This window comes from Notamacropus eugenii, chromosome 1 (genome assembly GCF_028372415.1).
Source record: "Notamacropus eugenii isolate mMacEug1 chromosome 1, mMacEug1.pri_v2, whole genome shotgun sequence".
Classification (NCBI taxonomy): domain Eukaryota; kingdom Metazoa; phylum Chordata; class Mammalia; order Diprotodontia; family Macropodidae; genus Notamacropus; species Notamacropus eugenii.
In genome coordinates this window covers 714,222,935-714,363,942 of record NC_092872.1, presented here as the reverse complement: position 1 = coordinate 714,363,942, position 141,008 = coordinate 714,222,935, and the positions used below count along the sequence as shown (strand labels likewise).

Here is a 141,008-nt window from a genome sequence, read left to right as displayed (position 1 = left end):
TGTCTTTCACAACTTGCTTTCATGGGCCTTCCACACTAGCCAAAAAGGACACCAAATTATTCTCTGCCCATACCCAGCAGGCATCCAAGTCTTTTCCTGCCTCTGCTCCAGGAACAGAGCTAAAGGGTCTGACGGATTAGAGGTCACATAATCCTAATCTCTTATTTTATAGGTAAAAAACTGGGCTTCACAGTAGTTAAATGACATTTCCAACATCACAGAAGCAGCACAGAGAAGAACCAAATTCAAACTCAGACCTTCTGGCTCTAAATCCGGGGCTCATTCCCTGATGTGATACCCTACTTCTGTCTAGGTCAGGGGTCCTTGGGTGACAGTCTGGCGACTGTAGACCCCTCCTTAGGATAAAACTTTTACATGCATAAAATAAAATACCTAGCATTGCAAAAGAAACCAATTCTATTAGAATACAGTTTGCAGAGCATTTTTTTTCACGTAACTACTGATAGCTTTGATTTCATCTGAAAACTGCCGACTCACATCCTTTGGCCATTTATCAGTTGAGGAAGGATTTATATTTTTATAAATTTGGCTCAGTTCCCTATATATTTGAGAAGTGAGACCTTTATCAAAGACATTTGCTGCAAATCCTCCCCCCACCCACGTCAGTTTCCTGGTTTCCTTCTAATTTTGGCTGCATTCGTTTTTTTCTACAAAATCATTTTAATTTAATGTCATCACGATTATCCATTTCTCATGATCTTTATTTCTTGTTTGGTCATGAAGTTTTTCTTTATCCATAGGTCTTATAGGTAATTTTTTCCCATGCTCCCCTAATTAGCTCATGTTAAAATCATGTACCCATTTTGAGCTTATTTTGTTCTACAATGTGAAATGTCTGTCTGTGCCTTCTTTCTGCCAGATTGTTGTCAGTTTTCCTAGCAGTGCTTGTCATATGATGAGTTCTTGCCCCAGTGGCTGAGATCATTGGGTTTATCAAACACCAGCTTACTGTGCTCATTTCCTTTGGTATATTGGATACTTAATCGGTTCCATTGGTCCAACACTGTTTCTTTCCTCACTACCAGACTGTTTTGATGCTTACTGCTTTGGAGTATAGTTTGAGATCTGGTATTGTTAGGCCACCTTCTTTCATATTTTTTCCCCATTGATTCCCTTGATATTCATGACCTCGAGATGAATTTTTTATCATTTTTTTCTGACTCTAACATAATTCTTTGGTAGTTTGGTATAACACTAAACAATTTTGGCATAATTATATTTAAATATGATATAATATATTTGTATGATATATTTAAATATATAAATAAATGTGTTTATTTATTATAAAATATAAGCAAAAGTAAAGTAAGATATATTTAAATATGACAAAATATTACATTTAAATATTACATTCTAATTAATATGATAATATTAATTTTATCATACCATTATGTTATATTAATTACGTTATAAACTACAAATATAGGCATTCTTCTATTTAACATAATATGTATAATTAATATTAGGATATTAATTATATTATAAAACATCTTCTGTTATATTACTGTAATATATGATTATGTAGTAATATAATATGATAAAATACTATAATTCTATTGTAATAGTAATTTACAATTAACATAATATTTGATCATTGTTATTTTTGTTATATTGGCTCTGCCTACTCATGAGCAATTAGTATTTCTTCAGTTGCTTAGATCTATCTTTATTTGTGTAGAGTGTTTTGTAATTGTGCTCATATAGTTCCTGTGTATATCTTGGCAGGTAGTCTCCCGAGTATTTATACTACCCGCAGTTATTTTTAAATGGAGTTTCTCTTTCTATCGCTTCCTGCTGGGTTTTCTTGGTATTGAAATACAGTTATCAAAATATTAGAAACACACACACAAGTTCATGAATCCCGGTTTAATATCCCCTGTTCCAGATAGAAGGCATTCTCCTCAAAATCCCCACTATTTGAAATTCTTACCCATCCTTCCAGCCCAATAACTAATAACCAACATTTATAAAAATACTTTAAGGTTTGAAAATTATATATGTTATCTCACTTGTTCTTCACAACAGCCTTGAGAGGTTAGTGTTATCCTCATTGCACAGATGAAGAATTGAAGCTGACTAAGTGACTTTCCCAGGGCTACACCGCTCCTAAGCGTCTGAGGAAGGATTTGTGACTGAGATTCTCCTGACTCCAAGTCCAACTCTGAAGCCACCTCACCACTTGGCTGCCTCCACTGCCACCTCTTTCATGAAAACTTCCCTGATTTCTAACCCTATTCTACCTTGCCCTCCCTTCACCCTTAAGGTATTCTCCCTCCTCTGAACTCTCTGGACCTCCCTTCTGACACCTCTCATTTTCCTTACTGATGTTATTTGTGGACTTATCTTTGCCCCCTCTACTCTGTTCTAAATTCCCTGAGGGCAGGGAGACCTCTATTTCTTAGCTTTCTGTCCCATTCATCCTAGTTGCTGGGTAATGTCATTATGATATCGGTTGGGAGCTAAGATTCCACCACCAGCCCACACCCCCACATTCTGCTAAAGCCCAAAGTTGAACAATAAGCAGAAAAGACATACTGGAGCCAGAAAAAAGGGCCAGGATAAATAAATAGGCTTCTGGGGGCTCAGGGTCATTCTCTGCTCTTCCCTGTAGAGCTTTTGATCCAGCACGGCGCGGAGCTCGGATACCCCAAAGGCTCCAGGATCCAGGCAACGTGATCAAGGCTAGAGATTTTTAGAGTACCAGGACCTGGGGTTTGAATAGTCTATGTATATGTAACTTGAGTCAAGTCCGTCAACTTTCCTGGTTCTCATTCCTCTTCTCTGTAAAATGGGGATATTAGATGAGCTCTAAACTAAATCTCAGTAAAGTGGAAAGCACACAGTTCGGGAGTCAGTGGATGGGGGTTCAAATTCTGTCTTTTTCCCTTACTGCCTATGCTTGGGTAAGTCATTTCATTTCCATGGGCCTCAAGTTTCCTCATCTATAAAATGAGGGGTTTGGACTAAGTCATTTCTGAGATCCCTTCCAACTCTAATTCTATGATCTCTGGTCCTAAGTATTTTCCTGGTGCCTTGTACCTTTATTTTCTACCATTCTAAAGGTTGAAGGCAGGGTTGTCCAATGGTTTCCCATCTCTCTCCTTTACATGTAGAAATCCCCCATTAGGTTGTAGATTCCTTGAGGGCAGAGACAATATTTCTTGCTTGGTTTGTATCCTCAGAGCTTAGCACAGTGCCTCGTACCTAGTAAGTGCCTAATATATGCTTTATAACAGGTCAATAAAGAAAGGCAAAAACAGAGAGTCTAATGGGAGAGATAACACACACAAAACAAGTGATATACAGGATAAATAGGAAGTGATTAAGAAACAGGCTTGAGTGAAGAGGTAGAATTCAGAAAGATTTCCTGTAGGAGATGGAAGTTCAGCTGGGAACTGAAGGAAGCCATGGGGGGCCCGGAGGCAGAGGATGAGGAGGGAGAACATTCCAAGCATGGGGAACAGTCAGAGAAAACATTCAAAGGAGGAACAGCAAGGAGCCCAGAGTCACTGAAATGCACAATTTGCAGTTTAATAATAAAAATTTCTGTTGTCATAGCTGTAACAGCTAACATTGATATAGTGTCTCCCAGGCATTGTGCAAAGCACTTTACAAATATGATCTCATTTGATCCTCATGACAACCCTAGGAGGTGGGTGCTATTATGATTCCCGTTTTACAGTTGAGGAAACAGGCAGATAGGATATTAAGTGCATTGACCAAGGACACACAATTAATCAGTGTCTGAAGTAAAATTTGAACTAAGGACTTCCTAACTCCAACCCCAACGTTCCTGTGCTGTCTAACCAAAAAAGGTACCAGTTTATGAAGGTCTTTAAAAGACAGAGGATTTTATAGTTAATCCTGGGGGTGACAGAGAATAACTGGAGCATACTGAATGGGAGTATGTGTGTGTATGTGTGTGTGTGAGCGAGAGAGAGGCAGAGAGACAGAGAGAGGGGAGAGCCAGAGAGAGACAGGCACAGAGACAGAGACAGAGAGACAGAGAAAGAGCGACGGTCAGATTTGTACTTTAGGAAAATTAATTTGACAGCTAAGTGATGTATGACTTTATTGGGGAGAGGCCTGAGGTAGAGAGACCCAGCAGCTGGCTACTGCAGTAATCTAGGTGTGAGGTAATAGTCACCTTCTGGGGTGGGGCTGTATCAGAGGAGGGAAGGAGGAACATAAGAGAGATGTTGACAGGGTAGAATCTATAGGACATGACAAACATATTGAATATAGGCAGTAAATCAAGGAGGACACTGAACTTTCAAGACCAGTGATGGGAAGAGGGAGGTACCCTCTACAAAAATAGGAAATTAGAAAAAAGGGAGGATTTAGGGCAGGAGTGAGAACCTGGGACCTTAAGGCCGCATGTGGCCTTCTAAATCCTTAAGTGCGGCCTTTTGACTGAATCCAAATTTTAATTGTTCTGTAATGGATTTAGAAGTCCACATATGGCCTTAAGGCTATAGCTTCCCCACCCCTGCTTTAGGGGAAAAGATAATGATCAGTTTGAGATGTGTTGATTTCATGATGTCTGTGGAACATCCATTTTGAGATGTCTAATAGGCAGTGGGAGATGGGATAGGAGAAGAGAAAAGGGTCCAGGATAGAGCATTGAGGGACACGGGCATGAGTGTGACCTTGATGAAAATCCAGCAAAGAAGGAAGAGCAGACAGAGCAGCAGGAGGAGAGCCAGGAGAGGGCAGGGTTACAAAGGCTTCAGAAAGATTGAGAAGGATGAGGATTGAGGAAAGAGCATTGGATATGTCCATGAATAGATTATTGGAAAGAGAAGTTTCCATTAAATGATGAGGTTGGAAGCCAGAATACAGAGAATTAAGAAGAGAGGGAAGAAGAAGGGAAGTAGAGGCACCAATCACCTTCTCAACGAATTTAGTCCCAAAGGACAATAGTTACTGGGGATGGATGGATCAAGTGAGTGTCTTTTAAGAATGGGGGAGATATGGGTATGTTTGTAGACAGAAGGGAAGTGACCAATAGACAAGGAAAGATTAAAAGGTTAGCGAGAGAGTGGGGATGATAAAAGGGCTGATCTGTTGGAGAAGATTGGATAAGATGAGATCCTCTGTGCATGTATTAGGGAGAGCTGGGCCACCTCATCGTGTGAGACAGAGGTGAAGGAGGAGAGTGTGGGGGAAGACTTCTGAGTGAGATGAGATGAGGAAGAGAGAAGAGAGAATTTTTGGTAGCCAGTGACCTCAATACTAATGTCTACCTAGCATACTGTAAGATTTGCAAAACACTTTGCATATAGTATCTGATTTTATCCTTAAAATAATCTTAGGAGACAAGTACTCTTACTATCCCTATTTTATAGAGAAGGAACCTGAGGCAGACAGATACTAAGTGCCCAAGGTCACACAGTAAGTACCTGAGGCAAATTTTAACTTAGGTCTTCCTGAAGCCAAGCTCAGTATTCTATCCACTAGGCCACCTAGCTATCTATCTGTCTACCTATCTATCCACTCAGCTGTTTCTTTATGTATTCACCTATCTCTGCACCTATCTATCTATCTATTCACTTATTTATTTATCTATCAGTTTATTTATTCACCTACCCACCTATTATCTATCAACTTATCTCTCCTCTCTCTGCTTCTCTCTCTCTTCCCCTCCCTCTCTCTCTCTCTCTCTACTTCTCTGTCTCTCTTTCTGTCTTTTTCTCTCTCCTCTCTCTATATCTCTGTCTGTCTTTCTCTCTGTCTATCCGTGTATGTGTCTGTCTCTCTCTCTGTCTCTCTCTGTCTCTCCCTCTGTCTCTCCCCCTCTGTTCTCTCTCTGTCTGTTCTGTCTCTGTCTCTCCCTCTCTCTTTCCTTTCCCCCACTGGTTATCCCATGACTATCCTTCTGTCCCCAGATCTGGTTGCTTCTCCTTTTCATCAAGCTTAGTAACTTAGGAACCACATACCTTAATGCCAAATAGTGGATCCTTTCAGTTTCTCCATCTCCCTAGAGAGTGAGATGGAATTCCCTCCTACTGCTTCCTTCAGCTCTGGAAAAAGCCAGCTACCATTTCCTCTCTGGCCTTTCTCTAGCTAAACTTGGGTGCTGCACCATCTTGAGCCTCCTTCTGTCCAAGGACTTGGCCCTACCCTTCCATCTGAGAGAACGTCTCATGTGCCATAGACAATGGCCATTGGAAGGGAACCAGCCACTGCTCGCCCACCTTTTTTCCCAACGGTGGCATTACTCTGGCATTCCTTCCTACCAGGAGCTGGCTATTGATGAAAAGCCAAAGTGTCTTGACTGGACTCTCAATGAAGGGAAAAGGAAGAGAGTAGGATGCTGCTCCTCACTACTGAGGTTGCTTTGCTCACTTTAAAAAAAATTTATTTATTTATTGGCATTCTCTTCTTTTTAAATTTTGAGCTCCAAATTCTCTCCTTCCCTCCCATTCCTCATCCACCCACTGGGAAGGCAACATAATATTAATCATACATGTGAAAACATAATGATGTAAAACATTTCCATATTAGCCACATTTCCCCAAAAAAGCAAGAAAAATAAAGCAAGAAAATTATACTTCAACTTTCACTCAGAGTTCATCAGTTCTCTCTCAGGAGCTGGAGAACATTTTTTCACTATGAGTCCATTGGCATTTTCTTGAGTCATTGTATTAATCAGAGCAGCCAAGTATTTCATAGTTGATCATCATTACATTGTTATGATGCTTGGTGATCTCCCAGTTCTTGACACTTCATTTTGTATCAGTGCATGGAAGTCTTGCCATATTTTTCTGAAACCTACCCCTTTATCATTTTACAGCACAACAGTATTCCAGCACCATCATGTACCGTAACTTGTTCAGCTTTTCTCCATTTGATGAGCATCCCTTCAATTTCCAATTCTTTGACAATTCAAAAAGAGCTGTTAAAATATTTTTGCTACATCTAGGTCCTTTTCCTTTTTCATTCATCTCTTTAGGATACAGACCTAGTAGTGATATCTCTGGGTTGAGTTATAATGCAGTTTTATAGCCTTTTGAGCTAATTCCAAACTGTTCTCCGGAATGACGGTTACTCCAACAATACATTAGTGTCCCTATTTTTCCCTGATTCACTCCAGCATTTGTCATTTCTGATAGGTGTGAGGTGGTATCTCAGAGTTGTTTTAGTTTTATCTTTTTCTAATAAATGTTGATTTAGAGCATTTTTTCATATGACTATAGATAACTTAATTTCTCCTTCTGAAAAATGCCCACTTTGACCATTTATCAATTGGTGAAATTTTTAAAAATTTTTATAATATTCTTATAAATTTGACTCAGCACTGTACTCAGTATATATTTGAGAAATGCTGTAAAATGTTTTTAAATGACATCATTGTCTATGATAACTCTTAGTAAAGTGTAGTTTTGCTGATTGTGTCTTAATTAGATTTATTTTGGTTCTTGCTTTGTCTGAGCTCATAATTGCTCTTCCATCCTTTTCATGTTCAGCTGAAGCATATTAGAATCTGCTCCAGTCCTTTATTTTAACTCTGTTGTTTTGTTTCAAGTGTGTCTCTTGTAAACAACATGTTGTTGGATTCCGGTTTCTCATCCATTCTGATCTCTGCTTCCTGTTTTATGTGTAAGGTCACCCCATTCACATTCATAGTTTCGATGTTTTGATTGTTGCTTTTAGTTTGTTTTAGTTGTCTCCAATTCTTCATGACCCCATCTGGGGTTCTCTTGGCAAAGACACTGGTGTGATTTGCATTTCCTTCTCCAGTTCATTTGACAGATGAGGAAACTGAGGCAAACAGGGTGAAGTGACTTGCCCAAGGTCACACAGCTAATAAGTATCTGAGATCAGCTTTGAACTCAGGTCTTCCTGAGTCCATACCCAGCGCTCTATCCACTGTACCACCTAGCTGCCCACAGTGATGATTAATAACTGTATATTTCTTTCCATCCCATTTTTATATGTTTCTTCTTCTCTTTTTATCCTTTACCTCCTCAAAAGTCTATTTTGCTTCTAACTGCTGGTTCCTTGATCCACCTTCCTCCTTTCATCATTCCCTGCCTTTTCTCTTATTCCCTTTTCCTTCTGTTTCCCTATTGGGTAAGTTACATTTCTAGACACAACTGAGTGTGTGTGTGTGTGTGTGTGTGTACATATATGTGTATATACACACACACACACACACACACATATTCTTTCCTCTTTGAAACAATTCTGATTGGTTCAAATATTGCCATTTTCATCTTCACTATTAAGCGCACCTTGTGCACTTGTTTGATGTAAGAATTCCCCCATTCTATATCTTCCTTGTCCCTTCTTCACAGTGCATCCCTCTTTTTCACTCCCCCTTTTTTTTTTTTGGAGAGCATCCCAACATCGTAGACTCACACCCATACCCACTATCCATGCAAACTCCTTTTAACCACTCTTATTAGTTATATGTATCATCTTTCCATATAGGAATAAACAGCTTAACTTTCATTAATTTTTGATTATGAGATAATTTACAATTTATTGAGAAATTTCTGATTATTCATTTACATTAACTTTTATATGTTTCTCTTGAGTCTTATTTTTGAATGTCAAATTTCCCATTCATCTCTGGTTTTTTTATTGGGAATGCTTGAAAGTCCTCTACTTTATCAAATGTCCATTTCCCTGAAGGATTATACTCAGTTTTGCTGTGCAGGTGATTCTTGGCTGTGATTTTAGCTCCTTTGCCTTGCAAAAAATCATACTCTAAGTCTTCGGCTCCTTTAATGTGGATACCACTAAATCTTATTTGATCCTGACTGTGGCATCACAATATTAGAATTGTTTCTTTTCCGCTTCTTGAAGTATTTTCTCTTTGACCTAGGAGCTCTGGAATTTGACTGTGATATCACTGGGAGTTTCCATTTTCAGACCTCTTTCAGGAGGTGATTGGTATATTCTTTCAATTTCTATTTTACACTCTGGATCTAAGATATTGGGGCAGTTTTCCTTGATAATTACTTGAAATATGCTGTTTAGATTCTTTTTTTGATCATGGCTTTCAGGTAGTTCAATAATTCTTAAATTTTCTCCCATTGGCCTATTTTTCAGGTTAGTTGTTTTTGAATGAGATATTTCACACTTTCTTCTATTTTCTCATTCTTTTGACTTTGTTTTATGGTTTCCTGATATCTCATGGAGTCATTTGGTTGGTTGCCCAACTCTAATTTTTAAGGAATTGTTTTTTTCAGTGAAATTTTGTACTTCTTTTTTCATTTGGCCAATTCTGCTTTTTAAGTTCTTTTCTTCAGTGAATTTTGGTGTCTCTTTTACCTTTAGGCCAGTTCTTTTTTTTAAGGTGTTATTTTATTCAGCAAATTTTTGTGCCTCTTCTACTGAGTTATCAATTCTCTTTTATAATTTTCTTGCAACTCATATTTCTTTTCCCAATTTTTCCTCTACCACTCTCATCTCTTTTTGTAACTCTCTTCCAGGAATTCTTGTTGGGTTTGGTCCAATTAGCATTTTTTCTTTAAGGCTTTGTTTGTAGCTGTTTTCACACCGTTGTCTTCCATGTGTTGGCCTTCCTTGACATGGTAGTAGCTTTTTATGGACAAATTTTTGCTGTTGTTTGCTCATTTTCCCAGCCTATTACTTGACTTTTAATCTTATGCTAAACATAAGCTCTATTCACCTGAGGTTGAGGAGACATTATTTAAAGCTTCAGGCTTTTTCATGATACTGTTTTCAAAGCTAGTTCTGGGGTTCTGCAAGTTTTTGGTGCTTCCAAACTGCTGTGATCCTAGGGAAAGTATGGTCACTAACTTTCTTGGTCTGCACTCAGGTCTTTACCCAGGAAGGAGAGACCCCTGCAGCCACAAGCTCTGACATTCTTTTTGCCTTAGAACTGCAACCATGGTTCAGGCTTCCTAGTAACTGACTCAGTACTCCTCTCTGCCCTGGAACTGCCACATAGAATTGTATATGGGTAACAGAGTTGCCAATCAGTGCCAGATGTACCTAGTGACAATGAAGGCTCGAGACAGGCTTCCACTCAGATGTCACAAACTTTTCCTGCCAATCTCTTAAGTTTTCTTAGGCTGGAAAACTTTTGTTAGCTCTGTCATTTCAAAATTTGATTAAAGGCATTATTATAAATTTGTTTAGAAGTGAATGTTGAAAGAATTCAGCTGGGTTGCCTCTGATCTGCCACATTCAGAATTCACTCATTTAAGTAGCCCATAAATAGTCACCTACAACTTCTCATTGATCAATTACATCTAACTGAACAAACATACACAAGGTAATTGTAGAGCCAGAACTAGGGCAGGGCAACTAGACACTAGGACACTAAAATTCAAAGGGCTCTAACAACACTCATATTCCTTCAACAAGTAGAAACAATTGCAAATTGAAAGAATAATCTGTTAAAATAGAAAGCAATGAGGTCACTTGTTTTCTCTCTTTCCTCAGCTCTCTCCTGGACATGTTTGAGGTGAGCTCCTCCTCAACCTGGCCTCAACTCTCTTCTCCCCTTCCTATCCCCACCAAGCTTCCCAGAAGCTGCTGTCCATAGAGGCCAGTGTCCTAGAGTCCCTATCTCTTCACTATGGGATCTTCGGATCCTGAGTCTCTCCCCTGTCTGACAGAATTTGTCTTTAAAAGTTTATTTGATATGTTGTATCCTCTAGTACTTTGTGAAGCTTGTCCCAAGTGCCACAATGACCAGTTTCATTCATGGGTACATGCGAGCAATATAAAAAACAAAAATGAAACACTCTGCTCCCAGGGAGTTTATATTTTACTAGGGAGGGGGTTTGAAAAGTATCCACCAACAAGTCAACACTTGTACTTATAAAATTAATTTAAAAATTAAACACCTACTATGTACTTAACTCTATCCTAGGTTAGACTGTGGAGGATACAGGATTAAAAAAAAAACCCTGGTCTCTGCCCTCCAGGAGTTTATATAGTCTGGTTGGGAAGGATAGAGACTGCACCTGTAATTTCATTATGATAAGGAACTTCCTAATGAAGAATCCGGAAATCTATCAAGGCAGGTTGGCACAGTCTCTGCAACTTTGTAGTCTCTGAGAATTGTCTAGAGCTCTAAAAGATTAAATGACTTGTCTAGCATTACAAAGCAGCGTGTCGGAGGCAGGAGTTGAACTCAGATCTTCCTAACTCGAGGTCAACTCTAATACATCATTCTTCAATGAACTCAAGTGATTAGGGGCTCTGCACCAACTCTGTCTCCATCAGCATCCCTTATTCCAAAGACCTGGGGATCTAGCAACCCCAACCCAGCATCACATTTATTCATGGCTTTAGTTTGGGTTCATGTCTAAGGTATTACTAAAAGGTGAAGTAGATGGCACTCAATGTATAATGTGAATCAGATATGGGACAGTTATTTATTTCCAACACAGAAAAGAAATTTCAGAAACATAAAAGCTCTCACAAGCACTCATTAACAATAAAGCTAATGACAGTGCTCTTGTACCTATCCAGAAGAATGATCCTTAAAACTCACATTTGCAGGACTCTTAATTAGGCATTTCATCTTGGCTCTGTATTAGTCTCCAAAGTCCATATCTTCTATCAAGTCAGATCAGAAACATTCTTGTCGATGGTTTACTTCTCCAGTGAAGAAGCTTCCTTTGCTGCTGGGTATCTTCACTCATTGAACCCAGAACCCCTAGCCCTCACAATCCCTGGGATGACCCCATTTGCTCATTAAACCTCCACTACATTAGGAGTTGGGAACCCAGAGGCAAAAGTGAAATAATTTCTGCCATCAAGGAGCCTATATTCTACTGGGGGAAACAATGTGTGTGTGTGTGTGTGTGTGTGTGTGTGTGTGTGTGTGTGTGTGTATAAGAGGAGTGTCCCATACCCTAATCCCAATTAATGTAACTAATGAAACTCTATGTGTCCTAAAGCCTCTATCAAATGAAGATGCCTCTTTGAGCGAACTGAGGAATTAATCAAAAGTGTCAAACTGGTGTGACTGGTTCCTAAACACTTCTGCTGAATCAATTGATAAATCAAAGATATAAACTAAATCTAAATATATTGTGATTGGTTAAACAATCAGCTGTGGGCCTATGGATTTTAGAGGCGATTTCAGCAGCTTAAGAGAGTTAAACTTTGGATCTATTTTTTGCCTGTAAACAGAGGTCAGCAAAGAGTTGGAGAAGTAAGGGGTGGAAGAGAGGTAGAGAGTGACCCCAGAAGGAGTGTCATATAGGGAATTTAATATTGCTTAATCATTTTCAGTCATGTCCAACTCTTTGTGTGTGACCCTATTTGGGGTTTTCTTGACAAAGATACTGGAGTGGTTTCCTATTTCCTTCTCCAACTCATTTTACAGATGAGGAAGCTGAGGCAAACAGGTTAAAGTGACTTGCCCAGGGTCATATGGCTAGTAAGTGATTTGAACTCAGGTCCAGCGCTCTATCCACTGTGCCACTCATAGCCCCACCTACTGATAATATTCTTAGAATGACAGCACTGTTGATAAGCCATGGACAGCATCCAGTCTGGAGCTGAGAGGAGACAAATTAGACACAACGAGGAAAGGCAGCTTAGGAGAACCTGACCTTTAGGGCTGGAGAGAAGTTCAGCCTCAAGATCAGGGTCTATGTGATGAGGTTCATGGTGATGGGGACCCCAAAATACCGACGGTCCGGGTTGTGCTCGAATGAATTTGACTCAAGCCTTCTTAAAGCCAAAGAAAACAAAGTTTATTAAGGATTCGCCTAATTGGGTTGCCTCTTAAGGAGCCTAAGCATTTGTAACGCTTGTACTCACAAGCCAGACACAATCCCAGCTAGACAGAGTCTGAGCTGGATTGCATCTGAGCGCCTTCATGGAGGCAAGGTGGGACTTAAATACAGAAAAGAGTATAGGAGGGATCTGGGGGTGGGGGGTGGGGGGTGGTCTGGTAGTCCAGGGTGATGGGAGGAGGGGGTTAGGAAGGGTCTTGAGAAGTCCAAGGAGGGTCAAAGACTGGAAACACCTGGAGGCATCAGGAGATAGACAATGGAGGGTTTGGGTGGGAAGCAGGTAGGGCAATCAAGGGATAACAGACAATGATCACAGATCTGTGTATGAAAGGTCAGATTCTGTGAGGAGAAACAGAGAGCACAATTTGAGTATGAAAAGCCAGGTTTAGTGAGGAAATTCCAGGGGAGCTCAAGGAAGTTCCTAGAGTCTGAACCTCATCACGTGGGTCAGTGACCTACTCACACATCAGAAGAATTTCCTGAGAAATCTAGGAAGGGTGTGTGGGGGTAAGAGGGGAGTTTCCCTTTACCACATGTGTTCCCAAAGCTTGAGTCCTCTTCCACTAGATTCTGTTCTCGGGGGGGGGCATGCGTCCCAGGCTTTGGGGGGATGTATTTGTACCAACTGTTCCTGCTACACTATCTCAGAAAATACCTCTAACTAAAAGCTAATTAAATCTGCCAGTTAATAAGAAACCAGTAGATGGAAGCTTATGAGAAATCATACTAGAAAAAACTCATCACTTAAGTTTACTCCCTAGAATCCGAAGGGTAGAGGCAGCCATTTTTCTTTGGGGACCTAACCTGCTGGTCAGCTACAAATTAAGAGATTTAGCCCAAAGGGTATGCCATGTAAAGATACAGAGAATGTGTACCAACTAGATAAATGGTCATTTTTGTGGCTGAAGACACGAGGGGAATTAAAAAAGGTTTCATGTGGTGCTTGAACTGAGTCTTGAAGGAAACCAGAGAGTCTATGGGGTGAAAGTGACGAGGGAATATATTCCAGGTGTTTGTCTTGGCTAAGGGGACCCCCTCCCTCAAGGTGTTTTGACAGAACACAAGTTCATTCTAGAGGTGAACTTGACCTTAAAGAGGGGAGGTCAGCCTAACTCCTTCTGGCTTGTTGCTCCCATCCCAGGGTGAAATTCTTGGGAAATCTCTTTTAAAAGCTTAGAGAGGGTAAGAGTCTTGGGTCACTCCAAAATGTAGATAATAGGGGCCCTACTGAAAAAAGTTTGATAGGAATGTTAGGCATAGGGTATCTATTTACTTCCTCCACAAAAGAAAATATTTAAGACTCAAGAATAACAAGCGAGTTTTCTTTGGCTAGGAGAAATTGAAAGTGTAATTTCCTTCTGCCCTACCCCATCCTGAAGGAAGGCCCTAGCCTCCATCAATTTGATTCAATAAATTTTTATTAATCACCTATTCCATGCAGGTCATTGAGGGTACAAAGACTGAACAAAAGAAGTCTCAGGTTTCATTCTAGGGATTACAAAAACTGAGTTTGTCCCCACAAGGAAACAGAAATCCCAAATCAAATTACATGTAGCTGGGAAAAGTCTTTGTAATGAATCACCCTAATGCCTTTGGGCAAGAAACAAGGGACTCAGAGCAAATCTAGGGGATCCAAAAGTGAAACAAAGGAGGAGCCAGGATAGCTGGGGTGGGGGCGGTGGTGCATGGGAATGCCACAAGGCCTGTGGGAAACAAGCTGTGGAAAGTACCTGTTACCAAGCCAATCCCAGAGCCTTCACTAACCAACCAGTTGTGCTCTGCATCTTTCCTCCTTTCCCTGCTGGTATACAACAGGTCCTACCTACAATCTGAGTGTGAATATCGTCTCACCTGTGCTCCAGAAACCACTCAGGGAATCTAGCACATGGCAGCTATTGAACCTTAGGAAGTAAGAGAGAGATTTGGTAGAAAGGGGCACTGGGTCTAAAGTTGGTTAGATTTGTGTTTGAATTCTGGTTTGCTATCTAGATAGTCTTGGTGGCTAAGGCCCATCAGTGCAGCACTCCATGCTCCAAACCCTTTCTTGACTTTAGAGACCAAAGGTGGGAATTTGTCAAATAATGGTGAGTAGATACCACTCAGTCAGCATACATTTGGCATAAAAATAGGGCTCACCTTGACCCCAGGGGAAAGATGTGTTCTAGCACAGATAGCATCTGCCAGGCAGGGCTGAATCTCAGCCAATTTGAGAAATAAGTCATTTCTCTTCCCTGCCCCTGGTTTCCCCTTTCTATGCTTTTAATAGCTGTGAGTGTTCCAATGTCTCTTTCTTTGGGGTGCATGGAAACAAGTGTCAGGAAAAGATCTAAGAAACTTTTTCACATGAAAAGTCCTATAATGTGTTGTCCATTTCAATAGATCTTTGTATTTTCACAAAGCAAAGTTGTAAGCCAAAGGAAGGATTCTCTAATTGTGTATTTTCAAACGTCTCAAGTGGATGGGGAAAAGATTTGGGAGTTGGACAGCAATCATTTTGTTCTTGGTTATCAATATAAAAAATATGTTTAATAGTGAACCAGAATTGTCTAGAAAGCTATACAAATTAAGTGACATGTTCAAAATCTCTGCCTTCGGTGAGTACAAACACCTAAGACACAAGCATACCAACAAAGTGTGGCTTTTAGAACACTGGATTGACCTCAAGGGGGTCACCCAATGGAGAAGGCTCAGAGCTGCTCTTCCTAGTTTGGCCATGTGAGAACTTGACATCCAGGGATCTAGGACTGAATGGGCTTGGAATTTTGGTACAACATGACAAACCTTGAATGGTCCCTTGGTATTCTCCTGCTCCAAAACAGGCAGGAGTGGCAGGGGGCTGCATCAGTTAAAAGAAGTGGCAGCTTTTGTCTCAGCATCTCTTTCCTTTGACCTTGCAGATAATTTCACTTAACTCCAAGACTTTCAAGAGCCATGGGGAAGAGCTGGACTATCTCCACTCAACCTCATGGTGACTGTGCCCACATGGCAGCCAGGACAGGGAGATTTAACTAGGTAAGTGGGTTCCTGGGTCCCTGGCTACCTTTTCTGGTTTTTTTGTGTTCATTTTTTTTCATGATCATAGGCAAATAAGTATCTATCCTGAGATGGACATTCCCAGGCTTAGAGATGACTTTGTGAGTTTGAGAGGTCTAGCTGTCCTGGGTCCCACTGGGTTAGGGTGAAGGAGAAGAGTTCCTGGCATCTACCCCAGGGCTCTTAGATAGGATAGACACCAATAAGTGGACTGGCTATTTTTCAAGCTGACACATGGGGAATTGCTTAGACAATACAGAGCTTAGGTGCCATGTAAAATGTCTTGTTGACACTTCTGGAGCCTGCTTTATATTCTTTTAAAAAAAAAAAACTTATTTCTGTTGAGTTTTAGGGATGTTGGGACCTTGAAATAGCAACACCTGGGTCCTGCCTTGAATGAATTTGATCCAAGCCTTCTTCCAGCCAAAGACAAGGTTTATTAGAACAGAATAGAGGGTGGGTATGATTCTAAAAATCTGCCACATTGGCCAGATTCTTACAGTATCTGAGCATTGGCCAGACTCTTGAGGAATATGAGCCTTTTAATTGAGGCAAGATGAATCTTTTACACAGAAAACTGTGGGAACAGAGAAGGGGTCTAAATGGAATTAAGGGAGTGGTGGTCTAGGGTGGTGCCAGGTACAGACAATGAAAGGGCAGCTAATTACCTGGGAAGATCTGAACACCAGGTACCTGGGCCATGTGGGAAAGTGCAGGGCTTTTTTCTTTTTTGGGTCCAGATCCTAAAGACATGCCTGGTCTTTTCCTTTTGGTGGTTCAGATCCCATCCCCACCATTTCCACATTAGTTATGTTGTAAAGAAGAATTAGAACCAATGGGGAAAACCACAAGAAAGAAAAAACAGAGGGAGAAAGAGAGAAAATAATATGCTTCATTCTGTATTCAGACTCCATAGTTCTTTCTCTGGATGTGGATAGCACTTTTCATCATAAGTCTTTTGGAGTTGTCATAGATCTATGCACTGGAATTGATTGTGTGAGATGGGAGACACTGGCACAGGACCACTCAGCATGGTATGCCCACATCAGAAAAGGTGCTGTGCTCTATGAGCAAAGCAGAATTGAAACAGCTCAAAGGAAACACAGGATGAACAAATTTAGAGCATCCACTCCAAATGTTCACACTGACTATCTGTGCCCAATCTGTGGTAGAGCATTTCGAGCTTGTATTGGTCTGATTAGCCACAGTCTGACACATTGAAACTTGACTTTATCATAATGATATCATTTTGGTCCTCTTCCAGAACGAAGGACAGCCAACCAACCAACCAGATCTTTGCATTACTGAGAACTAAGTCTATCAGAGTTGATCATCACACAATGTTGCTGTTACTATGTACAATATTCTCCTAGCTCTGCTCACTTCTCTCCACATCAGCCCATACAAGTCTTTCCAGGTTTTTCTGAAGTTCATCTGCTCATCATGTCTTATGGAACAATAGTATTCCATTACTTTTATATACCACAACTTGTTCAGCCATTCCCCAGTTGATGCACATCACCTCAACTTCCAGTTCTTGACTACCACAAACAGAGCTGCTATAAATATTTTTGTACATGTGGGCCCTTTTCCCATTTTCATGATTTCTTTGGGGTACAACCCTAGTAGTGGTATTGCTGAGTCAAAGAGTATGCACAACTCCACCAATAATGCATGAGTGTTCCAATTTTCCCACATCTTCAGCATTTATCATTTTCTTATTTTGTCATGTTAGCCACACTGATAGGTGTGATGTGATACCTCAGAGTTGTTTTGATTTGTATTTCTCTCCTCAACAGTGACTTGCAACATGTTTTCATACGACTACAAATAGCTTTAATTTCTTCCTCTGAAAACTGTCTGTTCATGTCCTTTGACCATTTATCAATTGGGGAGTGATTTGTATTCTTATAAATTTGACTCAATTCTCTATATATTTAGAAACTCCTTTATATTTTAATGAAGTTTAAGTTTTAGCCTCTCAGAAGAATGTAACAGTAATCAGAAATTACTGAATCCTGTTTTAAATTGTGCTGTTAATTCACTCTGCCTTCTATGTTTAGCATTTCTTTTGTGTGTAAGAATAAATGACCTGTCCCTAATCCAATTCATATTGCATATGGATTATCATTTTGTTCCTCTCTCCTTTGGAAAAATCCCCTAGATACGAACCATAACCTAAGCTATAATTAAAATTGTCACATGACACTGAAGCGTGGGCTGAACAAGACAAGAATGTGAAAGCAGGAAGCCTAGCCTTGGTTTCACCAGACACCAGATTCCCTAGAACTAAACCTAATCCTAACGACATGCCTATATACAGAACAGGGAGTGACATGGTATTCCCTACCCTCATGGGTCCAACAACAATTTCTCAGAGTTAGATGACAAAATTAAATAAGTTTATTCAACTAGCCACCTCCATGGAAAAATGAGTTTTTAAAGAGAAAATTACTACTCTAGAGCCACAGCAATGTTCATTAGACCAAAAGACTGATTAATCCAAGGTATGCTATCCCTAATTTACAGTAGGGGAAACTGAGGAAAAAGAGGAAGAGGAATTTACCCTTCATCAAAGATTAGTTCCAGAATCTTCCAGGTTAATAGCACTGTCTGGTAAAGGCTGTGATCAATATCAGCCTTCAGGTGAAGGAAAATATGCGTATGTAGGATGGGGGATCTCCAGAGAAGCAGCCAGAAACAAGGGAATGATGAAAGGGGGTGAACCATGGACAGGGAGATGAAGCACTCCCTGAATTGGTACTGATGCTGTCTGTGTGTTAGGGGGATCACTAGTGGTCTGTTAATACTGGGGAGATATGAAATGCAAGGTAGGTAAGAGACGAATCTAGCAACTTCAGGCTGGTGTAACAGGATGGGAAGAAGGGCTGAAAACTGTAATGGGTTTCTAGGGATCTTCCCACTGGGGTTATCTAGCAAGCCTTGCCCGTCCCTAGCATCTGCTAGTAGCTAGTGCTATGCCAGAGATTTAATGACCTACACAGTCCATCTGTGGCAGGTTAGCTGAGTAGATTTGATTTCTTCTAATGGGGCCGAAGTTATGAGTTTAATTCCTGTAAAGGCTAGTAAATGTTCCAATGAGTCACCAACTGAACCCCTAAGATCAGCCAGTTGTCTTCTAAATGATGGCCCTTAATCCCATAGGACATCAAATAAAAGAGTATGGCTAAGCCAGTGCAAATCCATAACCTTTAATGGACGTGTTATTGGGAGCACAAACCCTCCTGACCGGGCACCTAAAGATCATCAGAAACTCATGTCTGGTGTGGTGGCAAGAGAGCTGGGCTTGGAGTCAGAGCATTTGGGTTTGAATCCAAACCCTGTCTGAACCTCAGTTTCCTCATCTGTAAAGTGAGATAACCTCTAAGTTCCCTTCCATTTCTTAACCCATGATCATAAATGCCACAACCCCAGGGACTTGTGTATACAATGGCAGAACTTATTTTGGATCAGGAGGAGAATTCTAGATTAAATGAGACAATAATTGTTTAATATTTTGAAAAATCTTAAAGTGCTAGGTAAATGTGAGGTATGATAATTGTTATTGTACTGAGGAACAATAATAAAAATAATCATAGCTAGAATTTAAATATCTGGTGCTTTAAAGTTAGCAAAGCACTTTACAAATGCCCTCATTTGATCCTTATGACAACTTTGGGAGGTAAGTGCTATTATGATCCCCATTTTGCAGTTGAGGAAATTGAGGCAAGCAGAGGTTAAGTGACTTCCCTAGGGTCACACAGCTAGTGAGTGTCTAAGACCAGCTAGACATGAAATTTCGTATTTCATCTCATATAGAAAGAAACTAAAACTTGGGGAAATGGACGGAATTTGCCCAGGGTCACAAAGCTAATTAATAGCAGAGCTCAGATTAGAGCCTGAGTTTCCATGATGAATACAGAGAAGCATGGAAAGACCTATCAGAACTGATGTGGAGGGAAGTGAGCATCGCCAAAGAAAACAATTTACCCAATGACCACAACAGTTTAGACAGGAAGAACAAAACCCACAAAATCAACAAAAGTAAATGTTGCCAAATGACACAAAGCAAGCGAGGCAGCAAAGAAGAGATATGACAAGACCTCCCTCCCACTCCTTCAAAAGGGAGGAAAGGAGTCCACAGGAAGGGAACCTTACATACCTATATTATATTTTCTTGATGTTTAAATGTTTTCCTGATTTTTTCTTCCCTTTTTTTCTTCTTAAAAAAATCTTTGTTTTAAAAGAGGGCTCTCTGTAAGGGAGAGGGATCCTAGAAGATATTTACATGATAAAAAAGCAAAAGATATTGATAAATTTTTTTTTAGAAAATTTTTAAAAATTTAAAAGAAACAAGCAAACAAATGAATGTAAAAATAAAAAACTTTGAGTTTCCTGATGTTTCTGACTCTAGGGGTGGAAAGAACACTGGTTGGAGTCAGATTTGGGCTCAGATTCTGGCTCTGCTATAAACTAGCTGTATGACCTTAGGTGAGGCCTCAGTTTCTTTCTTTATAAAATAGGGTAGTTGAACCATATGATCCCCAAGGTCTTTTCTATTTTCCTGGGATCTTATCCTTTCCACTCCTGAGTCTATCTTCTAATTGGAAATTTAGAAACATGAGAGTAACAGCTTAAGGGTGGGTCCATGGGCTAGGGAGTGGAGGAATCCTGAGGCCCAGAGCTGCCTTGGCTAGGATGCCCATCCTCTCTAGCTGCCTCCATCTGCCTCCTCCTAGAGTCTGGCATTATTTTCATTGTCCGTGTGCATATGACACATCTCTCCAAATAGACTGCGTCCCTGCCTGACTCAGCATAGTCTTGTAAAGCTGGCAGGCACTGAAGGGACATGGGGAATACCCAAGTGTCTTGGCTCATTGCAGCCCTCTTCCCCATCTTCTGTGCAGTCCTCCCTGATCACTCCAGGCCCGCAGGGCCATCATTGTGGCCCTTTAGGTTTCATTTATGTTCATTTAATTTTCTTTTCTATTGATATGTTCACATAACATAAATTTCCTAACAAAGGAAAAGCAAGAAGAGTTCCTACCCTAAAAAAGTTTACCTTGTAATGGAGGAGGCATTGCTTACAAATCAGTCCAAGTATGAAGAATCTAGAGTTGAAAGAGGGGGCCTTAAAGGGAAAAGAGATGGCAGTGGGGTGGTTGGGAGGAAGGGATAGGAACCAGAAAAGACCTCCTGGAGGAGGTAGACCTTGAGCACTCATGAGTCTTAGAAGGAAGCTTGAAATTTCAAGAGTCAGAGGTTAGGAGGGACCTGGCAACCCAGGTTTAGGGCACAGCCAATGAAAAGGCCTGGAGTCAGAAGATGGAAGGACGCAACATCAAGGGATAGGCCAGCATGCCCAGATCATCAAGTGTGTGCAAGTCTGTAACATGTGAGAAGACTGGAAAGGTAGGAAGGAGTCAAGAAGTGAAGGGTTTTTAATGTCAAACAGGGGAGTTTGTATTTGGTCCTGTAGGATCAAATAGGGAGCCCCTGGAGCTCCCAACAAAGTACTAATGGCTCCCACTTACCCTGTGTTTTAAGGTTTATGAATTCCATATATATTATCTCAGTCTCCCAAACCCCACTTCCTCTCTGTGTTATAGTAAGCTAGTTGCTTAATCATTTCTCTGGTCCTGAGTCTGCTCACCTGTAAAATGAAGGTATCTAGGAAAATTTATTAAAATAGAGGTCAGAGGAGGGAGTGCCTTCTATGCTCATTCCCTTAAATGAACGGGTAGCTTCCAGTAAGACAACTCGTTCAGATCAATGGAAGCATCGAAGTGTTTCGAATTTTGGACCTCCCATGACACCATCCATTTTCACATGACTTCATGTTTTCTCTGACAGGTTTTCCCTCAAACAGCTCATCAAGCCTGCACACAAGTTGTTGACTTCTACCTGACCATGCTAGGTCACAATCCTGATCACTCAAAACCATGGAAACAGAACTTCCTTGTTTCCCACACTGTGAAAACAGCTAAGCAAAACTACCTACAGGTGTGGTTGTAGGTGGTCATATGTGGAAGCTTCTACTTTTGTAATTTACTGACTGATTGCAAGAGAAAAGAAGGATGTGTTCTGGGACTTTTATAGTAGTATGGTGTCATCACTCACCATTGGAGTGGACTTGATTCTGAGACATTTAATTTCTCTTTAGTCATCTCATTCTAGTCACTCTGTATTCTTTGGGCTTGGCATTCTTTGTTCTGTGGGTGGGTTCACCCAAGTCTTCTTATGCTTCTCTAAACTCCCCACAGTCATCATTCCTTACAGATATATTGCATTACATTCACACCTTAGTTCATGCAGTCATCATTCCCCAACAGGCATGTATTTTGTTTCCAGATTATCTTTACTTTCAACACTCTGATTGCTTTTCCCATTTGAAATCCACTCAATCAAAATTTTTTGCCCAGTTCCAATTAGGGTGGTTGAAATATTCTGACCCCAGGTCAATCATTCTCCCTCCTCTCTCAAGGAGTTCAGCACCTAAGTCATCACTTTCCTTTTCTCTTCAATGCCTGCTTTTATAGAGGGAGACTTGAGCATTCAAAAAGATGTTTCCTCCATAAACTTCCAACTTTTCAGTCTCCTTAAACTCCAAAACCTACTCCTTCTTACCTCAGCCACACATAGGGATGTTCACATGCTAGATTTAACCTTTACCTCCAAGTGTTGCACATCCTTAATTAGAAACTCAGGCATTCTCCCATCTGACCATAACTTCTTATGATTCTTCTCCTTCCTGTGCCTTACCCATCCTAAATCTATTGAGAGACATGATTATTAATAACCAATGATTTGGGGAGATTTGGATTTCCCCCTTTTTCTTTTATCTTCATTTTAAGACTTCAGTCTCTGGAGGTTAAACTACCCTTCTCTTCTATCCAGACCCCATCCTGGTGGGGAAGCCATTGTGCTCTACTCAGGTTTGGGTGGAGCTAAATTCTTTGAATAGATTGCCCAAAGCTGGGGGTAATTTAGGAAGTAAATGACATAATCAAAGTTCATTCTCTCATTAGTTGTTAATCAATCAGAATTTATTACTAACCTCAGGAACACCCCTCTTCCAATGGGCATATAAGCCATGGCCCCCACCACCATGATTCTTTCAGTCTAAGAGAAAGATGGCCAAACGATCATCCTTTTATTAATAAACATGTTGGCATCGTTAATAAAATCATTAAATAAGCCAGATATTATCTCTCCAACTTTTTTTAAATGCCACACTATTCGTCAGCTTCATCATGACCTCTAATCCCTTTATCCCCATATTGTCTCAGGCCATTAACTTTACTCTGATTTCACTTTCCTCCCTTTCCAAACCAAAAATTCGACATTTCAACTCTATCCCTTCCTCTGCTCTCAAACCTCTCCCTGCCCCTCTTATCTCTTGCCAGATATCAGCTCTGAACTACTCCCACCATCAGCCTCCTCCACTCTTAATTTCAGCTGTTTAATGCAGCTGGAGGAAGTCTCACAAATATGCTGACAGGGTACATTACGATTTCATGTTATGCAATCTCAGGGCCTTCACTGTAGCAGAGTAGTGCTTTTATTATTTTACTGAAAAGAAAACTGAATTTATTCAAAATCATCCCCTTCTTCTTGAGTTGGGAGATGGAATATTGTGTGTATGAAATAGTAAGAAGGCCTGTATAGCTAAATTGTAGCATCCTTGTGGGAATAAAGTGAAGACTGGACTGGGGCGTTGTGGCTAAGATGTGATACCAAATAGAAGATTTTATATTTGATCCTGGCAACAATACAGAACCACTGGTGTTTATTGAGCAGGGAAGTGTCAGGATCAGTCTTTGCTTTGGGGAGATTATTTTAGTACTGAGTAGAGGGTGGCCTGGAGATAGGGGAGAAACTTGAGGCAGGGACACCAGCCATGGGGCTACTGAAACAGTTCAGGGCAGGAGAGTGATAAGGGCTTGCCTTAGGTGGTAGCAGTGTGAATGGAGAAAATCTAGGGGAGCCTGGACCCTCCACAAATGCCCCACCCACTAAAGTTCCAAAATTGGACCAGAAGGAAGAATCATGAAGAAAGCTGCTCTAAGCACCTCCAACCAGTTCAGGACTCCAGAAAACTGCCAGAAATCTGCAAAGGCCATAAGGAGAGATAAGCCAATAGAGTCAGAAAGCCCAGGCCCAAGCCATGGCAGACAGGGCCAGACAAGAGTCTGGCCACTGAACAACTCCACAAGCAAGAAATTAGCATACCTGGCTTGGACTCTCTAGGACTGAATTTTCCCATCTTTTGCCAGATGCACCAGAAGTATCACATTGACTGTTCTGGGTGAGTATGAGGTAATACCTCACAATTGTTTCAATTTGCTTTTCTCTGATTATTTATACCTAGGCAGTGGGGCACTTAGGCAACCATCCCTAGCCATAACAGGAGACAGGGCCAGATCAGCACCCAGGAAATCTTTCCAGAGTCAAAATAGGAGACTGGGCTAGAGCCATACTAGTGCCCAAGCAACCCATGCCCAATTAAGTGCCCAGGAGGAATATGTTCAAGCCACAGCAAAAGGCATGGCCAGACTGGTCCTCAGGTAATCCAGTGCTCAGGTAGAAGGCACCCAAAGACTAGACCAATGTCTAGACCCTGGCTGGAGCCACATCATAATCCAAGGCAGCACCTTGGAAAGAAAGTACTCAGGGTTTTGCAGGATGCCTTCTACTAGCATAGTCAACAACATTGGATTTGGGTCTATTAGGGTCAGAGGAAAGGACAAAATCAATACTGCGTCTGGTGTTACGCAAGGAAAAGGAGATGGAGAAAACCAAAAACCCAAGCTAAAACTCTGCACTGAGCCCCCAAGAGCCTGAAGCAAAAACCAGCATTTCCTGCAGATGGTAGGGCCTGATCTTTGCTACCATCTTTGGGAATAAGCAGGGCCTGCTGATAGCATCCAAGAAGACAGGGGAAAACAGAATCTAAGTCAAGTGCAAAGTCCCAGTCTAGAAACTGAGAGTGCAGATATAAGCAAACAAAAGAAAATATCCAGTGACTTGAAAGAAACCCAAGAGGTAAACCCAGAGGAAAAAGAGAGAGACAGAGACAGAGAGAGACAGAGACAGAGACAGAGACAGAGAGACAGAGAGAGAGAGAGAGAAAAAGAGAGACAGAGACAGAGAGAGAAAGAGAGAGATAGAGAGAGACAGAGAGAGAGAGAGAGAAGGGAGGAAGGAAGGAAGGAAGGAAGGAAGGAAGGAAGGAAGGAAGGAAGGAAGGAAGGAAGGAAGGAAGGAAGGAAGGAAGGAAGGAAGAAAAAGAGTTTTTAGAGAAAGGAATGGCTTATTGTGTTTCAGGTCAACTCAAAAGAGCAAGGAGGTACCAATTATAATTTCAGGTACAGAAGTAGTAAAAATAGATATGATCAAAAGAGCTAAAGAGAAATTAAATTATACTTAAAGTTACTATGGACAGTGATCAATATCAATATATGTAGGCACCAAATGAAATACTCTCTAAATATTTAAATGAAAAATTAATTGAAGTACTGAAAGAAATAGAGAATAAAACAATCATAGTAGTATGATTCAATCTATCTTACTATCTTACTCATATCTAGAAAATCTACCAAAAAAAGGACTAAGATAAAATATTTCAAAAGTTAGGCATGATAAATTTTTGGCAGTTACTGAATGGAAACCAAAAGGAATATATGTATTTCTCCACTGTGCATGGCACCTTTACAAAAATTTTATTTTATTTAACTATTTTCTGTATGTTTGTACGTATTCATTTTATATTTCTATGTGTATGTATTGTCTCTCCTGTTAGACTTTAAGCTCCATGCAAGTTGGATTTGGCTTATACTTTGTACTTGTATTTCAGGTAACTAGAACAGTGATTGGCACAAAACAAGTGCTTACTAAATACTTGTTGATTGATTAATAAAAGCTCACAAACGCAGAAAAGCAAAAAATATTAAACACATTTAAAACACTTTACTGACCACAATACAATAAAAATTATATTCAGTAAAGAACTGTGGAAGATATCAGAGACTAAACTTAATCCCAAGGAATTGGTAAATTAAAGAACAAATCACAGAAATAATAAATAATTTCACCAAAGAAAATGGCAGTGAGACAACATACCAAAACTTTTGGAATGTAACTAAAACAGTCCTTAGGGATAAATGTATATCTCTACATTCTTTCATAAGAAAGAACAAAAAAAAAGAACAGATGAAAGAATTGAGGATAAAATAAAAACAAAAACAAAAAATAGCAAGGCAAAGAAACCCAACAAAAAACAAACCACTGAATTAAAAATTCGAAAAGAGATTAAGAAAGCAAAAGATCCACAGGTCAGTAAAACCAGGAACTAGTTTAAAAAAACTTACAAAATGTACACAGATGTACAAATTAGTAAACTAGTTTTTATCTTAGAAGGAAAGAAAATCAGTTGCCACTTTAAAAAAAAATAAAGTTAATTCAAAACAATTGAAGGTGGAATAAAGAAAACTATTCAGAAACTATTTTGCCCAATTGTATGTCAACAAAATTGATAACTTAGGTAAAGTGGGAGAATATTTATTAAAATAATAAAATATTTGGACTAATTGAAAAAATAGAGAACTTAATTCAATTTTAGAAAAAGAATTAAAACAAGACATAAGTAAACTCTCAAAGAAAAAATTCCAGATGAACTTATAAGTACTACCAAATATCCAAAGGACAATTAGTTTTGATATTACATAAATCATTTGCTAAAAATGGGAAAAGAAAGGATCCGACTAAACACCTTGTATGATACAAATATGATTGGTCTATAACTTTCTCTGCTTTGCCTAAAACAGTTCAAATAGAAGTAATTCAGTTTCCTGGCATGGCATTGATAGACTGTCCAGGTTTCACAAGCATATAGCAATGAGGTCAGCACAACATTGTAGACTTTCAGTTTGGTAGTCAGTCTAATACCTCTCGTCTCCCACTTTCCTTTGGAGTCTTCTAAACACTGAGCTAGCCCTGGTAATGCATACATCAACCTCATTATCAATGTGTACATCCCAGGAAGGTCTAGGGTAGAGGTAAATAAATTCATCCACAGCCTTCAAAACTTCTCCATTTGCTGCATGGATGGTGTGGTGCTGGGTGGTGGAGCACCTTTGTTTCTAAATATTAATTTTTAGGCCAAAATTAACATAAGCAGCAAAGAACTGATTCATACTTTGTAGCATCTCAGCTTCAGAGGCTGTATTAAGTGCACAATCATCTTCAAACAAAAAAATCACGCACCAACTCTCCTTCCACTTTAGTCTTAGCCTTTTCAAGTTAAATAATTTCCCATCAGTGTGGTAGCTGACCTTGATTCCATGTTTGTCCTCAGTGAAGGTATTTGACAACATGGCTGAAAATATCATGTTAAAAAGCATTGGAACAAGCACACAACCCTGCTTCACTCCATCGGTGACTGGGAAAGAATGAGAGCATTGTCCATTATCCCATGAACCTATATGAGCATACTATCATGAAACTGAGATAAAATATTAATTAACTTCTTTGGGCAACCAAATTTTGACATAATTTTGCAAATGCCCTTGCGACTGACAGTATGAAAGGCCTTGGTCAGATTGACAAAAGATAGAAAGGAGTGGTTAGAGGGGTAGAAGGTGAACCATGAAAGTCACATCCAATGTCATGGAAGCCAAGGGAAGACAGAACATGTCTCAGCAGATTGACAGGGATAGAAGCGAAACCGCAAGGGTTTCAGGAGTTACTTGGTGATAAGACAACGAGTATAGACTATTCTTTCCGGGAGTTTAAAAGTGAAACAGAAGGAAAGATGATAGCTTAAGGGGATTCAGGGAAAAGGGACTGTGGATGTTTTTTGGTTGGAGAGGCCTACTCTAGGTACTGTGTGTGAACAGATTTTTAATAGTTTTTATTATTCCAATTATTTAGGCTTTTCCTTATTTTAAGTAATGAGTCCACATAAAAATCCCAAGTTGTTTCTAGGTGATTTAATTCCTACATCTTTGATGCTTTTTCCTGTTATTTTGTTTCAAAATTTTATTATTTATTTATTTTTAACATTCATTTTAAAAATTTTGAGTTTCAAATTCTCTCCCTCCCTCCAACACAACCTTCCCCAACCCACTGTGAAGGAAAGAAAGGTGATATAATTATATATGTGAAACCATGCAAAACATATTTCCAAGCTAGCCATGTTGAAATGTGAACAGTTTTTTAAAAAGAAATAAAACAGTCCCTGTCCTGAAGGTTCTTATGATCTAGTTAAGAAAATGAAACAGACACATGAAATAATCCCGTTCATAAAGTGAAATAAGCTTACATGTTGGGTTTCTAAGCAAACGTTTTAGAAAAAGCCACCTTTCTCTGTTGCCAAAATAAACTTGGTCCACTTTGTCTTGGCCCTATTCATCTTGCCTCAATCAGGAGACTGCTTGGGTAATAATTTAAAATTTGTCAGCACAAAGGGCAGTAAGGTCACATGGTAGATAGAGCACTGGCTTTGAAATCAGTTCAAATCCAGTCTTGGACGCTTAGGATCTATGTGACCCTGGGCAAGTTTCTTAATCCTGATTGCCTCCAAAAAAGTTGCAGTCACAGAACGATACTATATAAAAAATATGCTTGGGTCTTGGGGTCCCAGAGTGAAGGAGTTTAGGGAGGAGGGGTGTCAAAAAAGAAGGGCAGTAAGAATCTAGGTGACTCTGAAGTCAGAAGACCTGGGGTCAGTCTGTGTAACTTTGGGAAAGCCATTTAATTTCCCCTGGCCTCAGTTTCCTCATCTGAAAAATATATGATCAACATATTGTTTTCTTTTTCATTGAAAGGGAAAGGAAGGGAGAAAAGGAATCAGAAACTCTAAATTTTAAAAAAAGGATGTTAAAATTTATTTTTATATGTAGTTGAAAAATAAGTATTTGAAAATCAAAAATAAAAAAAAAATGATTGCTACTGCCTGGTTGTTGGCACCATTAGTGAAAATTCAGAAGTGGGGTTTATCCTTCTTCTTGCTGTTCATTAGCTGTGTGACCTAAGTAAATTGAAGCACTTATCTGGACCTCTGCGGTTGTTAAAATAATGGGTTTGGATTTGAAGATATCCAAGGTCCCTTATGATCGTGTCTCAACTGGGAGCTGGGGGGCCCTGGCTTTATTTACGGCCAGATAAATTGGTTCCTGTCCCAGCTCACCTTCTGTGGAAGGAGGGGGAGGTGAGGAAGAAAGCTGTCTCCTCAAACAGCTAGAAGTGACAGAAGAGGGAGAGGGGGAGTGAGAGGGAAGGAAGGAGAGAAAGGGAACCTGGTAGAGTCATGGTACTACATAATATCAGGTCTGTAGGATCATCAATCATAGGATTATGGGGTTTTAGAGGTAGAACCTTAAAAATCTATACATTATACAGAGAGGCTGAGCAGCTTACTTGTGACAGAATCCACCAGTTTCCATGACATCTGGGGAGGTTCTCGAGAATTCTCTTCAGACTCTAGGGTCTGTCAGGAGCTCGTTATCAGCAATAACGACTGATGTCCCTCCAACAGAAGGAACTTTAAGAGATCATCTGAGGCCAGGAGCTCATGAATAGGATCTTAGCACCCTCAGAGACTGAGCTCTGTTAGCAGCCCCTTCCCATGAAGCTCAGATACCCATGCCTCCCTATGGAGCACTCCCAGCTCAGCAGCCAATTCAGGCTGCTGGTCAACCTCCTGCTTTCTTCCACTTCCCAATAGCCTGGCTCCTTCCACCCAAGGGAGATCAGGATTAGTGGACTTAGTGCCTGGGAAGGAGCTATGATAAACTCAGCTCTGGTCAGGAGCCCTCAATACTAGAAGGAGGAGAGAGTATCTGAAGATGGGTTTTCTCATGTAATTCTGAAAATAACTCTAAAGACACTTATGGAACCAAGAAGCAGTGGGTCCTTGGTCTTCAACAAAGGCAACATCACAGGAATAGGTGCACAGACCTCTAGGGGGACTACTTTGGATCCATTAAACAATGGAGAATGCTGGTGTTTTGTTTTAAACAAAACAGTCCCACCTCATGTTACAATCTCTTTGTAGTCGCTTTTCCTTCGTGGTTAGACTGGTTATGTCAACCAAAAATCACAGGCCCATGGACGCCTTAGACATGAAAAAAAAACAAACTTGAAGATTTCCAACCCCACCCCCAATTAACCTAGTTCATGGCTGATTTGGAGCCAGAAAGCCTGGATTTCAGTTCTAGCTTCCCCACTTGGGGAGAGCCATTCACCAGCACTGAACCTCAGCCTCGTGATCTATAAAGGGCAGTATTAATACTTGAACAGCTTTGTTGTGAGGAGTCAATGAGAAAACAGATGTAAAAATGCATTGTAACCACATGGTACCTTGTGTAACTGACAACTAAAATGAATATTGGGAGGTTGGGGGAGGAGACTCAGAGGATGGCTTGATTCTCGGAAAACCCTCCTCCCTCACCCTCCCACCCCTCTGGGGCGGGCTTATGTTGCCTGTCCAGGTTTTGCTTGGCTTTGAGAAGATTGTTAGGGTACCAGGCAGATCTCAATGTGAAGTAGGGGTGGGTCCTGAAGGGCTTTACACAGGCTGAAACCTGTCAGAAATTCCCTCAAGCAGTCCTGGACCTGAGGGTGCTGTGTTGGGGGTGGGAGAGGCCTGACCCTCTCCTTAAGAAAGCTGTCCCCACCCATCTCCCAATGATTCACCTGGGCACTTGGGGGTGGGAGGTGGGACACCAGATGCTGCTGGTACATTCTACAATCCACCATTCAGGGTGATGCCCTAAGTCAGCGCTTCTGACCCACGGTTTAAGAAGGAGTAAAGAATGGAAAAGTTCAAGAAGCCGTGCCCTAGAAATGCCAACTGAGAGGGACTTGAAGGGTGATCTGGTCCAATTTCATCATCTTACAGAGGAGGCAAGTGAAGTATAGAGAATTAATTTACTCAAAGTCATAGAGTTTTTAAGTAGTGCAGCTAGGATTTGGATCCAGTGCTTTTGTAATTATACTAAGGTGGGCCCTCTCCAAGCTCTCACCAAGACCAATAGGCATTTTCTTCTCTTTTTTTTACATTTTTTTGTCTGAATTAAATGTAAAAAATGTTGACATTCTTTTTAAAATTTTCAGCTACAAATGTTCTCCTTTCCTCTCCACCCTGCCCCCTAGAAGGTAAGCAATTTGACAGATCATACATGTGCAGTCATGCAAAACCTATTTCCACATTAGCTGTGTTGCAAAAGAAAACACAGACCAAAAAAAACTCAAGTTAAAAAAAAGTATGCTTCAATCAGCATTCAGAATGCGTTAGTTCTTTCTCTGGAAGTGCATAGCATTTTTTTGTCATGAGTCTTGGATCAGTATATTGTTGAGCATAGCTGAGTCATTCACAGTTGATCATCACATAATTGTGTGGTTACTGTGCACAAAGTTCTGGTCCTGCTCATTTCACTTTGCATCACTTCATGTAAGTCTTCCCAGGTTTTTCTGAAACCATACTGCTTGTCATTGTTTATAACACAGTATTCCATCACAACCATCTACCATAACTTGTTCAGCCATTCCCCAGTTGATGGTGAATATTTCTCCAGTTTCTAATTCTTTGCCACCACAAAAAGAGCTGCTAGAAACATTTTTGTACATATAGGTCCTTTTCCCTTATCTCTTTGGGATACAGATGTAGCTGAAACATTGCCTGAGTACTGCTGAGTCAAGTTTGGTTGTCCTTTGGGTATGGTTCCAAATTATTCTCCAGAATGGCTGGAGGAGTTCACAGCTCCACCAACAGTGGATTAGTGTCCCAATTTTTCCCACACCCTCTCCAACATTTATCATTTTCCTTTTCTGTCATATTAGTTAATCTGTGTGAGGTGCTATCTCAAAATTAATTTGCACCTTTTTTATTTCAAATTACAATATAATTAAAATTACAAAAAATAGATGTTAAAATTATTAAATTTAATTTGCATTGTTTTGATTTTTTCTGAAAACTGGCTTTCATATCCTTTGACCATTGTCAATCAGGGAATTGCTCATTCTTATGAATTTGACCGTTCTCTATTTGAGAAATGAAGCCTTTATCAAAGAAACTTCCTTTAAAAAATCCCCCCCTCCCCCAGGTTCCTGCTTTCCTTCTAATCTTGGTTGCATTGGTTTTGTGTAAAACCTTTTGAATTTAATGGAATCAAAACGGATTCTATACCCCATAATGTGATCACTTGTTTGGTCATAAATTCTTCTCCTAACCAAGATCTGACAAGTAAAATTTTCCATGCTCCCTTAATTTGATTCTATCACCCTCTATGTCTAAATGATGTACCCATTTTGACACCGTGGTACATGGTATGAGATGTTGGTCTATGTCTAGTTGCTGCCAAACTGCTTTCCAGTTTTCCCATCAATTATTAATGGGCATTTTCTTGTACATCTGTAACCTCTACTCCTCCATTTTACTGGCTTCATTTTACTTATGATAGAAGACAAGCTAACCCTTGGCATGATGCTGCTGCTGATACCAGCCTGGCTGTGGAGGTGGATTAAAGTCACAGGCACATCATGGGGGTCAAGGTGAGGCCACTGAGATCTTGGCGTTCTACTAAGGTCCTTCCATCAGATTTCACTATACTTCATGCCAGCCTTCAACTCAATTTTAAATATTTTCTTATTATTTCCCAGCCAAGGTCAGGGTTACATCATCTTTATTTACCCTGACTGCTTCTGGGAAGGAGGTAAGAGACAACTCACCTTGAATACGATGAGTATACTTCCCAAGAGTCCTTCCAAGTGTTTCAGTCTTCTAGTTAATGTCAGTCCTTAAGGAGTAATCACTTTGTTCAAAAAATCAAGGACTCTAAAGTATTTGTGTTGTGGCCCCTATAGTGAACTACAGGTATAAAAAACACACACCAAAAAACCAGTTGCTCTATGGTTTTTGAGCTAAGAGTGGTTTTTGTGTTTTAAAATATTAAACTTTAAAGTTTAGCCATTCTTAGCTCGTTGGCCGTACAAGCAAGCTGTGGACGGTGAGCCATAGAGTACCAACGCCATTGCTTTCAGGGACCACCAGTGCTAAAGGCCTGCATAGGGATGGGCCTAAGATGAAAATATCTAGGCTTTTATTCAAAGAATAAATCATTTGCCTTGACTGGCCCAATTAGGTCTCATCACAAACTATCCCAATTCAGGAATTGTGAAATGGACCAATTAGTCTGGAACTAAATTGTTCCTATCTTTTGATACAACAAAAAGCGAAAGAAACAAAAATCCAACAAATACCAAATTATTCATAGAAGCCTGTTTCCAGTTCTTTGTTGCCACAAAAAGTGGGTAACCATCCACTGGTGAATAGTACAAAAACTAGGGTGTATGAATGGACTATTGTGCAGTGAGAAATGACAAGTGATTCAGAAAAATATGGGGAGATTTGCTTCAACTGATTGCAAAATGATGTAAGAATGAAGGGGACACAATGACAGCAATGTGAATGAAAAGATCACTAACAGGAAGTCAAAGTAACGGAAATCCCAATAAAGTCCCTGACAACAATAAATAGAGCAGACTGCTTGTGGATGAAGCAGAACATGAGGTACATCAGACGTTCTTGTTTCTTTTTCGTCACTGGGAAGGGCTCATTCAAACTGAAGGGAATTTGGCTGGTTTTGGGGTTTTTTTTTACCACCAAGACCTGACAAATGACTCAATAATTTTGACAGTGGAAACGTGTCCTGTGGCTCTTGGACTGAGATTTGAGGACCAGTGCACAGTGAAAGGTTGCTCACGAGCAGAAGTAGATGGACTGGGACCGTGACTGGAAGCTTACCTGAGTAGGCAGTAACTGAATCTAGTTTATTCAGCGCAATGCCTATGAGGACAAGGGAAAAGGCCTTTTCTGTGGTCACTTAAAGGGCATTAAGCCCTTTCCCAGCCACCATAGCCGCCAAACGACAATCTCAGCATTGATGGTATGCCTGCCTTTCCCATCCAACTATGGTCAGCCTCTGAGTGAGAGGCTTATCCACTCCCCACCACGCCCTTCTCTAGGTCTGCCTTCCTGCAACCCCCAACCTGTGAACACCTTACACCCCTGCAGGCCCACCTGTCTCTGCTTGCTCCCATGGTTTTTCTGCCAGGGTCTAGGCAGCTCCTCTCCTGATTTCTCACTATGCATTATCTGATGAGATAGTCTGAGAACACAACTCTCTAGCAGGTCCTGGGCACTTTGCCAACTTGCAGCTGGGCCAACTGGTTAATTTCCAAGGTGGAGCTGATGGTTAAAGATGGGACTCATGAAGATCAGATTTCACTCAGCACATAGCTCACAACACAAATGGAGACTTCTTTCACCAGACAAACGCAGATCCGCAGTGTCACTTGTAAGCATGTTACGGTTCCTGGTTCAATCTGCCTGGAAGGAGTGTGCAGGGGCAGGGCACAGATGGGTCTAGCTTTGACCATGCAGATGCCTCTAGAACACAACTTGAGAATGGGTGGTCTAAGACCTCTACTAGAGGTAGAGATGATCACAGTATGTCCTTTCTGACAAGTGGTCCCAATCTTCCTTCTCACTTATTTAAGGCCTCAACAAGAGGCAAGTCCCTCAAGTTGTTCAGGTTTAGATATAGCTCAGCCTGGCACAATGCAGATCCCCAAAGGCTCCATCCTTTAACAGCGTCGTCATGTGAAACCAAGAACCCAGAAATGGAAGGGCCAGAGCGTGAGTTGGAATGGACCTCTGAGGTCATCTGGTCTTACCAGCGTAGAACCAAGAATGTCCTTTGTCTTGCCCTCATCCCTGGCTCTGCCCTCTGGAGTCAAGCACCTGAGCTCCATACCCCTGGTGGCAGCTTCTCCGAGACCAACCCAAAGATTAACTATGGGGCAGCCACAGTTCCAACAGAATCTCAACTTGGGGAGGAATGTTTTCTTTGGAAGAACTTCAAAAAGAAACAGTATCTGCAGAATCCTAGCTCTGAGGAAAAACCACAAGAGACCAATTTTGATCCTTTCTGGGTGTACCGAGATAACTAACTGGAAGAATGAATGGGGCAAACAGATGAGAATATTTTCAGATACCAAGAAGAGGGGTCTCCTCATATCACTGAGACCACTAAGCTGCTTGCTTTTGCTGGGCCATTTGTCTCTACGTAGAACAGACACAAGACCCTCAGCAATCCAGAGCTTCCTTTAAGAGGACAGGATGCATGAGTAATGGAAAGATTTGGGGCTGAATCAGTTCCTGCTCTGGCTGTTGGACAACTATTCTCCTGTTCAATCAAATTCACTGAGTTGGCTGGAATATTCGTATAGAAAAATTCCTGACAGCTGTTAACACGCGTTGAAGACAGGTCTACACTCCAGTCTTATGAATGAGTGTATACAGTTGGTCTTGCATCTGTGGCAGAGATGCTACCTTCTACGAACCAGAACTGGCCTCAGGTGAAGGAATGGCACTGCTGGGGCAGGATCCCTTTAGCCCTCATCCCTTATTTTGATTTTCCCAGACTACCATCCTGTTTGTAGCGATGGTAGCCGGGCAGGCTGAAGGAGAACTGTTTATGCTTTAGGCTGAAGTCATCAACCTAAAATAATACAGACAAACCAAATTCTCAAGTGAGGAAATGGTCTCCCCAAGGAGAGGAAGGGAATGATGGGGTGGTACTTCAAGTTCCTTAGGTCAATGCAGAGGCAACGTGTTCCCTCCCTTCCTACATAACGAACAAACAAGGGGGAATGACCCCTCTGTCAGTGGGAAAAATGAAATGAGGACTGAAGTCAAACCTTTCATTAGGAAAGAAGCTGGAGAGACAGAAGACAGTGCTCAAGCATCCAAGCCAAATGCTCAAACAAAGGTGGGCAACAGAGGCTGTTTCTGCTTTCCTTCCTAAGTACAAATACTGTTGGTCGTTAGGAGAAACCACAGAAGAGGGTGGGAGGTAGGAAGGTAGGTTAAAGCACAAAGCAGTAACAACACTGGCTCTTTTTAGATGGAAAGCTGTGGCAGGCTCACTTAACTAATCCTGTAATCAGGACAATGTCAGCAAAGGTCAGCGTCAACCGTCACATAATGGTGTACTCCTTGGGGGCAACGCCAGCGTGGATACTGTCACCATGTTACTCAATCAGAAAAAGGGAACTCTCTCCTTGCAATCCCAAGTGGTGAAATGAGAAGTACTGAGGGGACATTAGATAATGAAGGGTTTAGCCTAGTACTTTGGTGCCACTCCTTACTGCCAAGAAAAAAGAGAGGTGACACCAAAAGGAAATGTCCCCAGACGCCTTCTTCTACATCTATTTCTTAAAGGCCATCTCCCATCACACCTGGAGACTGTGGAATCCAACAGAAATGGCATGGCTGCCGATGACCGCCTCTTGTTTTGAGAAGGCAGATGTTCCTTCTAACAGGACCCTTTGTTTTGTCTTTGGTTCAAAGTCAGTTATGTGATTTGGCCTGGAAGGCAGAAGTTATGTGACTTGTAGAACTTGCCACCACACTGAGAACCAATGTCACTGGCTTCCCTGAAAGCACTGGGATCTGGAGGCCCTGTGGAGCATGTGAGAAATCTCCTTAAGGGGGAGGGGGGGGCCCACTGGAGAGCATTTCCTCAAAAGGTCACCCACTGATGGAATTACTGTAAAGTATCTAACTCTGGGGCCAAGGGAACAGGTTGTCTTTGTTTTACCAAATACAAAAAAAGGAAATTAGGCTGGGAAAGAAGACGAGAAATCTACCTAACTTACTAGATAACTTGAACTCAATTAAACCAACTGGAAGAAGTGCTGCCTGCCCCATCTGCCTTACAATGATAATTTTATGTGGTGACCTCCACTCAATTCCTATTTTCAAATTAGAGGACTACAAAGTAGTTTGTGGCCTATGTTAGACATGAATGGCATAAAGTATGGAAAAATCTAGAAGGGAACAAAATTGGAAAGACTGCTAAAGTCCAATTAGGCACCAAAAAAGAAAAATTATTTCCAAATCTTGCAGTCTAGATCTTGCTGAAATACATCTCCCTTGTGGATTCCAGCCTCAAGCCACAAGGAAGACAATGAGAGAATGCTTTTAAAAAGAATGGGCTTGTATTTCATATGATCCAGAGTGGTACAATTCATGGTGTTTGTACTATATAAGCAGTCCCACCTTCAGCTCTCCCCAATAGTCCCCATTCACCCCCTTCTAAAGTCAACATTGTACAAAACTATATTTACAAGAAAACCAGTTAAAAATGAAGGGTGTGTACAAAAATGAAGCGCACAGTCAGGAGGGAAAGACAATCCAAGCACAGGGAATGTCTGGGACTGAGGGGACATCTTAAGCTGGGTCAGGGCCACACACACATCTCAGGAAAGAGCATATGGAATCATCTCTCTATTTAAATGTTTCACTAATAACTGCCCCTTCCTCCTGTCCCATGGGATCAAAGCAAAGTGATCACAAAGAAAAAAAGGAGGGAAGAAGGGGTAAACAACAACTGCAGGTCTGCAGAGCTCTCTCTAGAACAGTCTCTGACATGCCTGGGGCAAGGCCCCTGTTGGGCTCAGAAAGCGTAGCGCGTACGGATGTCTTCTAGCTTCTTCGAGACCTCAGGCGGCGTCCTGTCCAGTTCCTCTGAGACATTCTTCTGCTTGTTGGGCTCCATTGAGTTGAACTGTTCACAAAGGTCACCATCAATCACATTCTAAGGAAAAACGAAGAGAAGATCAGCACCCTAAATGTCCAACTGGAGCAACTGCTGTGAGCGAGTGAGCTCACAGTGAAAAGCAAAGGCCTCATGGAAGCCTTAACCCAAGACAGAAGGACCTGGGCTCAAATCCACCTCTGACATGTACTACTTGTGTGCCCTTTGACATTTAACCTCCCCTGTACAATGAGAGGATTGGACTAGACAAGTTTTTAAGGCTGCCCCCGGTTCTGCAGGTGTGACTGGGTCTGAAAGAACTGTTTCTGGAAATGGGGCAGAGAGGGGAGAAAATCAAGCTCATGACTCAAACGTTAGCAAGGAAAAGAAAGACAAGGAAGCTGCTGGTTAGGGTTCTCCTGAAGACAGAGCCACATAATCCACTCTCCTGAGGGAGGAAAGGTGGTGAACACAACGAGGTACAGATTCCCATGCCCACTAACTCTAACCACATCTGTGTTCATACCTGCCTCTGTCAATTCAATCATCAAACTTATTTTGATTCTTAATGGAGGGAGCATTCAGTAGGAAGAAATCAGATTGTTTTGGTGATACTTAGAGAAGTGGGTGCAAGTCAAGCAGAATCAGAAGGAAGGGAGGTGAAGAGGGAATTTCTGGTAAACCCACCTTCACAGGGAAGTAGTAGGAACGGAAGCTGAGATGGTCCCTTCCACACAGAGGAGGATGCTCAGACCGCAGGTGCATCTCCACATGCTGGAAGAAGTCATGATCCTGAGAAAGAAACAAAAACTAGAAAAATGAATCCCATGATGTGGTGTCCTGGGTTGGAGATGCTGAGAAAACATCTAAATGATGAGCTCCTGATTTCTCTACCCTCATCTCTTAAAGACTACAGAACACAGGTATTCTGCCTTCAACTGGGTATTCCAAGGCTTTCTTTCTATTATTTCAGGGCAGGGATAGTAATATCCAGGAGGGACTAGAGCTAGACTATATAAAAAGGCTATGGCCATCAAGGGGCAGGGACACTGGGACTGAGGAGGCCTCTGGCTCCAATAAGCACACTACCCAAGGAAGGTCTTGCCTCAAGCTATTATCATAGACAGAGCTGCACAAACATAGTGAATTCCCAAAACAGTTGACTAATGCTGTCTTCTCAATATGAGGGCTAAGGTTCAGGTTCAGTGAGTTTTTTCTACCTTAAGGGAAGACTTGATTTCAAACTGAACAGAAACCTGCACCCAGAGTCCACCCTTAACCTTTCAAACCCCTGGACTAGAGAGCTTCTAGGACCCTACCTGCCAGAGGGCCTCACCCACACTCCAGCACAGACTACGGCTGCTACCTTTGTCTACCTGAAATGAGGCAAGAGGTCTAAAGAACCTTCTGGGCCTGCTCTTCCGGGTAGTGACTTTGCTACAGACTCAATAAATTATTCAGAGAAAGATAAACATCCAGAAATAATGCACTCTTACCTCATGGGATGTGAAAGGCACAAGGATCCCAATCCCGCCTGACAAGGTAGTATAGACAAGGGATTCTGAGCCTCCTGGGATCAGCGTCGTCTTCTGTAAGGAAAGCACTGTCTCCCCTACATGATAATTCATGATTACTTCTGCCTGCAAAAAGAATAACACCAATTCATGTCCTTTTATTACCATCTGCTTTGGCTTACCAAGAACTGTCCCAAATCCCAAGAGGGTGAGATGGGGTTTACTCTTCAAATGACAGGCTCTTTTTTTCTCAGTAAATTAAAGAATGGGAAAAAAATGCTTGAAGTAAATTATTAGATAAAACCCTGACACCCCAAATCTAGAAGAAACTGATGCAGATCTTCAATATTAACAATATATACTCTGCAATGGCCAAACTGCAAGATAAATAATTTACAGGAAAAAAAAAGTCTTCAATAACCACATGAAAAGATGCTCAAATTCCCCCAATCATCAGAAAAATGCAATTCAAGAGAGCTATTAAGCCATCCTAGGCTTCATAACGTATTTTGGGTAAGACTTAAGACTGGCTTTGCACAGTGATGTGGCCATAGGCAGTATGGGTCAAGAAACTGATTCAACATTCCATTTCTTGTACCTCTATCCCCCAAGCATTTAAAAAGGTACTTATGTAAAAAGAGAATCAACAACAGATATTTGTTATTACATGCCACAAAGGTGTGCATATTCATACTTAATGTACATCACACCTCTCACCTATGCCCCCCCTTCCCCTCCCTGATATGGATAACCCCTAGGACCAGCCCTCATCACCTCATGCCTGGGTTACCATGTTCTGGTCAGTCTCTCTGCCTTCGGTTTCTCTCCACTTGAGTCTACCCTATACTCACCCATCAAATTTATCTTTCTCAGGTGCAGTTCTGACCACGTTACCCATTCTCCCACAACCCCATCCACTTCAGTGGCTTCCTATTAACTCAGGGGCCAAAAAAAATCCCTTCAAATAACAAAGCACTTCATAACATGGCCCCCTCCTGCTTGTCCAGGGCTTTACTATATTTTGTTCCCTCCCCTGTACTGGGGTGGGGATCCAATGCTGATGGCTTCCTCACAAGACACTCCACCTTCTGACTCCCAGGTTTTTCACTGGCTATCTTCTGAACCTGGAATTCTATGCCTCTCCCTGGCTTACTTCAGGTCCCGGCTAAAATCACACCTTCCCCAAGAGGCCTTTTCAGATCCCCCTTCAGGGTCAGTGCTTCCCCTTTGTCCAGAGTGGTTTGCATGTCGTCTCCCTATCAGACTGGGAGCTGCTGCAGAGGACTGTTTTTGTACCCTTAGCACATGGCACATAGGAGGCACTTGATAAAGGTTCCCTATCTTCAACTGTTATAGAATGTTTTGAAATGTGCTAAGTACTTGATGTATACAAAGCAGTTCTATTTGTAATAAAGCCAAAAAATGGCCAACAACCTATGTGTGCAACAATTTGAGAACAGCTAAATTACTTATGGCATTTTAACGTAATGGTCATCACAGCAAAAACCTGGACTACGTGGAATGAAAGCCACAGAAAGAGAATTGTATAGACACTGACTTCAACTAAGTTTATACATTTTAAAGAAGGAAAAAAGTAGGCAGTGAAAATAGTCAAACAGAGACAGAACTGGCAGAATTTCAGGTAAGCACATAAAGAGAACTCATGGAGGGAAAAGTTTCTCAAACAGATTCAGGGCGGATTCAGACTTAGATTCAAGTTCTACCTCAGAAGTACACTGGCTGTGTGGTCGTGAGCAACTGTTTAACCTCCCAGAACCCCACACAACTTGCCAAAACTCTAAGCTGTGAGACAGCTGTCTCACTGAATCAGAGAAGAATCATTCCTGGGAATTCCCTTCACCAACAAAGTCACAGTACTGAACAACAACAAAAAAAAGGGCCAGTGCAGTATTATGCAAGACAGAAGGAAATAAAAGTAAACTCATGGCATTCTGAAGGACCCTTGAAGAAAACTATATCCTCTCCCCACCCTTCTCCATATTTAGAGCCCCCCTTTCCCTGGAAACTTAGTATGACTTACAAAGATCATCTGATTGACCCCTATCCCAAAATCATTTTCACTCTACAGACAGAAAAAGAGCAGCACACAGGAAGGAGGCAGCCCAGGAGCTCAAACATCAAAGTCTGTGCTCTGGGCATGAGTGTGCCTGTAAAACTGAGGCACTATGTAAAGTGCATGGCTCTAATGGAATCAGGAGTAAGTGTATGTGGACAGCTCCTAAGATTTTATACCTTAGGAGGTAGAAGGGCAGACTAGTCCCTGGACTGGCTGGAAACATTTACCTTTTGTGAGGCGCCATTGAGTAGCCCCCGGTCCCACAGGGCCTTGTTTCCTGTTGGGTCTTCATCCACTTCATCATTGGTATTGGGTGGGAGTCTCACCTACCAGGAAATAGACACATGAGCCATGGCACTATCCTGGACAGTGTGCCTGCTGGGGAGCTGGGACCTGAGCAGAAAGCTCCAGGCTAGTAGGTGATAGTCTATTTCTAGAGTAGTTTTCATACTCCCTGAGAAACTGAGGGGCTCAGGAAGGGGAGCCCCAAGAACTATCAGTGCTACAACAGTCTTAATGGGGAACAGACTCTACAGTCACCAGGAATCTGAGCATATGCCCACACAAAGAAATTAGGCTGTAGACAAAAGCAAAAATTTTAAAAATTCTAAATTCTAGTCTAGCTTACAGACCACTCAGTAATAAATTTATGAGTATAAATGGCACTGATCTGCAGTGGGAGTTGATGAAAAAAGGTTTCTGAATTACAATTTATTCTAAAATTCAACTACAAGCCTATTTTAAAGATGACAGATTTCTGTCTTATTGTCTTGTCCACCACCATCCTAACAGTTCTTTTACGCCTTGCTAAAGCCCTTCAGCAAGGGCACTCACCACACAAATGTTGCCGAACTTGTCAGCCCCAGCCACAGTATCGTAGTCCAAGAGGCTGGCTGTTGTGACCCAACGGGGATAGGTGTCATCAGCAAAGATGATGAGCTGGTTTTCGTTGCGCTTGTATCTGACCCAGATGAAACTCTCCTGGACGTCAGACACAATGACCCTGTGTCCAATTGTCTGGATTCCCGAGATGTAGTTTGCGATGTGCTGAGAGGAGACCAGGTCTAAGTGAATCCTAAGAGCTTAGGCAGAGTCTACTGGATTCCACCTTTCCCTGACCAGAGCATACACAGGATCCAAAAGGTGGAAGCCAGTGATAGCATCAATGATACTAAACAATGTTTTAGGTCAAAAGTTGTGCGCAAACAGTGACCAGAGCTCAGGAGCTCTTTCTCCAGCCCTAAGATTGGTACCAATTACAAAGCCAGGTGTAAAGAGCATTCCTGGTCTCTCTAGCACCTCTTCTCTATCTAATCAGTGCCTAACAGTGCTTGCACATGACATCAAAGGCATCTGATGGATGTCTGTTTGTTGCTAGACAGCTAACACCACATCACGTCTCAAACCCTATTCCTGAGATCCTGAGCAACAGATTCCTAAAAATTTCCTCTTGGTATGCCAATCCACCTTAACTTTTCCAAGAATGACCTCCCTAACATGCCAGGAGTTGGGTTTTGGATCAGCTCTTCAAGAGAACCGTGGACTAGTGCTTACACCCACCACCCCAAACTTGCCTCTCCCTAACATTCCTTACCCACTGCCTCAGTTTTCTCCCCTCTACCCTGACCCCCACATTACCTTATTCTCACATTTTCGGAGCAACTTCTTTTTCCCAAGGTCATAGACCCGCAACAGCTTTCCCACGCCAATCAATACCCTGCCCTGGAATGGGGCAATGGCTGCAGGGACCTCTTCCACTGGGGTCTGAACAAGAGGAGGAGGAAACACATCTCAAGCACCACTTTCTGCATATCCTCATTCCCCGAACTGCCAGCACCCACCCTTCCAAAATATCATGCCTTCAACTCCTTTGTATTTATTCTCACTCACAGACATACACACAGTCATTTTCCTCATTAAAATGCTAAGTGCCTTGTGAATAGAGGTTTCATTTTTTGTACCTGTAACCTCAGTACATAGCACAATGCCTGGCAGTAGTGGGCACTTAATTAACCGATAGCTGCTGGCTGGAAGTCAGATGTCCAGTTCCAGCCATGAGCTCTGGTTCTAAGGTCCAGGGAGATTAATGTCTTCCTACACATTGCAGGCACATGGCCATAAGATGCATTGCCAACTGTAATTTTTGTCAATTTGAGAAATAGGTCGCTATGCTTTCTTGTTTTTGTCTTAAAGTATTTTTTTCCCAAAAGGGGAATTTGCTTACCACAGTCTTATTCCGCCTTAAGTCACACAGAAGGGAATAACACAGAAGAGTTAACTTCTATTTTTCGAATGGAAACAAAGGTTCTGAAGTTTCACACTTTGTATGAATCATCAAGGAAATTGATGACCTAACCAGGAAGAGAATCTAGGAATTCTGACCTCAATTCCAAAGGCTGCTGCTACTGCCTCCAGGTAACTGCAGGTGCTGGGTTAAACGGGGGGGGGGGGGGGGGGGGGGGGGTGCTCCTAAAGAGAAATCAGCTGGATGCCGGACAGTCTACAGGGGACTATGTCATTTCACTGCTCTGCCCGCGCTTGGCCTTTTCTGAGAATGATATTCACTGAATCTATTCTAAAAGGGGTTAATACCACATATAAGAGAAGACAAAAGGTAAGCAATTTCACCTAAGAACAGAGCTAAAGGCACCCACATTCACTAAGTCTAGTTAAGTCTGACAATACCATTTCTTTGGAAATGCTGGTCTTGGGTTATGTACTGCTCCTGAGCCAGACCAATAAACAAGGAGCCAATTCAATCTGTCTCTCCCTGGCGTGGGCAGCTAATATCCAGCAGCACTGGACTTCCTGGAACTGTTTGTGAGGAGTGGGGTAGGGGGAGGAGAGAACCTAAATATTCTTAAAAATGCCACTGTCCTCTCAGGAGGGGTTCAGTCACTGAAACAGTCCCACACTAACAATGAGTATCAGCACAAAACATAAAATATTGTTAGATTGGGGAAAAGAGTCACTAGATGGGCTCTTTCTTACCTTGTGCAAAAACTCTAGTTTTTCTCCACTGTTCACAAGTTTATAGGTATAGACAAAGCCTCCAGCCACAGATCGGGGGTTCAGAATGAGATCTTTGGCTACACCCACCAGCACGTACCAATCATCACCAGTATTTGAGAATCGGCACACTGCCACACTGTGGAGAGAGAAGGACTCAGGGAGAAGTCCCACCCCAAGAATCTCCAGCCCTCTCCTACAGGAACTCTATAGTTCCTCAGGCTCCATACCTAAAAGCAGCCTCATTCTGTTCCAGCTGGACAAGATCCAGTGTGTTTCCTTGTATGGGATTCATTACCCGGACCACAGAAGCCCACTGTCCATTGCCTGCTTTGGGGGCTCCAAAGATGGATTCTGGGAGGTTTTCATTCAGGAAGGCAGCAGCCATCTCAGCTGCCAATTCTCTCTCATCTTCCCCTGCCGCTTCTACCATTTCCTATAGTACAAAATGGAAGGCAAGAGCCAGAAAGAATCAAAGGAAGGGAGAAGAGGGAGGTCAAGAAAGAAATAAAAATGTGTTGGGGGCTGTGGAGGGAATTTGTTCAGGCAGAACAATCTCCCTACACGAGAGGCTTTTGCCTCCTCTACTTCAGGGCACGGAGTGCTTCTATTTGGCTGCAATTTTGTTTGGATTCTTGATGCGCAGGGAGAAAAAAAACCTAGTGCTGAGGAAAATGAAAGCTGATTGTCTTGATCAGGCTAGGCTCCAACCTTGCCCTAAACAGCAATACCCTTCACCTGCATGGGTGAAATTGTGTTGTGCTGAGGCCTCAGGTCTAGGTTTGAAAACTCTGTTCTACTCTTTCTTCTTGGGGGGTCATGGACAAGTCATGTAAGCTCTGGGGGCCTGTCACTGGCGGGGCTGGCCTGGATCTCATCTAAGATCCCTTCTATTTCAAGCTGTTTGGTGAGCTGTTTACGAAGGTAGGCGGCCAAGCATGCACCTCCATCAGCAAGTAGGTCAGACACACTCATTCTAGCCTATCGAGCTGTCAATGCTCCACTCCAGGGCCTCTCCTAGGGCAGGGAGGGATCGTTACCTCTGCCATCTGCTGCTTCCTCTGTGCTTTTGTGGCCTCAGTATAGGCATTGTGATCTGTCTCAATGATGATAAGGTTGTTGCTCTCAGGGTGAATGACAAACTTCCTTGGAGTGTACTGCAGGGGAAATGCTACCTGGTTGAAGACAGCACCAAGCTTCTCCAAAGCCAGAATCCTAGAGGGAAAGACAGGGAAGCTAATGAATGGGTGACCCCCCTCAAGAGAAACACCTGCTCAGAAACTGGGGTTGGGATACAACCAGATTTATTGAAGACAAGGCCCAGCTATTTATACCAAGCTCTAGCACTGGTGATAAATAACACAAACCAATAAAGGATTTAGAAGATGTGGCTATCCAGGGGATCCCAAGTACAGAACTCATACATCCCTGCAGTAGGACCCATCTTGTTACTGGGCAGTCACTTCTTTGGTCCCCTCAAGTCATCCTCACACTCTTTGTCTGCCTAATGGGCCTCACTCCAGGCTTGATGACTCATCCATCACCTCAAACAGTCTTGTAATCTTACTATTCCAAATATCCAAACCTTTGCTCTATGCTAAATTAGCAAATCCAGATGCAAACTCCAGGGTCTCATAGGACAAGGGGGTCAGATGAAAGCGGGACTGGTAAGAATAGCTCAGCCATGAGCGGCTCGACATAGCCAAAACCTGAATAAAGAAAAGGGTCCACTCTAAGCATCAGTCAGACTTAATGCCAGGGTAAGTTGCTCTAACTTTGCTGTAAATATTCAAGTAACCCATGCAGAAGATGGTAGAATTTACTTCACAATTTTATAAAACCTTGAAGAATGTCCAAAAGTGGAAGGGAGAGCCCAATAGAAGGTCCTATGTCTTTCTCATGTTTCTGAAGGAGCTCTGCTCAGGAGGCAGGATGTGGGGCATTTTAGAGGGTACAGGTATTCAATGGCTTATTTTCTCACCTTGTACTTTATAGTGCCCTTTTATACTAGAAGGCTTGGTTCCTGCTTCACTTACCGCTTCCTGGCCCTGCATCCGGACTCGGAAAAGCTTCAGTCTCAAATATGACTAAGAAATCCTGTTTCTAAATTATCCGTGTGTGTGTGTATGTATACGTGTACTGACCTATTTAGCCTCATCTGGGAACATACAGAACTACACAAAAATAAAACACACAAAAAAATTTTCCCACTAACAATGAAGAAATCTCTTCAGATTAAGCCAAACGAGCTTTTCTCTAGTCAAAGGGCCCTTTAAAGGGACAGATCAAGCCTCTAGCTCCACATTCCTTCTTGTACAGTTACTATTTCAGTGATTCACAATCCAGTGAACTTCCAAACCTGTGTTACCCTACCCTTCCTTTCCCAATGACCTAATTAATGAGGTTAATTCCTCAACCACCATATATACATAAGAAATGACAAAAACAACACTGCCAACCAACTTCCAAAGCCACCTTAGGGCCAATTCTTACAGCCTCTTGCACAATTCCTCTGCACCCACTGAGGAACAGGCACAAAAGGGATGGAAAGGATCTCCCCCTGGCAGTAACACTCCCTCAGAGAGAACCAGGTTTCAAGAACAATCCCAGGGCTCATTCTCGTCTAATTCTGTTGTGTCAGTTTCTAATGACAAATGCCCTCATACTCCAAGTAAGAGACAACTGGTTCAACTTGCACAAACTATTAGCGGGTCTTTTCATTCAACAAAGTTAAATGCCAATGACATGTAAAAATTTGTATCAAATGCTTTAGGGATACAAGAACATGCAAGAAACTGTTCTCAAAGGGCTTAGGACCCAATGGGAAAAAGACATAGATCCATAACAATGGGGGACGTATACAAGTGCCATAAAGACAGGAGCTCAGGAGGGAGAGACCCTGTGGCTAGAGAAAGCTGGGAAGACTCCAGGAAGGAAGCCTGAGCTGAGCCTCCAGAGAGAGAATTTCAATAAGTGAAGCCAGGGAAATTCTTAGGAGAGGAGATGGTATGAGCAAAGAAATGAAAAGCTTGAAAGCATGGCACATCCAGGAGTGATTAGACCACTTTACCTTTGGTGGTTGGTGCTGACACAGGGCTACAAGGGCAGATGTGCTTGAAAAAATGGGTAAGGGCTAGATTGGAGAATGGGTTTAATGCCACGCTAATGAGTTTGGCCTTTATTCAGCAGCAACGGGGAGCCATTATTAGATCCCAGAAGGAATGGACTGCCTTGTTAAATACTAAAACCTGGCTCCAAGATGCTAAATAAAAGCTGAAACTTGGCTCCATGACACCAGAATTTCTGAAAAGCCAAGGTTTGAAGGGTTTCAACTATCAGTGGATCCTGGGAAACAAAAACCCCCAAGATGACATCTTCTGACACTCTGAATGTACCAATACTGTGGTAAATTACATCCTCAGTACTCCTGCTGGGTTGCAAAACTCACCTTAAAGTGTTAGTTGAGATGGCCACAATGCCCTCAGGACACTGCTCAGATGCAAATCCAGATGCAAACTCCAGGGTCTCATAGGACAAGGGGGTCAGATGAAAGCGGGACTGGTAAGAATAGCTCAGCCATGAGCGGCTCGACATAGCCAAAACCTGAATAAAGAAAAGGGTCCACTCTGAGCATCAGTCAGACTTAATGCCAGGGTAAGTTGCTCTAACTTTGCTGTAAATATTCAAGTAACCCATGCAGAAGATGGTAGAATTTACTTCACAATTTTATAAAACCTTGAAGAATGTCCAAAAGTGGAAGGGAGAGCCCAATAGAAGGTCCTATGTCTTTCTCATGTTTCTGAAGGAGCTCTGCTCAGGAGGCAGGATGTGGGGCATTTTAGAGGGTACAGGTATTCAATGGCTTATTTTCTCACCTTGTACTTTATAGTGCCCTTTTATACTAGCAGGCTTGGTTCCTGCTTCACTTACCGCTTCCTGGCCCTGCATCCGGACTCGGAAAAGCTTCACAGGTCGAGAGCCCAAGTATCTTGTACGGGTGTCAGATAGATCACCAGTGACAGGGTCTAAGACAGTCCTTAGCAGCACACCATTCTGCACAAAAGAGCAGAAGAAAGGTCTTGTTTGTTGTTATAGAAAAAAGAACCTCAAATGATCTGTGGTGACACAAGAAAATTCATTTTGGGTAAGACCCTCTGCAGCCCCTGGCCCCACCTTGGAGCTTATTTGCTTAGTTACTTCTCTAGGAGAAAAAACAACCTGGCTGGGAAGTGAAGACACAGGCTCTGTTCTTCCTGCTCACAGGCGTCCTCAACCAGCTGACAGATCAGGGCCCTGGATAAAGCAGGATGGACCCAACAAAGGAATTTTCAAAACACTTTCAGCAATCTAATAAAACTGCAGCACACAGCCAATGATGGCAAAGGACTGTCCTTTCTGGGGTCTCTGCTGGACCCCTTGGGCAGGGAGACCTGTTAGACACTCTGTGAATGGTTTAACAACCCAGCTACAAGGTAACTTGTTCTACAAACCCATCCACAATCAGCGGTCCTGGCCCCAAATGCTGGCGTGAGAACTCTGGAAGAATCCCTCTGACCTGACCTGTAACCCAAAACATTTCCAGTAGACGTTTTAAAAACAGACTTCTTTTAACAGAGTGCCAAACTTCATGAATGCAAGTCTGCACCCTGAGCTACTCTCTACAGAATGGCTAGAGATCAGAAGAGGGAATGCACAAAGGAGCCCTCCTAAGCTATGACCTAAGTTTCTCCACTCTCTTCAGCTGGGTTACCACCCCTAGTGATGGGTCACTGGAGACACAGGTGAGTAATAAGAATAGCTTTTACGAATGCTTGAAGACATGCATTCAGCTCCTTACCTGCAGTCCGATGTTTAGATAGAGGAAGCCAATGGAGCCCCTCTCCCCCAGCTCATCTTGCTTCTCAGCCCCACCCATCTCGACAATACACAGTGATTCTGGTTGTGCTGGGAGGGCCTGCATGCTCAGTGGCTGGAGACAATCCTAGAGGAGAGGAAGGGGATAGGATGAGTCTGGATGTCAAGGAATGACTCATTTGGGACCATGTCTAGAGAAAACCTGGGGCTCTCCAGCTGGCTTAAGGAGCCTTCGAAGGAAAAAGCAGGGCTGAGAGAACCCTGGCTTCTTTTTGTATAAGGACTAGTGGTCAAACTAACCAATGTGAGGGTGCTAAGGGCAGGCAACCTTCCCAGTTCCCTAAAAAGACATAGGCTCCATGCTACCTGGAAAAATCAATCAGAATGGAGCTAGGCTAACAAAGAAGCCATAGGCTCTTTTTCACTCTACCCCCTTTCAACATCATGATCTACCCCATGGGCCCTAGGGAGGCCTGTACCCTGCTAAGGAAAATTAAGATTTGGGGCAACCCCTTCAGTCAAGGTCCAAATTACTCAGGAGACATAGAAGTCACTCACCGAAGGGTCCAGAGAGATGATCCGAACAGTGTTGTCTACCAGTCCCACAGCCAGGAAACGAGAACGCTGCTCTCCAGGAGGCACATTGGCCAAACTCATGCATACCACATCTGCAGACATCTCCTTTCGCTCGGTGTACTCATTCAGTTGTCCTGACTGCAGACGTAAAGACAGGGGAATATCACTACCTGCATACAGGCACGGGAGGTGAGGGAACTATCGTAGCCATAACCAGGTCTAAGATTTAATCAGCATAGAGCCTTGGCACCATCAATATCCATTAACATTAGGTTCAAGCCCTTAGAGAGTCACTCATTTTTCCATAAATTACACTAATCAGTTTATGAAAATGTTCTGGGTCTCAAAAGATCTACAAGTGTGGGGTCCCAAGATAAAAAAATCTCAACCTTTGGGCAAACTGTCAATGATTTTAAGGCTTGAATTTTAAAGAACATGAACAAAACATTTATAGGCACACAAAACAGTATATGCTGTGAAGTAGCCACATCCACACACTGTAGCCTTCAAAGGAAGTAAGAATTACCAACTTCCTACCTTTTGGGAAAGGTAAGTGATCCGTGAGAAATGGGCTAAGTCTACGGGAATTAGATCTGTGTCATTACAAAATGCACACGTATTTGAGTAGAAGAAAAGGTATGAAAGCTGTTCAAGGTGCTGACTCTAAAGCTGGCAAGAAGCCAATGAAAGCCTCACACTTTACAATCAGGAGGGTCCAGGAAGAGTGGGGTTCCAGCCACCCGCTCTCCTGAGTTCTCTTGTTGCGGTTTGCCTAAGCAGCCTGGACCATGACCAACAACCCTGACATGAGACGTCCCATACTAAGTCCTATCTGGGAAAGTGGATGGAGGCATTCAAGAAACCTACAGGATCCATCTCAAAGTAGACTAGCTCTCCTCCTGTCAGGGCAATCACCACCTGCCGCTGGTTTACTGCACATTTCACAATAGTTTTCTTTCCCGGGGTCTTCCACTCATTTACTCTCTTATCTGCTCGGATGTGCCGGATGCCATCTGGATATACCTAGGGGAAAGAGCAGGAGAGAAACACATTTTAGAGTTACTCTGGCCACTGCCCAAAGCAATCCCCAAGCCCAGGACTGCCAATTTAGGCCAATAACTTCTGAGGTTACCAAAACAGGGCTCATAGGCTCCAAAGGAAGACAATGTCAAATAATGATTTATATTTTGCATTCCCAAGTTGAAATATTCAAACCTAATTATCTAATACATTCTTACAAAGTCCTCCTGAGATGAGGATAGTTTAACAGACAAAAGTAACTGAGGCCTAGAGAAAAATTCCTGGTCCAAAATCTGAGTGATTAAAACCTCAGTTTAAACTTTGATACAGCATACTCTCTTGAGATGGTCTATTCTCCAGCAAACCGCCTAAGTCTGCATCCCAAATCAGAGTGACAATGGGCAGAGTAAACAGGTCTGTTCTCAAGTTTCTGAGTTTCCTTACCTGCACCAAAGCATCATCCCCTAACAAGGAACAGGACAAGGTTGGAGTGGTACCCAGGAAGCCAGAGTCTGTTACTTCTTCTACAGTTTCTCCAATAGAAAGTACCAGGGTGGCATTCACGAAAGACACGATAATGTAGGCATCAAATTCATCTAAGGAAGGAAGTAGAAGGAAGAGGGCAGCCAGTTAAGTTTGGTGTAGACAAGCTCTGTAACCCCATATGAATACATACACAGTGTAAAAAGCTCCTCTTCCAGCAACCTGTCAAGAGCACAGCTCTTGGTATCTGTGGTCATCAGCACACAATTAAAATGCTAAATAGCATAAGATGAACCAGGAGCAGATCATCAAAATGATGGAGACTATGTCTGAACACTCAAGTATCTAGAGAAATCTGTTTCTTAAGTGACCTGATTTTCTCAATCTGAACAGAGAAGCATCCCAGGCACAGGACATTTATTGATATTTGCCTCCAATGCCACTGAAAACTAACATACCTCCCCAGATATGGCTGCTTAGTGTTGACATAGAGCTCTGGGGAGAGAAAAAAGAGTAACAGTGGCTTGAGAGAACTGTAAAGTTACCCACTTTCCATACAATGAACAAGTACCACATCATTTTACTGGCTACCAGTGAGTAAGAGCTCATTCCACAGGAGAAAGAATTAAATCCAGGAAGGATTCCATATTCTCTCTATAGAAGCTAAGAAGAGTATTTTGTGAGAACACAAGCTCCAAAGGGTAAGAGAGAACAAGTAAATCAGTAACGGAAAGACTACCAGTCTCTTCCAGTAGGAATGACATGGCAATACTGGTTGATTGGGGTCACTGAAGGAGTTTGTACTGTTAGTCCTTGACCTCTCTGGGAAATAAAATTAGGATTTTTTCATTATCAAAAAAAACAACCTATTGGCCCAGACCAAGCCTAACAGGCCACAATTTTCCTTTTGAGAAATGCAGTTGGATAAACAAACACTAATGAGACTCTTTAGGAGGCCAGGGACTTTTAGGTACACACATACCCCAAAGGAACGCTCCCTTGTGCAATCCAGCAAATTACAAGGCCACTGATTTCCCACACATTTAGCTCTTTGTAACTTAAAATATATAAAGCCTAACCAATTCTGTACAAAGATTTGTCTTTTAAATAAGAGATAATTTTTCTTTTTCACAAGTAAATTTTGGACCTTATACTTTCAAACAGATAAATAAAAGAAAGCACTGAGGCAGGAGGATGGTATAAAACAGAAAGGTCTTCTGTTGAATTCTGTTATTAGAACAGCTAGTTAATAACTGAAGCAGAAATCAGTCAATTAATTGTCTGGGCACTTTTTGGACCACCTAGACCAACTGTTTTTCTTAAAAATGACCCTCCTAACAACAGTGCACATACTTACAATAGCATTTCCATCAGTGATGGTGGACTGCACTGAGCCATCCCCCTTACAGTCCAATCTATTTTGTAATCAACAACAAACACTTCTGAGATGGCCAGGCAGGAATTACACATCGTGCCCGAAGGCCAGTTTTTCTCTATAAGCAGTTACCTGGGTCATGTCAGTACCAGACCCAGAACACTGATCCTGTGGCACTCTACGCATGTCACCTGAGCTAAGATTCCTCCAAAGACAATGAGTGAACTGACTGGAGTTTCTTGGTTCTACTACCACCACCTGTGGGAAGGCAGACACTCTCAAACTTTTCAGGGTGTTGGCTTCCTTATTTGCAAAATGAGAAAAGTGGACTACATGCTTGTTAGGAGGCCTCCCAGGCCTAGATTCTATGCATACAACCTAAGTTTGGTATTTACCAGGCAGACTAAGAGAAAATAATGACAGAACCTTTGTTACACACACACACACACACACACACACACACGCACACGCACACGCACACGCACACGCACACGCGCGCACACACGGAGTGGGGGAATTATTCATACAAGAAATCTATGAATATTACATTAGATTACTCAGTATCATCAGCAACAGTCGAAGGGAAAATTCTGAAATCTCTTTCCCAGAGGGCATTATCTATGGTTACATCAGAAACCTAGAGACTTAATTTCCAACACAAAAGAGTGCATGGCCTTAGGCAAATAACTGCATTTCAGTACCTCTGATGTAAATGGAGACAGATGCCAGATGCTTTGAGAGCTGCAAATGGAGTGTCACATGACCAAACTATTTCAAGTAATAAATGTCTTATAAATAAGGATAGGATTTTCCTCCATTCTGTTTTTAAAAGCAAAGGACACATTCAAAACCGCAATCTATTTAGCACATGCTTGATAAACCTGGCTACATGTAAACCTTAAGAATTCTTCCTTGGTCAGAGCTTCCTGGCACACGTTTAAAAGTTCTGGTATATGCTTGGAATGGCTTAATTAAAAACAAGATTGACATTTTCTTTTTTTCAAGTTAATGGCAATTAATCCTAAAGGAGTAGTGTGTACAAGTAAATGAAAGAAATTAAAGAGCTCTAATTGGGTAAGATTTCTAATCATGTAACTGGGCTTAGTAAAAGTCCATTCCATGAAAGTAAAAGGGACTGCATTTTTGTGGCGGAGAGGACAAAGCCCACTCTGGGCACAACAGAGCTAACCACAGGATCAGAAGCCTGGCTCCATGACAGAGGTCTCATGCTACAGGAGGATCAAGATAAGATAGATGGTGCTGTTGCCATCCTTTACATTCCCACCAGTAATCTCAGTGAGCTTGGTACTTTTAATTGGTATGGAAATGGAGACCACTGCTTTCCTCACTACTTCAAAAGAAGGCCCTCTCCACATTCCTTAAACTGAATGCCACAAGGAACAGCCCCCACATCCTGAACTACAGCCAGGAAGAGCCAATGTCATCCCCTCCCTTCAGTTGCTCCAAAGTAACAGTTAACATTTTTTTTTTTTTTTAGAAAGAGCAAGCCTCATTCATAATGGCCAACGGAGAAGCCATGAATATTTATGTTACCCTGCTTGGTGGAATTAATATTAACCAACCAAGCAAGCCTGTTCACCTGTAGAGTTCATAGGCCCAGTTAAGCTTCTAACTTCAAGCAAAATTTACTCAAGCTAAGGGGGTCAACCCTAAGGGGGACAGCTCTTAAGAAGGAAAACTCTTAAGCATAAGGGATTTGGGACTGTCAACTGCCTGTCCAGATTCTGGTCCAAGCAGAGACCTTATCATACAGGCTAGTGGAAAAGACTTCAGTCTCTCTTTGACCTGTAGGAGCAACACTTCCAACAGGAAATGCTCACTACTGCCCTCTGCCCAGCTGCTTCAGCTGGGCACTGATGACAAGGATGGTTCAATACCCAAACCCTTCTCACACTCTCCTGGACAACTATGGCAACTATACATTTTGCTTTTCAATTAAATAATCTGCTACCCTACTGCTCTTTCTTCCTTTGTCTCATCCAAGTCCCCAATATACTCAACAAATCTGCTCTGGGGAGAAATCTCTCAGCCTGTGCCAATTACAAAGTAATCACAAAGAGTAAACTTGATATATTTTCTAAATATGTTTTTTTAGGGTTAGTGAGAAAGCCAGATGAGCCATGGTCCCTAAAAGCTGTGGGAGAAGAAGGGAAGGAGAAGGTGACTAATTTCTGCCTCTGATCACTGAAGATCCAGGCAGGTAAGTTCACAGTATTGCTACCACAGACGGATGGCCAGCAGCAAAGGCACTCTCTGGGAGGTGCTCTGCTGGCAGGGCAGCCCCAATACTTTTTGCATGTTCCTCTCCCTGGGGAACCTGTGAAAGCCCCCAGTAGGCCCTAGCCGTAGGTACACACCTGTGGTGATCAGCACCTGCACCAGCCACCTGTGGAAGAGAAAAAAAGGCTTGGTATTGGTAGTGTATCACCAAGTACCAGCCAAGGTTAGTATTTGCCATGAAGACTGCAGCATGTGGCAACAGAAGGAAAGGTCACTCAACAGCAACACAACTATAACCTGGGGTTTCAGGAGAAAAAGAGCCTATGTGGATAAAACTTTCAATTTTGCTTTTCAATCAAAAGAGAGCAGAATGATGATTCCCACACCATGTGCTCTCTTCAGCCTCTGAATCCTCAGAGCCCTCAGGACTCTTCTGGAAGGTACCACACGTGGCCCCATGCTATACATTATCTTATTTTCCCCCAGTGGAGTCTGAGTTCTGTAAGAGTAGTCTAAGTCCCATTCATGTTTATAACTTCCACGGTGCCTACTAGATAGCACTGCACACACTATGTATTTGCTGAACAAATGAATTCACGAATAAACAGGGTGTGTCCTTGTCACAGGCAGGAAGGAATTAGAACTTCCCATGTTCTTATTTATTGGGAGAGGGCTCAGGACCCGCAGTTTTGTCCAAATTTACCATAATTAACACCCTTCTCCCATAAATTCCCACATCTCAGTGATCTCGGTCAGGTCAGGATGGTATAGTCTCTCACACAGTACTTTTCAAAAAACCTGCAATACCAGAAAGTCACCATGTCAAAGGAATGGATTTTGCTGTTGCCTTGAATTCACTTCTAGGGACACCACAAACAGGATTAAAATGGTTTTGGAAATTCCTAGAAACTTTGAAAATTACTGAAGTAATTCACCAACATCCGGCTGCTTTCATATTTCAAGCAATTTCTTATCATATCTATGTTAAGCAGTCAAGAAAGCAGTATGACATCAATACACTCTGAAACCAGACATGGAAAATGGAAACTGGCTAATAGCACCTAAGTATTTTGCCTTGTGACAACCCAGTGAGGTAGACATAGTGCAAGCAGCATTATTCCTTGTGCAGAGATGAAGAGAGAGGCTCCCTCCAAGAGTGACAAAGGGGCCAAGCTGAGGCTCACACACCCAGTTATTATGACACTTCACCACTGCATACCGCCTGCCTCTTCTTTCACCGAGCATCTAAGTTCTCCCTTCACAAGAGGAGAGAACAGAAAGAATTGGACCTCACTCATCCCTCAGGACAGTATTCCCATGAGGGGGTTCATTAGGGACAGCTTGAGAGAACAGGTGAGTGACAAAAAAAAAAAACAAAAACAGGCAGATCTGGGTTTTAGTGCCCAGGGCTAGAAACTCCCAGGAACAAGCCCTATCCACATTACTGCCTCTTCCTCCCCCTTCAACCTCTAGGCAAGAAGCAAGAGCACCTTCTGTAAGGTCTCAGTTTTCAGCCAAACCATCAGCTTTCTTTCCTCAGTCTCAGAATGTTCCGTTCAAGGCCTGGTTTTCTCAAATATAACCATGCCTGCCAAGCAGAACAGACTCTTGGAAGCTCCACCCACTTGCCAAGTCACTAACGTCTATCAGCACATTTTGCTTTTATGGCCAAATAACAGTTATCAAGATGGGAAATGAATAAGAGGTGCAATTACTGCCTTGGAGCTGAAATTCAAGTTAAAGGGAAATATACTAACATACTGTGATGTGTCTCATAGGAACCTGGGAGATGAATCCCTACAAGGAACATCACCTGGTGCAATAAGTAACCAACATACTGCACACCACTGTGTGGTGTTAACAGGTGGCCACTCCCTTCCTAGCCACTAGACAGCACCTTATCTAAGTAATCTCCAACTACAGATGGAGCTGCCTCAAGACAGAAAAGTCACAACATTAAAAAGCCTATGGATGGTGTTGGGTCAAGTGACAATCAGAAGCATCATAACTGCAGCCTTCTATGGTTTTGTATTTGGCTGTTGGGAAAAAGTTACCTACCTTCAATATGCCTCCGTACGGTCCAGACAGCATTGGGGTTACCAGGCAGCTCAGAGACAGCCATTTCTGATACCTGGAAGAAAAAGAGACAAAGACTGAAGCTGACCAAAAGGACAGTCTTGCTGCCCACTGACAGGTCAATTCTCAAGGATCTTCTCTGTAATTGCCAGGAGAGTTTGAGTGCAGACAAAGAAGGGCACACAGAAAACCCAAGAGAGAATGATCTGCTGTTAGTGTTTAGTACCAGAACTCACTATTAACCCCTTCTCCTGCTGGAAGGCTCAGAAGAGACATAGATGAACAGTATCATGCTGCTTTTCCCCCTCATCCTGAGGTCATCAAAAACATGCTCTGAAAGGCCAGCTAAGCTAGAAAGCATTTGAGTACAGATCTAACCATGGATTCAGTCCATCATTTGAAAACCAAAATAGCTACATTCAGAACTTCATCACCATCAGCTCAGTCACTATCTGGGGCAGAAGTAACTCACTAAGAATGCCTAGTCCATGCCTCCACCCTAGAGGGAGGAGGAGCATCCTTAGAGCAATGACATATGCTTGATAATGGTTCTTATAAAAATTGAATGTAGTAAATAAATGGTTTTTATCTGTTCTTTCCACCAGAAGTGTCAAATACTATGGACCCCATATGGCCCACAGCACTACCCAGTGCAGTCCAAACTAGATAAAATGTAGCTCCTATCTGATTTTAATGTGTTGATGTATTAATAAAAAAAATATGTTAATGTGTGGTTTTCTAAGTCAAACAGCAACCTACTAGGATCTTTATGTGTGGTTTAGTGGCTCCCATTTCTCTCTGGTTTTGACACTACTGTTCTACACTAACTGGGGTCAATGAGACAGTGGCATGAAAATATAATGTATTGACTATTAAACACTAACACAACTAAGCCCATTTTGAATGCTACAGGAAGAATTCCAACCTGCACGCTTACATACAACGTTTAGCCAGAAGGTCCACAAGATGAAGATGGTAGAAACTTTCATCAAGAGCACTAAGTTCAGGACCACATTTAATTCCAGAGTTAATGACTTGGCCCAGTAGGATGACATTATCACAGACAATACAAAAGAGGCTTAAATTATGCTTAAAACTTAGGGGTAGAACAGAAGGATAGTAGGGTTGGTATTAAGCTGAAGTGACAAAGAGATGAGAATGATGATAAACATGAACCCAAAAGACAAATAATAAAGTGTTACAGACAGAAGACTGTACATAAGGCCAATAAAAATTAGCAGCCTGCTGAAGGACTTTTTACAAATTCAAACAATATTTCCATTTTTCTGGAAAACTAAAAATCAAAACTTGACAGAAGTGAAGATTCTATTCTACTGGAACCAATTCAAATAACTCTTTCTAAAAAGAATCACCAACAGAAGGATGACTCAGGGCTCTTAATGACATTTTCCAGGGTTCTCATTTTGTGAACCATGAGCCACCCCTCTTGCTGCACTCTATACACACAGATATCATATGTGAGAACACAGGTCTCTGTCGCATTCTGAATACTTAGTCATGTTAGTGCTTAGTCAAGACATTACATTTTATGCTACTGCCTCATTGACCCCAGGCCTTTTTTACCTTGTAGGCCTTAGACCTAGGGAACCCCTTGATTTAGGAAAAGTTTCTGTAGAGCAAGGGTGTGAAGCCCAGATAGAATTAAGGTAAGATAGGGTTGGAAGAGATCATTCAGCTGGAAAGTAGTGTTGTTTTTTTTTTTACATAGACCAAATCCTAACTCTCTTAACTACAACCACAGTAAAAGCATATCCTGTCACATCAGTGTTATCCCATGATCTCACCATATAACCTGGCAATACACCTTACCTCTAATCCATGCCTCAAAACCCTTAGAGAAGATCGTGGTCCCCTGCCACAAGCTACATATAGCTGTGGGGTGTCTTCATTGGCCAGATCAGCAATCTGCACAGAGTAAGATGGTTAGGATATACCTCTCTATCACCCAAAACCAAAAGGGTCAAGCTGATTCAACTAGAGCTAAACTGATATTTCACTCTGTTGTAATATGGCTCCCCTACCTCCAAAAAGGCAACATCAATTTTGAGGTGAAAGGAGAAAGCCTTTCACTGAAAATGTCTTCAATTTCTGTGACCAGCACAAAATTCTTCATTTGGTCAATTAACAGGATAAAACTGAAGACAATCTGCTCAGAGATTCTCAATTACCTGAGATTCAGGGAAATTTCCTTCAATCTAGGGTGTGCTACGCTTTACTAAAGTACTTTTTCATTTCTTTATTAAGTTTCCATTCATTTCCTTCAACTACAAAATTGTCCAAAGTGGATTTAGAGCAGGCAATTATTTTCTCCAAGTCACTGAAGAAAAAAAAGAGCTCATTAGCTAACTGGTAACAGGGTCCTTGGTTTAATTTTTCTGTTGCCATTTCTTTCTCAAGAGGGAAAATAAAATTTTGAATTTAAAAGCACAAAACTCAGAAACTCTTTCCAGGTCTCTTCATAGAAAAGAGAGATGAAGAAGAAATCACTGTTCTGGGCTTAGCACTAGCTATTCTTGATTATCTTGGTAGAGCCGGACTTGTATCTCATAACTTTAATTTAGAATGCTAGAAAACCCCACTTCTGAAGCATCCCTATGAGAACCAAAATTCCCATTTGTTGTCTTGTCCCTCCCTGGGGGAGGTGATTATTTCTAGGGAAATGACATTAAATTACAAAAGACTTGCATATTAAATACCTATTATGTGCAAGATACTGGGTGTAAGAGTCAAAAAATATCTGCCTTCAAGAAACTTCTATACAATTAGAAGCAAAGATACACACACACACATTCCTCCCACCAGTAATTTAAAGGTTATTTAAAGAAGGGCTCAAAATTCTAGGCAGGTGCCTCAAAGAAACACAGCCACACTCCCTAGAAGAGTATCAACAGTTCTTTCCCCTTAGGAAAGGCTTATCAAAGCCTTGCATATCCCAACCTGGCCAGGGGGAAAAAAATGTCCATCTTCCCTAGAGCTGCTGGTGCTTCCCTCCCATCATACTCAGAAGGGAAGGACTGGGATGTACCTGACAAAATAGAATAGGGGAGAGACTATCCAGTTCATCCACCAACACTAAGTTCTTGAGGGGCCGAGGCTGGAAGAAGAACGTGTCTCCTTCTTCCAGGGGCATGGCAGATGAAAACTCAGGTTCTTCATCATCATCACCAAGATGGGCAATTTGATACAGGTAACTGTGGAGGAAGAAAAATCGAAGCTTTGGTTAGGGCATTTGCTAGAAAACAGGAAGAATCTTGTCATAAAAGAGCAAAAAACAAGAAACAAAAAAACCCAAAAAAACCCTTCCTGCTCCATAAATATCCTAAATTAGTTTTACCAGACATTGTTCTGTGGAGTCAAAAAATTACAAGTTCTACTTATCAGCATTTGGCTTTCTTTATTATTAAGCAGAGAGCAGGGCTGGAGAAATTTACTGAATATATACCAATACGGTATTCTTTTAAAAGTATAATAAAATCAAAGGAAATACTGATCATTTTAAAGGTTGTATACATATACAGGTTGCACAAATGTGACATATATAGTATGCATACGTGTATATGTGTGTGAGTGTGTGTGTGTACACACACACATATAATCTTAGTTAAAGAAATAAAAGAAATCCAAAGGATTGCCAAACTCTCATTCTAGTTATTATTCTCACCTTCCACATATTCCCTAACAAATGTTTCTCACTTCTGGCCCCTAGAAATTTACTTTGTAAAACAGAAGTCTGGGATGGAGAACTGGGAAGTGACCTGGTTTAACAAAGTAGCTAATTCAAACTGCTAATAAACAAAATGATTGATTTACCCTCGCCTGGATAGCCTAATTAATAGAGTATTAGTTCAAGGGGAAACCAACAAAAGGAAGGAAAAGCAATGACAGAAGGTAACTAGAACTGCCAACAGCAACATTATTTAACAAAGATTACAAAGGTTACAAAGATGAAAATGCACTTAGAATCCACAAGCAAAGAGGTCAAAGTCAAATATCAAGCCCCCAAATCAAACAGATAATTAGTAGGCAAAGTCTGGACGAAATCCCAGACCACTAAATTCTAAGCTAGTATAATAGAAGAAGTTCCTAGCCAATTCTCACACACAGGATACATTCAGAATAGGCTGGGTAATAACTTAAATAACTCAATTTGCTAAGCAATAACAGGACACAGAAAGATTTCTCAACTTTCTGAGTTGAATAATTTAATGAAGAGCTTTTTTTTTTAGAAGATTTCAAGTCTGTGCTCATGATGCATCAGAGATGAGACAGAGGAAACAGACAAGAGAGCACACAGTAATGGTCTAGGAAAGAGACACTACAAAGAAATGGTTACAGGTGCTAATCATTCCTCTCATGCTTAATGCCATATGCGTTTTCAAAGAGATTTGGAGATGAGGTTACCGGGAGAACTGGAATGTTATTCATAGAAATGGGAAAGTTGAGACGAACTGATCTGGAGGGGAAGCTCATTACATAGATTTGGAGATGGAAAAGTCCTTAGAGGTCACCCTCATTTTATAGATGAGGAAACTGAGGACTGGAGAGGATAAGTGACTTGCACAAGGTCACACAAGAAATCACTTTGGCTCGGCCATTTAATGTCTGAGGTACCAACAAGGCACCCTAGAAAAAATTATTTCAATGAATACTGATTAAAGGAATGAAATTTAGGATTAAAAGAGACACAGATTTGGAATGAAATCATAGAAAAAGTAGACAGAAGTTATAAGCCAGAACCCTGAAGAAGGCCCACAGTTAAGAGATTAACATGACAAGGAGCCATCCAGAACATCTGTAGAGAGGCAGTAGCAACATAAGGCAAGGAAGTGCCTCAGGAGACAAGGGTTTCATAGAAGACCGGGTAGTAAGCATTAAATGCCACAGATATAAGGACTAAGAAAAGGCCACTGGAATTAGTGAATTAGAGGCTAGTGATAACTTAAAATTGAAAGAAAGGGTTCCTGGACTACAATCTTCTCCAGTAAAACTGATCAAGTAGGAGAAGAGTTACTCACTGATTTCCAAATTCTGATGCTACAAAGAGGAAGCCAGTTTTGAGCACACACATAGCAGCAGCCACCGGGACAGTATCAAAATACTTCAGCCGGATCTCAGTAACCTGAAATGAGATAAAATGTGCTGCACATCAGGGGACCACTGCAGGGTTTTATGTTTTATATCAAGTATATGTTAGGAAAGAACTCTCAGGAGTACCCAAAATACGGGGAGGTTGAAATGAAGATCAGACAATACTAGTTGTTACACGGTGCACCCATAAAGAAAAAAGCCAGTAACATCAAATGGCATCACCCTCTTTCTGCCCAACATAAGATGAAGCAGAGGCAGCTGACAATCTCCATCCAAAAACAGATGTCTAAACAGACATCCCAACTAAACAGAATGAATTGGCTATATAAGCTTCAATGAAGGGAAAGATATAATCAAAATGTAGGAGGAGGTGACAAGAAACACCCTAGCCAAGCACATTCATCACAAATATTTATTCCAAGAGATAAAAATGGTATCTCACTCCCTTCTTAATCTACTTACCATATCTTCATCTGTCTCCAAAGTGATTTTGAAAATGTCTCCTTGCTCAGTTTGTGCCAAAAAGAAGAACATAGACTTGGTCTTATGGGTGGCAGAGCAGACAAAAATCATTCCTCTCTCAGGGTCATCCAAGTCATTCTAACAAAGGCAAACATAAACAACCAAGATCTCAGAAATGATATTTTTCCTTCCAAAACAAGTCTGAAGCAGAGGCCAATATTTTAGCCATAGCAAATACTGTCTTAGAGAAGGAAAAACAACTCCTGAACTTTTTCAAGAAAAGGGACCAAATTCTAACTTTACCTGCCCCAGGTCATCAATAGCTGCCTCAACAATAACAACTCGACCATATTTGGGGCTCAAAGCCTGATCAGATTCAGAGAGGTAAGTTTTGTCTCCAGGGAAAAAAAATTCAGAGAATATTCATGAAATAATCATCATTTCAGGCAATGAGCAAAGTCATCATATACAACTGGCTTATGACAAAAGGCATTATTATTATATCCATCACTTCTTTTACCTTCTCCTCATCCAAGTCCTGGATATTATTATTAGTGAGAACTTATGTCTCATTCAATTTTTTCAAACTACCCCCACTAAGTTCCCTTCACCCACACCAAAATCCAGAGGCTACCTTTTAAAAGCTTACCAAACAAAGCATCTTCTTGTTTCTCAAATTACAGGAAATTTCCTCAACTACAGAGTAATCAACATTATGAGTGCTCAGTCTGTAGTAATGAAGGTAAGACCTAGCAAATTCTATCAATTTGTTGTTACTCTGGGTAACAAAAAAATAAGTTCTCTTAGAACAAACAAACTGTTTCCTTCCATGTTCCTTCTCCACTGCTATTCCCAAGTATGGCCCCCCTTAGGCCCAAAAGGTCTCACCCGCCTCCTAGGAATGGGACATCTGATATCAGGCTGATCACCAAAGTTCTTATAGGTGATGTAGTTTTCAGAACAGATCAATACACCACTTGGACCATCTGAGCCTCCTGGCACTGTGGGATGAAGCAAAACATGTTAAAAAAGCCAAACAATCTCAAAATCTTCTTAATTCCCTCTCCCAAAGGCAGACCATGGCTTGAAATACACAGTATGGTTGAAAAAGAGAAACTTGCCACTGAGTTGTGCTCTCAAGTTCAGTGTCATCATGGCCGATAATGCTGACACACAGTAAATGCAACATGTACCTTTTTAAGGTTGGATAAGGCAGAGTCAAGCACTGTTTGTGGACCTATGAAAAATGTGGCAGAACAAAACCCTCACAGATGCAAAGGCTGTGGTGACATGCTGAAGCATAGAATGTGGATGTGTGCAATCCTCAATTTCCTGCCGTTTTCATTTGTACTAGTTTCTAAGCCAGCTCCCTCACTATAAAAGGGTTAGACTAAATGACCATCTAGATCTCTCTTTCAGCTCTAAACCTACGATTCTCTATCTATTCTCTTTTCAGATCAAAGTCCCCCCCCAAACTCTCTCAATACAGTACTTGGTCTACAAATATGTTCTCAGACCATTACAATGCTCCAGATGAGTTTAAATTAGCTTTTACTTAATTCCAAGGCAAGGACCGTATGAACTGAATCATATTCCTTTATATCCCTTTTAGTACTTAACAGTCTTAACATACAGAAGGTGCTCAAATCTTTGTTGGGGATAATGTAGATTTTCAAAGGACAATAACTCATTCCCAAAGAAAAGGTTCATTTCTTATCTTCTTAAACATACAATTCCTGCCTCCCCTTTCTCAATAGCTAGTTTTCTCACCTAAAAAATTAGGGAGAAAGGGTAATGGACAAGATGATCTTTAAGATCTCTGACAGCTTAAAAATACTCATTTTAGCACCACTCTGTTTTTCTATTTTTTCCTCTTCTCTAATGCTAAACCTTCCACTTATACCCTATGACAGGGGTGGGGACTGCCTAAAACTATATAGCACTTATCTCCGGAATGGTCCTTTGTTCTCAGAAAGAGAATGAGGGACATGAGGAAGATGGTGCCATGACTTGCATGTGAAGTGCATTTAAGTGAGGGAGGGCCATGCAAAGTCACCAGTCTCACTTTCTCCTCCTCAGCCATCTGGATTCAGTAGCAAGATGCTGATCAGGAAGACTGGAGATGCAGCGGGAGACCTAGGTCTTTTTAAGCTAAGGTCTTTCTGAGTTCTCTGAGGCTAGTGCTCATTCAGCGATCAAGGCTAGTTAAGAGAAGAGTCAAGGCAACTCCAAAAGACTCGCGATGGAAAATGCTATCCACAAGCATAAAATAACTCTGGAGTCTGAATGCAGATGTAATCATATTAGCTCTTTTTTTTTCTTCTTTCTCCTGGTTCCTCTTCATTAGTTCTAATTCTTCTTTATAACATAACTAATGTGAAAATGTTTAATATGAATGTATATATAGAGCCTATATCAGACTATGCCACCTTGGGGAGGGGGAAAAATTTTAAACAAAATTGTAGGCAAGTGAATGATGGAAACTAAAAATAACTTTTTTAAAAAGTCAAGGAATGATACCTTTTTCCTAATCAGAAAAAAAATCAATTGGAGAGGGGAAGGCCCTCAGGGTTTCTGGGCAACAGAAACAATCACTATTTACATATGCTGAGCCATCAGGACCTAAACAATGATCACTAAGTGGGCTTGGGCTGGGACCTGCTGCTGGTCAACCAATGAGAGCCAGCGTAAATTTGGTTTAAGGAAGGTCTTTGAGGAAGAAATCTAGCCAGTAAACCCCCAAGATATCTTGCTAGGATTCAACTACCAAAATTTCCATTCCTTTGGGCAGAGCACCCACAGGAAAGGGTTATGATACCCTAGGTAGACAGAGGGAAAGGAAGGAGGGTGGCTCCTGACATGTTAACAAGGAACTGAACCCCCCTCTAACATTTTCAAAAACCTTCCCTCCAATCTTAAAGAGATTTCTCTTGCGTTACAACATATACACACATACATACTCACATACATACATACACATATACACACACACACACACACACACACACACACACTCTCTCTCTCTCACTCCTTCCACTTGACCTACTCCTTTCCAATTTCTTTCCTTTCACTCAAATAATCCCTGAAAATGAACTTTCTATCCATTCATTCCCTCTTCAGACCTCACTGTAATCTAGCTTCCATCTTACTGAAATCATCACATAAGGCAGTTGGATTCAATGTCAATCTATAATCCCATGTTCTTCAGTTATCTTCTTATGAAATCCAAAAGCCTTATCTCAGCCCTCACTTTCTGCTCTCTCCCTCCATCTCATAATGATAACATATTCCTTCTTGAAATGTTTCCCACACTGGGTTTCCATGACACTGAATTTCCAGTGGGTATCCTTTTTCCTTGGTCTCCCTCCTACCCAAAAACTATCTTTAGCCCTCCACTCTGCTTTCTTCATACTCCCAACTTAAGGGAATCATCAAGCCTGTGGTTCCTCCCTCTTCGGATTACTCCCACATTTAACCTCATTGACCTCACTCCAGCCTGACTGAGGTGAGGCCAGGTCAAGAAATGGCAGCTGAGGAAGGGCAGGAAGCAGGATGAGGGAGGTGATACCTGTGATAAGGAAGTTGCCGTGCTCCTCTAAGGGCTCGCTGTATTTTCGGACCACATGGTTTAACCCTAAATCTAACTCGTAGAAAGTGAGGGTCTGTTGGGTATTGGCTGCTGCTTCCCCGGTCGGATCATTGTCTGCTTCCTGCAAAGAACAAAGAGGTTAGAACCACTTCATATAATGCCCTGGCAGCATGAAAGCAGGCCTTTCTTCTACATCTCAGGAGGCTTACAATGGACTTCCCCCCCACTGCCTACATTCTGAAGTAACAAAGTCACGTTTCCTCTCGTTGATATTCTCTTAATCTCTTCTATCTACAGTTTGTTTGCACAGGTCCTTTGCCTGTCATTTCTCCTGTCAGACAGTAAGACGCTCCCCTTTCTTCATGTCTTTTGTGTGCAGGACAAATGTTTACTGATTTGGGTACACAGAACGTTCAATACATGCAAAATAATTCCTAAACATTTCAGGGTAAAAGGCAGCAGCCCACTCCAAATGTAGGAACAGAAATGGCATGAGAACAGAGACAAGGAGCTACAGCAGAAGTCATTCTTTAGAAAATGCTGACCCAATGTGAAGCAAAGTGAGAGAAGGAACCCTAATGTACAGTGTCCTTTACCTCGTAATCCATCTCCAGACAAGCAAACATAGGATTTTCAAATCCAACATCTACTCCCACCACATGATAAACCAACGTATTTGCCTTGTGGGCTTCCAAAGGGGAGGAAATGGTAAGTCGGGCAGCAGCATCTCTGTTCAGAATGTAAACCAATTTCTGCTTCTCAATGGCACCTGAAGGTGAAGATAAAACACAAACATGAGCACCCCATATCAGCAAAAAGAAATTAAAGACAAGACCTGAACCCAGGTGTTCCTGACTTAAAGTCCAACAGTCTACCATGTTGCTGTTCAAGTTCAACAGCCAGTAAACATCATTTCAACAACTATGTCTCTCCTACAACATCGTAACTTTCCATCTCTGTACTTATCAATTTCTTTAAAAAACTGATTTGTGTCAGTTATTGTTCCTATGTGTTAAAGGTAATTTGGGACCTACTGAAAAGGTATTTTCAGTCTAAGATCAACTATTCCCATTATTTCAAGAATATTCAGTGAGCCTGATCAGTTAAACACATTTTCTTCAGAAGAAATCTCAGAGAAGAGACATGAATGTAAATCATCATTTCAGGCTATAAAAACATTTATACCCAAGGTCAAACAAGCCAGCTTCCTCCCCAAAACAGGCATCCCGCGGGTTCCTTCCCCCCCATCTAAAAAAAGATAAGCTTGTTCTAGAGGCGGAAGGGTGGCTACGAAAACTACAGAAAGCAGAGAAAAGATTTTTTTTTTTACATTGACCTCTTGTTTAAAGACAGAAGTCACTTTCAACTTACTCTACTGTCTGGATATGACACATTTTACGCATCAGTTAATTGTATAGGTGGGAAGTAACTGTACAGTAGGACAGTTGGGTGGCACAGCAGATGGTGTGCCAGGCCTAAAGTCAAAAAGAATCATCTTCCTTAGTTCAAATCTGGTCTCAGACTCTCACTAGCTGTGTGACCTGGGCAAGTCACTTCCCCCTGTTGCCTCAGTTTCCTCCTCTGTCAGATAAGCTGGAGAAGGAAATGGCAAACCACTCCAGTATTTTTGCCAAGAAAACCCTAAAATGGAGTAATAAAGAATTGGACACCACTGAAACAAGCAAACAAACTGTAGTCGTATTGACAAGAGAAACTTTCCATTTTGTAAGAAGGCTAACCTACACAGTCTCAGAAACTAGAGTGCCTACCTAGCATATAGCAATCTTACTTTAAAACTAAGCCATCCGTACAACCAGAACTATATACATCCCAGTTGCAAAAATCACTTACTAATCATGACAGCTCTGCCTTTGGGATCAACAGCTAAGAACTGTCCAGGTACAATTCGGCGGCACCCACTCTTGCCAAAAGTTTCCTGATGGATCTTCTCAAACATGTTCTTGGACGGCTGATACTCCAGGATGACGATTCGGCCTGAGTCACTGCCAACCACAATGTAATCTTTTGTGCCACCTGTCAACCTGAAGGCCATGAGGGATCTGATAACACCAAACACTTCCACGGTCAATAGGGTATGCACTTTCCCTGTGTTGGGGTCAGGCCGGAGCAGCTCCAAAATCTTCCCTCGAGAAACAACAATCTCCTGTTGTTTGGTTCCTAGATTACCAAAAAGAGGAGATGATTATGAACAACTGTTAAAATCTTATCTGAAAAAGTAACAGAAGTACTGACAGACCAAGACAAATTGTTTCTATAATAAGATGCAGTAAGTAACAAAATGCATTACTGTTTTTTTACTCTATCTATTCTCTTTAAGAAGTCTCTATATCATTGCACTGAGTGCCCCCCCCAACCACTGAAATGCACTTCCTTCTCACCACCTGGAAATCCCTGGCGTTCTTCAAGACTCAGCTCCACCTTATACACAGATCCCCAGGGTTGCAAGTGTCCTGCCTCCCCAAACTACTTTATTTTCATTGTGGATATACTCTGTATATGCTATTTTATACCCATGAGTCTCTATCTCTGCTCCTTGAGAGCAAAGTCCTAGTTGCCTTCTTTATAAAACCCCCTCCCCCAATCTGGTTTAACATACATCAAACACTAAATTCTTATTAATTTATATATCCCATCTCTTCAGCTAGATTGAGTTCCTTCAGTAAAGGCAGCGGATCTTTCTTTCTCCCACAGCACTCTGGAGATCAATTAAAGTTTGCTGAACTTCTGATGACTTTTGAAATATCTGGGAGACAGATAAATATAACCTTGAGGTGACCTGTTATTACACCAACTTCAGGGATTATGAAATGGATTAGGCAAACTGCTGGCTCTAGCCAATGCTAGCAGAAGACTGAAAATTGCGTTTGTTATTTGGTTAGACAAAAATTCAAATGCTACTTTGATTTTAAACTGGAAAAACCATGGCTGGTGAACTTACCTGAGAAGTTGCCATGAATGGCAAAGCTGATACCAGTGGCTCGCTGTAAGGTCAAGTTGTACAGGAACATGGTGGCCACGTAATAGGGTCAGTTAGTACCTCCGAATTCAAGTTTCGGTACAGATCTGCTGCAGGATGCACTAAAGAACACCCCAAAAATATAAACAAATATAAAATAGTGCTTGGTTTGGATTGTGGGTGGATTCATACAACAAAAATGTTAGTTTTTCCTCTCCCTCTTCAATAATCTAAAGGAGAAAATGGTTACTGTAAGCCTTTCCAAATTCTCCACATTTCCTGCAAAAACATTAAACAAAGGATGCAGTGTGTTCGTACTAAGCAGCACTCTCTCCTCCACAGAGGATTCACACATTAGATGCATCGTAAAAGAGCAGCTGAGCTGGATCAAACGTCTCAAGAGCAGTCAGGTGGCACGGAGCACTGAACCTGGATACCGCCTCCAGCCTCAGTTTCCCCACCTGTAAAATCGGGCTAACAGCACCTGTCTCCCAGGGTTGTTTCCAGGACGAAGGAAGGTGCCACTGGGAGATCCGGAGCCTGGGCGGCGCCCCGGGACCACACGCTTCGCCCGCAGGCTCGGCCACCGCCCCCCACTCCAAGCCCAGGCCCGGAAGACGAGCCCAGATCGTCGCCCCGGGCGACTCCGAGGCCTCCCGCCCCCTCGCGGGCCCGAAAAAAGACCCAAAGAGGCGCGGAATGGGGGAGGGGAAGGCTCCCACCACACGTGCCCGGAGGAGGCCCGAGGCCTAAGCCCAGCTCCCCACCCCCACCCCGCGCCACAGGCCCGGCCCGCCAGGCCCTCGAAGCGTCGGCGGGGACCGGCTCCCCTTCATCCCTCCTGCTCCCCAGGGTGCGCGGGACTCCCGGAGGCGCTACGTACCCCGCGGGAGGGCAGGATGGCGCAGATATCCGACGGATAGAGATTTTCACCCCCCACCCCCCGCCGCAGGACCTAGGCTGCCAAGAGCGCCATTCCGCCTGCTGCCTGCATTCGCTGTCCAAAGGAGCCAAGTGCGCAGACGCCGCGTGAGGACCTTCCGGGCCCGCGCCAGAGGAAGAGAGGTAGCCAACGCTGCGCCTGATCAAGCCCGCTCCCACCCACCGCTTGTTCCGGCTTGAAAATGATTTAAACTAACCTAAAATTCCTCCTTCCCTCCTGGAAGGGGAATGGGCACACAGGAACTAAAGTGCATCACTTTATACGCCAGGGAGGAAAGCGTTTCGCGTTTACGCCGAATGAGATGATGTGCACAAACCAATGCCGACCCTAAAGCACTCTGAAAATGAGAGCGGCCGCTCTTGTTATGAGCATTACTCAAGATGTCCCAAAATTCTTAGCGCATATCTGTCACTAAAAGCTTAAAAGTGCATTTTTTCCTCCCCTTTCTATTGTTACAGGCACTTGCTGGGGCAGCCACGGTCGCGAGGGAAGGAGAGGTCCTTGCGCAGCCGGAAGTGCGGTGGCGGCACCAAGATGGCGGACGGCAGTTCTCCTGTCCAGCCGTCCGCAGGGGTGGCGGTAGCGGCTGAGGGGATGGGAGGCGGCGGCTGCTCGGAGCTCTCTGCCGAGCTCATCCGCTCCCTGACGGAGCTGCAGGAGCTGGAGGCAGTGTACGAGCGTCTTTGCAGTGAGGAGGTGGGGGTCCCACCTCACCCCCTCTCCCCGGGCCTCCCTCTGGCATCCGGACCCAGGGTCGTCTCGGGGACGGGCGGCTGGGAGGGGGCGAGGCCTGGAGGGGGGCGTGCGTGTGCGTGTGTGCTTGCCGCGTGTCTCCCTTAACCTTACCCAGCCTCAGTTTCCCCCTGTGTCAGATGGAGACGAGAATCGCTCTCCCACCCAGCTGGATGATGGATGCCAAGCGCATTCCGAGATTTAAAGCGCTACGGGACCGTCAGGTTTCTGATTGTCCTTGTCCGAGGGACCCCGTTCTAAGGACCCTGCCGGGCGTGATCGCGGGGCGGCCTCCAGGCCGGGGACCTCGCCTGCCCCACCCCCGCCAGCGCCGTCCCACAGTAAATCAGATTGAGCGTCCTGAACTCAGGCTGGTGAATCAAGGCTCCTGCCGAGATCGATGCGTAAAGTAAAGAGCCCCGCGGTCACCAAGGAAAGCAAGGCTGTGGAAAAAGCTTTTTTAAAGAAAAGGGAAAAAAGTGCAAAGACAACCCCCCTCCTCCGTTTAAGAGCCAGCCCCTCCTTACACTACAAAGGCTCCTTCAGACTAAGGAAAACATGCTAGAACTTGAAGTATTTGAAAGTATATAATACGGAGAAGCAAGCCTCATTCATTCAATTCCTTAAGCACTTGTTAAGTGCCTCCTGCGTGCTGCGCTAAGTTGACTTCCCCTCACCCTTCCCCCATCACCCCCCTCCCCCAAGGTTTTCCCCTTGGATTTATTCTGCCCCTTAGTAATAATTAACTTTTCCTAACTCCTGTCTTAGGCCGGGATGTATTCACCTGACTGAGAGCCCTGTGTTTCAGGTCTTTTAGGAATGGAAGGGAAGGATTCTGCAGATTTGTTTGATTTTTAAATAAGAATATGCACTTTAAACAGCAAAACCCGAGCAACATGTGGGCAGTTACACTTGACATTTGTTTCCACGCAAAAGAGTTACTTCATGTCACTGTATTTTTGAATTTGTGCATATGTTTTTCCTTTCATGTAGCCCCCTGAGAGTTGTACAATCTATTGTTTTTTTTACTAAGGGTTATTCACAAAAGTTTTTCCAGATTTCTTTATACTCCTCATACTTAAATTGCATCATTGGAGTCTGTTACATTGATATACCATAGTCTGTTCACTGACTGAGCGACTGATACACCGGGGTGTATTCAACCATTTAGACTGTATTGGATATATTGCTCGTTCTTTGCAATTACAAAGATGTGTAGGTGTATACATACATATATACATATGTGTATATATATATACACACGTGTACTTATGTATAGGTACTCATGCATATTCATATACACGCATATATATACATTAAAGTTATAACACTTAATGTATAGTCGCAATAATGGGATAATTGAGTCAAAAATTATTATTTTTGTGGTATACTGCTAGATTGTCCTCTCAAAATTCAAATGTTCCATGAAATTCTTTTAAGGGCTCTTTCCAGGAAGGGTTGATTTAGATCTCTGTTAAATGACAGAGCCTATTAATTGGAACCTGAAGACCTCTCAAGCTTCACCAGCTCTTTATATTCTCATCACATGCACCAAATCCACTATTTACTGCTTGTATGTTATTTTCTTTACATAGCAGAAGTAACAAACTGGTCCTCTAATCTAGTAGTCCGATTGGACAGCTGCATGGGGAACAGTGAAAAGATTGTGAGAGCATAGATCTGAAGCAACTTGAAAGACCATCTAGTACAGTCCCCTTATTTTACAGAGGAGGAAACTAAGGCCTAGAGATGTTCAGTGATTTGTCTGAGGTTACACAGGTAGTAAGCAGCAAACCCAGGTCTCCTGACTCCAAGATTTGCACCCAGCCAAAGCTTCTGTTTAAAGTTAGGTATAAAGGGCTAGTTTAAGCCCATGCTAACTATCATGTTCTGTTATTGTTGACGTCTTTGGGGATGATCAGACATTCATGAGCACCAGCTACAGCAGTTAAGTGCACTCTGCACGAGGTTTTTTAAGCAATTACCTGCTTTTTCAAGTTTGATACATTTGACCTAGCACTTAACCACCATCCTAAGTCCCTCTTTCTTGAATTTGTTAAGGAATTTGTTTTGTAGGAATCTCCAGGAGCTATTACATAGAATTTTATTTTGCGTATATCGAGTATTGCATACTGGTCAATTATCCCTTGAATCCTGACTGAGCTATTTCAGTGGAATTAGATGGAACTGTACTTTTTGGCTTTTAAAAAATAACGTTTGCAGTTCTATGCATTTCTGCTCCCTTCTCTCTCTCTCGCTCTCTCTCTCTCTCTCTCTCTCTCTCTCTCTCTCTCTCCCCCTCCCCTCTCCCCCTCTTCCCTCCCCACCCCCTCCCTTAGGTGTATAACCCAGTGTTGAAGAATTGAGCTTGTCTCTTCAGAAATAATCTAAACCCTAGAAATGACATGAGCTCTGCTGTTTGTTTCAGAAAGTGGTGGAAGAAGAGCTGGATGCCCTTTTGGAGCAGCAAAGCACAATCGAGAGCAAGATGATCACCCTGCATCGGATGGGGTGAGTCCCTGTGGCTCCTCAGGGACTGTTCTCCTCTCACAGCATAGTAGAATGAGCACTGGATTTGGAGTCAGAGCACCTGCTCTGTAGAATCCCCATCCCTACTATGTTCCTTAGTTGCTGTGTGACCTTCTTCTCTGGGAGCCTCAGTATACTCATCTGTAAAGTGAAGGAGTCAACAGTTCTTAACCCTTTTAGTATCACAGACTCCTTTGGCAGTCAGATGAAACCTATGAATGCCTTTTCAGAATGTTTTTAAATACATGAGATTAAAAAGCAAACCCATTTTATTGAACTAAAGATGTAAAGGGCATCTTGGAGGCTCAGTGGATAGAGCCCCATCTCTGGAGTCAGGAGAACCTGAGCTCAAATCTGGCCTCAAAAACTTACTAGCTGTGTGATCCTGGGCAAATCAGTTTATCCTGTTTGCCTCAATTTTCTCATCTCTCAAATTAGCTGGAGAACGAAATGGCAAACCACTCCAGTATCTTTGCCAAGAAAACCCCAGATGGAATCACTGAGTCAGATGTGACTGAACAGTAACAAGATATCAACCTAATAGTTTCCATTGGATGAATTAGTAATTTTGTTAGTTTCTTTTTATAAATTTCTGATTGTGTTTGAGTATGATTATCATCTCTATACATATGACTCACATATTTATGTACCTAGATATAGTCTGTCTCCAGAGCTCCACTCCCACCCACTTCACTAACTTCTTCCTCATCATTTCGAATTGAATGTCTCAGAGACATCTCAAAATTCAACCTATCCGAAACAGAACTCATTAAATTTCTCCCCAAACCCGCCTGTACCAGCCTTCTCTATTTCTGTCAGACCCCACCATTTTTTCAGTATCACACATTCTTAATCCTGGCATTATCCTTTACTTCTGGCTCCCTCCCTGCTCATATCCAGTCAGTTTCCAAATCTTACCATCTCTCCCTCCGCATCTTTTCTTATGTCCTTCCCCTTCTATGTACCCTTGCAGCTACCACCTTATTTCACCTCTTTCGGACTCTGGTGTGGGCCTCCTTGCCTCATAACTCTCCCCAGACCAAGCTGTCTTCCACACAATTGCCAGTGATTTTTTTCCTCAAGCACTGATCTGACCATATCACTCTCCTCCATAAACTCCTATGACTCCATATCACCTCAGGGATCAGATTTAAGTTTAAGTCTTTTACACCTTATCTTTCCTGCCCCATTACTTTACTGCCTGTCTCACGCTATGTAGTCCAGCAAACTGACCTTTTCTGTGTTTCTCACACATACAGCACTCCTTTCCTCTCTCCATGCACTAACCATCCTCCATGCCTCCAGTGTGCCCCTTCCTAACCTCTCCCTTATAGACTCCCATCCTCCTTCAAGACTCAGCCCCTCCTAAACAGTCTTTCAGCCAGAATCCTCTCTCCCTTTTATGCACACACTCACACACACACACGCACACATACACATATACATATGTATTTTACTTATTTATACATATGTACATCGGTGGTGTCAGACTCAGAAGCAGAGACCACTGAATCCATAAGGATCCCTGCAGATCACAGATGGATTCAGAAAACCACATATCAACATCATCTGTGCTCTATTGTGTTTTTGTTTATTTTGCTAAACATTTCCCAATGACATTTTAATCTGGTTTGGGCCACACTCAGTAATGTTGCAGGCACATCATGGCCTTAGGTTGACACCTCTGATGTACGTGTTGTCTCCTCCAATAGACCATAAGTTCCTTGAGAGCAGAGATTATTGAATTTTTCTGTCTTTGTATCCTCAGTACGTTGCACAGTCCTTGGTACATAGTAGGTACTTAATAAAGGCTTGTTGATTGATTGATTGTAATATAGAGGCAAAGTCAGTTTAGAACACTTATGTTTAAAGCTGATGCCATATCTGGGTGTTTGCTAATATCATTGGAATTTGGCAGCATGATTTTCTTAAACTTCTTTGCTGCTTAGTTTGGAAACTCAGTTGTCTAATTTTTATTTGTCATATCTCTCTGGTTGATAATGTTAGTAAATGGAGAACTTTTCTAGTAATCTTGAACCTTCCAATCAAGAAGAGGCTTGGTTTGGTGCTGGCTGTTATCCAGAGCTGTATTGGGGATGACCAGGGATTACAGAATAAACTGAAATGTTATGACTCTTTTGTGTATCTGCTGCTCATATGTGTTTGCAGCCCCAACCTGCAGCTGATTGAGGGAGATGCCAAGCAGCTGGCTGGAATGATCACCTTCACTTGCAGCCTGGCAGAAAATGTCTCCAGCAAAGTCCGTCAGCTTGACCTGGCCAAGGTAATAAAAACTGAGTTTTTGTTGTTGAGATAGTATTACCTAGAAGAAGAACTGGAGGGTCAGGAGATGTCTGCCTTAGTTTGGGCTCTCTGTCTTGGTTTCCCCCACCTGTAAATGATGTCATAGCCCTTCTTAACCCATACTTTCCAATTCTGTGTTAATCTTTTCTGAACACAGTTGCTTGCCTTCAGCTGTTTCAGTGAATGTCCACCTGAGGAAAAACTGCTTAATAATTAGAGATATCTAATAATGGAATGGGCTGCCTCAGGAAGCGGTCAGTTCCATTTCACAACAGATCTCCAAACTGAGGCAGACTGGGTGTTGTGGATAGAGTGGGGATTGAACTGGATGGCTGTGACATCAGTCTCTTCTATTTCAGGGAGTCTGACTTGGTGATGGAGTTCATCCTTTTCTCTACCTTCATACTTCATAGTGATATCATGACTTTGTTTGAAGGGTTATTTGTTTTCAGGATATTAATTATCCTCAGATATGGGTTTCTAGATAAATATAGACATATTTTAATATAAATGCAAAATTTCATATCACATGTATTTACTCATGTCACCTTTGTTGTTGACTTCTATTAAAATGGGTGGTTGAGCTGACCATATAAATATAATGTTATTCCTAGTATTAATCATTATCAATATTAATTTGAATTATTGCTCTGTGATTGATTAAAATGGTAGTTGTTGAGCTCCCACAACATGCTTAACATGGGGAGCTGAAGGTGACTTCACAGTCATCTGAATCAGCCCCCCAATCCTTATCTTTTGGAGAAATCACAGGCATTGGAGGTAGTTTCTAAACACCAGGTTTCTTTATAGAATCGCCTCTACCAAGCCATCCAGAGAGCTGATGACATCTTAGACTTGAAGTTTTGTATGGATGGGGTTCAGACAGCTTTAAGGAATGAGGATTATGAGCAAGCAGCTGCTCACATTCATCGCTATCTGTCTCTGGACAAGTCAGTCATTGAGCTTAGCCGGCAAGGCAAAGAAGGTGAGCTTTTCTCACCATTGTGTTGGTAGCGTCTGCAACTGGATTTCCAATTCAGTTCTTAGTACTGAACAAAGGAAGCATGTGCGAGCTTAGAGGAGGGAATTGGGTGGGATGGGGCATGCAGAAGTCGTATGATTATAGGTTTTAGAGCTAGAAAGAACCTCTCAGCTCTTATGGTTCAATTCCCTCATGGACAGATAAGGAAATGGCAGCCCAGAGCACTATGCAAGGTTACCCCGCTAGTGAGTAGCAAAGCTGGGATGCAGATGCAGACCTTTTGGCCAGCTTTTCTCAGTACTTTTCTCTTGGCTTTGAGATAAAAAAGCAAGTGATACTTCTGGAACACAGTCACTAAGCTTCTATTATGACACCATTTAAATTGGTACTAGGCATAAAACCATTGCGTGTACCAATAAAATATCTTTCAGACTATGTCTCAGATACCTTCTCTTAGCAGGCGAATTATGTAGCTTCCCTGGTCTTTGTTAAGAAAAAGTGTCTTGAAAGTCAGTTTAATATGGAAGTCAGTTTTAGGAAGAGGTCTAGGGAAAATGTATGTAAGAATAGAAGTGAAACTGAGAATGGACTGGATTGCACTTTCTGTTCTTATCCCATTTAGGGACCTTGTAAATCCCCAATAATAGCATAAGGTGATTGAGCCTAGACTCTTAAAGGTCTTGGGCCTGATAGTAAAGAACTTATTTATGTTCATTCTTCCATTTCTCTTGTCTTTCCTCCCACCCACAATACAGGCAGTATGATTGATGCTAACCTAAAGTTGCTTCAGGATGCTGAGCAGCGTCTCAAGACCATTGTGACTGAAAAGTTTGACATCGCCACCAAGGAAGGAGATCTGCCCCAAGTGGAGCGATTCTTCAAGATCTTCCCTTTGTTGGGTTTACATGAGGAAGGGTTAAGCAAATTTTCAGAATACCTGTGCAAGCAGGTATGAGCTCAGGCAGTGCAGCTGGGAAGGATGGGAACTCCGGCCTCGGATGGGCTGAGATTCTTGTCTGAGGCTCCTCCCTCTCCCCAGTAGGCATTTTTGCATCCCACCCTTCTTCCACCTCTTGCTCATTCCCCAAAGCAGGATGGATGTGCTCTCTGGATACTTGCTAATACCTACCTCTTCCCATAGGCCAGTAAGAAACAGACCCTTTCCCCTTTCTTCCACCTCCTTGATAAGAATTGAGGCAAAGCAGACCAGAGATTTCAAAGGTGACTTCTTCAGCCACCAAAGAACAGTTGCTCTAGAATTAGAGAACCCAAATTCAGATCTCACCTCTGACTTTAACTGTCCTCATGACCTTGGGCAAGTCATTTAACTTCTCTGAGGTTCAGTTTCCTCATCTCTTAATTCCAGGGGTTGGACTAGGTGAACCTACAAAGTTTATCTTATAATTACCTTATAATTCTAGGTCTGTGATTCTATGATCCTGAGTAAATAACTCAACAAGAATAGCCCTTTGTACTAGAAATTCTCCATCAGGATCCTGAGATTGGTGCCAGCTGAGATTTAAGGAGCTCTACCCCTGGGCAGCTAGAAATACTTCTCCTAATATTGAAGATTCCCTGATTTGCTCACTAATTGAATGGAATTGGCAAGTTAGACTTGGGAAGACCACTGAGGTATTTTGCTTGGTAGTTACTATAATATGTCTTTACAGAACGTAGTAAAACTCAACAAACTAATTAAAGTTTAAAATTAACATCAGATTAGAAGTAGGACAGAAGGTGAGAAGGAGATACCATATGCACCAGCTTCACTTTGACCTATTCAGAGAAGCCATTGATGCTGAAAAACAGGAAACGGAAAAAAGACAAGATTCTGGCCTTGGGTGTAACTATTTCCTATAAAAGTTTAACTGTTATAAAGTAGTTGCCACAATAGGGATGCCCAAAGGCACAGAAACTGTATTAGCAAACCCTTGATTTCTTTGTCAGGCCAAGATAGGACAGCCAGATACCATGAGTTTAGAACACAAACTCATTATGAAACATTTTGGAGGTGGTTTGCAGAAGGTTATATGGAGCAGCATCTCATAAAATAGTGAAAAGCAGGGAAGACAAAAACAAGTCTGCAGAAAACTTTGCAAGAAACCCAAGAGAGCATTCACAGGTAAAACTGGCAGGCAGTACATAAGCATAAAATGGAAAGGATTTGTCAGCATTTCTAGAGTCTGTTTTCATCATCACTGGCAGCATCATCACATTTGGAGAGGCCCTGCAGATAGACAGTGAGCTGAGTAGGAGGAAGAGAGCAGAAGATTGTGTAGTGCTTCTAAGAGTCCCCCCTTTTAACACCAGTACTCTCCCAGTGATACACTTTGTAGTGTCAAAGGTGGAAGTGACTCTCAGGGTGGTGGAAAAGTGATTGCTGGGTGCAAGTCAGATGTCCAAGAAGAATAAGGCATATTGTCAGGGAAATAAAAGTTGAGAAGAGGTGGTCCAGTCCCATAGCAAGTGGACATGCTGAGTATTTCTCTAGTACCCCCAAATGCATAAAGGCCTGGAGGAAAGCCTCCGTTACATCACACAGAATGAGAAAGCACAAATAAACTGGTCTCTGCTGCTAAAAGTAAGACCCACATTGACCGAATCATAGATCCATTGATATATGTGTATGTGTGCACATATGCACACATAGAAAATGCTAACCTTTGCAAATTGAAAATGAACTGCCTCTGTGTTCTAGATCCTTCTTTCCCTGGATTGTTTTAAGCAATCTAGAATATAGTAGAGACAACTTTGTGCCCTGTGCTGGCCATGTGGAGAAATGGTGAAATTGGAAAAGACAAGTAGATCCAAGGGCCTTGTGCCAAGGAGAATAACAGTAATAGCTCAGGCAAAGATACAGTTGGCATTTGGCTGGTTTATTTTTGCTTCTGCTTTTCTTTAGGTGGCTAACAAAGCAGAAGAAAACCTGCTTCTTGTGCTAGGAACAGACATGAGTGACAGAAGAGCAGCCGTCATTTTTGCAGATACCCTAACGCTCCTCTTCGAAGGTAACCCTCTCTTCCCACCTTCCTGAAAAATGGAAACATTTCTGTTATCCTATTAAAGAGCTTCATTTTAGGATTTCTTCTCTCCCCTCTTTGTTTTTCCAGTGGAATTAATCTTATTTTTAACCTAATCTGCATAACTTGCTTTATGCCAAGCAGGAATGAAGGAATTTATATATTGACTTTTTGAGGGAAGTATTTCTTCCTACCAAGTAGTTCTTTATTTCCCATCAGTCAGGTCCTAGGGCTCATCTGATGTTTTGACCTTCTACAATTACTGGAAACAAATGCTAAAGCAGTTTAATCCTGTGCTAAATTACTAGAGAGAAAGTCACTTTGACCAGGGAGTAAGAACTGAGTCATTGCTCAGTTTGTAGTCTGGCTCAACTTTGGGTGAAAGAGTTCAGAGTTGCAGTGGACAAGAGGAAAATTGGCTTCTTTTTGGCGATATGAACTTACATATCCAGCCTCTTATTTTATCTCACCCAGGAATTGCCCGAATCGTTGAGACCCACCAACCTATTGTGGAGACTTACTATGGGCCAGGCCGCCTGTACACCCTGATCAAACACCTGCAGCTGGAATGTGACCGACAGGTGGAGAAGGTGGTGGAAAAGTTCATCAAACAGAGAGACTATCACCGCCAGGTAAAGGGTGAGAGTGGGGCAGATGCCAGCCCAACCACATCACAGGAGTGGCTCACTCCAGCCTGGGGTGGGCTCAGAGTTAACGGTGTGGATGGGGCAGCGAAAAAGGCCTGCACCTCTGTACAAGAATTAAAACTGCACTTGTCTCTCTTGAAAGAATGTTGTTCCCCAGCTGAGGCCTGAGAAGGAAAGACATGAAAAGTGTTAAGTTGTTAATGTGGCCTCACTAAAGCATGGTAGCTAGACCTAGCTCCTTTCTTTACTGCTATATGACCTTGGGAGAGTCATCTGACCCCTTATTCACAAATGTCAAACAGGAAAAATGCCCCTGCCCTCTTGGGCATTATAAGGTTCTTGAAATGAGATCATGTATGCACAGGCACCATGCAGAGACCCTGGATGGTAGTACAAATCTTGTCAAAACTGGTCTGTCATTGAGAGTTGAATGTGATTGAATGAAAATGAAGGTCATAGAAATGTACCATTTATTCCAGAACTTAGTGTTAGCAGCACTTGGAACAGAGAATCCTAGACCTTGGAATTCACTACTCACAAATCAAGTGCTGCTCCATCTTCATCATTTTGAGTACAAGATTTATCTGAGAACTCATGAGCATCACAAAGAGCCAGAATTAACCAACTATTTGGTCATTACAGAAAGCAAGTGACAGGCAGGCCAACAGGGTATACCCAAATATTGTCATGATAAATAAGTCTATTGAGAGCTAGCCGGTTGGGAGCTGGCTAACAGTGTCCTCATCTTTCCTTGTAATTGTAGTTCCAGCTTGTCCAGAATAGCATGATGAGGAGTTCAGCAGCAGAGAAAATTGAACCAAGGTAATGAACCTTCCCTTCTTTAACCCATAGGAACTCTGTGGGGCAACAGGAGGACACAGAACCTTTTCCAGGACAACATGATCTTTACTTTTCAAACCCATCTTTTAGAAGTATTTCTTATTCCTAATTAGTGTTGTTGTTGTTTTATGCATATGGTGTTACTTTTCACAGTGAAGTTAAGCCTAATAATATTTCTCTGTTTGTGTCTTTCTCCAAATATAGTATATTAGTCTCTTCGTCTTGAGATATCCTTATTTGAATTTTTGAGACTCTACAATATGTCCTTGGCTTTTTTTTATTTGGACATATATTTTTATAGAAAAATTATTTGCTATACTTTATTTTTCTTTTCATGAGAAACCACTTTTATCAGTTTGAGGTAAACCTTTTTTTTGCTTGCTAAGTTGCATTTGGAACAAAAAAGGTTAACTGTGAAAGTCCAGGATTATTGGCATGTAGCAAATGGAAAATTTCCCGATTTCCTGATACCATCTGCTTTGATTCTCTTATCACTGAAAGTTGGGACCTGGGAACCCTGTGAAAGGTGCTATAACAGTAGGGAGATATGTGTGGGAAACAGAGGTTTTTCATGGTACATGAAAAAGATGGGATTCTTCTGTTGCCTTGTGGATTAGAATCATAGGATCTTGGGGTAGAAAGAGCTTTAAGGATCATCTGATTCAACCCCTTAATTTTACAAAGGAAGAATCAAAAGCCTGTAGAGGGTTAGCAATCTGCCTTAAGTAACATGGCTGAGTAGTGATATAGGGATTTGGGGGTGGAACTTGGAAAGGGAGGGGAACTGGTCCAGACTTAAGATGTCATCAGCACAGGGAACTCCTGGTGTGAACACAACCTCCTCTGATGTAGATCAGCAACTCGTCTGTACATTATAAGCTGAGAGAAATGAATAGAAGAAGCATTTAGTAATAAATTAGAAAATTGCCCAGTGCACTAAAAGGTTCAGGGGCTGCTGATAGTCATACATGTAATTTATATCAGATACAGAAGGGACAGCTAGTGTTGCAGTGGATAGAGCACCAGCACAGGAGTCAGGAGGACCTGAGTTGAAATCTCACCTCAGACATTTGACACTCACTAGCTGTGTGACCTTGGGCAAGTCACTTAACCCCAATTGCTTCATCCTGGGTCATTTCCAGTCGTCCTGATGAATATCTGGTCACTGGATTCAGATGGCTCTGGAGGAGAAGTGAGGCTGGTGACCTGCACAGCCCTCCCTCAATCAAAACAAAGTCAAGTGCAAGTCATGTCATTATTTCTCTGATGGCATGGTCTTCTTTGGCAACGAAGGATGAATACACACAAATCAGATACAGAACCTGAGTCTTGCTCCAAAGCCAGCCCTCCATCCACTATACCAGAAGCCTTCATACTCCTGGAGGCCATAGATGAAAATGTAATTGGGAAATATTGAACAAATTTTTTTAAAAATACATTAGAATAGTGTAAATAAATGTTAATATGTGATTTTCTAATTCAACATGTGGCCCATGCTGTCTCTCCTGCACAGCACAAAATAATGAGTTTGAGGCTCTATGTATTCCTGAAAGGAGGTGTGTAAAAAGTAGATCTGTACTGTCAAATAGCTCTGCTCTTCCAAAAATGGGGAAAAGATGTTTGCCCAGCCAGTGCAGACCTTCCTAATCATGGTACTCCCTTTTTAGTTCTGTGTCTGTGGTTCATCCCTAAGGCCGAGACACTTGATGAGAAGCCTAACAAAGTTCTGCCTTGTAGAGGGAAACTAAGCTAAGTCTCGGAGGGCCCCGCACTCACTCAGATGAGGCGTTTGAGACCTGGTGGTTCAGGGGAAGAGCGCTGAACTGAGTCAAGAGACCTGGATTCTCCTTGACTTTGTACCTCTGGCCTGCGCTGTGTCCCTCCCAGAGGAGACAGTGAGAAATAGGGAAAAATGCACAAACATAAGGTGACCTGACATGGGTCAGACAAGCCAAGGCAGCCACAGTTGAGATCATTGTTTTTGTCTCCATGGCATAAGTAAAGACGACTTGTCAGTTCTGCTCAGCACACTCTTGGGGCCTTAGACTCTCAGTGCTGCTGATTGTAGGTGTTTTTTGACCTTCAGAGCTTCCTGTGGGAGATAGAGGTTCTCTGGCTGATTCCTGGCCCTCAGGGCCCTATAGGGGGTGGGAGTCAGACTCTGTTCTTTCTTGTTGTGTGTCCCGCTGCCATAACATTTTCCCCTGCTTCCCAGGGAACTAGATCCTATTCTGACAGAGGTCACCCTGATGAATGCACGCAGTGAGCTGTACCTGCGCTTCCTCAAAAAAAGGATCAGCTCTGATTTCGAGGTGGGCGACTCCATGGCCTCAGAAGAAGTGAAGCAAGGTAAGACCCCCTTCAGTGACTGGGCAAAGAGCGGGACTTTCTGAAATCTTATTACACTATTATAAAACACAATAAGCGCACTTAGCTGTGCTGGCCTAGAGAGAAGAGCTCTGAGTAAGGAGGAGGTGAAAGGAGAACTCCTCTCATCCTGCCCCTTTATTTTATAGGGGAGGAAACTTGGTCTCCCAGAGGTTATGATGTTGGCCAAAGGTCACAAAAGGAGTAAGCAGAGGAACAGGGACCAGAATGTAAAAATCTGATACTTTTTACACTATATCACACTACATGCACCTTAATCAGTATCTTGGATACAGACATGTTTATCAAATGTGTAGGTGAGGGACCAAAGCTGTGAGGGACTCCAGATGAGAGAAGATTCAGAAATACATCAGACCTGGCACATGGGCGCATAAATACTTACTGCTTGATTGTTTGGGCCAAAGTTAATTAGATGAAATTTGAAAGGCATAAATGTAAGTTCTTATACTTTGATTTAAAAAAACAAGTCCAAGATGAGGGGGTACATGGCTAGACAACATTTTCTCTGAAGAAGATTTGGAGGTGTAAGTGGACTGTAAGCTCATTATGAATTGGCAGTTTGATGTGGCAGCCATGGAAGTCTGCCATCATCAGCTCCTCAGGAGGGCCATGATGTTCACTATGAAGGAAGTGATAGATGGAACTGCTGTTTTGGGTGCCATATTTTAGGACAGTTGTTGATGGAGAAAGAGGCTTAGGAGCACCTGGAGAAGACCACAAGGACAGTGATGGCCTCAATCCAGGCCTTAGAAGGAACAGTTGAAGGAAGTAGGTGGCTAGCCCAGAGAAAAGATGTCTTCTGGAGAACATGAGGGCCGTCTTAAGGTGTTTGAAGGGTCATTATGTGGAGAAGGGCCTCAGAAGGCCAAGAACAATGGGGGGAAGCTGTAAAGGGGCAACTTTGACCTTGGAAAGGCCAAAGAAAAACTTCTGGCAATGAGAACTGTCCCATGGGGGAACAGGCGTCCTCCAGGGGTGGTTAGCTTCCCCTTGTTGGAGGTCTGCAAGCAAAACTGGAGGGCTGCTGTCAGGTGGGTCATAGAGGAAATTCTTGTGTAGGTTTGGGGTAACCCCAGGGGCCTGGGAGGTGCCACCCAACTCTGAGATTGGGTGACTTCCTTTACTGCTCTGTTTTGTGGTTGTTAGTCCCTTTGTTGCTAACTTGAAGGGAAAGTTGAGCCAACACACAGTTGGGAAGAGTGGAGCAGAAAAGGAATGCGCAGCTTTCAGAGATTTGGTGTACAGCACTACATTTGCTCATCTGGGTCAGAACACTCACAGGCACCAAGACTGGTTTGATGAAAATGATGGGGAAATCCAGAAGCTGTTAAATGAAATGTGAGAACTCCACAGGATTTACCAGCAGGATAGTTCATCCGTCTCTAAGAAGGCAGCATTTAATTCCATCAGAAGTAAAGTACAAGCAGGGCTTAGAGAGATGCAGGATTCCTGGCTCAGTAAGAAGGCAAATGAAATTCAGTTTTATGCTGATAGGAACAATCCAAAGCACTTTTATGATTCCTTGAAAGCTATTTATGGACCAAACTACTCAGTGCTGATGGAGCCACATTGATTAGTGATGAGGACATGATCCTAGAGAGCTGGGCTGAACACTTCCATAGTGTTCTCAACAGACCATCATCAATCAATGCTGAGGCCATTGACCATTTACCTCAGGTTGAAATCAGTCCCTCCTTAGCTGAACTTCCAACTAAAGAAGAGGTTTCGAGGGCCATTAGGCTCCTTTCATGTGGCAAAGCACCTGGTGCTGATTCTATTCCAGCTGAGATTTACAAGGTAGGAGGACCATTGCTCATACAAAAGCTGATTGAAATTTTCCAGGTTATATGGCAAGAGGAGGTTGTTTGCCAGGAGTTAAAGGATGTCTCCATTTTCCATCTCTATAAGGGTAAACAAAATAGATTTTCCTGCGACAATCACAGGGGGATCTCTCTCTTAGTCATCGCTGGCAAGATTCTTGCTAGAGTCTTCCTTAGCAAGCCGATCCTTCACCTGAAAGATGGTCATATACCTGAGAGCCAGTGTGGCTTCAGAAAGGGCCGAGGAACAGTCTATATGGTGTTTGCTACTCGACAACTCCAGGAGAAATGCCAGGAGCAGAACAGAGGTCTGTACACAACATTTGTAGATCTGACCAAGGCCTTTGACACTGTTAGTCGTGAGGGCTTATGGAAAATTATGTCAAAATTTGGTTGCCCAAAAAAGTTCATCAGCATTGTATGTCAATTTCATGATGGCATGTTTGCCCGGGTTCTGGATGCTCTTGTGCCTTCCCAATCATCAATGGAGTGAAATAATGCTTGCTCCCATGCTTTTTAGCATGATGTTTTCAGCCATGTTGTCAAATGCTTTCAGTGAGGATGAACATGGCATCAACTACCATACTGATGGTAAACTCTTCAATTTGAAAAAGCTACAAGCCAAGACCAAAGTGGAGGGAGTGTTGGTGCCTGATTTTCTGTTTGCAGATGATTGTGCACTCACTACAGCCTCTGAAATTGAGATGCAGCAAAGTGTGGATGAGTTTTCTGCTCCCTGTCCTAATTCTGGCCTGATAATCAACACCAAGAAAACACAGGTACTCGGTCAGCCACCACCATACCATCCATATGTGGACCCATCGGTTACAACAAATGCAGAAGTTTTGAATGCTGTGAATAAGTTCACTTACCTTAGTAGTGTTCTTTCTAGGGATGTACATGTTAACAATGAGGTTGGCACGTGCATTGCCAGAGCTAGCTCAGTGTTTGGGAGGCTCTGAAGAAAAGTTTGGGAGAGAAGAGGTATTAGACTGACTACCAAACTGAAGGTCTGCAGAGCTGTTGTGCTGACCTGATTGTTATATGCCTGTGAAACATGAACAGTAGACCAGTGCTACGCCAGGAAACCAAATCACTTCCATTTGAATTGTCTAAGGAAGATTCTGAAGGTGACCTGACAGGATAAGGTACCAGACCCTGAGGTCCTTGCTCAAACTAAACTGCCAAGCATTTAAACCATGCTTCAGAGAGCACAACTCCAGTAGGCTGGCCACATTGTTCGAATGCAAAATGTATGCTTGCCAAAAAGTCTTATTTTATGGAGAACTCGCATGGGGCAGGTGATTACATGGTGGTCAGAAGAAACAATACAAGGACACTCCCAAGGTCTCTCTCAAGAATTTTAGATTTGATTGTGTGACATGGGAGACACTTGCACAGGACTGCCCAGCATGGCGTGCCCACATCAGAAAAGGTGCTGTGCTCTGTGAGCAAAGCAGAATTGAAACAGCACAAAGGAAATATAGGATGTGCAAATTTGGAGTAACCACACCAAATGTTCACATGGATTGTCTGTGCCCAGTCTGTGGTAGAGCATTCCAGGCTCATATTGATCTGATCAGCCACAGTTTTACACACTGAAACTTCACTTTATCATGGTGATGTCATTTTGGTCCTCTTCAAGAACAAAGGACAACAACCAACCAACTAGCTCCCATTGTTGTGTGTTTTTCACAGGGATAAGTGTCTGTAAAGATTAGGCATCATAAATAGTCTAGTGCCATTTATGTTTTTGCTTTTCCCATACTTGAAAAGACATGTATCTTTCAGCAAATATTAGGGAAATAGCCATAGAGTCCCCTGCACTTGGCCTCTTCAAAGACCTAGCCTTCCAGTCACCTCTATGTGTGGCCTCAGTGTCACTCTAGATTCTTCTCTTTCCCTCAGTACCTACAGTCAGTCGTCATGTCTGTCCATTCATCTCCTCAGCCTCACTCATATCCAGGTTCTCTGCTCATATGACCATCACCTTGGTCTGGCCCTTATCTTCTCTCACCTGAACTAGCACAGGCCTTGGTATCCCCAGCGCCTAGCCCTGTTCCTGGCATATAGGTCTTTAATAAATGCTTGTTTGGTCAGTTAATGTGCCCCGGTAACTCTAGCCCTGAATTAATATTAAAGAGATGCACTAGGGGATGATGCTTTTTGCTGTTTGTGACTATTATATTTGCTCAGCTCATGGAGCTGAGTTCATTTACTAGCCTACAACTACTACAACTAATACTAGTACTACATTTAGGAATCTGCTACAAACATAAGCAAGTCTCCTCCCAAGATGCTTAGAGCCTAAAGAGCTTAACACTATTCATATTTGAAGCACTACTGAAATGTGGGGTGTTATCGTTGTTGTCTCAAATTGTCCAGTAGCTTTGCTTTTCTGCTCTGGTCATTGCTGTGGATCTGCTGCCCAAGTTTTTCTAGTAATAAGATGCTCCTTTTGTCCTTCCTGGAGGACAGGAGCTATTTCTTTGGTTCCCTTTACTAAGTGGAGAGGGGTCACTATCAGGGTCATAGTGGTCTTTGTGCTTTCCAGAATCAGAGTAGAAACTGGACCTGTTAGTTTTCATTGTTTCCACATAGCAGCTAGTCCATAGTTTTTGGCTCTGTCTCCAGCTCTAGTCATTGGTTAATGATTCTTCTCTTACTTTGGAGGATTTAGGAGAACCAATACCTCTGGTGTGAGGACCTGTCAGTCCTCTTCAGGGATACTTATCTACTTTTGGTGTCCGCCTGTCACCCAGTTCTCACCTATGGCTCCAAGAGGCTGTAGCATGCACAGTGACCACACCCTGCTAAAACTGGCTTGGCCAATGCTAACCTATGTTGAAAGTAACCCCTCAAACCCTTTGGTGAGTGAAGATGTCTTCCCCAAGCATATGAAAACTTTCCCTGGCAGAATGGATGGATGAAAATAATTTGTTCCCATGGCCATGAAGGTGACTGAAGCAGGCTCTGGGGAGTCCTTAGAGTTTGGTCAGACATCGGATGCACCAAGACATAAGGGCATCCACTCCAGTCAGCCTGACTTTTGTTCTGCCATGGACTTTGATGACTCTGGAAGAGAGAAAGGCTGATGACTTTGTGCGCCTCTGTTTCACTTAATCCAGTTCATAAGCAAGTCAGGACATCACCCCGTGACGTCATTGGTCCTCTTTGAAAATGAAGGATGAACAACAATGTTTTCTGTACAGTCTCAAATATCTTCTTTTTTTCTTGAGAGCTCCAGGGTTTCTTCTGATTTGAAGTTTTAGAAAGTTAGTGTGGCTAAAAGGTAGAAGCTGCTCTGCATCCATAAAAAGGTGATTAATCAGGTTCCCTCCCCTTCCTCTCCCTACAACTCTTGCGTCTTCCATCTCCTCACTTTGTGCTCCATCCTGCAGTGCAGGGAGCCTGTCCCTGCCAGCCTGAATGTCCTCTTTCTCAGGTTTTATAAGTGGTCAGTGAGCTAACTGTGAAGAGAGATCTTGAGCCAGAATGCTCACCATTTGGGGCAGGCATCAAGTAGCCTCAGGCTCAGGACCTCACTTGGCCTGAATGTGAATCTGATGAAATGCCAGTGGCCCTAGGACTTTCCAGCATAGCTCCCTTCATCAGCTTTCAGTTTGGGAACAGTAACCATTTTCTTTTTTCTCTTTCAACACATTTTTATTTCTCACACCTTATTGATTATCTCTGTAGAGCATCAGAAGTGTCTGGACAAGCTCCTCAACAACTGCCTCTTGAGCTGTACCATGCAGGAGCTGATCGGCTATTACATCACCATGGAAGAGTATTTCATGCGAGAGACTGTCAACAAGGTAACCCATGACACCTTGAGAGACAAGCCTTCTCTTTCTGAGCAGCCGAGGAAGTCAAGGAGCAATGTAACATTTTGTGGTCCTGCTCTGGAAGCAGGCTTGCATGCCAGCTGCCCTGGGACAGCCTTGGAGTTTCTGCCCCCTACAGATGCATGTTCCTTTAGCTTATAGGAAAAAGGCAGACCTAAGGATTTTATTGGTACCAAGAATTCCTAGTGAAGAAATGCAGATATCCTGCATCTTTAACTTTATAGTTTTATCAAATTGTCTTTTACGTATCACAGATTGTTGGTACAGGGTATCAGCTTAAATGACTCCCAGGTCCTTGTGTCCATGAGGGAGAAGGGGAGGAGAGCCTCACTAGTCCTGGCTGGCTCTGAAAGGGGGTGCCACCAAATCCAGCTAGAAGTGAGTTGTTTCCCTGCCTCAGATGTCTTCCTACCCTAGTCCAGATTTCCTTTAAATGTAGATCTGTTTATGTTGATCCCCTAATAGTGAACTCCCATTGCTTCTAGAAGCAAACTTAAGACTCCTCTGTTTAGCTTTTTAAGATCTCCACCTTCAAACTGTAGTGACTGCCTTCTCCACCTCATATGTGTATGTGCATGTGTGTATACACACATACATGGGTATGTACATGCGTGTTGTCTGCCCCAATGAGTTCCTTAAGAATAGAATCATTACACAGTAGGCACTGGCATATAGTAGGTACTTAATAAATGCATATTGATTACTTGGTGTTTGTTGATAGAAAACCCTCAAATGTGCTTTAAGACCCCAGTTATAGTCAAAAGCATGTAAAAGTGACTGAAATTGAGAAGGAAAGATGTGGGCCAAGGCCAGGCCAGTGTGGCCAGGCCTGGGTAGCACAGAAGAACCTGAACAAGCCATGGAGAAGGATCATGGTGAGGTATACTTAGGACCATCCCTAACCAGTGGAATTCAGACTCTGTTGGTCCCTAATGAATCCTTTTGCCTTGACCCCTTTGCCTTTTTAGGCAGTAGCTCTGGATACGTATGAGAAGGGCCAACTGACTTCCAGCATGGTTGATGATGTGTTCTACATTGTCAAAAAGTGTATTGGGCGGGCCTTGTCCAGCTCTAGCATCGACTGCCTCTGCGCCATGATCAACCTCTCCACCACAGAGCTGGAATCAGATTTCAGGTATTGTCAGACTCCTTAGCGGGACGCTGTGCTTTTTAGATCATGTAACTAGGTACATGAGGGGTAGTCTATGGGTCAGGCAGAGTACGTGCGTCAGCAAGTATTTTGGGGATCCCTAAGCCGTAATTTTCGATGTGGATTTTGTTGATATTTACATTCTTGGTTTATTCCTGATCCATTTCTCTTCATTTTTTCCAATTTCTTTGGTACTGGATGACTCATAAGTAGCCTTGTGTCCTGTGCTACCTCAGCCATCCCTAAGTCAGTGTCATGTGACAGGGCTGGATTGGTTGGGGGAAAGAAGGTAGAAGGATACCCAAAGTAGGGGAGAGAGGAGAACAGTTCTTTCAGGTCAAGAAACAGCCTCAGACCTCAGTTATGAGACTCATTGTTTCAGGAAGTTAGCTAGCAAGTGAGGAAGGGTTTGGAAAAGACCAGTCGCTTTTATGGGTCATCCTTGCCATCTCTTCTGTTTTTGGAAAGAGATTGTCATCACTAACTCCTAAAGTGCTCATAGAAGTAGAATAAGAACCAGGAACATTTTTTTACTGTTGAAGGCAGAGGACTCAGGGAAAAGTGGGGGGAAGGGTGCATCCCTGTTGTATGGCCACAGCAACATGTTAGTACTAACAGGGATGACCCAACTCTGGTCCCACTACAAGAGCAGCATGGTGGCTGGTCACTGAGCAAAACCAAGCCCAGGTGGCACTCAGATTGCTGGGAACCAGTGGAGAAGCTGGGCAAACATCTAGGACCTGATGGCTGAGGATCCATTTCAGTGAGGGGTTGATCTTATTTTGTTACCTTTCCCCAGAATTGATGTTTTGGAAAGGGCATTTGCTTTCACCTTGGCCATTACGGATCAGCAGTTCTGTAATTTAAGAGTCAAGCTCAGAGAAGACACAGGTTGGCACCAGAAATGGCTGCACTCTCTCCCTGTGGGAGAAAGGTCTTAGTGTGACCAGGGGCATCAAGAGTGGGAAATGAGGGGTTTGGGGATGAGCCACCTCGCTGCTCTCACTCTATACTCTTTTGCTCACCAGGGAGGTTCTGTGTAACAAGCTGCGGATGGGTTTCCCTGCCACCACTTTCCAAGACTTCCAGCGAGGGGTGACAAGTGCCGTGAACATCATGCACAGCAGCCTTCAGCAGGGCAAGTTTGATACCAAAGGCATTGAGAGCACAGATGAAGCCAAGCTGTCTTTCCTGGTAGGTGTGCTCCCATGGCTTAGCTGTGGCCAGGCTATATATTCCTTGAGGTTGTTTCGGAGTGGATGGGGTAGAAGGGAAATAAAGCCAAATGACCCCTAGCAAAGTAAATGTTCTTGGGAGAGGTTGAAAGCCAAGACTTTGTTCTTATAAAAATTCTGCAAAATGACATGGAGGAATCTTCCATCTGTTTGGAGAATGAGCTCCTAAGGCTACATCCCCCACCCCACCCCAAGCTTCTCAAAGTCTTCCTTACCCATAAACATGTCCTCAAATCTCCTGAACCATGATAGCAGAGCCTTTGCTTTGCCAACAGTTTCCAGCTCTGCAGTGTTTTCTCTCTGAATGCTTAGCCCAGGGCTTCCATCTAAACTCTTTAGGGAGCCTGTTAACAGTCTCAGCATCACTTCTGTGCCACCTTTGCCAAGACTCCTGAGCACATCTCTGTTAGGAGAGCCTGGCACAGTGGGCAGTCCTCAAATCCTTTTAGATGCCACAACACTGTTATTTCCAGTCAGTCAGTCTGCCACAGCAGATAGGACCCTCTTAAAACAGTGGCAAAGTGGCATCTTAGCCACATTTGACAAGAAGGAGAAAGAGATTTATAAAAAGTATCAGCTGACCTGCAGCTGAAAAAAGAACCAGAGTCCTAATTCCTTGCTCAGTTCACTCATTTTCACTCTGCTTTAGTCATATATAGTATGCTGTTTTCTCTTTCATGTCTTAACTGTGCCTGCCCACGTTCGTTTGAGTCTGACTTCCCTGTGTCCCAGTGGTTCTGACTGTGCAGAGGCAGAAGTCTATGTACTGATGCCTCCTCATTTCTTACTCAGGGGGAGCCCACGGTTACTCTTCATCTCTTCAAGCCAGGAATGGGACCTCTTTCTCTGACTAGATATTAAGCTGGGATGGCCCATCTGTTAGCATGAAAGAGATTAGCTCCAAATAGGTTTCCTTTCTGGAGGTTCCTGTAAGTGAAAAGTGTATAGTGTAGCATGCATGGGCAGAAGCTGGCATAAGCGTCAGCATCAGGGCCCCCATATCTTTGTATAAAGGCTTAATGAGACAGACGCCAGAAGACAAGCTATTGAAGATCAAGGCCATTGGTTTTATTGTGTTAAATGCTTAGTGACAGGTCTCCAGTTAACCTGAAGCAAAATACTTAAAATGTCTTCACTCCCACTTCAGCTCTCGATTTTTCTTGTCACCTTGTCTCATTTGGCTGTCAAGATGAAATCCCGCAATTGTCCTGACATACCATTTGTTGTGAGCAGAGTGACAAGCCCAGGGAGCTGAAAACCCTTAGGAGGGATTCTCCCTGCAAAAGAAACTTTGAAGTCAATATCATATGAACACAACTCAGTTTCTCCTTCTTAGCAAGTTTTTTTAAAAACTTTAATAGCACTGAAAACAGAAATTAATTCACATTTTTTCAGATTATTTGCAGCCATTTAAGAAAAGTGAATGACTTTAGGAGGTAATTTTTTAAAATTTTATAGTAATAAACTTAATAACTATCAACAAAAGCAAAACTGTATAAACATATAATTTGTATAAACAAAGGGCAAAATCTCACCCAAAGCACCTAACGTTAAATAAAGCAGAACCAAAATTATTAACAAGCACGTAAGATGCTTTGTGTGGCCCTCACAGGCCTGTCCAAATCCACTACCTCTTTTTTTCCTTTCTTTTTCATCTTTTAAAAATGTAACTGTAGTCATTATAAATATGTACAGTTCTGATTATGCTTCATTTCATGAAGATTTTCTTCCAAATATGAAAATATGTTTCATATTTATTGTTTTCATGACACCATAGTATTCCATTCTGTTAGTATTCTGTAGTTTATTAAGTCTTTCTCCAATTGTTAGAAAGATTTGGTCTTAGAAATCAAGCAGCTACGAATAGATAGATCATCTTTCCATTTGTTTGAGAGATTGAGTCCTAACAGTGGAATTACTGGGTCAAAACTTTTGATGAGTTTTGTGACTGTTATTGACAAATTATTCCCCAGAATGTTCTCACCAGTCTGTAGTCCCAGCAATAGTCTACTTTTGTCAGATAGCCCTTAATGCCCTGAAAGCATCTTGTGCTTATTTTCCTTCAGTCATCATGACCAAGAAGTCACTGTCCCCTATGAGGTCATAGCCTGCCCCCAGGGCTTCTGGGATCACAGAAAGTGATTCTCCTCCCCGTTCCCCTGCACCAGGCATGAGAATTCTTGCAGTCAGAACAGTCACAGAAGTCTGCGTCACCAACATCGTTTTTCATTTTTGACTGGCAGGAATGAAAAGGTCCTTTGGGAAAGGCTGGTCACCTGTATTGCTCAGAGATCTGAGATCATCCCTTGAGCTGCCCCAGGCCCGGCTTCTCAAGCCTTCTCCATCCAACCATCCTGCTTCAGGCCTTTCACCTCTTCCTTGGACTGTGGCAGTAATCCTGGACTGCTCTTCCCATCTCTATTCCCTTTCCCTCCCCTTATTCCTCATGCCCCACTCCATCCTGTCTAGTCACCAAATTAATTTTCTCAAAGTACCACCCCAGCCTTGTCACTCTGACTTACAAACTTCCAGAGACACCTCAGGGACCATGCTCAAGTCCCCCCACCATCCAGCTACTACCAGTATTTCCAGCTTATCTCTCCCTGCTCCCCTGACCATACCCCTATCACACGAACTCATCACTGTCCCCTCTGATCATCTCCCTGTATTCATGTTCTTTCTCTTCTGGGGATACTCTGACTTCTCCTTCCATCTGACATAATCTTAGCAATCTTTAAAGGGGAGGGCTCAGCTGGCATCTATTTCTGTGGCCACCCTACCTAGAAGCAATCTCCCCCTCTGAATTCCTCTAGCAGTTTGTACCTTTTTGCATCATTTTATCATCTGCAGACTTCTATTTGGGCTTCCCTTGGCTCTCATCTTCAAAATGAGAACTTCCAGATACTGTGGTTAGAATTACTCACACATCCTGTCTCTTCTTTAGATGGTAAGCTTCAGGAGGGCAAGAATGATGTCTTAGTGATTCTTGCAGTCTCTTCCAGATCCCTGTTCAGGTTCTTGTCCATAGTAGGTACTAATTAGGTCTCAAATGAAGGAATGGAACAACCAAACCCTGACCTAGGGTTGGTGATCTGGTGCTCCTTGGCTTGCCCAGCCCATGTTTGCATCCCAGCTAGTTTATAAAGAGATGTGGTGACCATTACTCCTCAGAAATGGGAGTGCATTGCCTTTGCTGTACCACTGGTCATTGCTGGCCTCACTGTGGGAACAAAACTTGTTTGCTGACCTTGTCAGATACTCATCCTGACTATTTTACCTTTTTAGCAAAAAAGTACCTACTCCAGATGAGGCAAATAATGGGGTCTCCTTACTGTTGTTGTGTTTGTCCTTCGTTCTCAAAGAGGACCGTGACGTCAAGATGATGACATGACTTGCAGTTGACTTTGATTTGAGTAAGGGAGGGCTATGCAAGGTCACCAACCTCACTTTCTTCTCCTGTGACATCTGGATATGCATCAGGGCAGCTGGAGATGGCTCAGGAGGCATTGTGGGACCCTGGCTCTTTCAGGCATCCTTACCCTTCTGAATCCTAGTTCATCCCCTTAGGAAGATATCTTCCCTTGCCACTTAAAATTTATCTGGCATTCCAGTGGGGGGCAGTGAGATTTGTGCCCCACTTCTAAGCAACTCTGCTTATCTTTCTTCACTTTCCAGGTGACCTTGAACAATGTAGAAGTCTGTAGCGAGAACATCTCCACTTTGAAGACAACGCTGGAGGTATGTTGGAATCATCAACCTTCAGTACCTAGTACTTCTGTGTTAGGGACTATGATTTTCTCTGGTATAAAGCAGGCTGCCAGGCACATTGATGAGTAAGATTGCTTATTAATGATGGTTGATAATCACACGATCATAAGTTTAGAGCCAAAAAGGGCTTTAGAGATGGTTGGGTCCAACCCTTTCATTTTGTAAGTGAAGACACTGAGGAGGAGGTCACATAGCTGGTAAATGCTGCAGCCCCAGCACCTTGGCTGTCCTGTCATGCTTCTTTTCACCAAACTCTGGGAAAAGCTGGTTGCTAACATTTTATTAGCCAACCAAGTGCCACGTCGCGGTTGCTTTGTCAAGGATCAGGAAAGGAGAGTCACCCAAATGACCTTCCTGCCCCTGTCCTGAATAGAAGAACTTAGTGGTGTCTGGCACAAGGCTAATGACCAGGGAAGAGCAGTGATTCGACTCAGCCATCAGAGCAGAGCAAGCCAGAGTCAGGAGGGCACTGGCTACTGGGACGCCTTGGTGCCCCTGAGAGGAAGCACAGATAGGGGACTGGGGTGCAGATTTAAAATCAGTCACAAAGCATTTATTAAGCACCTACTGTGTGCCAGGCACTGGGCTAGGTACTGAGGACACAGACAAAAGTAAAACAGCCCCTGCCCTCAACGTTAGCTTATAGCCTTAACAGAGGAAGCAACATAAGTGTATACGGGTAGTTTGCAGACTGTACTAACAGGTAGACAGACCAAGCCCTCATCTGAGCTGAATCTGAATCAAACCAAGGATTCAAGAAGTGGAGTGAGGTGGGAGAGCTCCTGGCCTGGGGTGCAGCCAGTACCAACTCACAGAGACAGAGGATTGATGTGTGGATCACAGAGTGCATAGGGGAAAGTATGAAGGCAGGGGAAGTGGAAAGGGGCCAGGTGGTGAAGATCTTTACATGCCAAATAGAAATGTATATTTTATCCTGAAGATTAGAGTTTATTGCCACTATAGTTTGTCAAGTAGTGGACTGACATGCTCAGTCTGTTTTGGCAGATGAGTGGCCACTGGCTCAGAGTAGGAAAGGGGCCTGAGACAGGAAGACCAAATGGCAGTCCAGGTGAGAGGTGATGTAGGACTGTACTAGGTGGGAGCGTGGGGAGCATATGCTAGAAACGTGGAGGTAAAAAATGGCACATGGTGTAGGGCAGATGAGGATTCTAGGACACCATGGCCACAAACCTACTGGACCCAAAAGGATGGTGGTGCCCTTCACACTAATTGGGAAGTTTGGAGGGGTGGAGGACTTGGTGGGGGAAATGATAAGTTAAAGATAACTACTGGACTTCAGTTTGAAATGACCAATAGGCAGTTTGTCATGTGGGCCTGGAGCTTGGGAGAAACAGTAGAGCTGGATGTGTGGATCCAGTAATTATCATCTGCATAGAGATGGTACTTGAACTAATGTGAGCTAATTAGGTCACCGAGTGCAAGTGTAGAGACTGCCGAATAGGCTCAGGATACAGCTTTGGGGTTCTGACTGAGGTAGTGAATCAGCAAAGGAGACTGGAAAGGTATGGGCAGATCAATAGAATGAGGGCCAAGAGAAATCAGTGTTAACATGTCAGATGTGTCCAAAGAAACAAAATGGGGGATAGACCTGTCACCTCCACAGCTCTAAACCCTGGTGAGTACTTTGGAGGGGATGAGGCCCCTTCTCAAATGTATCAGTGCGATTTAAAAGATCATTTCAGTGTTCCAGTTTAGAATTCATCTTCTCTGTTTTAAGAATTCCTGACTTTTCCCTTTTATCTGTTATCATAGTATTGTGATGATAAACCATTCAGGAAATCATCTAAACTCAGATTTAATAGGTTGGTTAGCCTGGTACCACCAAAGAGGAGAAAATGAAAGAGAATTTCTCTGGTTAGAACTGGAACATCATAGGATCTCCTAAAAGGCTGTTAGAAGGCTGGAGGTGCAGCAGGGTCCTCAGGGTCATCTAGCCGTACATTAGATCAACACACGTCTTATGTTTAGAGTGCACACTCCCTTCAGCTTCACAGCTGATGACAGAGGCCCAGAGACATGACATGATGTGACTTATCCACATCCCACAATGGCAAAGGCAGGTATGCCTTAGGGAGCCAGTGAAGTATAGTGAAAGGACTCTGAATTCAGTTCCTCTCCTCAGACAAGTCCCCTGCCTCTCTGAATCTCATCAGAGATAATAATACTTAAACTGCCTAACTCACAAAGTTGTTGGGAATGTCTAGAAATAAAATGCTTCATCAGTCTGAGTTGTTGTTAAGTTGTAAAAGCAGCTCTAAGAACCCCCGGACAGCAGACCTGTCCTGCAGCTCTCTAGGACCTCTCCATTACGCAGCCAAGACCAGAAGCTTTATGTCCTGCTACTACCTCCTATGAACGCTGGGGATACAAATGCAGCTTCTGTTCCTAGCACATTGGTTTCTACAATCTTGAGATTCACAGCATGAGAAATGGAGGCGCTGATGCTAGTGGGAGATTGGGGAGAGGAAAAGGAAAGTCTCTCGAGTCTCATTTCAGTCCCTTCTAACACATTCCATCCACTCCTAGAGCCTCTTGTATGAGAATGCTTGGTGCCATCCTCATTTGTCAGATTGGCATCTCTTTGGCTTCATACTTAAATATGTACTTAAGGTTGTTTCTGTCCCCCAGAGTGACTGTACCAAGCTGTTTAGCCAAGGGATTGGAGGGGAGCAGGCCCAGGCCAAATTTGACAGCTGCCTGTCTGATTTGGCTGCTGTATCCAACAAATTCCGAGATCTCCTACAGGTAAGTGCCTGGACAGGCTTCATCACCCTCCCCACTAGGACCAGCGAGCCTCTTGGTCAGGATCCCATCTGTCGCCTTGAGAAAGCTGTCACTGGCATACACTCAAACTGCGGTGCCTCATTGCACACAGCTTAGGAAGGAAACAGTGGTGGCAGGAGGTGGCATTCACAGCTACTGATGGCTGTCTGCCATGCCTGGACCTCCTTTCTCATCTCCACCTGCTGGCTTCAACTCCCAGCTAGCATTTCCCCTTCTACAATATGCTTTTCCTGATCCCCTTTCACTGTGGTGCCTTCTCTCTGTTGATCATCTTCAGTTTATCCTGTTTGTGGACAGTCGTTTGCATGTTGGCACCCCATCAGACCTAGCTCCTGGAGGCAGGGACTGTCTTTAGCCCCTGTCTCTATCCTTTGCACTTAGTACGGTACCTGTCACATAGTAAGTAGGTGCTTAATAAATGTTCATTGACTCACTGACTTGACTGTTTTTAATCTAGCTAGCTGGGAACCACAGTCATTGAACTCACAAGGATCCTTAGGAATAAAGCCCCAGTTGTTTTTTTTAATGAGTTTTATTGATGCCTTTTATTTTTACATCACATTTTTGGATTACATTACATTCCTAAATTCCCCACCCTGAAATTGAACCTTCCCTTGTAACAAAAGAGAAAAAGTTAAGTAAAAATAATCCATATGGTGCCGAAATTTTTTTTTAAAATAGATTTGTATTGATACCTTCAGTTTTTATATTGCTTAAATGGCCTCCTATGTCCCTGTCCTCCCAGAGCAGTTCCCTATAACAAAGAATAAAAAAAAAAAAGTACAGCAAAACTGATCGGTATATTAAAAAAATCTGACACGTGCGTCTTCCACACCTGTGGGGTTACCCCCACCTCTGCATAGGAGTGATGGGAAGTGTCTTCTCATATCTCTCTTTTTGGACCAAAAACTTGTTCTTTATAATTTTGCAGTATTCATATTTTATCCTCTTGTGGTGGTGGTTCTTTTCATTTACGTTATTGTAATCATATGCATTGTTTTCCTGGCTCTTTACTTCCCTTTGTGTCGTGTATAATGTGTTCTATTCTGGACACGTTGTGTTGGAGGTAACTACTTGGCCAATCTGAAATGACCACATTGAGTTTGGACATGTGGAGGTTATCAGTTCACGTAAGTTTTTCTGTGCTTCTCTGTATTCATCAGGATTGTCGTTTCCTACAGCACTGCAACATTTCAGTGAGCCATTCTCCAATTAATGTGGAATCTATCTGGCTTGCAGTTCAGCTACTACAGAAAGCACTACAAATATTTTAGTGTTTGTGGAGCCTTTCTCTTGGTGGCATTTTTGGGAATATGTGTCTCAAAGGGAATCTCTGGCTCAAAAAATGTATTGACATTTTAGCCACTTATTTTTATAATTCCAAATCACTTTCCAGAATGGTAATACTAATTCTCCAGTCCACTAACTGCATTAGTGTGTCTGTATCTCCACAACCCCTTCAACATTAACTGTTCCCATCTTTTGTCATCTTTGCCCATTTACTGGGTGACAGGTGAAACTTGAGGGTTGTTTTGATTTGCATTTCTCTTATTAGTAATTTTGAGGATTCTTTCATATCATTCTTTACAATTCTTTTTTTTTTGAGAATTGTGACCATTTCGTTTCTTTTCTAGATGCATTAATTTTGTTTGTGCAAAAGCTTTTTTTAATATCAATCATGTCATCAAAATTATTTTATCTTTTGTAATTACTTCTATCCATTGTTTAGCTAAGAATTCATCTCATACCCAGATCTTTGAAAAGTACAATTTGCTTCTTTTCCAAATTTTTTATCCTACTGAAAGATCTCTAATATTTAGGTTGTATTTCGATTTTAAATTTGTTGTGGAGTGTGTCGTAAGATGTCCCTCCAGCCTGCTTAACATTCTTTTCTCCAGTGGGGCAGGGGTATTGCAGCTTGCCAGCAGCACCACAGGCACATGGGCAGACAGCTCAGAAATGCCTACATGAAATTGGAGTGTTTGCCTTTAGAAGTAAAGTGTTTGACATCATCAAACACCCAGAAGTCTACAATGTCTGTCAAAAGGTTTATCCAAACCTGTTTAGATCACAACTGGGCTTGGAAATCCAACAAGCTTTTTGTGGTCCCATTCCTTATCATTGCAGATTCCGTGGCAGAGCCAGGCCATCAGCCCACAGGAGAGCAGGGGGTGGGGGAGTGGAGGGGACCTGGCAACCATCCCTTGTCAGATACATTTCACCCTGCCTTGTCCTTGGTGCAGGAAGGCCTGACGGAACTGAACAGCACTGCCATCAAGCCACAGGTGAAGCCCTGGATCAACATCTTCCTCTCTGTCTCCCACAACATTGAGGAGGTAATTCTGTCCTGGGGACTTGGCCATGATGAGCGCAGTGATGAGGACAGAAATAGCTAATTTAGATAGTGCTTGAAGCTTTACAAAGCACTTTACAAATATTATCTCATTTTATCCTCACACCCAGGAAGGGAGATGCAGTTATTATCCCCGTTTTACAGATGAGGAAACTGAGGCAGGCAGCAGTTAAGCAGTTTGCCCAGTCATCAGATAGTATTAAATTCACATCATCCTGACTTCAGGTCCAGTTTGTGAGCACCCAGGGACATCCCTGCAATCCCTTCTCCACAGGATCGATGCTGTGACTAGACGGGTAGGACCCTGCTGTGATCGCCTCTTCTTCTCACATCCCCCATCACTCGTTAGGAAGCATGGTGCCCCCTCTGCATAGAGATTGCTCTTATAGAGGTTTTAATTAGGAGGGCATGTCTGAAGGGAATTCTGCAGCTTCTGAGTCTTAATGGATCGAACCTTCTAATCGCTTTGACTTATCCCCTTGTTTATAAACAGCTTTTGCTTTTCTCTTGACCTCTTCCTGACTTACAGACCCCTAGTCCAGTATTTTCACTCCTAGAACACACATTACATGGAAGGAATAAAACACTTGGAGCCCCAGCACATTATGTGGCCAGGTGCTCGTGAGCCCCTTCCATAGCAGGAGCAGAAAGCCAAGCTCAAAGCCATCCTACAGGGATGAGTTGTTTCTCGACTGTTACATTACTGGGATATTACAGTCTTCCCATCAGCTAGGGAGCTCAGACTCCTTTTCAGCAACATGAGTCCGGGGAGCAGGGAAAGATGTCGGAGAGCCCCCCAAAGGGATGTCTGCCCAGGGGAGCAGAGACTTCATTGTGTCCTGTGGACTGGAGGCAGAAAAAGCACTGAGCTTTGTTTTCCTTCCCAACATCAGGAAGAATTCAATGACTATGAAGCAAATGACCCGTGGGTGCAACAGTTCATCCTTAACCTCGAGCAGCAAATGGCTGAGTTCAAGGTGAGCGTTGTGGGCCTCAGAATTTTAGAGCTGTTCCCTGCAGTGCCAACTGACAGGGCAGCCTCTGTCTGCAGGGCTTGGGGCCCTAAGCTGATGTCCATCCTCTGCGTAGGCCGGGCTCTCCCCTGTCATCTACGACAGCCTCACCAGCCACATGACCAGCCTTGTCTCGATGGAACTGGAGAAAGTGGTGCTGAAATCCACCTTCAACAGGGTAAGGCCTGTGAGGATGTGGTCCTAAAAATCCTATGCACCTGCTTTCCTCTCACCCTCCTCAGGGAGCGGTGTGCTATGTGGCCCCATGGAACCTCTGCCACCACTCACGGAAGCTTGCTTTTCTGTTTTCTTTAGACTTCTTTGCCTAACCTTCCAAGCTAACACCTGCTCAACTTTCTGCCCTTCTCCCCTCTTAACTTCCCTCCTTCTACTTTCTGCCTCAACCTGACCAGACTACTTTGTCCTTCAAACATGAATCCTCTCCTCCTTCGATGCCTTTGCTCCCCCTACTTGGAATGCCCTTCTTCCTTTTCTCCCTGCTTAATTCCCACCCACCCTTTATAACCCTGCTCAAAAACACCTCCTCCAGAAAATTGGTCCTAATTCCTCTGGTTCATAATAATGACCCTCCTGGACCTCACACAGCAAGTTGTTTGGCATGTTGTTTACTCTAATTATCTCTGCTGGGCTGTGATCCATGAGGGGAGGAGCTGTGCCTGGAATAGTTTCTACACTGGAGCCTACCGCCACCCCAGCACCCTGCGTTGCTCCTACATTTACTGGGTGAAATGAGCAGACAGATGTACAGAGGTCTAGGCCTCCAGTTTGAAAGGCCTCCCTGGGCTTTTGTCTCTTGCAGCTGGGTGGCCTGCAGTTTGACAAGGAGCTGAGGTCCCTTGTCGCCTACCTCACCACAGTGACCACCTGGACCATCCGAGACAAGTTTGCCAGGCTTTCCCAGATGGCAACCATCCTCAATCTGGAAAGGGTGAGTGGAGGCTTTGGGATTGGCAAGAGCTCCTCTAGCTTGCCAGGGAAGGTTGGCTTGGGAAGGAGCCAAGCTTCAGGAGACTGCCACCCAGGGGTCAGAGAGGACCTGAGGCCATCCCGTACTCCTCGAACAAGAACCATGGGGCTTTCCCCTTGGTAGCAATGACTGTCTGTAGGAATGTTCCTTTTCCTTGCTGACTTGCTTCTCTGGCCTTCCACTCCAGGTGACAGAAATCCTGGATTACTGGGGTGCCAATTCAGGCCCACTCACATGGCGCTTGACTCCTGCTGAGGTGCGCCAGGTGTTGGCCCTACGCATCGATTTCCGCAGTGAAGACATTAAGAGGCTTCGCTTGTAGCTGGCAGGACAAGTCCATCCAACTCCATGTGTTTTGGGGGGGTGTCTTAGTAGTGAAGGCCCAGAGAGTTGTCAGCCTGAAAATTCCTAGGATTTGCTGCAGTCCAGGCAGGCCTGAGGCAGGCTGTCCCTTTGTCGTAGCAGTAATGTCTGAGGGCCCAGTGTGTTCCCTTTCTAGAAACAGGTAAACTAGATATCTCTCTGCCTTCCAAGTTTGACTACATCCAAGAAGGACCCCACTCCCTATATACATTCCCTGCAGAGGAGAAAAAAGCCAAATCTTAGGCTAGAAGTATGGTCGTGACCAGAATGTAGAACTTGGGCCATTTTTCTGCTTTGGGTGAGAAGAGCCACTAGCCCTCAGACACTACAGAAAACAATTCCATTTCCCTCAAGGCTGGGCCAATAGTCTCCTCTTAGGGGACTTTTGGGGCAGCAGGAGAACAGTAGAGGAAATGGTGAATGTTCCATTATCTTTAGGGATCACATTAAATAAAGACTGAGACTTGAAAGCTGCTAGGTGTCTAGTTTCAGAGAAGGGCCAAGGGAAGGATCAAAGAAGTGTATGAGGGCAGAGAGTTCCAGCTCCCCTCAGGACAGATAGCAGCATGTGGGGACTACTGAAACCCCATATTTCCCACCCACCCCAGCAGGAGCGTCCTCTGCCACAGCTCACTGAGAGCCAGATAAGTCCCACCTCAGTGTCCCACGATGAAACAGGGAAATGGCAACAAGCTTCCTAGGACCACCTAAAGAATGACTGGTTTATTGCCACTAAAAATCATAACCTGAAGGGCCTGGTTCTGGCAGCAGCTTGTGCAGATGTTCTCTGTGTCCCCTTTAGAGCATGTGACTCAACATTCATTTGTTAAAACCTGAATTTGCAATGACTTTGTACGGTATCCTCTCCAGCTCCAAGCCCTAGGCTAGAGAATTGGGTGTGGGTGAAGACAGCATCCCACCACACTCATTGCAGCTGGCATGAAGTGAGTCAGCCTTGTAGAAGCCCCAGCCTCCCCATCCCCAAAATGATCATACCTCTGCTCCCTGCTCCTTCACCTGTTGGCAGAGTTGCTACTACATTAGTAGTTCTGAGAAGCCTGGCTTCCTTTGGTTTACTCTGGAGGGAACAGAAATAAACTCCCTAGTATGCTTTCTGCAATTGGGCCAAAGTGTGCAGAAAATTAGAATTATATCCTAGAGGGGCATTGGAGAAAAAGGAAAAGAAAAGACCGAGATTCACAGGGCCACTGGGTGTGGGAAGTCAGGTGCATGAGGGGATGATTGGTTGGATTTCTGGGTAGGGAGGGGGTGGCTAGGCTGAACTGCTGTCAGCAAGCAGTGATCCTGTATGGCCTGGGGACCTCAGCTTCATCTTCAAAATGAGAAGACTAAGCTAGATGAGCATAAAATTTCTTTAAATACTTGATCCATTTTTGCCAGAGAAGCACCAGAGGACAGTGGGCCTAGTGGTTCTAAAGTCCAACAAAACCCTAAGTTTTGGGTCCTCATAAATGTCAGTTCATCCAGTCTATAGAAATGAGTTGTGACAGAATTAGCAGCATAACCTTGACAAGGGACGGCATGTTCCCACTGAGAGGGGATTTCCCCCCGCTCACATCAGAAGCACAGTGGGGTTGGAGACCAGCTCATGCTCATTGGCCAGCAAGGTGGGGGCCACTGGGGCTCTGAACCCTAGGCCTCCATGCCAGGAGAAAGAGATGAGTAAGGCCCTTCAGTCTCGGGTCTGGCTGAGACCAAGACCATGCTGATGTCTGCTGGGATGGGGAAATCCCAAACATTTTGTCAGCTCTGGATCCAGGAGGCCCTTCCTCAAAGAATGGGCATGCTTGCTGTCTCAAGTCCCAATGATTTTTTGCTCTGGCCACCAGAGAGAAACAAAATTAAATGGTGTTTGCCTCTTCCTATGGAGGAAAGCAAAAAAGCCAGGTCTTACTGAGCACAAAGTTCCAGCTCTACCCTTTCTGGCATTACAACGGAGCCTCGCTGGAATAGGACCTGGGAGTCTAGGATATGTTAGGCAGAAGCGTCATGGATCAACAGCTGCAGTGTGAAGCCCTGGGTGTCCACCTCCACCAAGTGGATGCTGTATTTCTCCAAGCCCTAGGAGGGAAGCAAAGCACATGAAAGACTCTCTAGGAGATGGAGAGGCCCCAAAGAAGCCTGGGGGGCTGGCCCCACAGAAAAAGGAGCTCCAACCATCTATCAAAGTGGGTGACTCGGAGCCTCAAACTTCATTTAAGCCCATGAACCTTGTTCATTCCCATTCCCCATTCCTCACCCATACTCTGAACCAGCGGGTACCTCTGTCTTGGCCAGCACTCTCTCGAGGACCTCTTTCTGCCGGGGCTGTTTAGTCAACAGGTAGAGGAAGCCGCCACCGCCAGCCCCTGCCAGGCTCTGGCCGTACACATAGGGCTTGAGGGCATCCATCATGCGCTGCACAGCCTGGGGTTCACAGCCAGGAGCCATGCACTTCTTCTGTTCCCAGTACCGAGTCAGACACTGGCCCAGACGGGGCAGGCTCCCTGCAATGACATAGCACAGACAGCCCTGGGCATTCTCAGATCTGTCTGCTTCTCAGCTTTGGAGGTCAAGTTTGCTGAGCAGGAGGCAGTCCCCAGGGCCAACAAGAGCTGTGAGGCCCAGAATCTCTTCTGAGTCCTCTAGGGCAGGGCAGCCAGGCCCATGGTTCCTGGGAACAGCCTCTAAAAAAGTATGTGGGACAGGTTAGGCACAGGGAAGGGCCTAGGCTAGACCAGCATGGATCAATTCAAGCCAGAGCATAGCTACAAGTACACCCAGAGATCTATGCAGTCCTGCTTCTCCCAGCTCTCCCTGTTTCCACTTTGGGTGGCTGGCACCAGATGGTAAACTCAGCATTGGTCTATCACTCTGTAGGGGAAATATGAGTGACAATGATGGCAGCTAACATATCTCCCCTGGACGTCCTCAATCCCAAGTCCCACTGAAGTCTGTCTAGTCACTGAGGTTAAGGTTGTTGGGTTCCTCTCCTTCCCCCACCCCAGAGACCAGCAGATCAGATGCCTGATGGAGAGCTCCCTTGACCTTCCCCCTTCCTCAGAGGACTTACCTTGACTGAAGGCCTGAGCACATTCCTCAGCATTTCTCATCAAAGCTTGGGCATTGTCCACTACAGCAGGCAGCCGGGCATACCAGTTCCTCAGTACATCCTAGAGTTGGTGATGGGGGCAAAAAAGGAAAAGGAATGAAAATGCTTAGGTGTGGACACAGGTCCTAAATGAGGCCTCACTCCCCAACAGCTGTCCTCCTCAATCCATGTAGTGGGTCAGGGAGACACTGACCTAGAGGAAGAGCTTACCTGGAGCAAGTTTCGTGCCAATCGGGTCTTGCCTGTGTACACGAGGAGTAGGTGCTCATTAAGAGTCTGTATGAAGTTGGCAGGCACTGAAATCTCTTCCACCTCCACCTTTAATGGCAGCTGGGGCCTCGAACGTCCTATCTTTATGCCTGGGACAAGGCCGCCCACCTGGTCTTGCCAGCCACCACCTGCAAGTCCCAAGGCCCTGTCGCTGGTAAAATATTTTTTGCCATACCTCCCAAGCCCCTTCTTTGACTCCACACTCTCATTCTCTGACTCATTCATTCAAAAAATATGAAGTGCATACTGTGTGCCACTCACTAGGGATATTAGCTAGAAAGAAATGCTAAGGGTTATTATCTGGCACAACTTCACCTGTATAACTGATGTCACATTGCTTGCTTTCTCAACAGGTGAGAGAGAAGCAGGAGGGAGGGAGAGAATTTGAAACTCAAAATTTTGTAATGTGTAATTGGGAAATAGTTAACGAAATATAGAATTTTTTTTAAAAGGAGGAAAAAGACTGTCCCTCCCTCAAGGAGCTTTTAACCCATATATGTATAAACCTATATATTTATACACATACACACAAATATATAAAGCAAGACATGTACAAGATAAATAGGACATAATTAAAAGACAGAAAGCAAACTATCCTCTCACTTCAGGGCTTTGAATCTAGAGTAACAAAAGAGGAAAGAGCCAAAAGACCAAAGTCTGAAATGTGCTTACAATCTGTGCTACTCGGTTCAGATCCCTTAACCTTGCTGAGTCTCAGAACTCTGTAAATGGTAAAGTTCTATAAATAGATGCGCTGTATATGATCATTATAATTACAGCTTACCAGGATCAGCTGTATCCAGCCCAGGAAAATATCCTTGATGAATGAGTTAATGAATGAGTGAATGAATGAATAGTCCCTTCGCTCAACCCCCAAGTAGAGGAGGTGAAATTTCCCATTTCTGACCATGGGTATGGGCACAGGGGCTCAGGGGAAACTCAGGAGCAGAGAAGGTCTTCCCCCTCCCCAAAAGAACCCAAGGAACTGATAGCAAAGCCATGCCAAGCACCCAGGGAGGCTACAATTGAGTTTCCAAATGTCTTCAGCCCCTCAACATCCCCAAGAAATGGCTAAAAGAGTTAAAAAGGACCAGATACACGGTGGGTATTAGGTATGCAGGGAGATGGAAATGCCATGCAAATCATGTGCATATTATGAGATGAAGGTCCCCCCAAACCAGGTCATGGGTGATAATGCAAGCTCCTTGGGGGAAGGGCTATTTCCTTTTTGTTTTTGATTCCCAACACACTAGGACAGTGTCTGCATATAGTATCCACCTAATAAGTGCTTGCTGATGTTTTTTGGCCCTTGGAAAAGTTCTGGATGAGCCCCATTTACAAGGGCTGAGGTCCTGACCCAACTCCTTTCCTGAGCTCCATTACCCACAAAGTTCAACCTCTCTCCCTCCTTTTCCCCATCATACCAGTGGTAAGCATCTGCTCCAGATGTAACACAGCGTGGATCAAAGCTTGAGTGCCCACTGTTCTACCCGCTGTCCGATACAAGGCTGCCAGGGCTGCCCCTGCCAAGATGCTGCTTGTGCCTGTGGTGTTAGGAGAAAGTGGCATCTGCTTTAGCACCTTATAGGGCTGGGAAGGGACTGGCAGAAAGAGACAAAAGGCTGGGGCCATGGCCAAGAGTCTGGGGTGGAAGGGTGGACGGAGTAGGGCCAGAGCCCAGACCGATGGCAGCATGGCTGACTGACGGGCCACTCACCCAGGCCAGAGCCATGAGGCAGGTCAGACCACGTGTGCAGCTCGAAGCCACCCCCAAAGCCATGGTGAAGCTGGGTCTGCAGGGACTCCGGGGACCGAAGCTGCACAATCTCAGCACAGATGAAAGCTGCCTTCAACAGAGCCCCTGCAAGGAAATGGGAGGAGGAGAAGAGAGCTAAACCCCTACCCCAAGCCAAACTGAGACATCCCAACCCAATCCAACACGTTTCTTTTCTTAAATTGGTCTTATTTCTTATATCTCCATAGCATCCCACGTATCCCTCTCCTTCCCCAAGAGTCATCCCATATGATAAACAGAATTTTTTTAGAGAGGAAAACAATATTAGCGTAAGTGATGGGTACAACGAGAATCCAAACCCATGTGCAAACTTGCCAGCACCCATTTCTGAAGTACCACTTTACCAGTATTCTCATCCTTACAATCCTCACTTGAAGCTCTCATCCCCCACAAGCTTTCAGCTTCTATCTCTTTCTTTCTTAGCCAAATTCCTAGAAAAAGCTGCCTACACACCTTCCATTGCTCCTCCTCTTATTCTCTTCTAAGCCCTTTGAAACCTGGCTTCCTTCCTCATTATTCAACTGAAATGGTTCTCTCCAAAGTGACCAATGGAGGTGGAACCAAGATGGTGGAGAAAAGGCGGGAAGTTGCCTAAGCTCTCCCTCGTTCCCCTTAAAGTGACCAATGATCTCTGCATTGTCAAGTCTGATAGCACCTTCTCAATTCTCATCTTTCTCTACACCATCTGACAGTCGGCCATCCTCTCCTCCTCGGGTTTTCATGAGACTGCTTGTGTGATCTTCTGCCTCCTTTGATGGATCCCCCAAGCCCCTGTCCTGAGCCCCTCTCCTCTCCTCACTCTACACTCTCTGATTTGGCCATCTCATAGGCTCCCATGTTTTAATTACCAGCTCTATTCAGCTGACTCTCAGGTATATCCAGACCTAGTCTGGAGCTCCAGTACCAGCCATCGCCAATGGCCAAAGTGAATGTCCCACAGGTACCTCAAAATCAACCTCTCCAAAACTGAACTCACTCCCTTTCCTACCTTACTCTTCCTTGTTTGCTGACTAGGTAACTGAGTACATTAGTTCCATGAATGCTACAGTCAACTGGCTCTCTTAAAGTTTCTCATACACAACACTCCATTTCCCATCTCCATGCCTTTGCACTGGCAGTACCCCTTGTCTGGAATGAACTCTATCCTATATCTGCTTTTTGGAAGCCCTGGTTTCCTTTAAGACAGCACAAATGCTCATGTTGTATGACTAACTTCCTCTTTAAGACCATCCCTCTGCTCTCTCTATACCTATAAGGGCACATGGTGTCTCCCTCATTAGGATGAAGCTCTTGAAAATAAGGAGGCTTTGCTTCCCCAGTATCTGGTACAGTGTCTGAAATACATCAAATGCTTAACGAATGCTTGTTGATTAATCCAGTGATCTACACTGGTTAATAAGAGGAAGGGGAAGGGGAGGAAAAGAAATAAGCATTTGCTAAGCACCTACTATGCATCAGCCACTCTCCTAAGTGTTTGCAAACATGTCAGTTTGTCCTCACAAGAATCTGGGAGGCAGGTGCTATTATGATCCCATTTTACAAATGAGGCGACTGAGGCAGGCAGAGGTGACCTTGTGACCTTGGCCAAGGCCACAGAGCTAGGAAGTGTGTGAAGCTGGATTTGAAGTAAGGTTTTCCAGACTCTAGGTTCAGAGAACCATAGGATCAGGAGTCTGGAAGGGGCCTCGGAGATCATCTACTCTGATTTTACAGAGGATAGCACTAAGGTGAAGGAGGGGACCTAGGTCCTGTCTCTGTACACATTGTGGGGAGCTGGCTGGGAACAGAAGTTCTCACCTGGTGCGTGTGGCTGACAATAATCCTGTAGATCCTCCAGGTTCTGGCACACAAGCTCGGTAAACACTGCACCTGAATGGGCCTCTGTTGACAGCCGCAGCTCAGGCTGAGCTATCCGACGTGCCCTCGCCCCGATGGGCCTCCTCCCATCTACCATGATGGCCAGGTCCACCACAGCTCCTCCATGCTCATAGGTGATGGGCGGAGTATCACTCCAGCCACCTGCAATGGAGGATCCTTGAATTCACTGAGGCCCAGGGATCCAACCACTCTGGGTGGGGCAAAGGGAGTAGCTTTCCCTGGGGCACAGGGCATAGTTCTTACCGGAGAAGTCCACCCGGGCTGGGCATTCCACCACCACCCATTGTCCAAGAGGTGGGGGTTCAACTGGCTCCGTGGTGACAAAGCGACAGGCAGACATCACCGCCTGGCGGATAAGGATCTGCTCGGCTCCTTCATAATGCCGAGCAGCTCTCACTAGCAGGGCTGGCCTAGAAACACCATATGGGAGGAAAAGATCAGAGACTCTTTGAGCCATAAAGACCTCAGAGGCAATCTAGCATCATCCTTCCTCCCATTATACAGCTAAGGATGTCACCGGCCCAGGGGCAGGCCTAGTCCTAAGACACTTTGGGTTCTACTCTCCACCTTTTTCTTCCCTTATGGTAGGAGGTTTGATAAAGTGGAAAAAAAAAACTGGACCACATCATTTGGGAAATGATAAGTAAATGTAATGGAAGACTATTGTACTACTAAGAAATGATGAAAGAGATGGTTTCAGAGAAACCTGGGAAGACTTGTATGAACAGATGCAAAGCGAAGTGAGCTGAACCAAGGGAACGCTTTATACTGTAACAAGAGCGCTGGAAAGATAAATAGCTTGGGGAGGTTTAAGAAGTCTGTTCAATGCAGTGACCAGCCACAACTCCAGAGGGCAAAGCTTAAAACAAGCTACCCACCTTCTGGTACAGAGGGAATGGGTTCAGCATTCGCAATCAAACATGTTTTTTGATGTGGTTCATGAAGAAATTTGTTTTGCTTGACTACAAATAATTGTTACCAAGGTTCTTTCTTTCTTTTTTTTTTTTTTAATGGGGTAGAGAGATGGGAGAGAAAGAAAATAGGTTTTACTTAATTAGAAAAAAATCTAAAAAAAAAGTAGGCTGGACTAGAAATTAAGTGACCTGGGCTCTATTCTGGACTATATGCCCAGCTAGCTGAGTGACTAGGTAAGCTCTCTGACAAGTCAGAGCTTTGAAAAATGGAAAATGAAAGATGGATTGGGGGTAGATGGATGGATAGAAAGAGATAGAGAGGCAAAGAAGGATAGAGCGATCAAGAGATAGATGATGGAGAGAAAGGAAAGAGGGAGGGAGGGAGAAAGACAGAAGACAAGACAGAAATAGAGGACCGAAGGAAAGATGATAGAGGAGAGACAGATAATAGATGATAGATACAGATAGAGTAGAATAGACAGGCAGATTAGATGGGTAGACAGACAGACAGATTAGATGGGAAGACAGACAGACAGATTAGATGGGTAGACAGACATACAGATGGCGCTGTGCTAAGTGCTGGAGATAAAAAGAAAAAACAAGACAGTCTCTGCCCTCAAGGAGCTTATATCCTAATGGAGAAACCATTATCAGCATTGTAAACATTATTATTAGACATTCATTACCCCATCCCCATGAGTAGCTCAGCACTCCCTATCCCTACCATACCCCAAGTTCACCTGCCCAGCCATTTGGTCCTTTCACGGGCAAGCTCTTCCACGCCCCTAGCCACGTCCCCTCTCTCCAGGTACTGGAAGGCCAGGGCCCACTCCTGGTTGGCTGCTGGTCCACTTCGAAGACCCCCATGGCCCCCAGCCATGCAACCCAGTACATCAGCTATGCAGGCCAAGGCCCGGGCCGCCACGCCAGGATCTTCAGGCTGAGATGCAACTGCAAGAGGAAGCAAGAGTTGGGGGAGGGCCAACAGAACCCCATCACTCCCAGATGGACAACCAACAGGCAGAACACAACAACCCATAACAACAGGCAGAAGCCAAAAAAGTTACTTTCCTCCTGCTCCCACCAGAGGCAGATGGAATCAGGGTCTATGCACAGGATTTCAAGAGAACTGCAATACTGCCCCCAAAATATCACCTCTGCCTGCTAGAAATTCCCATCACTGTAGTGGCTAGGGACAAGTATCTCTAGAAAGCAGCAGTTAAAATACACAAATGCAAAGTAAATAAAATTGGAATTTAATTTTAAAACTAGAAAAGAAAACAAAATAAAACATATATCTGTTCCCTAAAATCAAGTAATCAAGGCAGGTGCATGGTGCAGTGGATAGTGCACCAGACCTGGATTCAGGAGGGCCTGAGTTCAAATATGGCCTCAGACACTTGACTGCCTTGCAACAAAATAAAATAAAATTGACAAACATTTATTTATTAAACAACTATGTGCCAGTCACTGGGGATTTACAAAGACAAAGTATGAAACTGTCCCTAGGCTCTAGAAGGGCATGTTTCCCGCTCTATTTGTCTAGGTGTGAATCAGTCCATCAGACTGACAGCTTAAGGAAGGGACAATCAGGGTTCAAGTGAGCAAGGAGGCCAGATAAGCCTCAGGAGGAATCCTAGGGATCCAGGGAAAGGAATCTGAACCCTTGTTGTGTCATGGACCCACCGAGCAGCCTGGTAAATGAGAAAGGCATGACTCCCTTTTCAGAATAAGGCATAACATGAAATACAGAGGATGTTAATAAGCTGCTGGGTGATTCAATGAACAGAGTGCTGAATTTGGAGTCTGGAGGACCTGAGTTCAAATCTGGCCTCACACACTTACTAGCTATATGACCTGGGCAAATCATTTAACCTCTGTTGGCCTCAGTTTCCTCATCTGTAAAATGGGGATATCAGTAGCCCCTACTTCCCAGGGTTGTTCTGAGGTTCAGATGAAATATTTGTAAGGTGCTTCACAAATCTTAAAGTTCTATAAAGAGGCAACAATTATACTGAAACACAGATATCAAAATATAGAAACTTTTTAAAAGGTCACAAACCGAGGACCGGGGAGATAGAGCCTTGGGAAGTGGATGCCTGGTAACTTCAGCTTTTGCTTTTCCATGGGGTCAGTGGCCCACACCCAGCAAACAGGGCAGAGACTTCAAGGCTCCTCCCCTTCCCCAAAATCCCTGCTGCTCTTTGCCCCTGAGGCACATGGCTCTCAGGATACAACCTGCGTTGAGTCATCCAGGTGGTGGAGGGAACCTGGTAGAGAAAGAAGGGGCTTCCCCAGGGGAGTAGAGACTCCCCTCAGCTGACTGAATGATGCTCTCCTACCTCCCTTCCCCCTCCTCCTTATCCTATCCCATCTTGTGTCTTATTCCCTTGGAATCCTGATTCTCCTTCCTCCTCCTCTACTTATCAAGTATTCATGGAGAAGCTTTAAAATGTTCTCATCCTTCCCAGAAATAGTCAGGTTTTAATGGATGACTCTAGAAAAGCTTGAAGCACAGAAGGAATAACTTTCCAATGATAAGATTTTGGGCACTGTGACAGGTGAGGGGGAAGATCTATTTAGGATGAAAGACCCCTTTTTAGTATGCTAAGAATACACGCATGTAGCCTCAGATGTCCCGAGCTGCCTGTGCAAACACCCAGCTAGAGGCCTTCTCCTTCCTCGGCAGCCTCATCCAGGACAAGAAATTGTCAGGGAGTGGTTTTGCATGAAGGCAAAGGAGTGTGTGCCCAGGAGCCTGGGAGAAGGAGGGAGAAAAAGATACATCCAGACCAGGGTCTTAATGTTTTGGGCCTCTTAAGACTTCATTGACAATCTGATAAAATTTATGAAGTCCTTCTCAGAATCATGTTTTCAAATGCATGAAACAAAATACATAGAATTACCAAGGAAACCAACTACTTTTGGTAATATAGATACACTTTTTCCCCATCCAAGTTCACCATGGTCCCCAGCCCTGGAAATCACCCACTGACTCCAAGTTGAGAAGGGGAAGGAATAGCTGGGGTCTGAGTTCCCATCAGCCCTATCTACTGGAGTGGTCTCCCAGGGGATGGTCATTTCCCCTGGCTGTCCAGCATGCCTGGAAGGCTCTCCCATCTCATTTCCACCTCCTGACTTTCTTTAAGTCTCAGCTAAAAGCTCACCTTCTACTGGCAGCCTTTCCCAATCCCTGTAAGACTAGTGACTTCCCTCTGTTGGTTATTTCCAATTTTTCCTGTATATATTGGGTTTGTACATGGTTGCTTGCATGTCATCTCCCCCATTAAACTGGAAGCTCCCTGAGGGCAGATACCTTCTGCCTTTCTTTGTATCCCCAGCACTTAGTCCAGTGCCTGGCACATAGTAGGTGATTAATAAATGTTTGCAGATAGCCAGATTAGCTCACCCTATGGAGGGAATCTAATGATGAGGGACAGGAAATTCTTACTCACCCTGGTCCAGCGTGGTCAGCAGCAGCCCATGGCACCCCTCATAGGTGGCAGCCCTGATCAGTGGCAGCAGACTCTGGTCCTGACGCCCCTCCAGCACACGCCGCACCTTCCCCTGGGCCTGCTGGAAGAAGAGGGTTCGGCGAGAAGCCAGTGCAGCAGTCTGGTCCAAGTGGAGCTGAAGCTGCTTCCAGGACATGCGCCAGGCAGCTCTCCAGACCCGGAGGGAGTCTCCGCCTCTGGAGCCCAGCAGCCACAGCACATCTTGGGGGATTGGGGACCGGGAGGCAAAGAAGACTGGGAAGAGCCGAGCAGTGAGAAGGCAGCGTTCTGCTGGGGGGGTGTCCACATCCCATAGGTCGCCATCCCTGATGCAGGGCAAAGATAGGGAGCAGAGGGTTATGAGAAGGCAAGGGGGTCCATTCCCTCTACCAGACCCAGGGTGACTGGGGAAAGCTGGAAGGTCCTTGGGATAGAAGGTCAACAGGAGGACCTTATTCCATTTGATGGGATGTCACTAGGGGTACAGGGTCACAGGCTTACGTGCCAGCCCACCTTGGCAGAGGGGCACATCAACACCACCAACAACCCCAGCCAAGAGGAAAATGTTCCCATCCATCCCTGGGCCAAAGGACAGGGGAAAGGGAGTAAGAGGGACAAAGGGAGGAAACCAGGCCCATCTAGATAACATGGAATAGTCCACAGGTGCAGAGGACTCGACAACGGTTTCAGGATCCTGAAGTTCATGGCACAGGATGAGGAGAGGGTAGGGGGCACCGGAGACCTGAGAAGGGAGGATTCTCTAGCAGGAAGTGGTCCTACACCCCCACTGGTGTCATCCTGCCTCAGTGGCCCTTACCGGATGCCTGTCCTCTGGAAGAACTCAGTCCAGGGCACGTTGAGATATGTGCCCTTCCCCAATGCTGGGCTCTGGAGAGGGCAGAGATGGGAACAGTCAAAAGAACACCATTAGGAAGCAGAGATCTCCCATGACTTCCCTAGGCTCCCAGAGCAACAGGAAGAGATGAAAGTCATAGCATTTACTGGGCGCTCCCAGCGTGGTGGAGCACTTTACAAACATGATTTCCTTTGATCCTCAAAACAACCTTGGGATGTAGGTGCTATAATGTCCCCATTGTACAGATGAAGAAATTGAGGCAAACAGGTTAAGGGACTTGCCCAGGGTCACACGTAGTGAATGTCTACAGGAGGATTCCAATTCAGGTCTTCCTGACTCCAAGTCCAGCACTCTATCCACTGCGCCACACTGTGGCCCCTGATACCTATCTTTGATAGAAGGCCAACTTCAGTGATAGTGATGGCCCCTAACAGGTGGAGGTATAAGATTTTTAGGTTGGAATAAGGAAAGGATCTTCTTTCTCAAACCCTCCCCTCTGGAGAGGAAAGAACTAGATTAAAGTGAGAGGACCTGGGTTCAAATCCTAGCTTCATAAGCTTAGACGGGCAATGTAACCGCTCTGGGGTGATTTCCTTGTCTATAGAATGAAGGGACTGGTGCAGATGATCTCTAAGGTTCCTTCTGGTGCTAACATTCCATGACCATTCAGGTCTGAGAGGGCAGTAGTACCAGGTAAGGCCCTACCTGCCAGTCGTCTTGGCGCCCAATAAGAGTGAACACCTGGATGGAGGTGTCCTGCAGCTGAATATGATGTCCTTGGAGAATGAGGTCATGCAGCTCCAAGCCATGAAGGGCGCTGGAGGAAGCTCTGTCCAGCCCAAGAAGGAGGCACCCTGGGCCAATGTGGATGGGACCCTGGTTGGGAGAGAAGGAACTGGGATGTGGCTGCTGGGAATTCTCACCCAAGACTGACCCCAAGTATAGGAAGAACTCAGGTCAGAGATTCTGGGGCTGCTGCTTGGAGGGATTATTGCAATAGCCTCTTGACTGGTCTTGGATGTCGCCTTGACTCTCTCCAATCCATCCTCAACAAAACTGCCAACATTCTATTCCTAAAGCATGAATCTGACCATGTCACTCCCCTGCTCACAAAGTTCCAGTGGCTCCCAGCTACTTTTAGATAAAATATAAAAACATAAATGTTTGTCAGATAACACCTTTCAAAATATATAGCTCCAGGTGGACTGTACATGACTCTCACTACACTAGGTGAATACGATAGTGAGGCCACATGGGGCCTTCTAGGTCCTTGGGTGTGACTTTTTGACTGAGTCCAAGTTTCAAAGAACAAATCCCCTTAATAAAAGGATTGGTTCTGCGAAGTTTGGATTCAGTCAAAGGGCCACACTTGAGGCCTTAGAGGGTGGCCTCGAGGCTGCAGGTTCCCCCTACCCCCACTTCGCCTTTGCCTAGAATAAACTCCCTTCTCACCTTCCCCTATCAGAATCCCTAACTTGTTTCAAGACTCTGCTCAAGCACCATCCCCCCACTTGAGAGCTCTCCTGTTCTTTCTGTCTCCTCCCAAACTTGGCATATGTGACATTTATTTAGCTGCGTACATGTATCTAAGTTCCTTGAGGAAAGACTTGCAATTTTGGCTTTGGTTCCCAAGTGCCTAGCATCCAGCAGGCACTTAATAAATGCTTGCTGATGGGGCAGTTAGGTGGCACAGTAGATAGAACCCCAGCCCTGGAGCCAAGAGGACCTGAGTTCAAGTCTGGCCTCAGCCACTTGACACTTACCTGTTGTGTGACCCTGGGCAAGTCACTTAACCTCAATTGTCTGGGCAAAATAAATGAATGAATGAACGAATAAAAGCTTGCTGAAGAATCAGGACACCACTCAGAGGTGCCAGTCTCAGCCTTTAGGACCCAGAGTATCTGATGCTCAGGCTGTTCAAACAGCCTTTATATACAGTAAACGCTTTTTAACTGTTCACTGAATAAGGCATTTTTTAATTGAATTTGGCTGCCCCACTGGTTCCCCTCCTAGGCCCCTCTCTTTGTGCACAGACCTCTCTCCTTTTCCCTCTTTCTGAGCAAAGTGAGGGTGGCAGGAAGGGAGGGACTCCCCTTCTTCAAGCCCCTCTACCTTCCCAGACAAACCTGTTCAATGGGTGGAGCATGAGACAGACAGGAGGTGCCTGCAGGGTCTGGGGCAAAGGGAGGTGGGGAAAGAGTAGCCTTTACCTGGAGTTGGCAATGATGAATCACACTCCCAGGGCCCAGGCGGACCTCGCCCTCCAACAGGCTATTGACCACGGAGCAGCCAGCTTCTAAGAACTGAGGCTTCTGCAAGGGCAGGAAAGAAAGAAACGAGCCTGGGCTTGAGAAGCTTATTCCCATTAATTCCCTCTCCTGGCTCCCTACTGCCTACAGGGTCAGGTCCAAATTCTGACCTCTCCCATGCTGTCTGCTGGTGCTCCCTGGCACACAACCCTCCTCCTCCCACCACACCTGTTCCACCCTCCCACCCACCACACATACACACCATGCTCTCATCTCATCTCAGCGCCTTTGCTCATGCTCCTATCCCGTCCAGACTGCTCTGCCCCCTCCTCTCCAAATGTTCCAACCCTTTCTATCCATCCTTCAAGACTCATCTCAAGTCCTACCTTCAGGGAAGCTGATGCTTTTCCTGATGACTACCATAAGATGTCAGAAAAGCAAGAGATTTGAGAACTCATCTAAGAGAAATCTCTTATTTTACAGAGAAGGAAACTGGAGCCCAAAGTGGGAAATGACTTGCCCAAGGTAATACAGCTACTTAAGAGGCAGCCCACAACGAAGTCTTCTGAATTCCCATGACATTCCGAGTCTGTATTACTCATCTGATACTGCAATGTTATGTCTTATGAGGGAGGTATGTCTTTGTACAGGTGTTAACTCCCCAACTAAACTGTGAGCTCTTTGAGGGCAGGGAGGGTATCTCCCACCCAATGGCTGGGCACAGGGTGGCTGCTGTTAATGTTCATCCTTTGTTGTAGAAGAGGATCAATGACATCGTAGGGTGATGTCTGGACTTGGAATTGAGTGAGGCAGAGTCACCCGAAGTCATCAGCCTCACTCTCTCTTCCAGAGTCACTGAAGTCCAGTGGCAGGACAAAAGTCAGGATACAGCGGATGACCTTGGTGTCTTCAATGTCTGACCAAGCTCTAAATGCTCACTTCCTGCTTTATGGCCATTGGAACAAATTGTTCTCATCCACCCATTCTACCAAGGGAAAAGTCTTCAGATGCTTGGGATAGACATCCCCTAACTCAACAAAGCTATAAGGCCTGTCAGCTGTCCTCACTCTGAGTTAGCCCATCTGCCCAGTTTAACCAGGGTGTGGCTGCTGCATGTGCTACAGCTTCTTGGAATGACAGGTGAGAGCTGGATGGCAGGTGGACACCAAAGGTGGATGAGAAGCCCTCACATCGGAGGTGCTGGTCCTTCCTGAATACCCCATACACCCCAGGTACAAGGCACACATTAAGGGATGAGCAGGGCAGGAAGGCACACTCACCTCCACCTGGGAGTGCACAATCTGAGCAAAGCGGTCCCGGGGGAGCGTCAGGCTGTGGAGGTGGGCACTGGCCAACGAGGTCATGTATTCGTAGGTACCATCGGAGATGTATGCTGTGGAGAGACAGACCCAGGGGTGTGTACGTGTGGCAGGAGGGTTGGGTGGGTGCCCCCAGGACAATGCAGAAGCAAGGCTGGATGACCAGACCTTGTAAATGAAAAGCAAAGGCAACCAAATGGTGCCATACCTGTCAAGCACTTTGTAAGCCTTCAAGCCTCATGTAAACTATTGCAGAATTACCGTTATTGTGGTGCTTGTTTTATTTTTATTACTGTTCCTTATTATTATGCACGGGATGCCGCCTTTCCCTTTCTACCTGCTGCTTAGATCCGGGGTTCTATTTTTTTGGGTACTCTAGATACCTTCAGTGAAAGCCCAGAGAAGCTTTGTACCCCTTTCAGAACCATGTTTTATTATGCATAAATTAAAATATGCAGAATGCTAAAGGAAATCCAAGGCTAATGAAAATAAAGATGTAATTTTTTTTTCCCCATCCACGTTTATGGACCTCCAGAAATCTATCCCAGGTTAAGAACACCTGACAGATCCTGAGCCATTTCAAAGGCTCCAGGACATCACAGTTAGCCCTCCACAAAGGCAAAAAGATGATGTCACTGAGGAAGGAAGGAATTGGGCCAGTTGTCTGGCTCACAGGGATAGAAGAGGAATGAGACTTTTTCATCAGAGGTACACTCTGGGAGGGCCACGGTGTGGCGGCAGACATTTACAGAGATGAGGTTTGTAGAGCACTTCAGCTGCCTGGCAATGAATAGCCACTCAGCAAGTAGTTACTGCGAATGTTACCATGCCCAATTCGCAGGTGAGGAAGAAAAGTGATTCACCTGTACTCACCCAACTACTCAATATAAAGGGCAGGATTTGAATCCAGGTCTTTATGACACTAAATACAGTGCACTTTCCATTATAGACCAGGAAGTACTGTCCTCTGGGCATCACCTGCCCCTTCATAAGTCAGAGGTTTCTGATGGAGGGTATCCAAACAAGGGCACACAGTTGGCACTTAATAAATGTCTGCTGGCTGACTGTTTCAGCCAAGAGACTAAAAAGCAAAGCAAAGGGGAGACTTCATTCCTTGGGAAGTCTCCTTATTAGGCTAAAGGTGATGGGGCTTCTTCCAGTCCATAAATCCCAGTCAGCCTTTATTAAGCACCTACTGTGTACCAGGCCCTGTGCTAAGTGCTGGGGACGACAAATAAAACCCTCAAGTAGCTCACAGTCTAAGGAGGAGACAATATGTAAAACAGAAAGATGTTCAGAAAAGGTGCCAGGTAACCTTAGAGATGAAGGCACTAATGGGGGGGGGGGGGGGGACGGGCAAGACCTCCTATAGTGGATGGGGTTTGGAATAAAGAAAGCCAAGGAAACTCCCAAGAGGAGGTGAAGGGAGATGGCATTTCAGGCATGAGGGACAGCCACTGCAAAGGCATGGAGACTGGAAATGGAAAGTCATTTGTCAGTAATAAGTCTGGTGTAGGTGGATCAGAGAGTATATAGAAGAGAGCAGTGTGTAAGAAGACAAGAAGGTAGGGTGTCTCCTAAAGGGGCCATGGTTTCTTGCAGCCCTACTTTGCTCCATAGCCCATCCCAGCCTTCCCAGTGTGCCCTGATCCCCAGAAATGATCAGAGCAGACTTAGGTCACACCCACCAAGGCTAAGAGGCTGGTCCTGGAGCTCCTTCCACAGCACAGCCCGTGCATTCCATTGGCCCCATGCGTGGTCCGTGTCACCCTGACTCATCTTAGGGTGACAATCAGCCAGAAAGCCCTCACGGTTCACATCCCGTGCCATGCACAGCAAAATGTCAAAGAATAGGGACAGCTATGGGCAAGGGCGGGAGTTAGACAAGTCACGAATGGTCAGGGGACCCCAAAAGACTGGGACCTCAAAGCCCCCAGTCTCAGCCTAAATCAGCCACAGAACAGAGTGGGACTGGGGAAGACTGCTGAGTATTAGCAATGACATCCATGTCTACTCATGTTGGTTCCCCACTAAGCAAGGATAGTCAGATCAGTGTCTGAGCATATTTAGGATGAGATGAAAAAGGTGTTTCCATATTCCCAGTACTAAGCCTCCTCCATTGAGCTCCTCCATTCAGTAACATACCTGGACAGGTACAGGGAGCTTGGAGGAAGGATATACTATATGGGGACAACTTTTGTGATGTCATTGCTTCAGCACCCAAAAAGAAGAAACAGACACACAGACAAGGAAAGAGAAAGGAAAAAGAGGAAAAAATAGAAGGAAGAGAAAAGAGACAGAGAGAAATAGAGAAAAAGAGATTGAAAGAAAGAAGGAAGTGGTGAGTGAGAAAAAAAGATGAGAAAAGGAAGAGAGAGAAAAAGAGAGAGAGAGGGGGGTGAAAGATGGGGAAAGAGAGAAAGAGAAGTGGAGGGAAAAAGAGAGAAGGAAGAAAGAAAAGAAACAGAAAGAAAAAAGGAGGGGAAGAGAGAAACAGAGAAAGAAAGAAATGGTGAGAAAAAGAGAGAGGGAAGAGACAGAAAAGAGAGGGAGGGGGATGAGAGACAGAGAAAGAGGAGATAGAGAAGATGGAGGAATGGGTCCACGGGGGCTTCACCTGGATGGGCCGGGCACCAGAGTCCAGGCCCATGTAGGTGCAGGCATCCAAGGGTGGTAGGACATGAGTGGTCAGGAGTCGCTCAGCAGTTTCCACAGAGAAGAAAACAATCCCAGAGACCTGGAGGGAGAGCAGGGAATGGAGGAGGGAATAAACTCTGAGATCTGGTGAAGGAGGACAGGATGGCCCTGCCGCCCTGCCAGCCTGCACTGAGTCTCTCTGAGACTCAGTTTTTCACTTTGACATGGAAACAGTCATCCCTCCTGAGGTTGTTGTGAGGGTGAAATGAATTGTTCGGTTTTGTTCAATTGTTTCATTCATGTCTGACTCTCCTGACCCCATTTGGGGTTTTCTTGGCAAAGATACTGGAATGGTTTGGATTTCCTTCTCTGGTTCATTTTACACATGAGGAAACTGAGGCAAACAGAACGAAGTGACTTGCCCAGGGTCACACAGCTAATAAGCATCTGAAGATGAGTCTTCCTAACTTCAGGGCCCATACTCTGCGCACTATGGCACCACCTAGCTGCTAATGTACAAAAAGGCCTTTGTAAACTCCCATGACAATTCCAAGACTGGTGCAAGGATTATCCCTATTTACTATAAAGAAACTTGGGGGGGAGAGGGGGTGGGGTCATACGGCCATTCAGCTCTGGAGGGTCAGAGCTGAGATGCCAAGGCCGGGTCCCTCCAGATTCCCAAGCCCAGTGATCCTCTCTCATACCAGTGGCACTTTCCCGTCAGGTCTCACACACTGCTGTATCTCGACTTCTGAGCCCTGGTAGAAAATGTTACGAACCAAGTCCTGTGTCAAAGGAAGAGGGGGAGCATTATGACTGGGGAGAGCTGGGAAGTCAGACCCCTGGCCTCTAGCTGAGCAGATGGGATGCTGTGTAAGGTGGGGAACCAGAGGCAGGCAGTCCCCCTTCCTGCAAATCACCCTTGGGGTAGAGGAGTATGAAGTGAGGGTAAATTGTCTCTCAGCAACCCCCAAAGGTTCTGGGGGCTGGTGATAGCTCCGGGATCAGGCAGTGGGGAAAGGAGAGAATACTGCAAAGAGAAGGTCTTGGACTGAAAAGTCCCTCTGGGAACTCAGGAGGCCCGCCTTCCTCCCACCACAACCTTGGCTCTACCCTAGTACCCTGGGGGTGTACCTGGGAGTCAGTGAGGTAGACTCCATGGTCCCGGGCATAGGTCACACTCCCAGGCAGAGAGAACACCCTGGCTCCTCGGAAGTCATCCCAACAGATCTCTAAGGAGAAGGGAAACTGGCTACTCAGTAACAGCAATGGTTCAAAAAAATATTCACAAATCTTTGTAGCAACGGTCAGTCAAGTCTCATTTATTAAGTACCTACTATGTGCCAAAGATGGGGACACAAAGAAAGGCAAAAAAACCCACAATCTAATAGTGGTAATGGTAGTACAACCTGGAAACTCAAAGGGTTCCCATTTATTGGAGAATGACCAAAAAAGGACAGTAAACGGGTGCAAGTACTGTGCTGTGGGAAATGGTGGAATGGAGGGTTTCAGCGACATCTGAGAAGACTCGAACTGATGCAGACTGAAGTAACCAAAACCTGAGACTCTATGAAGGACCAATGATGCACCTCCTGATAGAAAAGGGATGGACTCTTGATGCAAGAAAAAGATAAGGATCTTTGGATATGGTCAATGTGGCAATTAGCTTTGCTTCATTATGTGTATTTGATGTAAGGGTTTGTGATTCTTTTGCAGTTTGTGTTCAATTGTTTTTTTAAGGAAGAAAAGTGGGAGGGAAAGAGTAAATTCTTATTGATTGAAAAAAATAATAAAGTGATGCTTGATATAAAGGCTCTCTGGGAGGAGAGAGGAGATGGAGGGGGAGATTGAGGTGATGTAAAAGAAAAATCAATAAATTCTTTTTAGTCTTTTAAAAGTGATGGTCTCAATAAGTGGGGGGGGCACGGGAAGTAAAGGGAGGCAGAGAATTTGGAACCGAAAATAAAATTTAAATATACAAAAGGAAAAAGAAAAATGATAGTCAGGTGAAGATTCTCAGTAAAGGAGGGGACTCCAGCCCTGATGAATGAGGAGGTAACACCACGGTGGGTGTTTCAGAATAAGGAGAGTGCAACGAGGCTGAGAATGTAGAGAGTAATGAAAGAGAAGAAAACCTGGCTTAGGGTGAGGTCAATGTGTTCTCGTTAGCTCTGCTAAAGATCCCAGGGCAATCTCAATCTGAAAATCTACTTACCTGGGCTTGTCGGAACAGAAAGAATCATGTCTGTGCTGCAAACCCACACACCTGGTGGGGAGCCACGGCCCAGCTAGAAGAGATAGCAGAGCCCAATGGAGAAGGATGGAGGGGTGGGGCCATGAATGCTTCTTTCCTTCCTTTCCCACTCCATTTCCCCTGTAGCTACCTCTTGAACTCTGGCCCACTCAAGCCCTTGGCCTTGGAGAAGGCAAAAGAATAAACAAGGTCTTCCAGCTCTGTTAGAGGCCATCTTGCCCAATGATAATGGAAATTGGTTGACTCCAGTCCAACCTCCCTTGCCTTTACATAGACATGATGAAATGTAGGGAAGTCAGCCCCAGATTATCTAACCACCTCCTAACCCTAAATGTCCTCCTAGCAATGAAGCCCCCTTCATGGAAGGGGAAGAGAAGCAGCATTTATTAGCATGGGCATTACTCTAAGCACTTTACAAATATGGTGGATGCCTGCAGCTGTCCCCATGGGCCACTACATGAGTTATGACAAGGTGAGGGGTGGGGTGAGGCAGGGAGCACAGGGAAATTTCTGGGAGGAAGAAAGTCCTTGGGGTGAGCATCAGGTGAGACTGAGGAGAGTCCGATCCCAAGCCAGGTCTCACCTTGTGGGTCATGATGTGTAACAGCACATCCAGGTTACAGGTGAGAGACTCCACTTGAGCTGTGGGGTCTGCCACGGGGAGGCAGGTGAAAGCTCGGCCACAGTCATCAAAGGGGAAGTCTCGGCCCTAGGAAAGGAACGAGCTGAGCCTGAGAGGCCTCTCTGGAAGCAGGACCAAGCCCAGAGAGTGACTTGGTTGGTCTTTGGGTAGAGGGAAGGCAGAAGGGAGGGTAAGAAGGCAGGCTTTTCCCCATTCACCTCTAGATGTGGGCCACTGCTCTCTATGGGAGAGAGAATTCCTTACCCTCATCATCCCCTCCTCAGACTCAGATTTCTGATGAGGATTTCAAAATCTTTCCTACAGTTGGTAGAGAGCCTCTTCTCTCTCCTCCTTCCTCTTCTGGGCAGAATTCTTCAGGATCATTTACCTGCAACCCTTGTCCCTGACTAATTCCCTGTATGGGACTTTTTCCATCTCTCCCCTTACTCCTTCATCAGTGGGTTCTTGTTCCCAGTGGAAGGCAGGCCAGACCAGCTTATTACATTAGTCCTAAAGCCAAACCTAGTATCTGTTCCCCCACCTGACAAATGATCTGCCCAAGCCCATCCAGAGAGGCCTCTGAGGCTGAAGGAACAAGAGGAGCCTGTCCCCTTTCCTGGTTTCTAGCATTTCCTACCTCCAAGAACCTTCACCTGACCTTGAAAAATCAAATACTAGGGTACCAGGCTGTGAATCCCTATCCTTTTTAGCCAATCAAGGTCAGCGCTTTTATTCTCATGAACATATCTGACTCTTGATTCCTTCGATGGAGGAGATAAATAGATTGGAAAACACAGAACCATGGATAATCCAAAAATTCTTTCTGTTTGGCATTGGAAATGTTATCTATTTTTTCCCCTTTGCAAGAGAGAAGGCTTTATTCTGGCTCAAATGGATATTAAATTGAATCCAGACCATTGTTCAAAAGCCCTCTCTCTAACCAGAGGATGAGAACGGGAGGGTAACATGTAGGGGGAAGCCCACCTAGGACAAAACATTTTATCCAACACATCTAAGGCTCCTGAATCACCTAGGGCTGTGTGTGTGCCTCAGCATGGTCTTCAGCCAAGAGGTGAAACAGAAGAAGCAGAGGCTGCCTTGGGGAAAAGTGGGGCTAGAAACCAAAGGCCCCATTCCCTGTCTCCATCCCTCCTCTCTCTCTCCCCCCCACCCTCCCCTAGCTCCCAATCACACCACTGAGTCTTCTCCTTATGCCCAAACTAACCATCTACAGCTTCAGCTATTCCTGAGGTTCATAACCTTATTTGTGCCCTGCACTCCCTTGGCACCCTGATGAAGCCAATGGACCCCTTCTCAGAATAACCTTTTTAAATTCATGCAACAAAATCCATAGGATTACAAAGGAAACCAATTACATGGAACTGAGATGCAACTTTTTCCCACCCATGTTCACTCCTGAAATCTATCCACAAACATGCACCCCGGATCCAGGGGTTCCTCCCTTTCTCCTCCACCACTCACCATGTGCATGATAAGGATCCGGGCAGAGTGCAGGACGTCAGAAGTGACCACCTACGGGAAAATACATCAACGTGGAGCCTCAGAGCCAGGCCTCACCTTTCGACTGCTTCCCACTTCTACCTGACAGTCCCACCCCGGGAGGCTCCCAAACACAAGCATACCAGGAGGACTTGGGACCCTCACTGGTCCCTGGCTTCTGTGACACTGCTCCTTCCTCATTCTCCAAGCCCTCTGACCACTCCTTCTCCATCTTTCTTGCCTCATTCTCCTCCTCATCCTGTCTACCAAGGGTATCTTCAGCTCCTACGGGTTCCATTATCACCTCCAGACAACTTGGTACCACCATGGATAGAGTGTCAGACTTGGAGCCAGGTATGTCTAAGAGCAACCCTTGCTCTAACCCCTCCCTAGCTGTGTGACCCCTGAGGACCCTCAGCATCAGTTTCCTTTTCTGTAAGATGGGAATAATAACACTTACCTCATAAGGTTGTTATGAGGTTCAAATGAGCTAACATATGTAAAAATGCTTTGTAAACCTCAAAATGTTTTATAAACGCAACCATATGACTGCCAGGTCTATACATCCCTAATCTCTCTCCTGAATTACAGCCTCAATTCCAATTCCAGCCAATTGCCTGCTGAGCTTCCCATATGCCAAAGGCATCTCAAATTCAACCCAATATTCCCATCTCAAATGGATTCTTCTTCCCTCGATGCCCATCCTTCTTCCAAAGTCCTCCACCATTCTGTTGAAAGCCTCACCAATTTAATAAGCCTGGAATCATTCTTGACTCTTCATGGTCCCTCCCCTCCCCCTGCCCCAACACACGACCACATTTATCAGGTCTTACTTTTTTTACCTCCACAATCTCTCTCGTATCTGTCTTTCTCTACCCCACATAGCCTCCACTCTAGTTCAGACCCTCATCGGTCACCTAGACCAATTCATGTCTCCACCTCCATCTTGTTCCTGTCTGATTCATCTTTTATGCAACTGCCAAATGAGTAGTCTTAAAATGGATCCAATCATGTCATCCTTATTCAGAAATGTTCAATGGCTCCCTGGGATAAAATTTAAAAATCTTTCAACTTGGTATTTAAAGTTCTCAACTTGACAATTAAAATTCCCCACTTCCTTTCGTAGTCTTTTGTCTTTCTTCATTTTATTCCCCTTGACACATTTTCCATTCTGGTGGAAAGTGGCTAGCCAACTATTTCCTGTATAGTCTATCTCCTCTCTCCATGCCCTTGTGGTCCCCAGACTTCCTTCTTACCTTGGCTGCATGGAATTCCTAGCTTCCATTCAGCTCAGATGCCATCTTCTACGTGAGAATTTTCTTGATGGCTCCTACCATTATTGGTAGTACTTCTGTTCTCTGTCTGTCTGTCTGTCTCTCCTCTCCTCTCCTCTCTTCCCTCTCTTTTCTCTCTCTCTGTCTCTATCTCTCTCTCCCTCTCCCCTCCTCTTTTCCTTGTCCCTCTTCTCCCTCTCCCTCTTTCTCTCTCCTCTCCACTCCTTTTCTCCCTCCTATCTTACATCACTATGTATATACTTATATCGTTTCCACAGAATGAAAGTCCTTAAAGACTGGGTCTGTTCCCTTCTTGTCTTGTATCCTCAGTGCCTGTCAAGCACAGTACCTTATACACAGTAGGTGCCTACTAAATGTTTGTTGAATTGAATAGAAATGAACTAGCAAAAATAAAGATCCTTCACACGCACATGACGGTGTGCTAATACAGCTCTGTAGGGAGGTAATTATTATTATGCCCATTTTATAGATGAGGCCTGGAGTTTAAGTGATTTGCTGACTACCACAGCTACTTAAGTGGCAGAGCTGGGACTCCCACCCGAGTTCCTGAGGCCATGGTCAGTACTTTTTCCACTACAAGACTGACCCCCTAGGATTTGTGCCCCTGTGACATGTGGGCTGCTCCCACATCTATTATCTCATTGAGACTCACATCTCTGTTAGGCAATATAATAAAGAATTATCATACCCATTTTACAGATGAGAAAGCTGAGGCCCAAGACTGATGAACTGGTCTTGTTCAAGGTCTCACATAGATTAAGTGGAGCTACCAGAACCATAATCCATTTCTCTGAACTGGGGCACAGGATTTCTTCCACCAGACTAGCAGAGGTAGGGAGCAGAGGGATAGTATCAAACTCACTGTGTAGCCCGCCTGGGCACTCAGGTGCTCTGCAGCCACCAGGAGGGCATTTAGGGTGGCTCCTCCACTGCCCACTTGAGCCTCAGGGTCCTCCACGGTGAGCAGGATGGTCTCCCGAGGCACCTGCTTCCGCTTCTGCCGCACCTCCAGTTCTAGAACCAAATGAAGGCATCATCATATCATTCTCCCCTGCCCTCCCTACCCCCTTGCCTCTCCCACCCCCACCTCCCCACCCCAGCCCTCTACCTCTTCTTCTCCCAGTGAGGCTACTCCTGCCCCACAACCCTTGCAGCAAAAAATGTGCCTAAGGTTTATCATTGTCACCACTCCACCCAAGGTGGGGCTATGTTGGTCTGGAGGAGCAAATCTTCAGATTTATGAAAGGACCAGAGGGAATCTTGATGGAAAAAAAAATCTAAAGGACTAAGTTCTCTGCCCCAGACCTTGCTATCTTAAGGGATGGGATAGGACAAAGCAGGATAGGGTGGGATGTGATAGGAGGGAATGGAACAGGGTAGAATGGGATGACATGAAGCAAGATGGGGTGAGATTGGGTGGGATGGGATGGAATGGGGTGGGATAGGGTAGGATGGGGTGAGGTGAGATTGGGTGGGATAGGATGGATGAAATGAAGAAATATGGGGTGGGATGGGGCTGAGGTGGAAGCAAGAGGCCAGCACTGATTTTTGCCCCAAACATTTGGCTGCTTACTAACTTCAAAGCCCACCCTCTTTTCCTAAAAGTTTTTCAGAGCCCTTTGTTACCTGTTTCAGACCAGGGGACAGCAAAACCGCTCTTTCAAGCTAACTGTTAATCAGTGCTCTCCTCCCACCTCAAGATTACTTTGTAGTGAATCTGTGTGTATTTTCCACTCACTTATCTGGGTTTATAGTTCATATTTAACTATCTAAAAGGCAGCTGAAGAATGCTGGCCTCCAAACCAGGGAGACCCCAGTTAAGTCTCACTACTACACATCCTAGCTAGTGACTCTAGACAAGTCTCTTAACTCTCAGTCCTCTAGGCCAGTAGTTCTCTTAGAGTGATCTAGGGACGCAGGAGGGTCCCTGAGAGCCTTCCAGGGGATCCATGAGGTCAAAATGGTTTGCATAATACTAAAATGTTTTCATTTTTAATATGACAAATATTGATAGCTACAGTTATATCCAAAAAAAAGCTCTTTGGGAATAGGGGTCCTCAATAATTGCTAGGAGCGTAAAGGGGTCCCGAAGACACTGACCTGCAACTATTAGAAGGAGTTTGCTCACCACCTTCCTCATACAGAAGATCAGAGGTCCAGCCTCATCCCTTATCTGAGCAGATTAGTGTACCAGGCTTTCTTCCCAATAGAACATAAGCACCTTGAGGGCAAGGGGCTGTTTTGCTTTTGTCTTTCTAGCCTCTGTTGTTTTTGTTCTACAGTCAGTCATTCAGCTGTATACATCTGGCTCTTTCCTGGCAAAGATACTAGAGTGGTTTGCCATTTCCTTCTCCAGTATGTCCCCATCTTACAGATGAGGAATTGAGGCAAACAGGAGTGAAATGAATTGTCCAGGGTCACACAGTTACTAAGTGAATGAGGCTGGATTTGAACTCAGATCTATCCACCGAACAACCTAGCTGCCCCATCTTTCTAGCCCATCCACCCAGAGACAGTCCTGAAGGTGGTTCTTAATTAATGGTGAATGAGGGTGAGCTCACTGTCAAAGATAACGGCTAATTGGCAATGACCACCGGTACCCATTGGGGCCTGGGTTCAACAACATCTCCTCCAGAAGACAGAAGCCAAGGAGTCAGTGTTCTCAGAGGGTGCTGATGACTTGAGGGAGGTGTCCCAGGAGGCTCCAGGCTCAGCAGCAAAGGGCTACAGTGACCACCTCCCCTGCCTCACAAATGAAGGCCATCCTCCCTCACAGGTGAATGCTAAATGCCTTCTAAGCCAGTCCAGTCTCCTAGAAGCAAGAAGTCAGAGAAAGCTGGTCCTAAAGCAAAAGAGACATCAGAGGCCAGGGAGTCTAACTCCTCAAGTTACAAATAAGGAAACTGAGGCCCAAGGTAAGTGGATTGCCCAAGGTCACATAGCTAACAAGCCTCAGAGGTAGGATATGAACCCAGATCCTCCCACCCTGTATTCTAGACTGCCCCTTGTGGGGTATCTCCTGAGGGGTCATGTCAGCACCATCCAAGGCAGGGACCAGAAAGGATGTGCTGCTTGTGGCCAGGGAGAGGAGGGGCTGCTCCACCCTATCCCCCCCAACATTAGGGAGAGGACAGACATAACCTTGGAAAAAGCTTCCCCCCAAGGACCCCCCATGCTGGGGACAAAGGAAGAGCTGACTGCTTAGCATGCCTCCCTGCAGCCCCCCCACAGAAGCCACACCATTGGACAGAGAGCTGATGGGCTGGGAATCCTGGTCAGTCTTAGGAACACAACAGAGTGATGTTCCCATGGTGCATCTCCCAAGTCAGGACCGCCTTTCCCCTTCACCCTGCTCTGATGCGCTTGTTATGTCACATACAATCCTGTTCATGTCTCTCTCCTTAGACTAGAAGCTTCCTGAGGGCTGACTTTTGCCTCTTTGTATCCCCAGTGCTCAGCACACACAGTGCCTGGGGCACAGTAGGTAGACTGTAAAGTCCATAAAGGCATGAACTCTGTCTTACCTCATCTCTGTATTTCCCCCAGTACCTAGTACCCAGTACCCAGTACCTACCTAAATACGTGTGTCTGCCCATAAGTGTATATCACTGCTTTTAATCTTCATAGTGATATGAAGTATCCAGGGGGTGCCCTCTGCCCCGGCCCTACCAAGGGATGTGGAGGGGCTGGGATTGCTCCAAGGGGGCTGACAGAAATTGGAGGTGGAGGGCAGCCACCTACCTTTCTGAAAGGCATAGACGCTGTGCTTGTACTGGCACGTCAGGACAATGACTGTCCAATCAACTCCCTGCCAATGCTCCATCCCAGCCAGAGTTCACGGCTGCTCAACCTGGGAGGAGAAGAGACCCTCAGAGAGACTGGATTGAGGTACTTGCTCCCTCCATGTGATGGGAACTGGCTGAAGTTTCCCTGGCTTCTCTGTGGCTTCCTGGCAACAGGATCTTTAGAGCTAAAGGGAGTTATAGGAAACAAATCAACAGAGACCGAGAAGCCAAAATCAAATGACAGAGCAGAGACACAGGCAGACTCAGCAACCTCCCCAGAACCAAGCAAATGCCCAGGAGGCCAAAGGACTTCCATTCTCTGCCTCCATGAAACAAGCACACCTCCCAGACATCCTGGAAATGTCCCACAGTCCCCAGGAGGTATTCCCCCCGACTCAATCACAAGTTCTATTTCCATGTGTTGCCAGTTTGCTGTGTGGGGTTTGATTGTGGGCATTCTCTGGCCTTTGGATTCTGGCACTGAGATCATCAATCCTCCCCAGCTGCCCCCCACCTCAAAGGCAGGTCCTATGTTTGTAGCTCCTGTAGGAGTCAAGAGTCAGAAGAAGGAGGGGGAGCAGCCCTGACCATGTCATGGCCAGAGACCAGAGGAGAACCTGTCCACCTGTCTGCCTCTGGCCAAGAGCCGATGGGAGACAGTGACTGGCAGCAGCAGCTCCCTTTTATTGATAAGAATTCACCTTCCACTTCACCCAGACTTAAGGCTGAAATGTCACCTCCAAATACCAGCCCCCCTCACACACAGTTCACGGGAGCACTTATGGAAAGTCTCCATCTAGAATGGAATTTCTCCTGTTTTCCTAGAGGAAAATACTGAAAAATGTCAAAGGGTAACATGAGGTAAGCCCAACTTGGGCTCCTGAGGACTGAAGAGTGCCTGGGGAGCTCATGCCTCCTCCCTCAGGGCAGGGATAACACCTGCATAAGCTAAAGACTTCCAGGCAGGGAATGTGTAAGGGGCAGCAAGGAGGGCAGGTAAGGGATCTGGGAACAGATCCAGTATCTGCTGCAGTGAAATCCTCCCAGAAACCAAAGTCTGAGCTGTGTCTCCACTGTCTCCCAGGCTCCTGCAGGACTCAGCTCAAGTTTCACCTGCTGCAGGATGTCTTTCCTGGTGCCCCAGCTGCTGAGGTTACCTGCCAGCTCATGAGCATGGGCCTTATGTACACACTGTGTATACACAGTGTATACATGTGATGTATGTGCCAAGGTTATCTGCCACCTAATTGGTGTGTCATGCATATACTCTATGTACATAGGAAATACATGTGATACATGTGCTGAGGTTACCTGCCATCTGTACATAGAATATACATGTGATATGTGTGTTGAGGTCACCTGCCAGCTCATAAGCATGGGCCTTACATGTATGCTGTGTGTACTTATGATGTATGTATCTGTCTATACACGCGCATGTTGCCCCCTCCATTGGCACAGGGAGCCCTTGAGGGTAGGGGCTATTCTTGCCTGTATTTTATCGTGAGTGTTTTGCACAGACAATGCCTGTAGATTGGTAAGCGCAGCTCAGTGGTGCCGTGGAGAGGGTGTTGGCCTTGCAGTCAGGAGGATCTGAGTTCAAATGCAGCCTGAAGACACTTCCTAGCTGGGTAACCCTGAGCAAGTCACTTAACCCTGTTTGCCTCAGTTTCCCCATCTGTAAAATGAGCTGGAGAATAGTGGCTTGATGGACTGAACTGAGACAACCACCTGGGGCCAGACTGAGAAGACAGTTGTGCCTAGGACCCACGTCCTCCTCTCGTGATTGCAAGGAATGGGGAGAAGTGACAAAAATAATAACTCACTTTATGCCTCAAAGTTTGCTGAGCGCTTTACACAGTGAAGAATAGTAGTAATGGTAATCACGACATTTATGGACTGCCCTGGTTCTCACGGCAACCCCCCTGAGGTGGACACTGAGTCACTGTTTCCCCACTTTACAGATTGGAGGCATCTTGCCTCCAGTTGCACCTTTAGTAAATGGGATTCCAACTCAGATCTTCTGAATTCCAACTGTTGCTACTAGTAGGGGAAAGAACGCTGAGCTAAGAACCAGGAGGACAAGGGGCGGCAAAGAACTGGAGAGACGTCAGGTCCACAGACGGACATGATGGAGGTTCCCACCATGAAGGGGAAGGGCCCTCTTGGATCACCTAGCACTACTCCCTCATTTTACATGTAAGGACACTGAGGCCCAGGCAGGCTGTGATTTACTCAAGCTCACACAGACACTAAGTGGTAGAGAAAGGATTTGAACTCAAGTCCTGGGACTTCAAATCCACCATCCTTCATGGCACAACATTGAAATCATCTAGTCTGTGTGATCTAGCCACAGGAAAATCCAGAGGGCAGGAGAGAGGTAACCCCAATGTTCGTTGCAACTCTGATATCCTGTTTGGGTCTCTTCTGGCTCTGATGCTGTCTTCCACAGGCCCCTGTGGGTCACAGAAATGGAGGTGGAAGGACCCACCCCATCTAGGCCAACTTAGCCCCCTGGAGGAGAACCCCTTCCTTGGCCCAATCCCTCACAGGTGGCCATCTGGACTCTCCTGGTTGCTGAACAAGGTGCAGACAAAATATTCGACCCTCTGAGAAACCTTTCAAAATAAATGATCTCACTCACTAGGCCAGGGAGTCTTGGCCTTTCCTGGATTGCAACTCCCTTTGACAATCTGATAAAAGCCCTTCTCAGACAGAATAAAATGCATAGGATTACAACAGAAACCAATTTTACTGAACTATGTTTATCCCCCAAAAATCTACATTTTTTTAAACAAAATAAGACCCCTGGTTAAGAATCCTACTTAGGGAGTGGTTCTTGCTATTTAGTTGTTTTTCAGCCAAGTCTGACTGTACCTGACCGATCCCATTTGGGGTTTTCTTGGCAGAGATACTGGAGTGGTTTGCCACTTCCTTCTGCAGCTCTTTTGATAGATGAGGAAACTGAGACAAATTGGGTGAAATGACTTGCCCAAGGTCATACAGCTAATACGTATCTGAGGCTGGATTTGAACTCAGGTCTTCCTGATTCCAGGCCCTGAGTGCTATCCACTGAGCTAACCAACTGCCCTCCAAGGTATCTAGGGCATATGGCTCTAAGTGATCATCTTGTCATTTTCAATAATCACAATAATAATTTGAAAATGTTTGTGCAAATTGGGGAGGGGGGGCAGAGGGGTGGGCTAATTGGCACATAGTCAGGAAAAGTTCCTAAATCAGCCAATGGATTCTTTAGTCATGCAGGCAGCTTTTCTCTTTAGCAACCCAACCCTCTGGTTAATTAGCCTTTCCAAAAGCAGTAAGGTTGGTCCAGAGAAAGCAGATCCAGTCCATCCCCAACAATGAGTGTGAAGCCCTTCCCTCCTGGGGGGAGCTGCCTTTCAGGACCCAGGGCCCTTTCCAATCCCATAAATTACTCAATCATCTTTTTAAATGGAAATTTGGACTGGAAACCTTTCCTGGCTTCCTTAAACAGAGTAGAATGAATGTAAGTCAAACTGGTTCAGTCTTAATAGTCTATGTTCTAAGGTCCTTCCCAGGATTCCATGATTAAAGTCCCATTCTGCTCCAACAGCGTAGAAACATCTGGGTCTCCTCTTGGTCATTAGACACTGAAGGAGGGAGAGAGTGATGGAATAAAATGTACCCATCTCGCAAGTACGTGGCTATGATGTTTTTGTTACAGGAACTCAGCAAACAGCAGATGATTGGGAGATTCCCAGAATGACTCAGACAAGCCTGGCTGGCTCCCTCAGCTCCTCCACATACGGAATGGGAGGGAAAAGCCCAACCAGTCAGATTTCCGATTACAAAGAGGGTCTCCCCCAGACTCAGCTCAGCAGTATCCTATTGAGAAAGGCCAAGACCAGGCACAGCACGGACAAAGCCCAATCAGCATTTTTAAAGGTCAAGGTCAAGGCTGGGCCAAGCAGCACAGGATACAAAAGCCATTAGGTTGTTTTCGGAGTTTCTACTATGTGTAATAATGCTTATAACAACTTAGCCTTAGATAGTGGCAGTCACTATTCATAAATTATTGCTATTAATAATACTTAGTGTGCCCTTTCCAAACACATCTCCCAACTCTCAACATCTTCACTGGTGTTTTAGAGGGAAAAATGCTCAAGGGAAGATTATCTCATATTTACTTTTTGTTACTTCTCTCCCCTTCTCCCCCGTGGTCCTCAAGTTTCCACATCTATAAAATGAGTAGAGGTGAATGAGAAGACCCCTGATATCCATTCTAGCTCCACAGTCTATGAGTAGATTCAAAACCAGCAACTTCAACAGGCAATTAAGGAGTGAAGAAAGACGGTGAGAGTCCCAGACCTGGAGTCACAAAAGACCTGAGTTCAAATCTGACCTCAGACACTTACTGGATGAGTGACTGAGCAAGTCTTTTAACTGCCTCAGTTTCCTCAGCTATAAAATGGAAATAATAGTATCTTCCAGGACTGTTGTGATGATCAAATGAGCCAACATTTGTTCGGTGTGCAAGCCTAAAATTGCATTATTAATAGATGGGTGCTTTGATGCAGATAATGCAAAACTGTGATTTATTTACATTAGGCTTTGGAAAATATTGCACAGATTTGCTTGTGCAAATAAATTGCACAGATTATTCATTGTACAGATTACTGTACACAGATTTGTTTGCATGCTTTGTAGTGCAAGGTTTTGGAAGAGAATGCATATATTTTTTAAAATAATTTTTATATTTATTTTGCAGCACAAGGCCAGATGAGGTCATAGGCTCATGAGGAACCTGGGAGTGACCTTGGAGGTTATCTTCTAGACCAACCCTCTCATTTTACAGATGAGGAAACTGAGGCTCAGAGAAATCAGACAGGAAGTACATGGCAGGTTGGATTGGAATGCAAGTGCTCCGTGCACCGCCTGGGTCACCAGCCCAGCCCAAGAAAAGCAGGAAGAGGGACGAGGGCAGATAGTTCCCCCTCCCCCCACCAGATAGTGTGATCTGGGGGGAGCAGAGAAAAGAGGTCTATAGGTAACACTTGGCTCAGGGTCCATACAGCCAACATGTCTCGCACCCACCCCTCCCGGTTACAGGTGAAAACTTCTGGTCTGGGGACAGGCAGGTGACCCAGGTTCTGCCCTGGGGAGAGAGTGGCCTAAAAACCCTGGGACCCGAGCAGCAGAAACCCCCCTGCCCCCTCCTCCCCGCTTCCAGGCAGCTGTCGGGATCCCCACCCCTACCCTCACCCAGCCACCAACACACGTACCTCCCACCGCCAAGCTCTATGGAGACCTGGCCCTTTAACTCAGTCCGACTCCTCCCCCAACAGGATCCGCGTGGGGCACCTTGGGAAATGGAGTTCTCCTCCACCCCGGCCTTGACCTTGGTTCTCCAAAAGCCTGAGGTGGCAGCCTTTGACAGAGCGGAGAGAGGACACAAGGTGTATTTTCTTGTGTTAGTACCCTTCCCAAAGGGCTTCAGAACTTGCCCAAAGGGAAGAGGGGCAAGGGAGGATCCCTGGAGCGGACAAAGAAACTACAACTCCCAGAAAGCCCCTTGGCCTCCGCCCAAAGCATTGCAAAGAAATAGACCCCACCCCACCCCTTGCTCCGAGCGCTCCCGGGACTTCCTCGTTCTCCGCGGACTGAATCAATTTCAGTCTGGCGCGAGCCGGGATTGCTATTGTAACAACTCACAGTTACAATCTTTCCTTGTTTAAAGCCTAGGCGAGCCCCGAAGGCCCACGTGATCTCCTCTTCTTGGGCTTTAGAGAGTTTATTTACGAAGTTTATCAAATGGGATAACTCGTGTAAAGCGCTTTGTGAAACTTAAACTGCAGCTATCTCTAGTTAATGCCTGACCCCCGCCTCTGTGATTAAGGCAAAACTCAGTTTGCTGGAAGGATTTCGGTCAGTAAACACTTAAACCTCAGCAGCTTAAAACTACACTAAGACTTTTGGGACGCCCTGTATTCTGGTGTCTGGATAGACAGGGGATGGGCCGGGAAGTTGGGGAAAGAGCCAACCTTTACTTGAGATTTCCCTTCTCTCCGAGATGTCTTTGGAGCCAACGATTCCTCAATATCTCCCTCGTTGGCGACAGCTCAGTCCTTCCGAGAGAGCTACTTTATACAAATGGCTTTGGGTGTGACCGGGACTCACAAATCGCACTGTCTTAGACTATTCAAGGAAGCCGGAAGCTCCTATCGTTTCTCTGGAGTGATTGAGTCCAACTATTCTTGGCTAGTACAGGTGATTTCAACTCTTTCTTATCTGTCAACTGTAGACCCAAAACACCTCTTTTATCCGTGACTCTGCTTCACCTTATGTTGAATACATATGTTGTTCAATCCCATCCTACTCTTCCTAACCTCATTTTGGGGTTTTGGCAAAGATACTGGAGTGGATGCAGCTCATTTTACAGATGAGGAGACTGAGGCAAACAGGGTTAAGTGACTTTCCTGATCAAAGTCACACAGCTAGTAAGTGCTCGGATTTGAACTCATGAACATGAACTTTCCTGCTTCCCTGTGCTCTTTTCACTGCACCATCTCGTGGGAAACATGCCCTCCTTAAACAAAGATAATTGTTGTGAAATCAGGAAAACTTTTATTAATTTTTACGTTCATTCTCTCCCACCCACCCCATTAACAGGGAGCTCCTAAGAGACTGCTACAGTTTGTTCAGACCAGTGCAAGCCCCTTTATACTGTTCCAAATTCGAATCTCCCACCAAGCCATCTCATACAGCACTCTGGAGAGGAACAACATCTGATACAGTTTTCTGGTCTCAATGCTTATTCAAGCAGTCTTCAGCACAGCATCTCAGCATCCTCCTGTCACCTTCCTATAGAAACCCAGATGTCCATTCTCCTACAAAACTGCTATCCTTATAAAATCAAAATTGGAACCTTGGCCAATTGTCATGTTTAAGAAATTCACATTAGAACTCAGTTTCTACATTTTACATTAATCAACTATTCATTCCCCCATCCAAAGGATGAGATTTCACTAAGGAATCAACAACAGACTCCAATACATACATAAATACCATATGTGTATATATATATATATATATATATATATATATATATATATACATATATGTAAAACAGATGTCAAGGCTAAATAGTTCTAGTTGGGCTAAAACCTAAGCCTAATAGCTTAAATCTTAGACTTACATTCTAAACTTAGATGTTCTCATACCAACCTATTATTTAATAGATTTGGTATTATGCTTATAAAACTTTTGATTATGGGAACTTGCCATTAAGAGCAGAGACCTAGCTATAACAAGGGAACAACATTTCTCTAACTTTACGTCAATTCCAGGCAGAAGTTGTGTAGATTGTCAGCTGGAACTTAGCCAGGCTTAAAGTCTACCAGGTGTCAGTGGGGGAAACTGAGTCAGAAGAATCCTACCTCAGCTCAGGCAGAAAAGTCATTCTCCCAACCTTCCCATGAGATATCATCCCTTTGTAGTTCATATTTGCACAGGGTAGATAGTATCATGGCTCAGACAGCCTTTCTTGGTATCCACACCTGGAGTTAGACTCAGAAAAACATTCAGTTAACATTCCCATAAAATCTTAAAATAGCAAGCTCCAATAATCAGTTTCAGATATGACTATAATTTCACATTGGCTGAGGAACATCTTTATTGATTTTTTGAATTTATTTATTTTTAGTTTTCAACATTCATTTCTACAAGATTTTGAGTCCCAAATTTTCTCCCTATCTCTCTCCTCTCCCACCCCAAAACACAGTGCATTCTGATTGCTCCTTCCCTCAATCTACCCTCCCTTCTATCACACCCCTCCCTTCCCTTATCCCCATCTTCTCTCTTTTCTTGTAGGGCAAAGTAGATTTCTATACCCTATTACCTGTATTTCTTATTTCCCAGTTGCATGCAAAAATAATTCTCAATATTTTTTCCTAAAACTTTGAGTTTCAACTTCTCTCTCTTCTTCCCTCCTCACCCATCCTCACTGAGGGGGAAGCTAGGTGGTGCAGTGGATAGAGCCACCAGTGCAGGAGTCAGGAGGACCTGAGTTCAAAATCTCACCTCAGACACTTGACACTCACTAGCTGTGTGACCTTGGACAAGTCACTTAACTCCAATTGCCTCCTCCTGGGTCATCTTCAGTCATCCTGATGAATATCTGGTCACTGGATTCAGATGGCTCTAGAGGAGAAGTGAGGCTGGTGACCTGCACAGCCCTCCCTCACTCAAAACAAAGTCAAGTACAAGTTGTCATTATTTCTCTGATGGCATGGTCTTCTTTGGCAATAAGGATGAACACACACATCCTCACTAAGAAGGCAAGCAATTCAATATAGGCTATACTATGTCATGGAAGACTAACTATATTTCCCTCCATCCTATCCTGCCCCCCATTTATTCTATTCTCTCTTTTGACCTTGCCCCTCCCCAAAAGTGTTTACTTCTAATTACTCCCTTCTCCCATTTGCCCTCCCTTCTATCATCCCCCCCACCCTGCTTGTCCCCTTCTCCCCTACTTTCCTGTAGTGTAAGATAGATTTTCATGCCAAATTGAGTGAGCATGTTATTACCTCCTTAAGCCAAATGTTAAGAGAGTAAGCTTCACTTTTTCCCTCTCACCTCCTCCCTTTTCTTCTCCACTGAAAAACCTTATTCTTGCCTCTTTTATGAGAGATGACTTGCCCCATTCCATTTCTCCCTTTCTCCTCCCAATATATTCCTCTCTCATGGGGAACATCTTTAAAGTGAACCTTAAGCAGCTTGCATGCATTTCTATACTTGTTCTAGTTCCTGATTAAATAACATAAAATCAAATTTACCATTAAGATGGCCCTAATAGATTTGCATTTTTTCTCAACCTTCTCTGTCCTTTTCTAACCATGCTCAGTCTAAACGAAAGCGATACACATATGATGAGTTCTAACATTAACGTCAACTTGTGTTTAGGTCATGGAATGAATTCAAATCAAAACAGAAGCATTTAACTTTTCCAGCAATGCAAAAGTATTACCACAGGTTACCTGCCTCTAGAAACTTAGACGGAAATTCTTTTCCCCAAAATGAAGATGTCCCTGATGTAGTCTCAGTAATTAATTCAGTCAATTGTATTAATGCCCCATTCCTCTTAGATCACTTTGAAACATACAAGGACCTTATTCCATACAGATATACTTTTATTACAGGTAACTTTAATCCCAGCCCCCGTCTATGGGATAATGATTCAACATCACATTTGTACTTTTGTTTCCTTTCCTTTATCTAATTATTCCCATATCATTCAGAAAGAATATTCTATTCCAGGGATTTTATCTTTCACAAGACTATACAAGAATACCAATTTACCCAAATACTTAATTGAAAACAGCAAGAGTCCACATGCCTGCATTGTGCTCATATCTTAAATACTTGCTTTGATTACAGAAACATGCCATAAAGATGAAAGACAAGGACTTCTTAGATATCATCTCCACCTTATAGTTACACTCAGGAATAGCCAGGTGGGAGGATCTTCCTTTTCAGAGAAACACAATGGGGAAACTGAGCCAGAAGAATCTCATCTCAGGTAGAGGCCAGGATTGTCCTTATGGCTTCCTGGAGCCATAAAATTTCATGTCTCTCTTACCTTTTGACCCCATACAACCTAATTCACAGTAGGTTTGAATAGAAATAATACAAAAAAATTTCCCTTTCTTGAAAACAGTTTACAATTCATCACAAAACCCTCTTGAAGCTAACTGATAAAAATTATAAGAAAAGATTTAAAACCAAGGCCTTTGCATAATTACCAAGTTTCCTTTCACAAACATACTTTTGGAAATGCTCGATTTATAGCAAAAACAATTTTAACTAAAACTTTTCTTTAAATAGCAGAAACTTGAAAGTTTATAATTTCTTAAATTACAGTACTTCAACCTGGAAAGACTTAATAGCTTCTTAACTTTCATTTTTAACAATGCAATTCCTAATATAACAACATTTAGATAAGAGAAATTATTTTTTCAACAATATAGCTTATTATAAATTTGAAGCAACTCATTATCAATTTAGGTGAATGCATTTTTAAATCACCTTTCACAGAGAATCATTCACCTCATCACCAACATGTGGAAACTATCACCCTAAACCACAGTATCCACATTTTCATAATAGCTAATATTTCAAAAGGAAAATCTACCATTCTATGGCAAACATCAGTAGCATGATTACTGTTTATTTGTAACCAAATATAAGTTTCAAATTATCAAACTTCTATTACATCCTTTTAAAGGTCCAATTCATATATAACAAAATCCAAATTTAAAAATTGTGTTAACACTCTTTCTACCTCACAATGGTCTCCCAAATTCTACAATATTTAAAAATCACTTCAAAGTTAACAATTACATTAAATTAAAAGAAATAATAATAATGTTGTGTCTAACATATACTCATCCTTGTGTCAAGCACTTTACAATCACAAATGCCAAATAACAATATCCTTTTGTGCTTAATTGTGATAGGAAGAATATTCTCAGATACTGTTCTTTATCCCTTCAGGACAGATTT

General features: G+C 43.9%; 3 protein-coding genes and 2 non-coding genes across 7 annotated transcripts; 1 reads left to right on the top strand and 4 right to left on the bottom strand.

The window, feature by feature from the left end:
- Positions 1-36,838: 36,838 nt before the first annotated feature.
- Positions 36,839-69,750, bottom strand: SF3B3 (splicing factor 3b subunit 3). Its single transcript, XM_072636580.1, has 26 exons — positions 69,642-69,750; positions 68,741-68,880; positions 67,633-67,959; positions 66,378-66,550; positions 65,761-65,902; positions 63,081-63,193; positions 62,193-62,330; positions 61,658-61,761; positions 59,668-59,833; positions 58,452-58,547; positions 56,604-56,676; positions 50,891-51,042; positions 50,294-50,449; positions 49,409-49,564; positions 48,834-48,977; positions 47,927-48,049; positions 47,445-47,599; positions 45,037-45,211; positions 44,227-44,432; positions 43,979-44,135; positions 42,626-42,751; positions 41,822-42,034; positions 41,215-41,313; positions 38,893-39,036; positions 38,084-38,188; positions 36,839-37,456 (listed from the first exon to the last, which is right to left on the bottom strand). Exons 2-26 carry the CDS (start codon positions 68,808-68,810, stop codon positions 37,316-37,318), a joined length of 3,654 nt encoding a protein of 1,217 aa, XP_072492681.1. The 5' UTR covers positions 68,811-68,880; positions 69,642-69,750; the 3' UTR covers positions 36,839-37,315.
- Positions 62,555-62,642, bottom strand: LOC140521890 (small nucleolar RNA SNORD111). Its single transcript, XR_011973167.1, has one exon. It is a non-coding gene; the product is annotated as a small nucleolar RNA SNORD111 (small nucleolar RNA).
- LOC140521888 (small nucleolar RNA SNORD111) lies at positions 66,873-66,951 on the bottom strand. Its single transcript, XR_011973166.1, has one exon. It is a non-coding gene; the product is annotated as a small nucleolar RNA SNORD111 (small nucleolar RNA).
- Positions 69,751-70,205: 455 nt separating the features above from the next.
- On the top strand, positions 70,206-102,956 carry COG4 (component of oligomeric golgi complex 4). Its single transcript, XM_072636584.1, has 19 exons — positions 70,206-70,397; positions 72,862-72,944; positions 75,132-75,246; positions 76,077-76,251; positions 77,004-77,197; positions 79,151-79,256; positions 79,743-79,900; positions 80,679-80,737; positions 82,971-83,104; positions 88,663-88,781; positions 89,780-89,946; positions 90,990-91,155; positions 94,872-94,934; positions 97,614-97,730; positions 100,013-100,105; positions 101,016-101,099; positions 101,212-101,313; positions 101,956-102,084; positions 102,311-102,956. Exons 1-19 carry the CDS (start codon positions 70,236-70,238, stop codon positions 102,443-102,445), a joined length of 2,361 nt encoding a protein of 786 aa, XP_072492685.1. The 5' UTR covers positions 70,206-70,235; the 3' UTR covers positions 102,446-102,956.
- Positions 102,957-104,364: 1,408 nt separating this feature from the next.
- On the bottom strand, positions 104,365-135,812 carry FCSK (fucose kinase). 3 transcript variants are annotated; one of them, XM_072636582.1, is made up of 24 exons: positions 135,728-135,812; positions 130,423-130,531; positions 127,544-127,695; positions 125,369-125,419; positions 123,848-123,973; positions 123,226-123,298; positions 122,145-122,242; positions 121,715-121,795; positions 120,991-121,110; positions 120,062-120,233; positions 118,335-118,447; positions 117,016-117,117; positions 115,511-115,681; positions 114,767-114,837; positions 113,911-114,275; positions 111,196-111,406; positions 109,785-109,951; positions 109,461-109,682; positions 107,586-107,729; positions 107,293-107,412; positions 105,809-105,996; positions 105,560-105,659; positions 104,770-104,993; positions 104,365-104,568 (listed from the first exon to the last, which is right to left on the bottom strand). In XM_072636582.1, the coding sequence occupies exons 2-24, from the start codon at positions 130,502-130,504 to the stop codon at positions 104,482-104,484; spliced, it is 3,240 nt and encodes a 1,079-aa protein (XP_072492683.1). In that variant the 5' UTR covers positions 130,505-130,531; positions 135,728-135,812; the 3' UTR covers positions 104,365-104,481. The 3 variants fall into 3 exon arrangements, with proteins under 3 accessions (XP_072492683.1, XP_072492682.1, XP_072492684.1); XM_072636581.1 differs by having other exon boundaries at positions 130,423-130,651; positions 135,728-135,811; XM_072636583.1 differs by lacking the exons at positions 130,423-130,531; positions 135,728-135,812 and adding an exon at positions 129,243-129,387.
- Between the last annotated feature and the right edge of the window lie 5,196 nt (positions 135,813-141,008).

Coding starts and splice junctions, on each gene's coding strand:
- SF3B3 (XM_072636580.1), bottom strand. CDS start 68,810: ATGTTCCTGTACAACTTGACCTTACAGCGAGCCACTGGTATCAGCTTT. Junction 44,136..44,226: donor CAGAATGAGGCTGCTTTTAG/GTATGGAGCCTG, acceptor CTCTCTCCACAG/TGTGGCAGTGTGCCGATTCT. Junction 42,752..43,978: donor AACTAGAGTTTTTGCACAAG/GTAAGAAAGAGC, acceptor CCTCTTGTTCAG/ACCCCAGTGGAAGAGGTCCC.
- COG4 (XM_072636584.1), top strand. CDS start 70,236: ATGGCGGACGGCAGTTCTCCTGTCCAGCCGTCCGCAGGGGTGGCGGTA. Junction 101,314..101,955: donor TGAAATCCACCTTCAACAGG/GTAAGGCCTGTG, acceptor TGTCTCTTGCAG/CTGGGTGGCCTGCAGTTTGA. Junction 102,085..102,310: donor CCATCCTCAATCTGGAAAGG/GTGAGTGGAGGC, acceptor CTTCCACTCCAG/GTGACAGAAATCCTGGATTA.
- FCSK (XM_072636582.1), bottom strand. CDS start 130,504: ATGGAGCATTGGCAGGGAGTTGATTGGACAGTCATTGTCCTGACGTGC. Junction 114,838..115,510: donor GGCGCCAAGACGACTGGCAG/GTAGGGCCTTAC, acceptor TGCCCTCTCCAG/AGCCCAGCATTGGGGAAGGG. Junction 107,413..107,585: donor GCCTCATGGCTCTGGCCTGG/GTGAGTGGCCCG, acceptor CTAACACCACAG/GCACAAGCAGCATCTTGGCA.